General features: G+C 38.7%; 22 protein-coding genes, 1 non-coding gene and 4 pseudogenes across 30 annotated transcripts; 11 read left to right on the top strand and 16 right to left on the bottom strand.

Annotated features, from left to right (window-relative positions):
- The first annotated feature begins 3,731 nt into the window (after positions 1–3,731).
- LOC137729019 (SWI/SNF complex subunit SWI3B-like) lies at positions 3,732–5,518 on the top strand. The gene is made up of 2 exons (XM_068467837.1): positions 3,732–4,393; positions 4,632–5,518. Exons 1-2 carry the CDS (start codon positions 3,767–3,769, stop codon positions 5,514–5,516), a joined length of 1,512 nt encoding a protein of 503 aa, XP_068323938.1. The 5' UTR covers positions 3,732–3,766; the 3' UTR covers positions 5,517–5,518.
- A 52-nt stretch (positions 5,519–5,570) lies between these two features.
- LOC137729018 (iron-sulfur cluster assembly SufBD family protein ABCI8, chloroplastic-like) lies at positions 5,571–8,006 on the bottom strand. Its single transcript, XM_068467836.1, has 2 exons — positions 6,495–8,006; positions 5,571–6,062 (listed from the first exon to the last, which is right to left on the bottom strand). The coding sequence occupies exons 1-2, from the start codon at positions 7,923–7,925 to the stop codon at positions 5,844–5,846; spliced, it is 1,650 nt and encodes a 549-aa protein (XP_068323937.1). The 5' UTR covers positions 7,926–8,006; the 3' UTR covers positions 5,571–5,843.
- Positions 8,007–8,251: 245 nt separating this feature from the next.
- LOC137729721 (uncharacterized) lies at positions 8,252–13,066 on the top strand. 3 transcript variants are annotated; one of them, XM_068468731.1, is made up of 3 exons: positions 8,252–8,348; positions 11,397–12,469; positions 12,608–13,066. In XM_068468731.1, the coding sequence occupies exons 2-3, from the start codon at positions 11,428–11,430 to the stop codon at positions 12,874–12,876; spliced, it is 1,311 nt and encodes a 436-aa protein (XP_068324832.1). In that variant the 5' UTR covers positions 8,252–8,348; positions 11,397–11,427; the 3' UTR covers positions 12,877–13,066. The 3 variants fall into 3 exon arrangements, with proteins under 3 accessions (XP_068324832.1, XP_068324829.1, XP_068324830.1); XM_068468728.1 differs by having other exon boundaries at positions 11,397–13,066; XM_068468729.1 differs by lacking the exon at positions 8,252–8,348 and adding an exon at positions 9,985–10,254 and having other exon boundaries at positions 11,397–13,066.
- Positions 13,067–13,619: 553 nt separating this feature from the next.
- Positions 13,620–15,655, bottom strand: LOC137729201 (mediator of RNA polymerase II transcription subunit 21). The gene is made up of 5 exons (XM_068468060.1): positions 15,473–15,655; positions 14,617–14,837; positions 14,194–14,271; positions 14,026–14,077; positions 13,620–13,897 (listed from the first exon to the last, which is right to left on the bottom strand). The coding sequence occupies exons 2-5, from the start codon at positions 14,821–14,823 to the stop codon at positions 13,821–13,823; spliced, it is 414 nt and encodes a 137-aa protein (XP_068324161.1). The 5' UTR covers positions 14,824–14,837; positions 15,473–15,655; the 3' UTR covers positions 13,620–13,820.
- Positions 15,656–16,151: 496 nt separating this feature from the next.
- LOC137729200 (polyadenylate-binding protein RBP45B-like) lies at positions 16,152–20,002 on the bottom strand. Of its 3 annotated transcripts, XM_068468058.1 has the most exons (6): positions 19,622–20,002; positions 18,924–19,392; positions 16,995–17,050; positions 16,786–16,916; positions 16,600–16,696; positions 16,152–16,517 (listed from the first exon to the last, which is right to left on the bottom strand). In XM_068468058.1, exons 1-6 carry the CDS (start codon positions 19,907–19,909, stop codon positions 16,329–16,331), a joined length of 1,230 nt encoding a protein of 409 aa, XP_068324159.1. In that variant the 5' UTR covers positions 19,910–20,002; the 3' UTR covers positions 16,152–16,328. The 3 variants fall into 3 exon arrangements, 2 of the variants coding, with proteins under 2 accessions (XP_068324159.1, XP_068324160.1); XR_011067975.1 differs by lacking the exons at positions 16,152–16,517; positions 16,600–16,696 and adding an exon at positions 18,456–18,536 and having other exon boundaries at positions 16,843–16,916; XM_068468059.1 differs by lacking the exons at positions 16,152–16,517; positions 16,600–16,696 and having other exon boundaries at positions 16,782–16,916.
- A 1,107-nt stretch (positions 20,003–21,109) lies between these two features.
- On the top strand, positions 21,110–23,658 carry LOC137729368 (uncharacterized). The gene is made up of 2 exons (XM_068468307.1): positions 21,110–21,242; positions 21,381–23,658. The coding sequence occupies exon 2, from the start codon at positions 21,567–21,569 to the stop codon at positions 23,463–23,465; it is 1,899 nt and encodes a 632-aa protein (XP_068324408.1). The 5' UTR covers positions 21,110–21,242; positions 21,381–21,566; the 3' UTR covers positions 23,466–23,658.
- Positions 23,659–24,115: 457 nt separating this feature from the next.
- On the top strand, positions 24,116–25,236 carry LOC137730327 (15.4 kDa class V heat shock protein). The gene is made up of 2 exons (XM_068469395.1): positions 24,116–24,373; positions 24,717–25,236. The coding sequence occupies exons 1-2, from the start codon at positions 24,238–24,240 to the stop codon at positions 24,986–24,988; spliced, it is 408 nt and encodes a 135-aa protein (XP_068325496.1). The 5' UTR covers positions 24,116–24,237; the 3' UTR covers positions 24,989–25,236.
- A 1,449-nt stretch (positions 25,237–26,685) lies between these two features.
- Positions 26,686–34,105, bottom strand: LOC137729913 (uncharacterized). Its single transcript, XM_068468965.1, has 19 exons — positions 33,393–34,105; positions 32,809–33,277; positions 32,624–32,709; positions 32,301–32,414; positions 32,005–32,193; positions 31,843–31,900; positions 31,630–31,694; positions 31,346–31,468; positions 31,139–31,255; positions 30,946–31,053; positions 30,701–30,833; positions 30,445–30,582; positions 29,045–30,171; positions 28,680–28,857; positions 28,320–28,561; positions 27,772–27,964; positions 27,342–27,567; positions 27,094–27,252; positions 26,686–26,998 (listed from the first exon to the last, which is right to left on the bottom strand). The coding sequence occupies exons 1-19, from the start codon at positions 34,059–34,061 to the stop codon at positions 26,905–26,907; spliced, it is 4,488 nt and encodes a 1,495-aa protein (XP_068325066.1). The 5' UTR covers positions 34,062–34,105; the 3' UTR covers positions 26,686–26,904.
- A 5,925-nt stretch (positions 34,106–40,030) lies between these two features.
- On the top strand, positions 40,031–42,081 carry LOC137727963 (derlin-2.2-like). The gene is made up of 6 exons (XM_068466826.1): positions 40,031–40,279; positions 40,791–40,890; positions 41,009–41,223; positions 41,321–41,404; positions 41,512–41,565; positions 41,750–42,081. Exons 1-6 carry the CDS (start codon positions 40,181–40,183, stop codon positions 41,927–41,929), a joined length of 732 nt encoding a protein of 243 aa, XP_068322927.1. The 5' UTR covers positions 40,031–40,180; the 3' UTR covers positions 41,930–42,081.
- Positions 42,082–42,501: 420 nt separating this feature from the next.
- LOC137727962 (tobamovirus multiplication protein 1) lies at positions 42,502–46,452 on the bottom strand. The gene is made up of 11 exons (XM_068466825.1): positions 45,992–46,452; positions 45,534–45,624; positions 45,388–45,440; positions 45,042–45,134; positions 44,838–44,909; positions 44,250–44,322; positions 44,067–44,112; positions 43,895–43,958; positions 43,471–43,524; positions 43,111–43,188; positions 42,502–43,010 (listed from the first exon to the last, which is right to left on the bottom strand). Exons 1-11 carry the CDS (start codon positions 46,148–46,150, stop codon positions 42,918–42,920), a joined length of 876 nt encoding a protein of 291 aa, XP_068322926.1. The 5' UTR covers positions 46,151–46,452; the 3' UTR covers positions 42,502–42,917.
- Positions 46,453–51,985: 5,533 nt separating this feature from the next.
- Positions 51,986–52,057, top strand: TRNAW-CCA (transfer RNA tryptophan (anticodon CCA)). Its single transcript has one exon. It is a non-coding gene; the product is annotated as a tRNA-Trp (tRNA).
- A 101-nt stretch (positions 52,058–52,158) lies between these two features.
- LOC137729576 (small ribosomal subunit protein mS86 (rPPR1)-like) lies at positions 52,159–53,733 on the top strand. The gene has a single exon (XM_068468551.1). The coding sequence runs from the start codon at positions 52,251–52,253 to the stop codon at positions 53,427–53,429; it is 1,179 nt and encodes a 392-aa protein (XP_068324652.1). The 5' UTR covers positions 52,159–52,250; the 3' UTR covers positions 53,430–53,733.
- Positions 53,734–54,461: 728 nt separating this feature from the next.
- On the bottom strand, positions 54,462–58,535 carry LOC137729055 (chaperone protein ClpB1-like). The gene is made up of 9 exons (XM_068467877.1): positions 58,461–58,535; positions 57,742–57,894; positions 57,416–57,651; positions 57,019–57,306; positions 56,541–56,866; positions 56,102–56,438; positions 55,799–56,008; positions 54,966–55,367; positions 54,462–54,858 (listed from the first exon to the last, which is right to left on the bottom strand). The coding sequence occupies exons 2-9, from the start codon at positions 57,881–57,883 to the stop codon at positions 54,799–54,801; spliced, it is 2,001 nt and encodes a 666-aa protein (XP_068323978.1). The 5' UTR covers positions 57,884–57,894; positions 58,461–58,535; the 3' UTR covers positions 54,462–54,798.
- Positions 58,536–59,704: 1,169 nt separating this feature from the next.
- LOC137729706 (cardiolipin synthase (CMP-forming), mitochondrial) lies at positions 59,705–62,210 on the bottom strand. Of its 2 annotated transcripts, none has more exons than XR_011068027.1 (8): positions 61,595–62,210; positions 61,429–61,495; positions 61,252–61,326; positions 61,080–61,131; positions 60,668–60,869; positions 60,494–60,568; positions 60,255–60,349; positions 59,705–60,162 (listed from the first exon to the last, which is right to left on the bottom strand). XR_011068027.1 is itself a non-coding variant. In XM_068468713.1 (8 exons), the coding sequence occupies exons 1-8, from the start codon at positions 62,089–62,091 to the stop codon at positions 60,072–60,074; spliced, it is 1,038 nt and encodes a 345-aa protein (XP_068324814.1). In that variant the 5' UTR covers positions 62,092–62,210; the 3' UTR covers positions 59,705–60,071. The 2 variants fall into 2 exon arrangements, 1 of the variants encoding a protein (XP_068324814.1); XM_068468713.1 differs by having other exon boundaries at positions 60,668–60,753.
- Positions 62,211–63,317: 1,107 nt separating this feature from the next.
- Positions 63,318–65,298, top strand: LOC137728613 (probable serine/threonine-protein kinase PBL23). The gene is made up of 5 exons (XM_068467345.1): positions 63,318–63,501; positions 63,754–63,935; positions 64,049–64,238; positions 64,319–64,710; positions 65,020–65,298. Exons 1-5 carry the CDS (start codon positions 63,318–63,320, stop codon positions 65,296–65,298), a joined length of 1,227 nt encoding a protein of 408 aa, XP_068323446.1.
- A 546-nt stretch (positions 65,299–65,844) lies between these two features.
- On the bottom strand, positions 65,845–66,273 carry LOC137728612 (uncharacterized). The gene has a single exon (XM_068467344.1). It carries the CDS (start codon positions 66,271–66,273, stop codon positions 65,845–65,847), a length of 429 nt encoding a protein of 142 aa, XP_068323445.1.
- A 2,245-nt stretch (positions 66,274–68,518) lies between these two features.
- LOC137728702 (phospholipase A I-like) lies at positions 68,519–75,143 on the bottom strand. Of its 2 annotated transcripts, XM_068467441.1 has the most exons (18): positions 74,343–75,143; positions 73,853–74,000; positions 73,673–73,751; positions 73,410–73,563; positions 73,108–73,317; positions 72,777–73,022; positions 72,527–72,689; positions 72,177–72,437; positions 71,957–72,078; positions 71,490–71,651; positions 71,223–71,406; positions 70,963–71,099; positions 70,703–70,841; positions 70,294–70,500; positions 69,740–70,211; positions 69,436–69,652; positions 69,247–69,336; positions 68,519–69,151 (listed from the first exon to the last, which is right to left on the bottom strand). In XM_068467441.1, the coding sequence occupies exons 1-18, from the start codon at positions 74,871–74,873 to the stop codon at positions 68,702–68,704; spliced, it is 3,972 nt and encodes a 1,323-aa protein (XP_068323542.1). In that variant the 5' UTR covers positions 74,874–75,143; the 3' UTR covers positions 68,519–68,701. The 2 variants fall into 2 exon arrangements, with proteins under 2 accessions (XP_068323542.1, XP_068323543.1); XM_068467442.1 differs by lacking the exon at positions 74,343–75,143 and having other exon boundaries at positions 73,673–73,748; positions 73,853–73,904.
- Positions 75,144–75,658: 515 nt separating this feature from the next.
- On the bottom strand, positions 75,659–78,639 carry LOC137727920 (N6-mAMP deaminase). Its single transcript, XM_068466784.1, has 11 exons — positions 78,480–78,639; positions 78,316–78,386; positions 77,826–77,917; positions 77,685–77,744; positions 77,350–77,583; positions 77,190–77,266; positions 77,020–77,089; positions 76,828–76,941; positions 76,348–76,414; positions 76,129–76,233; positions 75,659–76,044 (listed from the first exon to the last, which is right to left on the bottom strand). Exons 1-11 carry the CDS (start codon positions 78,554–78,556, stop codon positions 75,920–75,922), a joined length of 1,092 nt encoding a protein of 363 aa, XP_068322885.1. The 5' UTR covers positions 78,557–78,639; the 3' UTR covers positions 75,659–75,919.
- Positions 78,640–79,568: 929 nt separating this feature from the next.
- On the top strand, positions 79,569–80,713 carry LOC137727922 (RNA pseudouridine synthase 6, chloroplastic-like). Its single transcript, XM_068466789.1, has 3 exons — positions 79,569–79,825; positions 80,345–80,473; positions 80,587–80,713. Exons 1-3 carry the CDS (start codon positions 79,593–79,595, stop codon positions 80,687–80,689), a joined length of 465 nt encoding a protein of 154 aa, XP_068322890.1. The 5' UTR covers positions 79,569–79,592; the 3' UTR covers positions 80,690–80,713.
- A 227-nt stretch (positions 80,714–80,940) lies between these two features.
- LOC137727918 (receptor-like protein 3) lies at positions 80,941–83,309 on the bottom strand. Its single transcript, XM_068466783.1, has one exon. The coding sequence runs from the start codon at positions 83,167–83,169 to the stop codon at positions 80,941–80,943; it is 2,229 nt and encodes a 742-aa protein (XP_068322884.1). The 5' UTR covers positions 83,170–83,309.
- Positions 83,310–89,987: 6,678 nt separating this feature from the next.
- LOC137727921 (RNA pseudouridine synthase 6, chloroplastic-like) lies at positions 89,988–93,626 on the top strand. 2 transcript variants are annotated; one of them, XM_068466786.1, is made up of 9 exons: positions 89,988–90,249; positions 90,772–90,900; positions 91,027–91,270; positions 91,335–91,416; positions 91,532–91,647; positions 91,731–91,785; positions 91,959–92,070; positions 92,557–92,726; positions 93,200–93,626. In XM_068466786.1, exons 3-9 carry the CDS (start codon positions 91,101–91,103, stop codon positions 93,476–93,478), a joined length of 984 nt encoding a protein of 327 aa, XP_068322887.1. In that variant the 5' UTR covers positions 89,988–90,249; positions 90,772–90,900; positions 91,027–91,100; the 3' UTR covers positions 93,479–93,626. The 2 variants fall into 2 exon arrangements, with proteins under 2 accessions (XP_068322887.1, XP_068322886.1); XM_068466785.1 differs by having other exon boundaries at positions 91,016–91,270.
- Positions 93,627–94,417: 791 nt separating this feature from the next.
- On the bottom strand, positions 94,418–101,554 carry LOC137728611 (receptor-like protein 3; annotated as a pseudogene).
- A 2,901-nt stretch (positions 101,555–104,455) lies between these two features.
- LOC137730066 (tyrosine-sulfated glycopeptide receptor 1-like) lies at positions 104,456–106,828 on the bottom strand (annotated as a pseudogene).
- A 2,966-nt stretch (positions 106,829–109,794) lies between these two features.
- LOC137728610 (RNA pseudouridine synthase 6, chloroplastic-like) lies at positions 109,795–111,619 on the top strand (annotated as a pseudogene).
- Positions 111,620–112,351: 732 nt separating this feature from the next.
- On the bottom strand, positions 112,352–113,608 carry LOC137728609 (receptor-like protein 3). The gene has a single exon (XM_068467342.1). It carries the CDS (start codon positions 113,606–113,608, stop codon positions 112,352–112,354), a length of 1,257 nt encoding a protein of 418 aa, XP_068323443.1.
- Positions 113,609–116,033: 2,425 nt separating this feature from the next.
- Positions 116,034–117,239, bottom strand: LOC137728608 (expansin-like B1; annotated as a pseudogene).
- Positions 117,240–120,931: 3,692 nt separating this feature from the next.
- Positions 120,932–122,144, bottom strand: LOC137728606 (uncharacterized). The gene is made up of 2 exons (XM_068467341.1): positions 121,038–122,144; positions 120,932–120,955 (listed from the first exon to the last, which is right to left on the bottom strand). The coding sequence occupies exons 1-2, from the start codon at positions 122,142–122,144 to the stop codon at positions 120,932–120,934; spliced, it is 1,131 nt and encodes a 376-aa protein (XP_068323442.1).
- Positions 122,145–123,334: the final 1,190 nt, after the last annotated feature.

Genomic DNA, 123,334 nt, shown 5'->3' with positions numbered 1-123,334 from the left:
AATTAGGTATATAATTTATTGAAAATTGTGTAGTTTACACTTTGAACCAAGATCAAGGAGCTTTTCAATAGGTACATGAATGGGGAGGATACATGAAATATTAGGTTAAAGTTGATTTTTTCAGATGGCTGAGAGTATTTTTTAGAAAATTCTCTTAACATTTATTTCATGAACAATAACGGAGTCATTAACTCTTATACAATGGGGCCCCGTTGCGATTTTTTAAAAAGCTCTCTCATAAGTCATAACTTTAGTTTTGTTTTGTGCTTTTGAAATGTCGAAGAGGCATTTTCATCAAATATCTATAAGATCAATATTAAATAGGGAAGTCAAAATTGGATATTAAGATGAAGACTAGAGAAAGAAAAAAAAATATATTTATTCAAGTTATTGGAACCCATTAATCATGTATTGTTGTCAACTCGTGATAACTGTTCTTAATTAATTAATGTACAAGTCTCTAGTATGGTTAAAAGTAATATCTAATTAATCAAAAGTTTACAATTATTATTTTATTTAGATGAAGATTAGGGGAACAAAAAACATATTGATTCAAGTCATTTGAACCCATTAACCCGACCTTGTCGTCATCGCTACTTATCAATAATGTTCTTGTCCAATTAAGTTACAAGTCTCTTGTTCAGTCTCTTAACGGTATCTAATTAAAAGTACTATTATTGTCTTAGTTCAGAATATAAAATTCAATCATCAGTATAATTATTCATGGCAGACCAGCTCGACAGACATGCAAGTACACCGCCAAAATTAAGAAATGGAAGGGTGATGCAGGCTGGCCGGCATGGGATCCTTAGGGAGGTGAGAGCTCTCAAGTCAAAGAAAGAAAGCGGGAAACATGCAGCTTGCCATGTTTAAAACAGACAAAAACCTCCACCGGCGTCAAGGATCTTTGAAAAATACAAAATAATTGCAATTATAATATGCAGAAAAATGTTTTGGAGAGTCAAAGCAGAGTGAGAAGGGCCAAGAGGGATAAACATGTTGGCTTTCAAGTTGGTTTCGCAGTGGCATTCCATTCAAGTCAACCCTCCACCGGCTTCTGCCTGACAAATGCAAGAGTGCTAGTTTTATGATTTTTAAAGTCGATGATTTGTAGTATTTCGATTTAGTGGTATATTTATAGGCCCAAGAAGTTTTGACTTGATTTATGAAATAATACGTTTGATATCTAATTATTACGACGGATTATTATGCAATTTAGATTAAATCTCCACACTCAATAAAGTAAAATAGCTATGCATAAAAAAAAGTATATCTAGGGGCATCTTACTTTTAAGTTCGAATCTCTCTTTGTAAATTGAAATAACTTAAAGTATCATCTTATTAAAAAAATCGAAGCTATAAATATATACATATGCCTATATGCGTCTTCTCGGACTTCAGAATAATAAACTGTGCCATGATAAAACCACTAACTGATCTATTTTTTTATATTTAAAATCGAAGCTATAAATATATTCATATGTGACAAGAAGTCAATGACGTTTTCGTCGATTAATTGAGAGTATATTATCAGACCATGCTTGCATTTGGTGATTGACATCACACAGACATTTAACGTAATATTCATGTTCAAATTATTTGGTTCAGTTTCATATGTCACTCCTCCCCAATTCATCTTCTCATTCTTTAAATGGATAACACCAAACAATAGGTCAAATATATCAATATCATCAGTTTCGTGTGACCTAAGAATTCAATTATTTCATATAAAAATTTATAATTATTTTCTTAAAAAAATTTGGCTGCAATTGTAAAACAATGCTATTGCAACAATTTTTTTTTTTTTTGTTTAAATAACATATTATAGTCATTGTTTAAATTTGTGTTGGAAAAGAATTAAGAAGAATTTGCAAGAATGGTCATTTTTTTAACATTTGGTTGTATAAACGATCAAATGTCTTTATGTCATCGTTATGTGGACGTTGCATGATTAATATTTCATTGTTACTAAAAAAATAATCAATTCTACAACCAAATGTAAAAAGTGATCATTCTTTGCTAATGGCCAAATAATTAATAAAATTGGGTACTTTCATGTATTTTTTACAATGTAATATTCTAGGCTACTCAATAACCAAGAAAGAGAATTCAAAATTAGGTGCAAAGAGACATATACAATATCATAACAACTTATCTAACCTACAATTCGTCGATACCTTCTTCTCCAATGGCCCATTTGATAACCATTCTGCTTTTAGTTTTTTTTTTTTTTTTTTAATGAAAACTAAAAACAAAAAACTGAAAAGCATCCTTGAGTTTTCAAAATTTGGCACTTTTTTGAAAACTGAAGATAGTTATCAAACAAGGTTTTATTTTTTAATTAAAAAATAAATAAAAAACTGAAAATGAAAAAGTTATCAAATGATTTTTAAATTAATCGTGTTTTAATAAGATTTTAAAGGTCTAACTTTGTTTCAAGTAAAAGCACAACTCCTCACAAGGGCAACGCCCTCCCATGCCTTGGTGAGTTGGTGGCCAGTTGCAGTCCCAGCTCCTCAAGGGAAGGGAAGGCACAGACTATCTGGATCCGAGAGATGCCGATTGACAAGGTTTACTAAAACGCTCCTCCTTATTTTTCACGTCGGAAGTGTGTAACCTTGTGGGCACAATTTTTGTTTCTTCTAGCTTTAGCTGGAGTTTCACTTCAATTGGCGTGATAGCCAACTACACAATTATACACAAGAAAATTATACCATTTTAGATAGTAATTACTATTTTTCATAATTGTAGAATTTAGTTATACATCTGTCAATTTTCAATAATTTGGAATTATTATGATGTTGGAGGAAATTAAAATATAATCTTGGACGATTCAAATATATGTGAAATAACTCACAAGCCATAGTCGGAACCACTGAAGACATGGACCTAGAAACTTCCGAAGTCACCATGATTATAAAGAAAACATTAGGTCGGCCTGCCGTCAAAGTACTAATGACGAGGCTAAGGTGGACTCAAAGCGAACTAGGGATGAGAAGGGAACTGAAGGTGAATGATGTGAACAATACGATAGTGGAGAATTCACCAAAAGAAATATTGTGCATTCTAATTTAGAAAGAATTGTGGATTCAAACGAGAGATATAGTTGAAAGAATAGATATCATTAAAGTATTTGGTAGAATTAAAGAAGGTGGATTAATGTTGTGGGTACAAATAACAAAATTTAACATTCATTGGAAAAACCTACTTACTAGCAATTGGTTTAATTTAATCTATCTTCTATTTTTTTTTTTTTTAATAAAAAAAAGTTAGAACTCTTCTATCTCCATCGAAAAGTAAGTATAAAAACCTTTTTTTTTTCTTTCAAAATTACTTACAATTTAGAGTTAAATTATATTTTGTACAATTTTAATTTTTGTGGCGATTCTCAAAATGAATTATGAAGTTTTAATTTTCTAACATTGCATTTTAATATTTTGAAGTTGTACTAATTTACATCTTTTATCTTTCTGAATTTCAAATTATTCATTAAATTAATGAGTTTATTTTGCCAATGTATTGCAAATGTAGTTCCCTTTCATAAAATATTCCACAATTAATCAGACCAAAATACACAAATTGATAGAAAATCAATAATCTAAAATATGATATGGAATTAAAACTTTGTCCTCCATTTTGAAAATAACCAACTTAAAATTTAAAAGTTTGATGAAAAAAAAAAAAAAACACACGTGAAATTTAAAAGAAAATAAAAAAGCAAAATAGAAACAGAAAAGGCCTCTAAACCTTAGATCCGCTAAATTCCATGGCTACCAAATCAGCGGCCGTCGACCTCTCCTCCTCCGACACCCCATCCAAACCCCCACCCACTCCTCTTCCGATCCCCGTCAATCCCGAGACTCCAATCACCGCCACCCCACGCCAAACTCAACCGCGTCCCACCTCTGACGCCGACGTCATCCGCGTCCCCAGCTATTCCAGCTGGTTCTCGCCGGACCACATCCACCACTGCGAGGTCCGATTCCTCCCCGAGTTCTTCGACTCTCGATCCCCTTCCAAAAGCCCTAGCCTCTACAAGTACTATCGCAACACCATCGTCAGCCAATCCAGGGCCGTCAACCCTTCTCGGAAGCTCACCTTCACGGAGGCCCGCAAGGCTCTCGTCGGCGACGTCGGCTCCGTTAGGAGGGTTTTTGATTTCCTGGAGGCGTGGGGTTTGATCAATTACACTCCTTCCGCGCCCAACAAGCCCCTCAGGTGGGAGGACAAGGACAGCAGCAAGGCCGCCGCCGCGTCCTCTAATGGCGGCGCTGAATCCCCCGCCGGCGGTCCCAAGGACGGGTCTTCGGGGACCAGCAAGGAGAGCCCAAAGAAGAGGACTTGCAATGGCTGCAAGTCTGTTTGCAGCATTGCCTGCTTTGTTTCCGAAAAGGTCTGTTCTTGTCATTCTTTTGCTACCATTGATTTATTTGGAATTGAATTTGATTAGCTTGATGTAATTGTCACTCTATTTGAAATTCATTCATAGGTTTCGTTTGATCGTGTTCGACTTGACTAATTTAAGGAATATTTGATCTTCTTCGAATTGATTAGCTTTGATTTTGCTTTGCAATCCCATGGAGTGTTATAGTTTGCTGCAACTGATGTTCTTAATTTGTTGTTGGGAACAGAATGACATGACCCTGTGTGCAAGGTGCTATGTTCGCAGCAACTATCAGATCGGCATAAGTTCTTCCGATTTCAGGCGGGTTGAAATCAATGAAGAGATGGGGAGTGGCTGGGCTGATAAAGATACTCTGCATCTTCTAGAAGCCCTTATGCATTATGGCGACGATTGGAGGAAGGTTGCACAACATGTCGGGAGAAGTGAGAAGGAATGTGTTGCTCATTTTCTCAAGATTCCTTTTGGCGAGGAGTTTACTGGGGATCTGGATTACAAGCAGACTAGTGGAATGAAGGAAGACGCAGCTGATGCTGAATCTGGATTGGAGGGTAATGGTGATGGTACAACGCCGTCCTTAAGTAAAAGAATGCGTCTCACGCCTCTTGCAGATGCAAGCAACCCAATTATGGCTCAGGCCGCCTTTCTGTCAGCGCTGGCGGGCGTACAGGTTGCAGAGGCTGCTGCTTCTGCTGCCGTAACAACCCTGTGTGAGGCGGATTATGAAACAAGTAAAATGAGTGTTCCATCTCTGGCTTCGAGTGCAAGACAGCATGAAACCGATGCTGAATTAAATGGAGACAATAAAAGTGACCTGGATGCACTGGGGGCAGCTTTTGTAGATGCAAATTCACAGCTTGAGAAGGAATGGCTGGATGTGGGAAGATCAATATCGGGGATTACAGAAGTACAGCTGAGAGAGATCCAAAAGAAGATTATTCGCTTCGAGGCGTTGGATTTGCAGATGGAGAAAGAATGGGAACAACTGGAGCAAATGAAAAGCATGCTCTTCGTCGATCAGATGACGCTTTTATTTAGCAAAAGGGCTGCTCCAAAAACTACAGAACGGGCGGAGGAGATACGGGCGGAGGAGAAGAATGTAAAAGCGAATTGATTTTCATCATTCGCGTATGTTTATCGTTGCCTCAATGCAAGTTCGACACATTTGATAACCTTAAATTCAATTTATAACAAGCATTACTAATGTTATGTGCACCATAGAAGTTCTGTCGCTTACGTTACGTTACATTGTGTATCTTGACAGCGGAGGATACACATTTACAACTAAAATCTATGTACATATGCTTTCCATTTTCTGGCCATTTCACAACAGAGCTATCAAGTTAAAACGTCTTTGCAATCTACTCGGATTTTAAACCCGTTTGACAAAAAGATCGAACTTTCATCGATTGAGCTTATGTGCCTAAACCAGTGGTGCTTTCTAACCCACTGAATTTTCAAGCTTCAAGCCAATCAGTTGGTTCACCTCAGACCCAAACTCGTCAGGGAGCTCGTTGAATACATCCCGGCAAAACCCAGATATCATAGCGGCCATGGCTTTCTCATACTCGATTCCCCTTTGTTGAAAGTAGAACAGCTGGTCTTCGCCAATTTTGGAGGTACTTGCTTCGTGTTCGATTCGAGCTGTGGGATTCTTTACCTGTTAAACACACGAGAGGAACTCATTAACGAATAAACGAGCACTCCATTATAGTCCCACATTATACGGACGCTAAATGGACGAAAACCAATCAACATATTGGAAATGGATTGAAGTGGAAATCAATGCAAAAACAGCCAAACCAAGATTCACACCAGATACAGAAGGTCTTGAAAGTACTGAAAATAAATCGATCGCCTAATGCATTAAAGACAGTTTATGATACTACGCAATTCATATTCGAAGGAAGCATCATATTAAGTATCAAGGGCAGAGTAACACAAAGTAATATGCAATCCAATGAAGGATCAATCTAAAAAATCATCACACTAAATAACCATCAGGCTAAGGCAAGCATGAGTATTAAAAAACAACGTACGTAATCTCATGCCAAAAAAGAAAAAAAGAAAAGACAATATCAAATGAAGTTACCTGGATGTATGGGTAGGTGTTGGCAGCCGCAGTATCTCCAATAAGCATTGAATCACACTGTGAGGAATTTTTAGCATTCTCTGCCTTGGATTGAACCTGCACGAGGCCCCGATAACAGTTCCTTGAATTCCCAGCTGATATGCCCTTTGAAATAATTCTACTTCTTGTATTTTTGCCCTTGTGTATCATCTTTGTACCTGTGTCTGCCTGCTGATAATTATTAGTCAAAGCGACTGAATAGAACTCGCCCACAGAATCATCGCCCTCCAAAACAACACTCGGATATTTCCAAGTAATTGCAGACCCAGTCTCCACCTGGGTCCAAGATATTTTCGAGCGAGCCCCTGCACAAAGCCCTCGCTTGGTAACAAAATTATAAATCCCGCCCTTCCCTTGCTCATCCCCGGCATACCAATTCTGCACTGTGGAGTACTTAATTTCCGCCCCCTCACCACAATACAACTCTACCACTGCAGCATGAAGTTGGTTTGTATCATATGACGGCGCAGTACACCCCTCCAAATACTCCACAAAACTCCTATCATCAGCCACTATCAAAGTCCTCTCAAACTGTCCCGTCTCCAATGCATTTATCCGAAAGTAAGTTGAAATCTGCATCGGGCATTTAGTGTCCTTTGGTATGTAACAAAATGATCCATCACTAAACACCGCAGAGTTCAAAGCAGCATAATAATTATCCCCAGTAGGCACCACTCTACCCAAATGCTTCCTAACTAAATCCGGGTACTCCCTAATAGCCTCCGATATCGAACAAAAGATCACACCTTTTTCCTCCAAAGCCTTCCTATGTGTGGTGGCTATCGACACACTATCAAGAACTGCGTCCACCGCAACATTGGCCAATCGATTCTGCTCATTCAACGGCACTCCCAACCTATCAAAGTACTTAAGAAGCTCCGGGTCCGCCTCATCGAGGTTCTTCAAAGTGGGTTTCTTCTTGGGTGCAGAGTAATAACACATATCTTGGAAATTAATGGCAGGGTATCGATTATCAGACCATTGGGGCTCCTTCATAGTCAAAAACTTCTCAAAAGCATTCAATCTAAATTCAAGCATCCAATCAGGCTCGCCCTTCAGCGTCCAAATCAACCTAATCGTCTCCCTTGAAAGCCCCTTTGGAATCGAAAACGAATCTATATCGATATTAAACCCAAATTTCTTATCGTACTCGCGATTGCGAAGAAATTCCTCAATCGAAAGCTTACCTGAAGTGCCCGAATCGGATTCAATCGGTTTTGGGTCGTACCCGACATCTGCTCGCACCCGGAAGACCCTTTTCGGAGCAGGGGTTTTCTGACCCGAAAGCTTCAAAGAATCGAGCTTTGGGTGAACCCCCTTGGGGAACTTGGGCGGTTCGGCGGCGGCTTGGGGAGAGAAGCTGGAGATTCCGTTGGCTAGCAGAGACGCCATGGTTGCTGTGGCTCAGAAACTTCAGAGAGAGTTGGGGAAGACGCGACGACGAGAAGCGCAATACGATTATGGCAAATTCGTGGCCAGAGATTTTATAGCTGTCTAGTGTACTGCACACGTACCTCTCTTTCCCTTTGGGCCTCGTGGAGTTTTCATCGGCCCATAGTACTTTGATGGGCCGGTCAAGGTTCTGGCCCACTTAACCAGTGCGCGGTGGGAAAGTATTTCCCGCGTCCAAACACCCGGGAACACAGTCCAGCGCCAACACCCAAACAAAACCTATTTCGGGCCCAAAAACCAAGAAAATAAAATAAAATAAACCAACAGAAAAATTGATTTTCCCACCATTGCCGCGGATTTGGATTTCCTTGATTTGATTCCACCTCTCGTTTCCTCGCCGTCGCCGGCCGCCGTCCGCCGCATGTAAGTTCTTCTTCCTCGTTTGTCGACATTCCGGTGATTACAATTCCGCCGGCGTTGCATTATTGTTTTTTATTTCATAAAATGCATCACTGGAGAAATTACTATGATTTGATCGAGGTAGCGTTAGGGTTTTGATCTGAGGAACCAGAGAGAGATTTTTGTATGTTTGTACGGGTTGATTAATGACTGAGCTGAAATTAAATGATTTTCCTTTTTCTTCTTTTGCTCGAGTGAGATGAGTGATGGAGTGACAATAATGACTGTTTGTTTCCATCAGAAATTGTTTTCTATTTGTTTTAATTTCTCAAAGATTGAATCTTTTTTAATAAACTCTAATCATTGAGGGGGATTCGAACTTAGGTGTAAGGGTCGGGCCGCGGGCACATTCTGCCCGGACCAACTCGCCTAACCCATATCAGCTAATGCTTTTTGGGTTCATATTTTGTCTAATTTTGGGTTTATTATTACTACATCAAGGTTTCTGTAACATGGGGCGCTCTGCACACAACATTAGAATTTAGATGTTTTATGAATGAGAATGCGCGATGCATAAACGGAGAAACAAGTACGTGGCGGTGAGACGAAGAAAACATTGAGAGAGAAGGAAATTCTGACATCTTATTAACTTACTTTATTGCAGTGCACAAAATCAAACCATGATAGTATCATTTACTATGTTTAGCTCAACTGTTGTTTTTGCAATAATGTATGAATCTAATTCCACTCATGGGAAAATATTTATCAATAGTTTCTTCATAAGAGAAAAGTGTTAGTAGGTGTTACATGTGGAAGGTTGGAAATCGGTTTATCATCTGTTATTACATTGTCATTTAGCCAGGGAATTATGGGGTTGTATGTTAATATATGGTAGTTTAATTAGATTATGTCAGTATGTGATCACAACTCTCTTTTATAATGGCGGCATAGCTTTGTGGGAAAATCTGATAAGGTTGTGCCATGTGTTATGGGTGCATGTGTTTCGGAGGAACACAAAAGCTTTTGCTGCTTTAGGATAGTCATTGCTGGAATTGGGGTCAATTGTTGAGATGGATTTTGATCAGTCAAATTCTTTGGTATATTTAGTTTGTTCCTGTATTTTTTTAATCTCTTGATTGCTGCTTTTGTACTTGGGTAGTGTTTATACTGAATCTAACTTACAAGATAAAATTATTGAACTATGAGCTCCTATAATAGTTTCTTAAACCTCTTTAATGCTTCAGCGTCTTTGGGGATACAATTAAGGAAACTCTTAAATCTTATCTTTATCATGTTAGCAGATTCTTGGGACCAAATAAAGAAATGAAGGACATGGTTATGATTGAAGTTGCTAAGTTGCTCTTTCTATCTCTCTCTTTTCTGTCTTTCTTTTGCTCTAAACATTTGTTCAGAACATTCTAAACTTTCAATACCTCCTTCAGAACTCAATAGCATCAATGATTTGTATAAAGCTAGCATGGTTATATAAATACTTGAAACCATATATTATCTTTTAGTCGTATACTGAAGTAGAGCTTCCAATGCTTTTGCATTGAGCCTGAAGTTTCGGGTGTCCAGGAAGGAAAGTAGATACTACTATGACTGTTGAAGTTTGGGGCGAGGGGAGGTTCAGACTGTGCGTTTAGGAGGACATTCCTGCTCCTGAGGTTTCAATGGATTGGGCTATGATAAGTTTGGAGTAACCGAAATTTGGACTACTTTACGTTTTTCCCTAGCTCTCGGCCCAAATTTATAATTGTTACAGTCCTGACATAACGTAAAACTGTTACGGTCCTGACATAATGTTTTTCTCTCTATCCAATGCTTCCCCCTCTCTCCTCTCTATCTATCCATTAAAGATTCCTTTCTTAGCGCAAGCGTGAAAGAATCGAGGTCTACAGCTCAATCCTTCATTCCGATCATAGACTTGGTGAGAATTTCAAAACCTTGGCTCTGATTATCCATTGAGCGTTTTTCTTTGTTTTACTTTGTACAGAAGCAATGGCGATCTGATGATTCAGAGAGTTCTATCTGAGTTTCATTTTCCTTTCAAATTAGACTTTCTTAGCATTGTTCTTTCATTGTGAATTTTATTAGACTAATTGTTGTTTTGTGTGGTTATTATATAAACTTTAAACTTGATAGACTTGTAATTTGATTGAGGAGTAAGAGTATAGGTGGAGATCTGAACATCCTGAAGGATCTATATGTGATCTTTTGCAAATTAGACCTTTTTAGCATTTTCTTGAGTGTGAATTCAGATTTAATAATGAATTGAATTTAAGCGATATTTGTTTGTTATTGATATTAAATATAAACGTCTGTTCTAAGTTGATTGAGCTAAAACAACTGCATGAACTTTAAACTTTTGATTATTTGTAAATTGATTGAGGTATAATAGTATAGGTTAAGATCCAGAGATCTATCTGTGGTCTTTTGCAATCACACTTTTGTAGCATTTTCTGAGTGTGATTGCAGATATAAATTAATTAAAATTTTGACCGTATTTGTTGTTATTGTCATTAAATTTAAACCTCCATTTCTAAGTTGATTGACCTAAAACAATTGCATGAACTTTAAGCTTTTGAGGTGTTTGTAAATTGATTTAGGTATAACAGTTTAGGTGTTGAAACAATTGCATGAACTTTAAGCTTTTGAGGTATTTGTAAATTGATTGAGGTATAACAGTTTAGGTATTGATCTTAAGATCGAGAGATCTATCTGTGGTCTTTTGCAATTAGACTTTTGTAGCATTTTCTGAGTGTGAGTTAAGAATTCAGATATAAATTTATTAAATTGAAGAGATATTTGTTTGTTACTGTTTTTCAAGTTAAACTTCTATTTCTAAGTTGATTGAGCGAAAACATTATCATGCTGATATAAGAACAGCTTTGTCTCTCTGGTTCAGGACTTTATGGTTATCATTGTTACTCATTTCACTTTCTTCTCCTTCCCTTTGTAGTCATATCATGTTATAATTGGTAAAACAATATTTGATAATCATGCTCATCTTATACGGTTTTCAGTTAGCGTGTGCTAGGAAAGATTGTGAAATTACTTTTTCCATTGCAGGGGAAAACTTTAAAACGTGAAATCTGTCATCATGAATCAACAGAGTCAAGGAACGGGCTCTCTATCTTCGCCAGACCCCCCTATGAAGCGAAAACGTGGACGTCCACGTAAGGATGAAAACTTGGCTCCTGCAGAGAACCCAACTGTGATCCCAGGACCTGACAGTTCGAAGAAAACCAAACAGAGTGCAAGTACAAGTGATGATGTTGAGAATGAAATGGTAGGCCAGGTAGTCACTGGCGTGATTGAGGGGTCATTTGATGCTGGATATCTTCTGAATGTTAGGGTCGGAGACAGTGACACTCAGCTGAGGGGTGTTGTGTTTCTACAGGAGAAAATCACTCCCATTACTCCAGCAAATGACATTGCTCCTCATATTATGATGTGCAAAAGAAGAGAAATTCCCATACCACCTCTCAACCCACAATCTCAGCGTTATGAGTCTGCCCGCCCATCAGAACAAAGTAATAGGCAACCTGTTGAGGTGAAACCCCAAATACCTACAGTTCCTAACCAAATTCAATCCTCTGTCCCTCAGTCTGGAATCCTGGAGTCACTTGAAAACAAACCTTTCTCTTTTGTGACTCCTCCGGTTGTGAACTTGCTGAAGAATGATGCAGTCCTGCCCTTGGGAGGAAAAGTCATGCCACAGCAATTTCCAGAACCTGGAACTGATAACCAATCGGCCCCTACTATGCCCAAGCCAGAGCATAATAACGTTGTTCAACAGGAGAAAGTGCTGGAGGAAGTTGAAGCTGCCACAATAATGGAAGGGCCAAATGGTGTAGAGGCCAATAAGGCATCAAAAACAGAAACAGCAGCTGAACCAATTGCTGACCTACCAGGTGTTGAACCCGTATGTAAGGCTCCTGAAATTCAAATTCAGGCTGCGGGTTCTGAAAAGAGTGCGTCAGCTCCTTATGAAGTAAAGAGCTTCAGACTTGAACTCAACCAAATGCCTGTATTCGGTGAACCCAGAGTGACCACTGTCATGCCAGTTGTCGAACTCAACCACACGCCTGTATTCGCTGAATCCGCAAGAATCGCTGCCATGCCAGTCATTGAAACTGAAGGTAAGGACAATCAAATTCAACCTCAGGCTGTGGATTCTGAAAAGAGCGCATTGGTTCATGATGGTGCAAAGAGCCCGAATCCCGAGCTCAACCAAACTCCTGTATTTGCTGAACCTGCCCCTGTTGCTCTCATACCAGGCATTGAAACCGTATGCAAGGATTCTCAAATTCAACCTCCAGATGTCAGTCCTGAAACGAGTTCATTGGTTCATGATGCGGTAAAGAGCGTGGACATAGAACTCAACCAAACTCCTTTTGCTGCTCCGGTTAGTATTCCATCCGAATCAAAGATTGCTGCAGAAGGATCTATTCCTCTGGGAACTGCCGAACCTCAAATCCCTACTTCTGATGGCATTAGCAACATGGAGTGTGACGTCGAAGATGTCATTCCAGCTGCACAATCGTAGATCCATGCGGCAACATCTAACATTTCGGTTGTCGGTATGAGAACGAGACAGTTAATAGTGTCTGAGGTTGTTTTTTTTTTAAGTATTCAACATTTGAGGATGTTTTTAGTATCAGTTTATGCATTTCTGCTCTGATTTTAATTTGTACCTTTCGGATAATGTTGGCAACTATTTACAAGTTTCTGCATGTTTTCGTTACTCTTTCCCAAATATTGTTTTTAATCGGTTTTTGATAATTCCAACGGTAACCTAACGGCAGCATGACGTCAGCTAACCATTGCTAGCTAGCGTTATGTAGTCGCCAGGTAGTTGTCGGCATTCAAATGGGCTAAGCTGGAGGGCTAGCAAAATGTCAAGCTTGACATTCTGGCGCCAAAAGGCTAGGCTATAGGGCTGGCTGCTCTTGACCAGCCCTTTGACCGGTTCTCCCATTTTTGGCCGGATGGGAACCACAAACCCTTTGGCCTAGCTCTTGATTGGAGATGGTTTTCATGTCAAAACGGGCTATTTTTAGCCCTATAACCCTTTGGCCGGAATGGTTGGAGATGACCTTTAGGCGAGTTGTTGTGACCTCCGTAACTCCGTTGGACGTTGGAAGAAAGATCTGGGCGTTGCGTGGTTGTTTTGCAAGATCTTGCTTTCAGTTCGTAGAGTGGATCAAACAAAGATGTATTCAGCGCCGGTATAGTCTTTTTAGCTAAAATTTAACATCCGCTCAAATTTAGTATTATAGTTACAACTCATATCTTTGATCTTCTATCAACTTTCAAATGAAACAACAAATCACAAAGAGTTTACCTCTTTGGGCTTTAGTCATCAGTCAGTTAATAAAAAATTGAATCTGTAGAGATTACAGCTTGCAGATTCTTTGAACGTTTACATAAGACAAGGGACCAAACGAATCGAAATAGCGGGAGAACCATACGTTAGTCACATCGTCGTCTTCAGTCGGGTTTCTTCAAGTTCAAGCAATTTTCTACCGATTGGCCGAACAATTCGCGGACCTCCCTTAATTCTTTCTCTGGCACCAGAATATCATTGAGATTGTTAGTTATCACAGCAGCCAATCAACTTTTATATCAAGTGCAGGGAGTAGTTCTCAAGAGCACAAGTATCGTAGAATTAGAAAGACGGAAGGGAAAGATACACCTGCAGCTTCGAGTTGTCTCTGGAGTTCTTGTCCGACAGCATCATTTTCGGCCTAAAAAGTTTCACCAAAAAATTGAGAAAGAGGTACCGTATGAACTTATGAAGCCCAGTCAAATGAAGTAACACAGAAATTAAGATCTTGGATGGAGAAACATATGAACCCCATACCTGCAGTTCTGCAATCCGTTTCAGCTGCCCTTCTTCACCTCCATCGGCTAATGGAAGTGCTGCAACTAATGCATCAAACTGTGCAAGAATTAGGCGGTAGTATCTTAGTTGAACAGCACAAGAGCGGAATGAATTGATAAACTAGATGCTATTGACAAATTCAACTCATATCAGCAAAACTTAAGCAATTACGATGCCAATAATTGGGCCACAAACAAGCTTAAACTATCACATTATGCCAAACCCGGTGGAAATGTAAAAGTATACTTTGTATTAAAACAGAAGAATTCATTCAGGAAAAGAGCCATGTGCACGAATGCGCTGTTTAGAATATGGTAACTTGGGTCGCCATAAGTTACAAAATTTTGAATACTTGACATGATTCAAGATAGTAGGGTTATCAAACATGGAAATATGCTGCACCTGCTTAGCAGCCTTAACAAGAGCTGCCCCCATGAGCTTGGGTTGTTGGGCAAAATCAGCAGCATCCTCGGTAGGATTAGCTGGCGGTTCTGGGTAATTTGGTGAAAGTCGGACTGGAGGAGAATCCCTTTGTAGTGTCCCAAAGGTATTGAAGGTAAGAGAAGCAATTGTGTTCACTTGCCCCTGTAATTGGGAGATTATATCCATCGAGCAAGCTCGCCCTGCCATGAAATTTACAGAGATAATAGGTTACCCAACTCTAATACCCCATACATAAACTCATGAAAACCGAATACAATATCCGTAATGTGGCTCAAGAAAACAAGGAATCATAGAGCTAGTCATTACTAAATCTCCAAACTGAATATTTTTTGTTTTTCTCCAACATTACATTTACACCTATCAAATAAGAAGTATCCCAAACACAGGATAAAAGATCGATCCTTCAGCAAGTTACCAACACAAAGGCATGAATCAAGCTTCATATAACACAGATTTCCTACCACATTTTCAAAACCCGCTAACGCCCCCACATGAAAAATAAAAATTAAAAAAAATTAAAAAAATTAAAAAATCTTGACAATGCAGTTATTTTCTACAATGTATATACTCTCTGTCTGACTAGGGTCAATAAAAGGGAGAATCCACAAATTTTAGAGAATCGAGAAATAAACAGCAATGAAAAGAGCCTAAATTTCTGTTTGGAAAGAAAGAAAATTGGAGCTCCGATGAACAAAGAGAGCACGGCGGAAGTGGAAGTGTATGGCGGCAGCATCGGTGAGTTTTTCGAAAATCTATGGGGTCATATGACACTAAATTATACCAATTGTATCAGAAAAGAGAAGAGAAATTGTACCTGGCTACTGAAACGTCGTCGTTGGAAGAGGTTAGCGGCGTAGCGACGGAGGTCTCTGCAACTCAGAGAGAGAGGGGCTACTAATTGAGAAGCCGGCGGCAAGTAGTAGATTGTAGAAGCTTCGAAGTCTTTGGGCCAGCCCACAAAAATTAGTGATCAACATTTTAGGGCCTTTGGGCCTGTCATGTAGCCCATAAAGTTAAAAAGAAAAAATGAAAAAAAAAAAAAAAGACGAGCCGTTTTAGGCTTTAGCCCTTGAGGGGGTTTTTGGGAATGCACCAACAATTTCCTAACATGCATGAATGTCCGTCTCCTGTACATTAACATCTCCCTGTGACCGTTGGATCCTCGATCGTTGGGCTTTTGCTGCACATTGGACGCTCCATTTGTCGGGTGCATGTTGTCACCCAAAATATAGTAGCATTTTTACATTTTTCCAACCCTAATCTGCAATGCTATCAGACTCAATTCATCAAAACAAAAGCTTAAAGAAAATTGTTCGATTCAATGAACACGTTTGCTCGCCACCCTTACGTTGTAGAGATCATCACCACTGCATCAACTAAATGAGATTAAATTTTAAAATTTATATAACAAGTAGATTAAATCGCATTCATCTATCGTGGTGATGTTCACCACACCTGTAAAGGCCGTGATTCATGAAAAACAACACACGCAATACTACAAAAACCAAAATATTCGAGAAGGCTTCCATGAATGCCGTAACCTCAGCAATACAAAACTACATCCAAAAGTACTTCTCCAAGAAAAAACCAAAAATACTCGGTCTCAATTCAAAAACAGTATCATAATATTATTATCGGTCTCTAGAGTCGAATACGGAAAAAAGCTCAACTCAGCTGTACCCGATTTGTTGCTGCTGCTGCTGCTGCGGCTGCTGGTAATTACCGTACCCGGCAGCAGGATAACTTCCATAGTACACGTTAGGGTCTTGGGAAACTTGTGCGTACCCATAGCTATCGGGGGTAGGTGCAAATCCATAGTAGCCGCCGCCACCATTCCATTGGCTTGGATCTGCCTGGGGCTGAAAAACCCATCGTAAACATCAGTCGAGTTCGAGGGCATTTACAAAGTTAAACAGCTTTATGTTCAAGTATAGTACGCACCTGCTTGTTTGAAGGACTGCGCCCCCATGAAAGACGGATATTTTGTGCACCCAGCTGAGATCCATTTAGTACACGCAATGCTTCTTCGGCACAGCTTCTGATGACGCATAAGCACAAAACAGAAGGTTTGATTCAGTGATATCCATGGAAACAATCCCCAAAGAGAAGACTAGCAGATCCGCTCACCTGTCTGCAAACTGAACAAACCCACATCGCTTGCCCATTGGTATCTTGACATGAACTAGCTCACCGTACTTGCTGAAAACTTGTCTCAAATGGTCATCAGTGACATTACCATCCAGATTACCTACAAATATCTGCAGCAAAAATATTCAAAGTCACAAGCATGTGCTGAAAAGTAATTTCAAAAATGGAATAAAACACAAAGTACCCACAGTTGTATTGTTCGGATCACTCTCATTCTTTGCACCCTGAGAATTTTGATATGAAGCTGCATATGAAAAAGTTCAACTAACAGCTGAGATATGCAGAATAACACTTCACAACCCCCTTATGCTATCAATAAAAGAAACAAAAGCAAGTGTAGACAATCAGACATATTTTCTGGCCATACTTTCTCCCAAAAAAAATTAAATAAAAACAATGTAAACTATTCACTGCCCATGTGCGTTCAGACCAGACAAACAAACTAACCACTGCGGTAATGCAATAATCTTAAGGCTTATCAACAGAATTAAGAACGTCTAACCACATTGTGCCACATGTAAGGGACCCAACAAGCATTATGCACATGTATAGCAGAAAACCATATGCATATGCACACATAGTGCCAGCCTTCTAATCCCTAAACAAATACAATCTGCAAGGTCTAACCAAAATATAGTATGGAAACGCAGATTAATCCTGGTGAGCAATGCCAGTATCAAACCTTACCCTGTAGTTTCCATCAGTGTGGATGATTCTTACGCTCACATTACCCTCACATAACAAACAAATATTACTGACAAAAAAAATTTGGTCACAAATACTTCCCTATGCTAAATCCAAAACAAAACAGACAAAAAAGAGACCATGCTTGGCCTACATGCGAACTGTTTGAGCTGACTGTGCTTTAATTGTAAGAAGTAAAACAAGGAATAAGATTGTTCGAAGGCTGACAAACCATGGATATTGTGATGGTCGTGCCACATTCATTTGTGCTCCTTGGTCAGAGGTTTGAAATTTAGAATGTACAACATTTGTTGTCAAAGTTGATTAACTGGTTGGACAGACTGGTCCTTTATCAGTTACCTAAGTGACATTGTTATCTACATGGAATTATCAAGTTCACAAATTTAGTCCAATGAATCAATCAACTCGAATTAAGTATATGTGCATGGTTATCCAGTTGAACCAACATCCAGCCCAGTCTGGTTTAAAATATAATGGTAAAACCTAGTCAAATATCATAGAAAGTCTAAGTTATGAGGTACTGACAATGATGGCCAGCCAACTAGACAAAGTTCCAGGAAATTCCAATGGGTTGCAACAGGAACTCCTTCCAGAACCCTTCCTCAGGAATTGAAGACAACAGGATTAACCAGCGTCAATCAATATGTGGACCACTAGGAGGAATGGTAAAAGTGAACGAAAATGTAAAGGGCAGATGGGGACGATACGTAAGGAATTAAAGATGTAAATATTTTGGAGGGCACTTTTTTAGCCAAACAACAAGATAACTTAACCACCAGTATACAGGTATCATACTCAAGTGAAACTAGAACAATCACAACATGTAATTTCACTGAAAGCTGAACCACCAGAATGGGGGCTGGAAAAGAAAATTTAAAATTCAAAAATGCAGCATAACAAATGCCACATAAGAGTAAAGGCCAGTACGTTAAATTGAAACTGACCTAGCAAGGCCACGCACTAAGGGGAGACCATTTCAGCTGAAATCAGTATCTGGCCCTTAGATGACAGAGCCTCCTGACACCCTGCTTTGAGACAACAGGAGTTCTATAAGTTGTCAAGATTTTAATATCATTTACCTTTGCCCAAATTTTCTATTGAAATTATATGAATCAAATGAATTGGAAAGCACTGCTCATCGTCGAGAGTAAAGCTCAAACAAAGCAAACTTAGCCAACTGAAAAGTAATGTTTCGCACATTGGATACCATATCAGAACCGGAATGCACTACCTTACTATGGCATACTAGTAATTCATATTGGGTAAAACACAAAAGGGAACACACCAGTCATACAGAAATAACAACCAATTAAAGTTCTTATACTCCTCTCCCAAAATGCAACACAAAAATAATTGCATGCAGCCACAACCAAAAAGCCATACGTACATGAATGAAACCATATAGAACATACCATTTGAATACTGCTGACTGCCCCCGGCGTTTTTGTTTGCTGCTGGTCCAATTCGCATAGGCCTTGTAGAGCATAGAACTCCATTCATCTCAGTCATGGCACGCATCTGTTCAGACTCATCTCCAAACTTAACAAATCCATACCCCTTGGTGCACCCAGTGAGCCTATCAATGACGACCTTGGCACTCTTACATGATGGATAACGGGCCCTGAATGTCTCTTGTAGCACATAATCCGTCACATCAGCAGCCAAATCTCCAACAAATATCGTATAATCCGGGGTATCATCCGAACGCTTCTCGCCGGTAGATGCCCAGTTCAATCTAAAATTCTGGGCACCATTTGGCATTGGGGTACCATTGAATGCCTGAAGCACTCTTTCCGCAGCAGCACGGCTATTGAATTCGATGAACCCGTAACCCTCTGATTGACAAGTTTGCTTGTTGCGGATGACTTTCACAGAAACAACCTACAACACATAATTAACAAGAAAATAAATAAACGCTAACCTTCAATTATATAATTATAATTGCAATAAAACACTTGTATATCTATATCCTTAAATACACAGATATAAATATCAGAGCTTCAAACGTATACGTATATGAATGTGTGTGTGTGTGTGTGTGTATGTATAATTGGGTGCGATTATAAAGCAAAACAAAAGATCTAACAGACTAATGAGAGAAGCAAAGAACCTCGCCGGTGTGAAGAAAAATATTGTAGAGATAGTTCTCCTCCATCCAGTACTGCAGGTCGCCGATCCAAAGCGTGCGTACCTCGTCGGCGGAGGCGGGCTGGGAGTGCTGGGGGAGCTGCGGAGCCGGAGGGGCCACATGCGACTGCGGGGCCCACATGGCAGGTGCCTGGGCAGTAGGTGGTGGCATCATCATGTAGGGCTGCGCGGGTTGCTGGCCATACTGCTGGGCGGGCTGCTGGCCCAATGCCGACGGAGCCACACCGCCTGCACCCGGTTGCATCATCATGTGAATGTAGAGAGAGAAGGGGAGGAGAGAGAGAGAGACAGAGAAACCCTAAGGGAGAGGACGACAAGGTCCTGAGAGAGAGAGAGAGAGAGAGAGAAGGCGACAAAAAGCCAGACGGACAGATTTTAAAAGCAGAGGGATTAGATTAGGGATTTGGATTTCCTAGGAGCAGACACGTAAGCCGCTCGCGTGGCAATTTTTTAATAATTTGGGCTTGTCGGTGGATGTGGCCCATTATTGTGGATCCTATTTTATACCACCTGGGCAAAAACTAGGCCCAATTAAATAAGGCCCCCAATAAATGGACCCATGTTACATGTGTCCACAGTGCATCGGCTCCAATTTTTATGGCTCAAATTAATAACTTTTTCTTTTTTCTGGTAACAAAAAAGTTTAAGAGGAAATTGATTACTCTCACCACCAGCGTCAGGTAAACCCACAATCTCAAGGTAGAGTGACTTACACTTGGCATAGAACAGCTACCACCGATATGGATTTACATATAGATCGCACACCAACGAGAACTGCTGGCAACGCAAATTATACCTTTTTATTTTAACAAGTACCCTTTTTTATTTCTTGTCCAAATGGTACAATTAAAACACTAATCTTCCAAGTGATGATGATTTATCTCGTCTATTGAGCAATGTTTTGCATCTTACTTTTTTCAAAAAAGTTATTATTATGAGGAGGAAAAGCGTTCGAACTATTACAATAATGTTTTGCGTCTTACTATTTTCTACCACGTAATAGTCCACATCAACGTCTTTTAAATTTGTATGAGACAAAATGAGAGACCATATATCAATCAACAAAAACATTTAAATAAATCTCTTGTATCCACTAAATCAGTGTTATCTCTATTGAACAGTGATCTAACCCGCCTGTTGTCTTATTTAACTACATTTGTTCATGTAATTCATAGTCTAACAGAACGCAGAACAACATAGCAAGTTAAATAATCAAAAATTATCACAACAGACACAAGAGCCGTTATATTCAATTATCATCTAATCTCGTATAAGTACAACTTGCAATGCACACGGCCAAACGCATTGGATGAGTGGCTTGACCCACCCTTGCGAATTTTAGATTTCGTCATAATTTGGGCCAATTTTCATATGAGCCCGACAACCGTGAATACAGCTTTGACGAATGAAGACCGTGAAACGACAACACAGGTTGCTCGCACGGTAAATTTTTTATCCTAGTTTTCAGCTTCACTCTCACTTGCGAGTGTTGCCCACAAAAAAAACTTCAAATGCTTCAATCTTCCGCGATGCTCTGGATCTGAGAACTCGAAAGAGAGAAGTAAAGTCCTCAACTTTTACTGGTACGATCACTAATGTTTTCATCCATCAAGTTCTGTAGGTTCATTTGATCCCCATTTGCTTAATTTAATTGGGATTTTCATGTAATTTAGTAGCTTTTGAAGTGAATTATCACACCTCCCGTACTTTGGATTTTGTAGAGTTTCTGGGTTTTTTTTGTCTTGCAAGCAATATGTATGAATGAACAGATATTTTGGGTTTGACTGGATTTGTTGGATTTTTACGTGAAGCAAAGAAAAGGGCAGTCATTTTATGAATTGGGTTTTTACTGGTGTGATCAAGGAGTTGGTTAGATCTTTGTACTTGGGTCGAAATCGAAAATCGAAATGGATTTGCATTTGAAGAACTTGTTCGATAGATTCCAGGAGCAATTTGGGTCCGGTCCGGGGCTTGGTCCCGGATCAGGGACATGTCTTATGAATGTGGAAGGCATTGCTCCAAATTTTATCAAGTCCATCTACAAAGCATCAGCAGCTCTGTATAGGACTGATCCCTGGAAAAGGTTGTGTCCCGGGCATATTTTTGGTGTCCGGGTTGGGAAAGATACCGATTGGTCTGGCAAGAAACAGCCATTTCCGTGTGTTCAATTCGTTGGAGGGGATGGTGGCGATATAGGGTTTCATATGTTTCGGTCTCAAAGTGATGCAAAGAAGATGACTGGCTCGAGAGAGACAGTTCAAGTGCCAAATGTTGAGCTTTTACGGGTCACATATGAACGGGAGGCATTGATGTTTCCCTCGAATAGGAAAATGATCAAATCTTTGTCACTCGAAGTGTCAGGGAGTGATCGCTTCCCTGTCATTGATGTTGCCAGATGCACGTCATCAGGGAGTCTTAGGTTTAGGCATCCGAGTTCTGAAGAGCTTAAGTTTGTGTATGCATTCATGAAAGCCATAGCTCTGGTGCACCCATTGCTGCAGGAGGACAAAGAAGGCGGTCCAAAGTGGTCAAGGTTAATGCACTTTGAACCGTTTATTGAAACAGTTGATGTTCAGTGGCCACAAGAAATGGCCAAAGGTTATGATCTTGTTGCAGTTACAATTTCGCACCCACCTGGCCAGGCATACGAAGAGAAGGCTAGTACAACGGCTAGCTCAACCCCAACCAAATATGCAGAACTGTCAAAAGAGGAGAGTTTTGTTGATATAAGAGTCTACTTAAATGGCAGCTTGAAGCAGTGTGCAGCATGTGAGAAAGAAATCCACAGTGAACAGGCTCTCTCTTGTGGACGATGTCGAGCTGTGGTCTACTGTAGTTCTGTCTGCCAGAAGCAGCATACGAAAGAAACACATAAGAGTATGTGCGGTCTTTACAAGGCTATGATGGAAAGGGAAGAAGAGCTTGAGATGAACATCTTCATGTTCGCTTGTGATGCTGATCAACCTTGTAAATGGCTTGAATCATTGGGCATCCATCAGAAGGGCATGTGGAGGAGAAAGTGCAGTTGCTATTCTCATTGCCCTTTTGGTCTTCTTCCTGTTAAAGGTGGACTCTGGGATGCTTGGGGAGGGCTCAATGATGAAGAGTTTCCACGCGACTCATCTTTTCAACATCATGTAAGAGATGGTATGTCAAGTCCAATCCTCCTCTCTTGTTGGTCGGAATACTACAACCTTCGGTCACTGCCATTGTCAAGCCCTGTTGCTGATATCCTCTCTCACCCATTGACGGTTTATTACATATTAACGACTCTCAACATCAGCTCAAAGAACTTATTGCAGAAGGGCAAGGAGGTGATTGTTCACTACCTAGGGCCAGAGGGAGAATTGGATTGGATGCCGGCATTTGCAGAGGTTGGTCATTTGCTCAATGGATTGGGGAACGTGCTAATTGTTATGGTAGGTTCTGAAGTTCCAACAAATTTGTCGGGGACAACTTCAGGTATCGGTAGCAGGGTGAGGGTGAATCTTGTCAGGGGTGTTTATCAGGAGGAAGCCTCCTACCTACCTCCACCCCATGTCATTGTTGCACTGAACTGTGGATTGGATAGCTATGCAAATTGGGGTGGATCTCTTAATTCAATCAAGTCCATGGCCGTCCCAGCATTCTTCACTGATCAATCTGAACTCTCGTGCGCAAACGCTAAACAGGCTCTACGAAGTGCTGGACTGCATATCACACATCCTGTGACTCCAAATCCTTTCCGCTCGCCGGTGAAACATCACGAGCCTTCCAGCAATCTTCCTTCGTACAGCAATGGTTTTGTGCTTGGAGTAAATACATGAGTTGGCAACCATGAAGTTTCAAAATTCAATCTGAACTCTTTCTTGTCATGATAATTGTATTTTTAACCTTACTTTTTTGTCCCATTGAATTGTAGTAGCAACCTTGTTGCATATTTGATACTCGGAAGATTTTGTAATTTTTCGGTGCGGTCGTTGCCTCATCGTGGTATTACAAATCCGCTTGTGTAACAAACATGTATCTTTTCGTTAATACTATATCCCAAGATTCATAATATATCAATCACATTGCCCATCTATATTATAACACGTAAATTAACACAATCGATCGATCCTATATGGCAGTCAACATGAATCTTGCTCAAAAACTTGAGGCTTGCCTTTCAGGTAGCTATTTGCCAACCCATTACAATAAGCACTTTACAAATAAGTACTGTCCACAAAAGCAGATTATAGTCTCTTTAAATTAGCGACTCACAAGATTAAAACTTTTCAGCAACTTACCCAAAAGATGGAAGAACAAGTTGCGTCAAAGTTTGAATACTAGCCAATAAAAAATGACGGCTCAAAGTTAACCTACCTCAGGTCCAAGTTGCCCATAGCCCCAACTTGGCCGCCAGGGTAGGGCCTACAAAAGCTATGGCCGCCAGGGTAGGGCCTACAAAAGCTAACCAACCACCGCCCTTTTCCTCCCTATCAAGGCACCTCCTACCTCATCCATCCCATTTTAGGATTGCAGATTTTAACTTTCTGCAAAAGCACTTCTTGTTGGCTCAAAAGCACTTCCTTCTGTTGGCCCTTGTAAACTAAAGCAATGGAGATCCCTGCCTTCCACCCTTACCAATCTGTCTTCCCTTCTCATCTCATTTATCCATACCATTTGGTCCCAGAAAACTATGTGCACTGGACTGAGACCCCTGAATCTCACATTTTCTCGGCTGACCTCCCTGGTAATTTCAACTATCCCTCTTGGTTTCCAAGAGAAACTTACGTACAACTGGATGCCGGATTGTGGCGGCAATATCTCAAGTAAATCACGCACTGTCACGATGTTGTATCCGTCTAACGTGACAGTTTGAGATTGGCTTGGGATAACACAACAGGAATCCACTTTTGTATGGACGGGAAGTTCCTTATATTTGACAACTTAACAATAATATTAATCGACCCAAATTTTCTTTTCTTTTGTTGGTTTTTCGTTTTTATTGTTTTTTTCGTGAAGTGATTTTCGCGTATTTTTTTTAATAGCGGTGGAACTTTGGTTTTGGTGGTTGTTATATATGATTTGAGCAGGTGTAAGGAAAGAGGACATAAAAGTAGAAGTGGAGGACTCGGTGTACCTCATAATTCGAACAGAGAGGATCGAGGAGTCCACAGAGCAGCCTAGCAGCAGGACCTTCATGAGGAAGTTCCGGCTTCCGGGTCGGGTCGATATCGAACGGATTTCAGCCGGATATGAAGACGGAGTGTTGACAGTCACGGTGCCGAGATATCTGAGGAGGGCTTTCTTCATTGAGCCAGCTGATGTGCCAGAAAGGCTTGAAGTTCTTGCAAGGGCTGCTTAGTTTTAGTTTAAACATGGCAAATTAAAATAAGATTAATTGGATAATAATTAGTTGTGCTATTTTTCTCTTCGATCGGGTTGAAAACCCTAACAAAGTTTTTATCGAGACCCTCTGTTTGTACCTATCCTCATTGATGTACATATTCCATTTATTATTAATGAATATCGTACTTTTTCAACAAACCAAAACAAAAAAAAAATAGTTGTGGGGATTCTATTTTTGTTAAGCTAAGGATTGTTGGATTGTACTTGATTTGAGTTCTCACATTATTGTACAAATGTTTTAAACTATTTTATGTATTCCTCTTTAATTTCTTGCCATTTAAAGTGATGTTTAACGAGTTTATTTATTTGGTTTTATCGTGATTTTTGTTACAAATGAATATTAATTAGGGTGTTTGAATACAAAATGCTGTAAATCAAAGAAGAATAGTCTGACTACTAGAAAAATTGTTACCTATCGATTATTGTAGCTTCAGTCGTCATGATTTGACGCATTTAACTACTACTTACAATTCAATGACGACAACTTAATTAAATGGATTAATAAAAATTGGTTTTCAAAGCGAGAGTAATCCAAATTTAAGGGAAAAATCATATTCAAGTATTAATTATGTTTGAAAATTTCTGAAAATCTATGTCATTCAATTGTAACAATTGAAACTATAAGAACCAAAGTCGAACTTCCCTCAGATACCAACCAAACTTCGTAGCCAGTTCAAGTTCATGAACCCTTTGATTATTAAATAGCAATACTCCCAAACTTCTAGATTTAAAAATTGGGAGTTTTAACGAAAAGTTTATGATACTGTTTATTTTAACGAAAAATCATATTTTTACACTAAAAAGTCAAACCTTGTACTATTCACTCTACCTTTTATTTTATCTTTATCGTTAAAACTCAAAGTTTTCAAGCTCTTTTCATTAGTTTTTCTTTAAAATATATATATATAATTTTTAAAATGTTAATAATAACACTATCAAAATATAATTGGTAATAATATATTCAATCTCAAACAAAATATCTGACGTTGGTTAGAAGAAAATTGAAATACTTCTATAAATTTTTTAAAAAAGATTGGACAGTATAAAACTTGTTGTGGCCGCGAAGAGGATAAAATGTGCAAGTCACGAGAATAAAAGACGGTTCATGTGGTTTTGTGTTGGGGATCGAATAATGCGATTAAGATATTTCCAAGGTAGATCCAAAATCTCTTGGGAATGCTATATAATATTTATCAAGATAACTGGAGGACCGCAGGCTGCAGGCATAAGGACCACAAAACTCAATAGTTTGTCTCATCCGATCTTACAATGTTAAGTAAATATATTGCACGTGACATTGCGTTATTTGGATATTGTATCGCAAAAAATATTCTAAAAATAATCGAAAAATTATAGTCTAAAAAAATTATATTGTTCTTAATTTTAATACATGAGGACAAGTTTTGACATAACGAATAAGTTGTTTTTTTTTAATTAAAAGGTCACGAGTTTGAGTCATGAAATCGTTTTTTGCAAAACAAAAATAAAGCTGCGTACGATAAACATTCCTTCTCAACCCTCACAAAACCAAGAAACTTGTTGACTTGGAGTGGGTCTTCAATTTAACACATAAAAAAGGAAAAAATTATGAAACGAAACTCATAGAATTAAGTGGGTCTTCAATTTACAAAACCCATCGTATGCACTCCAAGCTAATAATCCATCAGTGGATAAAAAATAAAAATAAAAATAAAAAAAACCCAGCATTCAATTTGAGGTGCATCAACCAAATCAAGTTGCCCTGTCCTTCTCCCTCCCCCCATTGAACGTGTAAATTCAATGGCAAAATACACACGTCAGCATTACATCATAACTAACCAGGGTAACTTTTTACACACTCTGGAACTCAACAAGTTACCCTGGTAAATAGTACTAGTACCTCTGTTTTACCATCTTCATAATTTCAACAGCCTCACTTAATCTCCTTTCTGTAGCTTCTCTAGCAACTGTAACTCGCCCGGCATTCCTGCATTAAGATTAAGATGCTACTAATTAGAGCTTAACGATCGTTTAATTTAAGTTTCCGAAGAAAAAACGAGAGATTCTTTGCTTAAATCTGACCTCTTGTCATTGTTGCCAGCCTTCCTACTAAGTTCCTCAACAAGATTGTGTAGCCTTTTCAAAAGAGCGGGCGATCTACGCACAGCTTCAATGCCTTTACTGCTAGAACAAACCTTCTTCAGAAGTTCGGAAGCGGTGAAATAACCCTCTTCCTTGTTCCTGAAGTTAGGGTAAGTTATTAGCCGTTGAACCAAGATAACGAACGTTCATTTTGGCAAATCATACTTGAAAGTATATGGCTTACGAACCTTACAAACTCGCATACAACAGTTTCTACTGATCCCGGACTGTCAATTAGCACTTCTACCAGGTGTGGATAGCGGGCAAGGTTCCTTAGAGTTGAGAGCACGTGTTTTTGAACCTCCTGATCGGGTATACTTCGGGTGGCTGAGCCAAAAATCTTCAGTAATGTTTTAATAGCTCCTTCCTCCACGAGTTTTTCACAACATTTCTGAGAATGTGCGGTGGCCTTGTCTGCAAATAGGATTATAACGTAAGTACACCATGCTAGGATTACATTTCATGTAGGAATAATGGAAAGACGTGAGTTTAGAATCATGAACAAACCATGGAAATGTTATCGAATCTATTCTGAAATGTAAAGTTAGCGTAATGCATGCGAACTTGGATCAAGAAATGTTGGAAATGGAGTGTATCATACAATCACTGACAACTTACCCAAAGTAACACAAGTGTGAAGAATGCCGCTGATACTTTTCATTGTTTGTAGCTCCGAAAGTGCCGCTACAAGTCTGTTTATAATCCGCATGCTATCATCTATATTCGTGGCAGACTTTTGCACTCTCAAGCGCAGCTCCAGTAGCTGATCTTCCGTCTCTTTCCTCCTTAGAAGGTAGCCTCTCCAGCATGACTGTCACTCAAAATCGGTTCTTTTAATTTACTGAATTTGGTAATAATTACAAAACAATAGCTAAAACGATATGTACAAAAATAGCCAAAAATAATTCTACAGACTACAGGTTTTTTACCCTGTTTGACCTTTTGATTCATAACAGAAACCAAAAACAACGGAAGGAACATTATGTGAAAGTAATACATCAATCGAAGGTCCAGCTGCTAGAAAATTCTTTCGACATTTATGTAACTCCAAGTTTTTCATAAATGCAGTGGACTAATACTTCAGCCACATTAACTGGTAACATTAGATTTCTACTGAATAAAAGAAACTAATGAGAACAAATGAAACATTAAGGGATATATCTTACTTGTATCACAACAATACATTGCCTTTCTCTAGCAGCTTTTTGCCTAGCAAACCACCCTCGAATATGAGACTGAATAATGACCGCAGAATTCGTTCTAAAGTTTAGTGACATAACACTCCTCCACCACCTTTGCAATTTCAACACAGAGCAAACAACTTTATTTAGTTCAGCACCCATATAAAGGGCTCCTGTGCTATTCAAAGGACAACCATTGCGGACGATTGGGCGTAGTGAAGCAGCACCTGCAACAAACCAAGGCCATAAACATTTGTAACTATAAGTTTCTATTCAAAGCTAGAACATGCAACACAAATAAATAAAATGGGTAAGAACCAGTCGGGAAAGGTTGTAGTAATATACCTAAGAGCCTATTTCGACTAATCTGCCCCCTGACTATTCGTTGAATTTCCACAGCAGCTTGTCTATGACGATGAAATGATTGACACCATATCAAGCCTCGAATAGCGCTTTGGATCTTTACTGCAGCCTGTCTTTGACACGAGAATTGACTTCTGATCAGCCAACCACGGAAGTATCTCTGAAATCATTTAAGCACACTACTGAGACATGATACTTGCACAATACAAAAGGGGAGAAAATTACAGTCAATCATCTAGATAGTATAAATACCACTACAATAGAATTAAGTTGCATACAAAAGATTGCTTTAATATGACAAGGTTTCTGCTGCCCTATATGCTCAGAATACATGGAGAAATACTTACTTGGATTGCAACAATGAGAAGCCTATGATTTTCAGCGCCTTTCCGGGCAAAACACCCACGTATATAAGATTGAATGACGGTGGCTGAAACAGCTGCAATTTTGTATCGCTGATAAGCCTTCCAGCATTTTGACATTCGATAAACACTTTGGATTTTTATTATTGCTTGCCTGTTAATATGAAACCTCCTCCTCAAAAGCCAACCACGAAAATGACTTTGAATTTTAGTTGCAGCGGAATGCTGATAGAGAAGAGAATGACGGACAGAAAAATTCTTCCATGCAAACTGGATTTTAATTGCTGCCCTTACTTGAAGATCACGCGCAACACTTTCTTGGCACAGATTGCAAGATTTATCTACAAGAGTAACCCCGTGAATGTATCTCAACCTTGCAAGCCACCCACGAATATATCTTTGGACAACAATGGCAGCTTTGAATAGATCAGGAGCAGATATATCATGAGTTACAATACTTCCTCCCTCATAATTGCTTTTTTCAGTATTTTCTGCCCTTACTTGAAGGTCACGTGCAACATTTTCTTGGCACAGATTGCAAGATTTATCTACAAGAGCAACCCCATGAATGTATCTCAACCTTACAAGCCACCCACGAATATATCTTTGGACAACAATGGCAGCTTTGACTAGATCAGGAGCAGATATATCATGAGTTACAATACTTCCTCCCTCATAATTTCTTTTTTCAGTATTCTCTGCCCTTACTTGAAGATCACGTGCAACATTTTCTTGGCACAGATTGCAAGATTTATCCACAAGAGCAACCCCATGAATGTATCTCAACCTTGCAAGCCACCCACGAATATATCTTTGGACAACAATGGCAGCTTTGACTAGATCAGGAGCAGATATATCATGAGTTACAATACTTCCCCCCTCATAATTTCTTTTTTCAGTATTTTCTGCCCTTACTTGAAGATCACGTGCAACATTTTCTTGGCACAGATTGCAAGATTTATCTACAAGAGCAACTCCATGAATGTATCTCAACCTGGCAAGCCACCCACGAATATATCTTTGGACAACAATGGCAGCTTTGACTAGATCAGGAGCAGATATATGATGAGTTACAATACTTCCTCCCTCATAATTGCCTTTGTCAGTATTTACTGCAAGTATCAGATACGGATTCCTCCATCAGAAAGAGAACAGTATATACCACGCTTAGATATAAGGACCAGAAATAAATTGACAGAATAAAATTACAGGTAAGCAATAAACTCTCCTCTGAGTGACAGAATAAAAATAAGTCAAATAAAAGAAATGAACTCTGGAGTCAGAGAACTGAGTGAAGAGAGAGGAACTAGCAGGGGGTAACAACAAGAAATGGCAACACGACGGACATTACTCTGGCATTGAGCTACAGAAGATAATACAATTACCTTTCTCAATATTAACGCTATCCTTATTCGTAGATAGGTTAAGCGAAGTCGGAGAAGTTGGTTTTGCAACAGATTTATGGTTCCTTTCAGCCATATCTTGCCACCAGGCCTGAATAGCCTTAAACTTTCTTACAGAATCTGTTTGTATATACAAACATGACAACAAATGAAAAATACAAATAACGCAATCAGTTTCAAGAAATGAACAAATAAAATTAACCTTGAAGACAGATACAAGATAACAAAGGAAAGAAACCTTCGGTGTGGTGGTCATATGTTTCCTCTTTGATCTGTGTTGCTTCGGGTCTTACATAGCATCCCATGCATGTATATTTTCTGTCTGTACTTTGGCAATCACAACCCAAGAGTTTATGGAAATTTAATTGGTCCTGCCAAAGAGATACTCAATGTTAAAGTATTATGACAACAGCTGAATCCATTCTTCCACCATAATAAAATATCAGCTCTTTTTAAAGGATAAACATCATCTATTACTATTACCATATTTTTCTTGACAATAAGTTGAGATGAAAGGAACACCAATAGTATCACCACACTCCGGTCATTTCGTGCACCGTTGTATTCAAGAATGTCACTAATTTGCAGAACCTGTTGAAATATTTCAAGATGATTGTAAGCTAGATGGGAAGTTCACGAAGAAGTGAAAATGAAGAAAAAGAAAACCAGCACAAACCTCTGGAAAATTTCCCAATAACGTCAACAATTTCTGGGACAATAAAAAGTTGTGCACTGCATCTGAATAATCAGTGGCCAACATGATTGATTCTTCGTGACTTGATTTATTACGATCCTGCAACATATAATTTAATGTGAATGAAGAGAGGAAACTAGATCTCTATGTTCACAAAAAATTATAGGAGGTAAATTAAACATTTAGTACCTTTGATGACCGACCACAACATAGTTGCTTACGAAAGTAATAGTCCAGCAAGCACCATATGGCTTTTCCATCAACCAATGAAGCAAAACTGTCAACCTTGCAATCATAATTTTCACAAATTGCCTGAAAACCCCAATAAAAATGATTATCAGGAACAGAGCAGTGATTTTTTGTGTAACTTGGACAAATTGCAGAATGTGTTTGTTAAATTGCAAAAGAATGCTATTCAAACCCCATAATAAGAATAAGCTGATAAACTTTCAGCTATATATTAGCAGCAATACCTGAATCCACTTTAAAATCATTTCCAACGAAGAGGAATCAAAACTGATCTGTGAAACAGAAGAGAAATGATTAAAGGTCAATTTTAATTGAAACTCTAGATCATGTAAAAATAATACCCCAACAATATTAAAAATAACAGAAAAGGGAATAAAAATAGGACCAACAGGTAAACTAATAAGAAACTCATCCTCTTTGAAACAGACATACCACACTGCCACGAATTTTGCAAATTTCCTCAGCTAAGTTTGTTTTCTTGACCAGAAGCGGTAGCTGCAAGTTCAATGACAAAGTTAATGAAGTATATTACCAACAAGCAGATAACGGTAAACTCGTAAACAATTCTTAACAATAGGAGGGAGAAAAAAGGAACAGGCCTGCAAATGGACAAACATGTTCCAGAGCAAGGAAAGAGTAAGTTCCTTGTCCCCACCAGCAATATCATCTGCCACAATCATCATTCCATCTTCATCATGTAAAACAACGCCAGCCTGTTTAAGGTACTGCAGGGCAATGCCACAATTTGCCAGGTTCTTCTTAAGCGTATCTGCTGGAACAACCATTTTCTGTTCACCCAATGCAACAGTGAAATCACTTACTAATATAAACATTCTGTTAAACAATAATTGTACCTGCCTATTTATTCAAAGTATAAAGAAAGAAAAATAACAACCGTGAGGATAGAGGCGTCATCTAGCAAAAGTTGAATGGCTCTGCACAGGCGCACCCCATCTTGAAGATCAGCAAATAAATCGGTAACTCGAAAGTCATATTCAACAAGTGGATGCTGCACAATAACAAATATCAATCGTCGATTAGACAATGTAAAAATAATTTTGTTGATACTAAAGAATGAAACATTATGCCTCATCATCAATGGAAATGGCCCAATCCTAAACAAATCTTAAAAGACACTTCTTTCGCTCACATCCTGAAAATACACACTTAAACAGAATTCGATGTAAATGAGTGTCACACATAAAATGAGCAACCTACCTGCTGATAGGACACTTTGTATCCTAAAACCACCAGATGTGCTGAAATATTACCTTCGCCAAGCATGACATCAGATGACAGAAAATCTAGTTGAGAACCACAATGAAGGAAAAGTCAACCCTATAGTTCAAACAGGACAGTGACAAAACAATCAACGAGCAACAGAGAAATGGAGCGATGTTTACCATGGATCACCTGATGACTTGATTTAATATGAGATTCAACTGTAAACAATAAAGGAGAACCCCCATCCACTCCATCAATACCATACTTAAGAGAAAGACTGCTCTGGCATTTCGCTCTATCAAGGATAAGAGCGAGCATCAGAAATCTCTTCAAAGTGACATTTCCCAGAGCTTCGTAATAACCCGGTCTGTAAAGACCCTCAACCTTCTTGTTGTAAGCATAATCTTTCGCTAGACCCGAATGTGCAAAAAATTGCTTCTCAATGATCATTTTCAGAAACCTGAGTTCTTCATCAGAATTAGCATCTGTGTCAGACAACAAAGAATCACCACCGAAAACAATGTACAATCCAATTCGAAGCCAAATTGGGTTATAACTCATGAGGATTCTAGTGGCCTTCTCCTTCAACCCAAAATCTGTAACTAAAGGGCAATGTGCCTTCATCTTTAATCTCCCTTCATCAATATTCTGCGTAATAAATAGAACAGTCAACATGTTGGCCAAATACTAAAGTTTTCTCTAACTTTCTTAGCAACCAAACAAATGAAAGGTAAATCATACGAAAGATTCTGAGAATCCAAACCTTTGCTACATGAGTCATCGCATCGAAAACCTCCTTGCAACTGCCCATGCTCAGATAGAGTCGCATCCTCTGCGTCAAATCATCAACACTGCACACATGCTCCAACGAAGAACGCAGGTTCAAATACTTGGAGCTCGAAAACGCTACAGCGCTCACGGCCCGCCACGAAGAGTCTCTCTGACGCTTGGGGTCCCGCCACGCCGAATCGACCCCAACCGCACTGCCGGGATCGCTATCCCTCTTTCCCTTAGGGAGCGTTCCCTTGCGGTCTCCATCGACGGACAAATTGCAGCCGCAGGATGTAGGGTTTTGGAAGAGGAAATTGAGCCAGACGGAGAGAGACTTGGCCAGCGACTTGAGCGATTGCTCTTTCTGAATTTGGGCCTTGCGGGACGATTGCGACTGCTCGAGCTCAAAGGCCTTGAGTTTCCGGGACGCCGCCTTTATCCGGCCAGAGTTTGATGGAGCGAGAGACGGCCGGCGGCGAAATGACGAAGAAGTACCAGGGGTTTGTTTGGAGGCAGTGAAGAATTTGGGGCCGGGGGACTGGAAATTGGAGAATCGCGAGGAGGCTTTAGGGGTTTTGAAATTGGTGATGTCTTTGAAGAGGGTGGAGGGGTTTCTGTAAGGCGACGGCGACGGAGAAGGCGGTGGCTCTCGGCCTTCCATTGGGGGCTTCGCGGCTCAGTCTGTGGCTGAGAAACGCGAGGAGGGGTTTGAATTTTGACTTGGTTTGAATTTGAAATGCCCAGAAGAGAGAGCGGGGAATGGCGACAGACGACGCTTAATGACCAAAACAACCCTAACGTCTTCTTTTATATTTCAAAACCCGAAAGTGAGCCTAGTGGGCCTAGTGGGCCTTGAGGCCAACAACATGCGAGCCCAATACTATAAAATTACTATGACACGTCAGCCCAACAACGTCGTTGGGTCAATGCAAAAAATGAGGATCCTCTTCGAATTCTCTCTGTGAAGATCCTCTATTTTCCATTACTTATATAAAAAATAGTGGTGTTCCATTCATATTCCGGTAAAATAAAAAAAAATTCCAATGTCAGGATCTTCACAAAGAAGATTCGAGGAAAATCCTCATTCCAATAGGAAAAGAGAGGATTGGTGCTTTTTTTTTTTTTTTTTAACTTGGTTTTTACAGAACAAACGCGCGCATATATACAAAATTTGACATGAAGAAAAGAAGAAGGGAAGGCAATGCAATACAGGTGCGTCCGTTAAATCCGATGATAAAATTTATATATATCGATGACATTATCGATTGCATTCCGTAGATTTGCAAATCATTTATTTACATTATGGATTTGATTGGTACATATCTTTGTATCTGATCATACATTTACCGTATGGATCTGATTGGACTAGGTTTCCACGGTTTGTTCATGATTCTTGATTGATTGGTTTTGCAGACAATATTCCTACCACACGTTCTCATGGGCAGAGTTGCGCAGCTGTCCGAGCCTCCCACAAAGGCGGCTTGGGTGGTGGAGCCCGAGCCGATGATGGAGGTCTCCTTGGGGCGGGAAAAGGCACGGGACGCCTTTGTACAAACAAAGGAGAAACAAATGAGGTGGTGGGGCTGGGGGTGGAGTCGGAGGTGCAGGCGCGTTCAAACGAAAAATCAAAGCCCACCGCCCCTACGTGAGGGTTCTGCTATGCAGGTGAGCTCATGATGAGGTTATGGCAGTACAGGAGCAGCGTTGACATTGACACATTGTAAATGAGGTTCGTGCAGGTTTGGGAGGATGCAGAGTGACGGACAAGGTCGTGTTCAAGGTCAATTGTGGTATAAACCTGTAAGTTGGGCTGAAGTAGACGTGAATGGAGGTATGGAATACCTGGACTCGCAATTAGTCAATAAACAACAACAAAAAACTCAACAAGTGTTGTGATAAGTTCAAAAGAAAATTCATGTATAAAAAGAAAGCAAAAACCACATATTATACTATACTAAAACTCAACACAAAAAACACTTTTTATTAACAGTGTTCCTCCTTTTGTGCACTTGCTTGGTTCTTTTATTTCATTTCTGCCCGATTTGCACGTTCATCGCTTTTAGGAAGGAGACTGAAAAAGTCAGGTCTTTCCATTTGCTTCCCGTACGTTCCATTTGCTTCCGTTACGTTCTTCTTCCTCCTCTCTTCACTTTTGTTCTTTGCTTTCTCTCTGCAACCTTAAAACTCTCAAACCACAAGCCAACCATAACCAATCCCTCCTCAACTCTTCTTTCCTCTCACTTTTATCTCCGTGACTCACTTAATAGAAAGTGTCATACGGCGACGATTTTGACGATTCCGGCAATGGCCGACCTCGAGGTTGGCCTCAAACAGTTGCTCTTCACATCAGGTAGCTTCTAGACCTATTGCAGGTAAACGTCTGCTTCAAATTTCTAGGTTTTTAGTAATTTTTCATGCTTTTGTAAAAAAAATTCGTTTAAATTACTGGGTTTTGGAAATATGTGATTTTTGTACTTTTAATGGATTTTGTTGTTTTTTTTTTGGGAGTGTCTGAGGAATTGGGTTTGGGCTTTTTTTTTGGTGATTTGTAGGTTTACGGAAGTGAATCCAAAGGAGAAGGTGCCTGTGGTGAAGTTTGATGACAAATGGGTGGCAAATTCTGACGTCATTGTTGGGATCATTGAGGAAAAGTACCCTGAGCCTTCTCTCAAAACTCCTCCTGAATTTGCTTCTGTGTACGATCTCTCTCTCTCTCTCTCATATTGTTATTTGGAGCCCGTTTGGAAAACTGTTTCTCTAGGAAACACTTTTGCTAGAAGTGCTTTTATTATGAACAAGTTTTTATTTTTGTTAAAAACAACCTAAGAAACATTTGGAAGTGCTTCCCGAAGTTCTCCATAACCCAGAAGCACGCTCAATGAAAAATTTTCAATTTTTTCATTTGAGCCTTTTCTGTAAGAATATTTTTTTAATACTATGAAAGTTGTGTTTTCGTGAAAGTTGGATCTGTGGGAATTTTTTAAATAAAAAAAATTATGGTGTCTTTATTGTGCTAGGTGATGAAATTTGTAAAATAGTTGTAGTTTTATGAGAAAGTTGCGATTTTTAATAATATTTTCTCAATTGAAAGACTGGAAAATGATTGAAATAATGTTCTTTTCTTTTTTTTTTTTCAAACTTCTCTCAACGTTTTTTTTCTTGGATTTAAAGGTATCTTTTCACAAACCAATTTACGTAACAGATTTTGTTTGTTCCTTCTTTTTCATCTTCCACAATAAGTGTTGTTTAATAATACTAAAATCTTTTAGTTGTAACAACCAAAGAAGCCATTTAGATTTTCCTTCATTTTGAAACATACGAATTCAAACCTTTTTCGGTTTTTAGTATCTTCACATATTTCAGTTTTTTTTTTAGTTTTATGTGTATACATATTCTGTTTTGCATTCTTTTATTGGTTTTGAAACTACAAATGAATATATCAGAAGACTACCAACTTTCTATAAAGTGGTTCCAATAATATAATTTTGTATATAATACTCTTACGCTATCTTTTACTAACTTTTGCACAATCACTGCAGGTCATGCTATTCAGAAAGTGGTTTGAAGGGTTCCAAGAGCTTGATCCACCCAATTTCTCCTCTTCATGTAAAAATTCTTTCAAAAAGCTTAAACATCTTCCGATTCAAATAACATTAACTTTCTGTAACAATCTTTTATCCCTTTGAATCATAATTTTTCATGCAGTTTCTAATCCCGTAGAAATGTGCAATGTGCGGATACTATTTCTAGTATTTGACTAAAATCTATTGAAGAAATAGTAGATCAATTGATGTGGATCCAAATAGTCAGTTAAAGTATTATTTACCCAAATCCCCAAAACTCCCCATTCCAAAAAAGATATCCAATTTGCTTACGATTTTCTCATCGCAAACAGCCGTCCTAACCATCATAGCTTAGTTGTCGTCAACGGAATATGAGCTATCATGCTATAGGATTGCAGTTCTGCTATTGGAAGGGTAGTTTGAAGGATGTTTTAAAAAAGAGAAAAGGATGGATGTGAATGATATTGAGACCTCACTTTTATAGTGAAAATATAAAAAAAATAACAATCCGGCGGATGAGATTAAGATAAGAAAATCAATCCAACAAATGTAAAAAGTTGCAATATGGTTTAGGGTTGGTGGAGCTCCTTAATGTGTTCTGAAGGTGGTGATATTGGAGATGTTGTTATAGTTTAGGGTTTTAGGTTCGAATATTGTGAATGTCGAACTCGATATCAATTTATTCTTGGACTAGTCATGGATTCAAGTTCCATTTGACTACTAATGTGGCGAGGTGGGTTTGGTGAGTTCATGTCAAGTAGATGATCCTTTTCATGGTGATTTGATCTTAGGAAGCCAACAAATAAAATTGATTTGAAGGTAACTTTGGAAACACAAAACGTATGAAATATTACATACAAACATAATTAGGAAATTAACCTAGTTGAATTCTATTAGCAAGTTGTAGCAAAGAAAAAAGACGCATAGTTATCACGTTGCAGTCAAGAAAAAAAAGACAATGGACTTAAGACAAAGAGAAACATGAGGTTATCTTTTCTTTTCTTTTTTTAATGAATGTTTTAACCTAAATAAATTAAAATTCCGACAGTTTAGAAAACCGAACAAATCACACCAACCAAACTTCATTACACACATCAACCAAACTTTAATAAACAAACCAACAACCAAACTTTAATACACGCACCAACCAAACTTTGATACACGCACAACCATTCAAACTTCAATACATACACCAGCCAAACTTCAACATCCACAAGTGAAAACTACCTAAACAATCACCAAACAACAATAAATTTTCCTTCCTCCCTATCCTCTGTATAAGGGGAATTTAACAAGATCATAAAACACATCATCCTCGTATCTAGAGTGATAAACTTTGTTATTTCAATGGTTTTGAGATGTAGTTTGTATTCGAGACATAGTTTGGCGATGAAAATAATATTACAATGGGCCTGTCTAAAAAAGTTTATTTAAAATAAGTTTGACCGTTGGATTTGAAAAGCAATACCCGGATCATTAGATCAAATTCAAAAGATTGCCGAAAAAAGATTGTAATCTGAATTCGTTGATGACCAACGATCAAAAAATTGAATGGTGCGTAGTTAATTCAGATTGCTGTTGGACACACGACATGCGAAGCCAACTGTCGGCCACCACATCCAAGGTCCCGTGCCCTTTTTTTTTAAAAAGGACGCCCCCACCACATTACAAAGCTAACACCAGTCATAGCAGGTGGGGGATGTATTCAAGCTTTCAAAGCAAAAGGCTGAAATCGAACTCGTCGAACCTCGACTCGTTGCGAAGGTCGTAAGTCGTATACAACTGAGGATAAAGATGACATTCCCGACATATGCATAATACCAGGGACATGGTATATCTTCATGCATATGCCAGGAATGTCATCTTTCTCCATGGTCACTGGTATATGTTATGGTCTCATCTCCCTCAATTCCCCAGCTTCCATGAAAGCTTCCTCTTTGAGTGTCGCGTCAAAAACCCGGTAAGCCTTTCAGCGTTTGAGGCCCAGCATTGTCTGCGTTCTTCCTCCTACTTCTGTCGATCGTTTCGAGAATGTTGTAGTCCAAGAATATAAGAAGAAAACAGAAGCAGGTGAGAAAGAAAACCTAGACCACATCTTCATGAAACAAACAACATGGTAACCAAGCAATTGATGAACTTCTCGACCACGGTTGGATTTCACTTCGCGAATGTTCTTTGTTCCTCATATCGCATTTGGTTATAGTGCAAATTTTGCTTCATGAAATAAAATAGCCATACAATCACATGTAGAACAAAGAATTATGTCATCAGTAAAAATCAAGCACTTCTATGACCCTCTTCATTCGGGTTTGAATCTCCTCGATTCCCTTTTTCCCCTCAGAAGTTAGAACCCGAACTAAATATTTACAAAATAAAAATCCAACCAAAACACAAATGATTCCATATATGGGGCCCATGGGCCTGAGAGCCCAAAAACTCAATAGTCACGAAACAGTAGCGATAAGCGTCTAAGGAATTAGATCTCATCCAGATTTAGTTTGTGGATATCCTAAGGATTTATAATTCTCATATCTTAGTTATTAATTGTGTATCATGCGGTAAATAATTATTTAAATTAAACACAAATAATATCTGATAAAAACTGACTGCAAAATGAACGATTATGATGTGAGAATTCCTAAAATTCCGCAAAGTAGATCCGGAGAGGATCCTCTTCCAACATCTACAAGTCCAACATGAGAGGATCAACATGGTTGGTCCGTGACAGTCACTCGCTCTCTGATTGGCCCTTGATTCTGTTTATGGGTATCCTAGGATCTAGGATTCCCACATCTTAATCATTTATTGTGTATCATACAGTAAAAAAATATTTAATTTATTTTATTTAAAATTAAACACAAATAGTATCTAACTAAAATTGATCGCAAGATGAACGATTAAGATGTAGAAATTCCTAAGATTCCGCAAAGTAGATCTGGATAGGATCCTCTTCCAATGTCAACGAGTCCAATACGAGAGGAACAAAATGGTTAGTCCGTGACAGTCACTCCCTCTCTGATTGGCCCTTGATTTGTCATCCCAGTACAGGCGAGATACAAAAGAGCAATACCCGTCTCTCGTGACTATCGTCTCTTCTCTTCCCTTGAATCCCTCGCATCTCAAAAATCTCATCTTTTTTTTTTTTTCCTGCAAAATTTCCAAACCCTCAAAAAAATTGGTCGGATTTTGCTTCGAGCTGTAAATTGATAGCATAATCATGGCTCAGGCAGTCGAAGAATGGTACAAGCAGATGCCCGTCATCACCCGCTCGTACCTCACCGCAGCTGTTCTCACCAACATCGGTTGCTCCCTCGACGTATGCCTCTCTCTCTCTCTCATCGAAAATTTTCAATCTTTCTCGCTCTAGAATCGTCCCTATTAGCTCTGTGCAAATGAGTTTCCCTGATTTTGTCTAATTTCAATTGGGTTTTGACTGAACTTTAGAAATTTGTTTGTTCTAGCTTTGATTTTTACTTGGGCAGCTGAATGTTATGGCTTTTGTATAAATTTGTTTGGGAATGATTATTTTCGAAATTTGTGCTTTTATGTAAATATGTTTAATTGTTTATTACTGTTATCTTGTACTTCAATGGAGCTTAAGATCTGGCAGCTGGGTTAAATTCTAGCAGCTGGGATTAAATTTTAGCATTAATTTTTTTTTTCTCTAATTTTGTTCTGGATTTGGTAGTTATTAGTTGATTCTGTGTTGAAATTGTCATGCTTCATAGGATTTGTTGGAAGTTTGGAAGGTTTTAGGTAGTACTTGTTGTTACTTCTTTCTCTTTGTTTACTGATTGTTTTCGTCGTTTAACGGTAAACTTTCGCAGATAATTTCTCCTCACAATCTGTACTTGAACCCTAATCTAGTGGTCAAGCAGTATCAATTCTGGCGGCTCGTTACTAATTTCCTTTACTTCCGGAAAATGGGTAATTGCTACTATCTACTTTTAAAATACTTTCAATTGTTGGGAGCGAAATTCATGTCGGATAGTTGTAACTGGTTTTTTTTTCTTTCTTGAAATGGTTTTATATTTGGCATTGCCAGACTTGGATTTCATGTTCCACATGTTCTTTCTTGCTCGGTACTGCAAGCTTCTTGAAGAGAACTCTTTTCGAGGACGGACTGCGGATTTCTTTTATATGCTCTTATTTGGTGCCACTATGTTGACTGGGATAGTTCTGGTTGGAGGGATGATACCTCATTTGTCTGAGTCGTTTGCAAAGATTATATTCCTCAGCAACTCACTAACGTTCATGATGGTTCGATACATTTTCTTTGTTGAGTTTCAATGGATTGTTCCAAAGTTTGGTATGTTCGTATTGTTTTTAGAGGACTCTTATGCATCCTGTTTTACAGGTCTATGTGTGGAGCAAGCAAAATCCTTTCATTCATATGAGCTTCTTGGGCCTCTTTACCTTCACAGCAGCTTACCTACCTTGGGTCAGTAATCTTGAATTGTTTTCTTGATTTCTGTTGTTGAACGTATATCTCTTTGGAATTAATCTTAGACGAGTTATCCTGAAACGGTTCTTTCGTTTTTCCTCCAGGTTCTTCTGACGTTCTCCGTCTTGGTCGGAGCTAGCCCTTGGGTGGATCTTTTGGTGCGTTATCTTTTCTAGGACTCTGCACTGTTATTGATATATCAATTTAGTTTACCGATAATTTCAAAAACAGTTGTGTTAATTCACACATAAATCACTTATGAATCTACCTCACTGGTTATACAACGATGCTTTAAGGTTTTGAGGTGTACATGTACTAATCCTTTACTTTCTGTTTAATCAGGGAATGATTGCCGGTCATGCCTATTACTTTCTAGAAGATGTTTACCCACGAATGACAGGTCGCCGGCCCTTGAGAACCCCTTCACTTATCAAAGCACTATTTGCCGATGACCCTGTTGTGGTGGCACGACCAAATGTGAGATTTGCACCACCACCCGTGGAGGAACTTCACCAAGATTAATCAGATGTCGAGGAAAGCCAGGTTGATGAGGGTTATAGCTTTTGGTATATTTATCTGGCATTTAGGATGGATTTTCGGCTTTGTAATATATAGAAAGATGTTCACTGATATGTATTGTTTTTGAGCGGTGCTACACACCTTTTTTTTCCTTCCACACACACCTCTTTTTCTGCGGTCAGATCGAATGAATTGAAAAAAATCAAATGACAGAAATTAACAAGGAGTGTGTGGATAGCACCACCCTTGGCTTTTTGTTTTACTCGTCAAGGTTGTTTAGGGTTGCACCAATCTCAAAATTCATCTGATTCTACTCTTACTGCTACGAGGTCGTTTAGGGTTGCTACCCTGGAGTACTCCAGTTTACAAACAGGTGTTACTTATGCAGGTTGAAATTCTTGTTAAAAATTCCAAGTGCTTAGAAAAAAAGCACTCGGACGTGCTCAGCATGAATGCTTTTCCACAAAGCACTTTTCCCATCCATAGACACTTCGGTTTTCTGTCAAAATGCTGCCCGTACGCATTTTTGGTTGACAGAAAACACTTTTTGCAAACATAGGCTTAAAACAAAAGCATGAAAAATGACCTGCTTACATTATTTCACATCAATTGTCTACCGAGGAAAAGAGAACAAATCGATTCAGCTTCAGCATAACCATGATGTGGAACTCAGAACAAATAGAAACAAAACCTACAACAATAAAATTACACGAACATTTCCTTTCGACACAACGTTGATCGAATAAACCGCAACTGTCAAAATAACCGTCGAATCGATTTAACCATCTTCCCTTGGCTAGCTCTAGAGAGCTGTGTAATATACATGCATCTAAAAAAACTGCCGGCAGCATGAGCCACGCCAGAATTCTACATCTGGACTTTTTTCAGGCTTTTCCTCTTGTCGATCAATTTCATTTGCACCAAACTCCCTATCCGTAAAGAATAATCCTAGGGGGGCAAAATTAACATAAAAGAATAAAAATGGATCATACTAACGGATCGGATGATACTGAGCCGATACTCTCTTGGGGGGCAATTTGCGCAAGATGTAAAGGACTAGTGCTGAAGGCAGGATCTCAACCAGCTGCAGAGGACAGATTTCAAATTTTAAGGGGGAAAAGTAAAAGAGTTGAAGAATAAGAACGGAAAATTATCCTTAGAAATAGACAAGCTTAGTAGATTACCATGTAGTAGATCACATTCAAAACCGGGTGATCCAAAACATCAAGTGACAAGTCTGTATCGAAAGCTGAAAGGACAACCTACATTTTTCAATCGAGTTAATGAAACTCCGAGCAAACCGAATATATGCGGATAAAAGCAAGACCTCATAAAGCAAATCAAGAAAGTAGTGCAACTAGTGAAGAAATATTATTGCTCTTTTGGGTTTTCGTTTAATTTATTTACATCTTATTTTGGAAGTAAGGTGTGTAAGACAGGCACAAAGATAACTTTCTTCAACTGGAATGTTAACTGTTCTTCTATAAGAATGCAAGATAAGGGTTCTTCAAATCACTACTGCATTAGAATGGTTTGAACCTTACCACAAAGCATCTTATGAGAAAGCAGGTGAAACATATGCCTGTAACGGATCCGACCTGCAATGTCAACAACTTGTTAGTCAATATAACTAGTTATTTGTTCGCCCATGTTTTCTCTTGCTTTCAGAACCCAGAAACTTGATCTACATGAAACTCACAACGCGCAAAAAGAGATTTTATGATGGAATTACTTCAAGATAGTACAAAATCCTCCCACGTAAATGCTTTATACGTGTGTTTTAACTGAATAAGGTTTATTATACTGCCTTAAGCATGCACATATATAATTGTATTCTGAAGAGTAAACTTTGATAAACAAAATTTCACAATAAAGAAACGAATAAATCTAGCCAAGAAGATCCTATGCCATCAGTCTAGCAATAAGGTCTTCTAATCCGATGACGAAATGTATACGCAAGACACAAACCTCATGAAGTTTCTTCCTTCTCCCTTTAGATTCAATGGGGAAGCGCCTTAGCATGAAAAATAACCTGAACAAATTGTTGATAATAATCCACCCATTAGACATGCACAGGCAGTAGCACAAACACAGAATAGACAAAGCTCCATATACTTTAAATACGATACAGAACACTAACCTTCCTCCGTATATCAAGAAGCCTAGTGCAGCCACAAATGACATGGCTGGAACAAAGTAGGCACCATATAATGAGTATTATTATTAAACAAGAGAAGCATGGACCAGTATGCATGCCCGAACAAGTCATTTTCAATAATTGGATCCTTGTGAAACCTATAGCATGACTCGAAACAGGCCTTACCTGCAACAAATATCTTTCCAATGAACTCCATAACACTGTTGTCATCTATCCAGAGGTATACCCAGATGCAAACCTGAAGACAAAACCACATTATTCATAAGGTAAACTAAAATCTGTGTCTAGTACAAGAAGTTAAATATGAACAAACATGTGCCAATCCACGTTAGAAAACACATCAAATTGTGTATTAAACAGGAAAACTATAACAGTCTTTTTTCTATGTAAGTTAGCTACAAAATGGGTGAAAAAGAAACAACCTAGGAGGGTCAACCATACTCTTTTAACAGTTGTAGAACTTTTCCCACCAACCTTCTTGAGAAAAAACATGCGGGATGAAGCTAATAATTTTACAGTTCAAAGAAACCTAAGATCAAGAAGATTAGCACAGAATGAATGACCGGAAGGTGAGCCAGCTGCTTACGTAAGTAATACTCTCAGTAATGGCAAGGTTTTATAAACAAAAAAATTACACTAAAGCTATCAATGCCCATGTAGACAAAGAAAAATTAGCTACACAATACAAGTTATGTTATCTAGAGTAACCATGTGATGAATGAAGCATGCTAAGAAAGGGAAAATGGAGTGCACCTGTATAAAGTACATGACAGCATTGACCGATATATAAACAATCCTCAGCTTATCTGTTGGTAAACTTCTCGCCTGTTCAATGATAGTAAGAAAGAAGTCAGAAGTCTTCATTCGTTGAAAGAAACGACCACATTCAAAATTTGTACATCTCAGTAGAATTGAAGTCTGGTTTGAACCACTACTTCAACAAAAACATGCACTTACCTGGTGATATATCTCCGCCCAAAAGAGGACAAGAAGCGTGTATGTAGAGAAAAATAGCAGTCCAGGAAGATCCAGCAAGACCAATATTAGTACCTGGTTCAAGACGCAGCTGCCCAATTTTAGCATACCACCCCAAGGATGTTCCTTTCATTTTGTATTATAGTCTTTTCAATCAACCAGCCTTAAAATCCCTTAAACCGCAACCACCCCACAAGTAAAAGGGGCAGTGAACAAGATGTAAGTTTGTACGTTTTACAATTATACATTTCAAAAGCTACTACAAGTGTGAAGTATCATACAAGGGTAGGTTTAAGATGTGAACTAATTGAAGCTACACAAGACTAACCTTCGGGTGCAAACTAAACACTTGACCATGAAATCCGAAAACAACTGCTCGTACTGTAATATCAACACCAAAACATTTCAAACTCACAATCAAAGGGAAAAATACTAAAAAGAGACTCTGAATGGCAGTAAGTCACCGGGAATCACCTCCGTTAACGATGAAGTTCATAAGATGAAAAACCTTCTGTGTCGTCCACCCATATTCCGGCACTCTCAATTCAATCCTTATTAGTTGAAACTGTGCACCACAAGCACAATCACTCAACTTAGCACCATTTCACAAATTTTTCTATAAAAAACAGGTAGAATTTTAGTAACTTGTGAAGTGAACGGATCCTGCTACTTTCGTACATCAACAGCGACAGTTTTCGCAATCGATTTATCCAAAATTTGAACCACCAATATAACATAAAATAAAAAATTGGTTGTAATCAACAACTGTTTGATGTAATTTTTAGGATAATTATATAAATTTCAGTTTACTGAGAGCTCCGATCTTGAAACATTACTCGAATTCATGGAAAATCAGCTACTAATTTACCAAATAAGAAGCATGAAATCCAATCATATGCACTAAATATATGAAGTTAGAGAGAGAGAGAGACCAGAGCGACGGAGGAGACGAGGGCGTAGGCGGCGCAGAGAGCGTAGAAGATGCCGTCCTGCCACCGGGAGGACTCGTTGATCTCGTCCCACCAGCTGAAGAACATGGAGACGACCTCCATGGGCGCAGAGCTCAATAATGGCAGTGGCATTCTCGTCATTTCGCGACGGAGCTTCCTCCGAGAGCGCGAGAAGCTCAGCGAGCGAGCCAAGGTCAAAACGCTTGAGAAGCGGAGAGCAGAAGAAACCCAACTCGTCAAACTTCACAGCTCAGCTCAGAGAGAGAGAGAGAGAGAGAGAGAGAGAGACAGAGTGGTGAGAGAGAGGAGGTGGAGGGAGGGGTACTCTACCAGTACTGCCCCTACCAGACGGTCCAAGAGAGACGGAGAGGGCGAGGGCTCTTTGGGGGTTTTGGTGCCTCTCACCTAAGCTTCTACGCTGACGACTTACACTGGGAGTGGTGCGGTTGTAAAGTATTGCCCTTTATTATTAGTATAACCGCCCTCTTATCCTCTCTCTTTCTATTATTAGTATATAACCGCCCTTTTGATGAGCTCTCTCCCACTTTCTGCTCCTTTTTTTGTATTTTTCATTTTTGTTGTGGGATATTGTTTACGTACTTATTAGTTTATTTTTAATTTTTGACATCAACGAATTGGATAAATTATATTAGCGAGAGTATGTAGAAGATAAAAATGAGAGTGTTGCACTTTCCTTTTTATTTTCTGACGGACGCTTACTTGTCTCTTGCTTGATTTTCTTTGCTGCAAATCAAGTGCATTAGACGGAGCTGTATATTAGATCAGTTAATTAAGTATTAGTGAGGAAACTTTGTTTTGTTGTAGCCTCTTGCCGCACGGCAATTGAATTTTTTTTTTATTGATTTGTTGTAATTTTTGTGTCAACAAATTGGATAAATTGTATTAGTGAGAGTATTTATAAAATAAAATGAGTGTGTTACACTTTTCCTTCTATTTTCTGGCGGATGCTTACTTGTCTCTTGCTTGATTTTCTTTGCTACAAATCAAGTGCATTATTTTTTTTTAATTTTAATGAGAAAAGGGCAATTTGGGTATTATGAAAGCTTCGCACTTTTTACATTCTCCCTTTATACATATACAAGTTCAAATGTCTCTCTCTATGGAGTACGATAGTTTAGTTATTTTACTTTGCTCACGAACGTATGAGTTAATGGCTCTTGTAAATTAGAATAATTTAAAACTTAATAACTCGTTTAGACTATTTGTTCTTTTGAAAAATACTTTTCAAATTTCCAATGCATGTCAACAGAAAAGACAACATATACAACCAGTTCCAAATAGTTTACCAATCTGGATTTTTATAATATAATTGACGAAATACGCAAACAAAATTATATATTAAAACCTCCATATGAAGTTGATAGAAATTAGAATAGAGTGTCGATAAAACAAAATATCGGCCTTTAATCTAATTTGATTTCTTTGAAGACCTAAACACTTAATCAAACTGGCCCTGTTGGTAATGACCTAGACGGTAACCAATCAAATAAGATCGGTTCGATTTGGTTTACTAAGATTATTTTCAAAGAAAATGTCAAATTATAACAGTCAAATTTCAATTGATTGCTGATGCGATAATCTGAAGTCTTATGTCAAATTTTTTACTTCTCCAAACGAATTGTTAAATGATATTTTATTATTAATATAGAGTTTTAAATGGTTGTATTTATTGGTTAAAATGTTACCGGAATAAAGGACTCACCATTAAAAATAAAAGGTTAAATTTGACTTGTAATCACAAACGCTTCAAATTCAGTCAATAAAAAACATTTCGGTTGAGTTTAATGTCAAGATGCTCTAAAACATTTTTCATTATAAAAAAAAAATCTATTTGGTTTTGTTAGTTTCAAAAACATCTTTCATATTTTCAGAAATTAACAATATGCCAAATTTCAATAAAATGGGCAAATTATTAGTTGGGAATTGGGCGCCAAAGAAAGTTGGCAGGGGGCGCCTAAACCTGGGAATTGGTTTAAAATTTTGAGAACGTGGATGGGGCTGATGACCACGTGATGCGAGTGCGGAGATGCGATAGCAGATTCGCTTATGCCGTGGGGTCCCCCACCTCCCATTCCAGACAGCCGTTGATTGGCCAGCTGAATAATATTAATTTTACATGAAGGTGACGCGAAGTTTCTTGCCTGGATTATGTGGTGTGGCCGGTTTGGCCGTGTGATTTGCGCCAAATTTCTTAATTTTGTAAATTAAAATGAAAATTATTGATTTAATTATTACTTAAGTATTGATTAATGTATTTTTTTTTTGTAACATATTATTTAGTATGCAAATTTAGTCTAAAAATTTAACTTAACTAGAATTACTCTTTTCGAATTTCATAAAACTCGCCACAAAACTAATCTAATTTACTTACCATACATAGCAAATATTGCCTTTGTTTAGGCATGATACTAAGTTAACCAGTGCGAGTTGAAACACATTTACATGAAAAAGAATATTATGGCCCATTAGTTGGTTAACTAGAGTTTTAATATATATATATGAGCATTTTTGTATTTGATGAGCCTCCTGTTTGATTTAAACCAGCCATCATAAATGATGTTGCTGGAGTCCCTCGAACCCGTTTTGTGTTTGCTCTTTAGGTTGTATTCCCCGTTCTTCACCACAAAAACAAAAGAAAAAAATACATTGTTATGTGTAACTAGCTTTATGGTTAAGAGAAAAACTGCTTGAGTTGTTTATACTAAGCATGACTAATTTTGAGATTCATTTTTTTTTTTAACAAACAGTATTATCTATACTATGGGGGTAGAGGATTGGATTAAGTCTCACATTGGACTAGTAAAAATATGGTTCAATTTGCATTTGACAATAATCGAACTTAAGATTTCTTACTTACAAGTGAATAAAAATACCACTAAACTGTAATACTAAGTGACCTAATTATTTTGTCTTCTTGTATGTATACTTTATTTATATAATTAAACGCGCGAAACATTATCAAACATTGGTCAAAAATGACATTGTGGATTTGAGTCCCACCTCTCAACAGTCAAAATGTCAAATGACTCGTGTTCATGCAGAATTTGAGACGTGTGGTACTTCAACAAGAAAAACCGATGCGCAGACGTCGACAAAACTTACAAGTTCCTCGCCAATATTTGGCTTGCTTTCATGACTTTGACATGCATAATATACATATAACTCGTATACTTGGATACCAATCATGCCACCACACCAACTTATATGTTACTCCTTCAACTGCGCCCTACCACCTAACGTTATTTCTTAGTAGGTGGGTCAATGACACTCAATATTTCTTAGTTTAAATTTCACTTACAATTATAGTAAGTTTTATTAGAGCTGCATACTTGTTTTGAACATGCTTAAAATCTTGAAATCGTAAGAGATTAGGGTTAATCAAAGTCATTAAGGGAATAGATTCCTATTTTCTTTTACGAATGGGGATTAATCGTGAGACCCATATCACATCGAACTTCAACGATCCGAACCATATATTTTTCAAGTTGTACCTTATGGATCATCCTTACAAAATATTAACTAAATCGACAATATTTGAGGCAATAATTAAAGTATATAATTTTAAGAGAATTGAATTACAGCGGAATAGGCACTTAACCTAACTTTTTTGAATGAAGCATTTAGGCATGTTGCTTACTCTCTTGAGGCATGAAAAAGATATTTGAATAAGACATAACTAGTTGTTTGGGTACGAGATAAAAAATCATTCTTGAATACAATACAGAATTAGGTCTGGCAACCTAATTTCGAAGTGTTCACAAACGCATGACATGATACCAACAAAAATGAAGAGATTTTTCGGTGTGTCAGAAAAACGATTTGGTAAACCAAGTGTAATAAAAATTCAACCAATTGTACTATGACATTTGATTTAGCAGACTGTATTTACAGTACACTGAAAAACTTCTCCAAAAAATGATACGCGCATATCCAAACATGCCTTAATCTATAACATTTCTCTAGTAACCATCACCACTTTAGCTAACTCGAGGGCCTAATGTGAGTTGGTTTAACTAAACACATGTGGATTGTGGATTGTGGATGCCAATTTTCTTGCAATACTTTATATATACAAAAAATGTAAAATTTTCATTTAAATGCTGTCACATTCCGATGACCTACTAAACAAAAGTTTAGATTTAAAGGCCCCATGTGTTCGGGTGATATTTATAGAAATATGGACTGTATAGCGGTGTCGGGGCTGTCGACCGTGATCTAATTTTTTTGTGATTTTATTTTGTTTGGTCTTACACCTTGTGTCTTGTGAGTCTCTACTTTTATTAATACTACAATCTAAATCACATATTAATAAAATTCTATTTGTCAACTAAAATTTTAATAAATGATCATTTTAACTCTCTTATCATAACTGAATAAAAAAAATAAAAAAAGGGACAATTTAGTAAATACACCTAACACAAATTTAATTGTTTTTATACTAATATCACAGCCATGCAAATATAGCATATCCTATTTAAAAATTTTAAAATAAATAAATAAACTCCACTTTTCTCATCTTCTTCCTCTCTAGTCTCTATACATTCCCCTCCTTTTCTCTTCTTTTTATTTTTATTTTTATGGGAATTGTTATTGGTACTAAAAAAATCTCATTCTATACTCCAAACTTTCTATATTTGAAAAGAAAAATACATTTGTGAGGAGTGTAGAATGAGATTTTTTAGAATGCCAATAACACTTCCCTTTTTTATTTTTCTTTTTGTCTTTTTTTTTTTTTTTTTTTTTTGAGTGGTCACTTGTGCTCATTAATGATAAGTCATAGTAAAATAAAAAACAAATTTAGTTGCACACGTGGAGCATGCATGCCGATTGCTAGTCAATAATTAATATAACACAATTAAGTTAATTATAAATAAGTCACTTAGTATTACGGTCCGGTAATATTCTTTTTCATTTTAATTAGAGAGGTCTTAAATTCGATTTTTTTTTCTTCTTTCAAAAATGAATTCGATCTAAATTATTATGGCTAATCCATTTAGATATAAGTTCGTTGGAACAAAGGAAATGCGTTCGTGCGTTGGGTTTGTGTCGACGATAATAAGATACAAACATAACTAGAGTTAACCTGAACGTGAAACAAATATTGTATTGCTAATCCTATAAGTAATAACATGATTAAACCGCTTAATATTCATAAGCAAAAAAATTGCCCATTTTAAACAAATGAACGAGTTAAATTTGTACTTTCACATTGAATTTAGACCATTTTGTACGGAATAAGAGTCGTATGCGAGTTAACAGCTTACATGATTCTTTAGACATGTTAAAACATGTCACATGTTTTACTGACCATGCGAACTGGGTCAACAAATCGAATTATAACACAAAAATTATGACCAAACAGATTCCTTTCTTTTTTGTGTTGCTTTCAACTGGACTTATCTATACGACTATATAAAACCAGAATCTTATTTGGGTAACGGGCTTTACAAAAAATAATGGGACAGCAATGCTCTTCAAACAAAAAAAATTAAAAGCAACTCAAAATAATGAATCAAATAATACATGAGTGCTTGTCATATAAATAGTGTTTTTTAATAATTAATTTTTTTTGTACAATTTTTTTTAATTAGTACTTCACAATAAGTTAACAATAATGTGATTCAATTATTTGTTTATTAAATATTAATTTTTATTTTTATTTTTAAATACGTTCAAAACATTTTAAGAGGCGCGTAGTGCCGGTTATAAAAAGGGTTTTTCGCACGCGTATAATAATTTGATTCAATTAGTTGTCAAATGAAATTTTTTTTTTTTTTGAACAAACGATATTATCTACACCAAAGAGGAGGAGGTGAGCTTAGACTCAAAATGAGTTAGCAATAATGTGATTCAAAAAATGTGTAGTCACCCGTAGCACGCCGTGATTCAAAAAAATGCCTTTTACGACGAAGGCTAGTTTATAAATAAGATGACACGTCAGAAACAATCAGCCGGGGATCCGTGGCGCAATGGTAGCGCGTCTGACTCCAGATCAGAAGGTTGCGTGTTCGATTCACGTCGGGTTCAAAACCCCTCACCCCCGATTTTCCTTTTTTTTTTTTTTTTACATGACGGAGACGGACTCACCAACGTCACCCACACCGGATCACAAAACCAAAACTTTTTTCTCGGTCACTGTCCCTCTCACCCCCTTTCCCTAATCCCTCTGCAAAACCCTAAACCCAGCCTCCATTTCTCTCTCTCTCTCTCTCTGAAAGCCATGTCTCTTCTATCTCGCCTTCGCCACGCCGCCCTCACCAGCCATGCCCGCCACCTCTCCACGGCGGCCCCACTCTCCTCAAAGGACAAAACTAGGACCGCCATCGCCCTCCTCAAATCCGAGAAAGACCCCTCCAAAATCCTTGAAATCTGCAAATCCGCCTCCCTAACTCCCGAATCCCACCTCGATCGCATTGCCTTCTCCGTCGCCATCAACCGCCTCCGTGACGACAACCACTACGACTTCATCCGCCAGTTCCTCGACGACCTCTTCGCCTCCCGCCCCGATCTCAAAACGCAGCGATTCGCATCCCACGCCATCATCCTCTACGGCCAGGCCGGCATGCCCGACCACGCCGTCCGCACCTTCGAGCGCTGCCATGAATTGGGGATTCCTCGGAACGTCAAGACGCTCAACGCGTTGCTGCTGGCCTGTATATTCTCCAGGAATTACAAGGAGGTGAACCGGGTTTTTCTCGAGTTCCCGAAGATTTACGGGATCCAGCCCGATTTGGAGACTTACAATTACGTGATCAAGGCGTTTTCGGAGGCGGGCACCACCAGCTCCGCCTACTCGGTGCTGGCGGAGATGGAGAGGAAGAATGTGAAGCCGGATGCCAACACATTCGGGCATTTGCTCACCGGATTTTACACCGAAATGAAGTTTGAAGACGTTGGGAAGGTGACGAATTTGATGGAGAAGCACGGGTTTCAGCCAGGGCTTTCTACTTACAACATTAGGATCAAGAGTTTGTGTAAATTGAGGAGGTCTTCCGAGGCGAAAGCGTTGCTGGACGGGATGCTTTCGAGGGGGATGAAGCCGAATGCAGTCACGTTTTGCCATTTGATTCATGGGTTTTGCAAGGAAGGGAAATTGGACGAGGCGAAGAACTTGTTTAAGAACATGGTGAACCGCGGATTTAAGCCGGATGCTAACTGCTACTTCACTCTTGTGTATTTCCTGTCCAAAGGTGGGGAGTTTGAGAGTGCGTTGCAGTTTGCTAAGGAGAGCATTGAGAAGAATTGGGTTCCGAATTTCGGAACAATGAAGTTGCTTGTGGACGGCCTGGTGAAGGCTTCCAAGGTGGCGGAGGCAAGGGAGGTCATCGGGCAGATGAAGGAGAAGTTTTCGGCGAATCAAGATCAGTGGAATGAAGTTGAAGCTGGATTGCCGCAGTGAGAACTCAGTGAGGAAGAAGATGGTTTACTTCTTGTTATGATTTTCTTGTTTCTTGCTCGAAATACAATCTTCTGTTTCAGTGTTTTTTGGTTGAAGAAATTTTGTTGCTGAGTTGCCTTACACAATCTCGTGTGTATAAGAATGTTTGAACAACCATACATTGTGCCTTGGCATTCACTTCTCCGCTCAACTTTTGTGTCGACAAATCCTGCGCACAAGATCAACTTTGTGCTAGCAAAATGTATCAACGATACATTGTCGACATTATTCCGACCAATGACGTTATCAATACAAAATCCGTCGTTTTAATGGATCAATGGCAAAATGTCGTACCAATGACATTATCAATGCAAACAAAATCCGTCCTTTTAACGAATCAAGGGCAAACTGTCAACGGGTAATCGAATCATTATTCAAATTGCTGGTACAAAATCCATCCGTCCATTTTGTAGAGTAAATTGTAACAATGGTCTCTCAACTCTAATCAAATTAGTCCCTCAACTCATTAAAATGTGTACCTATGATCATTTTCATCAACTTCGTTAGAATTTAGTCAAAATAAGTTATGTTGGAAGGACTATTGCTACAATTAGGGTCTCTCAACTTATCAAAACATGTAGATATAGTCATTTTCGTCAACTTCGTAAGAATTTTGTCAAAATGAGTTATGTTGGAAGGACCATTGCTATAATTGAGTTAAAGTTGAGATACTATTTCTCTAGATGGATTAAAGTTGAGGGACTAATGGTAATGAATTTTTAGTTGAGGGACCATAGTCGGACGTTTTGATGAGTTGATAGACAATTGCTTCAATTGAGTTAAAGTTGAAGGACCGTTGCTACAATTTACTTTATATTTACGTCTAGCACAGAGAATTTCTACGTTGTCATGGTTCAATGCACGACGAGTGCATTACATATGTAACAAATACATGCATTCGATCGGCTTGGAGTTGACCCTTACCTGGGGTAAAAGTAAATACGGATTTACAGTAATGTCGATCAAATTAAATATTTACACTGAAGCTAAAAATTGTGAAACTCCATAAAAAATTCTTCTGTAAAACTTGGCCCAAAAAAAACACTTTGGTTAGTCTGATAAGTTAGTATTTTACATCTGCATGAAACTTCGGCCAGCTTTGCGAAGTAAACAGCGCAGGACTCCGGGCAGCTGATCCTGTCTATGCCGAGTCCTTTTGACAAAGGGGGTGCAGCAAGATTCGCATCGTTAGAAGAGTTGAACCCGAAAAAGCAAGTTAGCAAATTGCAATCTGAAGAAGGGTAAAAGATCATATTTCCGGCTTCTCCATACAATGAGCTACTGGATCAAAACTTTCGTAATTCAATCTCCGAGCAACTCGATCCTTGCTTCATGTTTTAGCCCTCTTGTTCTGCCTAACCTCGTCCTCGTTCAAGGCTGCCTCCGCCACCTAAAAAGAGTCGTGAATAGTGGAAGTATTATGTATATGCACTCATATTCAACTTAGTTAACACTCATTCAGAAAGAGCGAGTGCCAGAGAGAACAGAATTACGTACCATTTTAGGATTGTCGAGCAAAGACTTGATACCGCTGGGAATTGTAACTAGATCATGAACTGTATTAACCAGCTCTTGAACAACAGCAGTAACATGACCCAATTCAGCATTGGCACTTGCGATTAATCTGTTGTGAAGTTTTCTTAGAACATAGACATTCTTTGCTCGTTCTTTCTCTTTACGGTACATCAATCTCAAATCCCTTAAGTATATTAATTGGTTCATATTTTGTTCATCCAATGAATGTCCACAATTTGCCCAGCTGTAGGACAAGTGGTTTGTCTCCACCGAGGCTTCAATATAAATGATAGACAACTCATTTAAACCGGTCTTCGCAAGCTTCTCAAACAGCAGCGGAACCAAGTTCTCTTCAAGCCACATCCTTATTCTCTCTCCACCTCTCTGTACAATAACAGCAGCAATCAATATTGTACACCACAGCACAATTACTATCAGAAAAAATGCTTATTGCCATGCGTTCAATCAACGTTGCATATAATTTGTAAAAGATCTGTTAAGGAAAAGTAAAGAGTACTGATTTCTGTTGACTTACTCGAAATGACTTTTCTCATATAATGTTCATTATAATTTTCTTGGAAAGCATTATTTGTTCGTATTTACAAAGAAGCAAGCTTTATTCAGTGTTAATATGGATATGAGAAATCTAGAAGATTGGGGGACAATAGCTCCTTTCCAGCTCTCCACAATACATCTGAACTAGTTTACTTGGTTAACCTAGCTGTTTGTTTCCTTTTTATTGATATAAATAGTTAATTTTTACTCCAGGTTTTCACAGTTCCAGTAGGAAAGATCGCCACTTATGAAAAACATACGATTCTATCTCCAAGCCAAGTTGACCTCTGGATGATAATATCTAATGCAGCTTCAGATGGGTATATAATGAGGCCCTTCTGCGTCATGCAGCTGGCAATGTCCCTTAGCTGCAGTCTAGCAACCGCCTTCAACTGCTGAACAGATAGAGACCTAATTCCAATCACATCATCCAAATATTCAAGCAACTGAGGTCTGAAATGCTGTTTTGCCTGCAAAAGAGAAGATCCAAAGGTGATTTGGGTAAACATGATAATGGTTTCCTTTCAACAAAATAATATAGATATGAATTTCCCAACATTTACCTCCCTCAGAAGAGAAAGGTAACATAAATTGTGTTTTGTTTCCCATTCATCATCATATAATCCTTCTTTGACGGGGAACTTCTGAACTTCATCTGCACATTTGCAATTCCATGGCCAGTATTTATCACATCCAACATTTGTTGTCATGATTATCAATGTTTTAGTGAAGTCAACAATGTTCCCCTGACCATCTATTAGATGACCAAAACCTATAATCTCGGTCAGAATGTCAATAACAGATTCATGAGCCTTGTCAACATTGTCAAACAAAATGACACCTATAGGCCTCTTCTTAACAGCCTCTGAGCGTTCCCTCTTCATGCCCGGCTCCACATGACTACAGGAGCAAAAGTCCAGAAATAATGTAAAAATAAACTTACGAAAAATTCAAACTGAAAAAAAAAAAATGTTGGAAAGCATCACTCAATTGACCAATTACCTAGAAAGAAGTCCAACGAGGCGTGAGAAAGAATTTGGACCTGAGTATTTTGCCAGGTCAAACTCTGCTATCATGTCTTTGTTATCAAAAAGTAGTCCGGCTAAAGATTTGGCCATTTCTGTCCTCCCATAACCGGAGCCGCACATGAAGAGGAAGGATCCAATAGGGCGTTGCTCAGGCCTCTGCTTTGATAGAGCAGCAGTTATTGCAAGTAGAACATGTTCTTGCCCAACTACCCTCTTAGCAATTCTTTGTTCAAGGTTCTTAGGCAGTGTAGGTTCAGAAAGCAACAATGGCGGTGGAGCATCAATCAAGGGGCTTGCCGCCTACATATGATGCAAAACTATTGAGACCGAGAAAGTGAATCACTTTTCAATTTCTAATAAGAATAAAAAAGGCCAGTCACCTAGAGTGTCATGTCATATGTCAGTAAAGGAAGCAAAAGTCTAGCACAGGAGTAAGTAAAAAATATATCCACCTTTGCAACAACGTGCGGGCTAACGGTTAGCTCATGCTTAAAATCTTTGCGAGTTGTATATAAAAGCTCGGTCACATGGTCATCAATCCATTGCAACATCCCAGAGAAACTGTTCACCATCTTTAGTCTTGCCTCATTTATACAAAAGACCAACCTTTCATGCATCCTTTCCAACAAAAGTGCCTCTCGAGCTCTGATGTCATATCTCTGCCGTGAAGTTTTTACTTGCATCCAGTTCATCTCCAACTGGTTCCACATAACCTTCAATTCTTCATGTTCCTTTGTCAACTGAGTGACATGAACCCAACATTGCATATTTCTTAGGAAAACAGTGAATACCGAAAAAGAAAAAGTGAAAAAATACCAATGTTGCTTGTAACTAATAAGTGTAGCTTACACGATCACTCCACTTTTGTGTGGATGGATCTCTTTCTTTCTTGATTTCGTTTAACTCAACTAGTGTGCGATGCAACTGGTACTCACCAACATCTAGATCATCCTCTTCTTGTCTAGAATACTCAAATTTATGCCTCAATTTTACACAAGCTTCCTCTAAAAGCTCAACAACCTTATTTTGCAAAATTTCCTTCCTGGTGTCATCGAATTCTCCTCCACTACTATTGAACTGAAAAACTGAACAACAAAAAAAATGACAAAACCTTAACTAACATGGCATTTTCACACTAAAGATTGAGAAAAGAATAGCGGTACCAATCAACTAACCATCGGGGTATTGCATGATGATGCGGGAAGCAACTACCACTGCCTCGGCTTCGATTTCAACACCATAAGCCAGCTCCAACTTCTCCTGATCTTCAACCTGGAGCTTCTTAACAAACTCCCCCATCCATTGCTCTGTACCCATCTCTGCCACACCTACAACTTCATCACAATTTCTCTGTCAGAAACACAAAACTTCGGATTTTCGGTCATTAACCAAAACCCATAATTGAAAACACACTAATTATGCAAAAAATCCAGAACCCTTCAAACCTAATTTACAATTTTGTCGGGCAGCCCCAAATTAATTTGATTTTTGTTTAATTAAATAAAGAACAAAGATTAAACACAGTATAGTTTCCTACTGCAATAAGAAGTATTCCTGAAACTAACTTGTCCAACCAAAAATTTCAATTCCAATTGAACTAGACTTACTGTGGAAGTGGGCTAAAATCGAATTTACTTAATTTTCAGGGACTGTCGTGAAAACCCCAAACCACCATTGTCCCCGACAATTAACGTGCGATTGCGTTACATTGGAAATTCAGAAGCTTCAAGTTCCTACCTTTTCTCGGCCACGAAACGAAATTTCACTCTAATCCGACAGAAATTACGCAGACGGATGTTTCAATTTTGGTGAATGAACAAGGAAGAGGGGAGGGACGAAAGGAAGAGAAAGCCCTAATTTTTACGAAACAACGTTAAAATCTCAAAACCCTAACCTGGTTTTTCGCAGTGTCGGAGAGGTGAAGTCTCGCCCGTGAGAGATCGCTTAAAGCCTTTTAATTGGCCCTTTTTTTTTTTTTTTTTTTTTTTTTTTTTTGGGGAAAAGAGCGCAAATGAGGAGGGAGGGAGTGAGGTTTTAACTGCCAATTGCTAACCGACCTCACCCGGTCGTTCGAACCGGCTGAAACGAAACGACCGAGACCGATGTGGTCATTTGGGTCCTACAAAGCGCATAGGCCCACCGTTTAGAGCACTTCCAGTGTTGGAAGGTCTCAGGGCAATTGCCTACTAAATCTCCTTCATTCAATGAATAGTAATTATTTTTAATGAACAATAATTATTTTTTGCATTTTCACCTTTAAACTGAATAGCAATGACAATAGGTAATAAAATATTAGTATTTTTTTATTTTATAAAATAATAAAAAATAATTTTATTTGTAATTTCGGATATGATTTTTAATCTTTCTCATTGCACCACGTGTCATTAAATAAGAATTTACAACCCAAAATATTGGAGAAAATATAAAATTATGGTGTAAGGTGGAGGATAATGATAAAATATTTATAGAAATTTTTTTATTAATTTTATTAAATTTTATTACATTTTTTTTTAATTTTATAACCTAGCTGACGTCGCCTTGCATCAACGCCCTCAGGTGCTTGGGCCTTGGATTCGTGCCTCCCCTCTCACACAGGCCCCCTTTAGCCCAATTGCCTGCATGGGCTGGAGCAAGAAAGAGAGGGGATTGCGTTGAAAAGGTCCCTTATCCACAGGGCCAAAGCTTCCGCTGGACTTGCTTGCTCTTAAAGAAGACCAACAATGCTTCGGTAGGACATCCGACCACGTCATTTTAAAATAAGTTCCACAAAAATATAACTTTTGTATACTTTAATTTCAACCATTAAATCTTTAATTAAAAACATAAAAATGCATGTTTTATGTACTTTAATCCCAACCGTTGGATCTTTGACTAAAACACAAAAGTAAGAAGTAAGGTTTACAAGTCTGCAGCATCGTACACTCTGTAAAAACACAAGTCTCATGTTCTATGGTACTTTCGACGTCACACTAATCCTGTTTAGCCTGGGAGAAGCCTGTTTAGAGCGACCTCTCGAGAGATCGTACTGCTTCTTGATTGATTTAGAATACCGTCAACACCACTTTGGTTTTTTGTTACTTTTCAAAATTTAGGAAGCTTCTATAAGCCTATAAGCCAACTGAAAAGTCATCACACCCCACTGGAAGGGTAATTTCTCATATATGCCGTTACGAGTTCCGGCATGGCAAGCAGTGTTCTGAACCCGAAAAGGTTTCGAAAAGCTACAAAGTTCGGACGTCAAGAACTTTAATCCGACATCAGTATATGTGTTACATTTCTCTTTTCCAAAATTTCTCTAGGGCTATACAGGTAAGGAATCTCTCATTGCTACTGTTCACATCTTCAACGAGTTGACATCCCGTTGCAATTTTCTTTTACGCAATCCGCGCCTGTAGCTCACAAAAACTGCGGGTGTGATCGGTTTCCCAAGTGTGAAAAACGAATTTACGCTGCGCATTGGAACTCCGTGATGTTGCAGGCTGAAAGAGTTACAGCGTTACTTAAATTAGGATTTCCGAGCGCTCAATGCAGATCTCCTCAAGTGTTGTGCCCCGTACGCTGCTGTGGAAGCCACTGTTGTTGATGCAACTAACCAACTGCACCAATTTTAATGAACAATGAGCTCTCTGAACATATATAATACCAAAGAAAACAAGTTACAAGACAGCTGATTTCTGCGTCAGATCACCTCAAGTATGCAATGTATGACTGAGTTTCTTGCGTTCCAAACTCTGGTTGAAGGAGAACTGCCGCTACTAAAATCAACTGGAAGACCGTGTTAAGCTGTAAACGTTCATAGTATTATTTGTTAGGAAACGTAGAAGGCGCCTTAATCACAACCAAACAACAACCGCAAGCACCACAGAAATTTTATCTCAATCTCTAGCCTTGAGCACTGTGTGATACTTGGTAGAGAATAAAGCTTACCTTACTAATAAAGAGCGGTTCGACCTTCTTGGGACGGGTTCCATCAAGGTTGAAAAAGTCGGACCAACTATTCCACTGAAAAAATTCAACATTGTCAAAGCAGATTTTGGCAACATGAGTAACCAAATTATTTGGGCCAAGACGTTGATAAGAAAAATGAACAAAAGATCTCACCTTCCACCCCAAGCTACTAGCTCTTTGATAAACTGCACCACCAACAAGGCCAACATCCCGGAACACAATGAGTCCAACCAGTCCGGCTTCAGAATCCCAAAATCAAACGCAATTAGTTCCAATGGCAAACTAGTTTCCCAACGCACATCTTTAGAGTAAACCAATAAAGGCTTCAGATACCAAAGATAAACTAAGAAACTAACTGAAAAAAGCAAACATAGGCCAAGTATTTACTCAGATAGGTACGCCGAGAATGTGGCTGTGAACAAAATTTCTTTGTGTATAGTTGCAATCTAAATACAGTCTCTGAATCAATGTGCATGTGTGGAGCCTGTGTTTGTATTAACGACAATAGCTCAATCATCAATGTGATATAAAAATCAAATATGTAAACGGACAATTTGGTACTTACGGTGAAGAAGACCCTTTTGCACCAAGGCCAAAGCAACGCATCCTATAAGAACCTGTATCACAAGGACATCACAAAGCAACACACAATGGCATATCAACAACCCAAACCACAAGCAACTAGGAATTCAAAGGCACCACTTTTGAAAGAACCGAAAACTGAAAAGCACTTATACCTTATCAGCAAGGGGATCCAGATAGGACCCAACAACAGAATTGATCTTCATCCTCCTAGCCATGTATCCATCCAACTATACAATCAACGCACAAGTAAAATCAAATCTCACGAAAACTAGCAACCGTGTGTCCAGCTTAAAATTCTTGTCTCCGAAAAAGGCTTCGAAATAACTTACCCAGTCACTTGCCCCAGACATTGCCAATCCCACCATTGCAGAAGAGTACCATTCATTTGTGATCATCCTGCATACCATACCAGTTCCAAATTACAAATTAATTAAACTAAAAACACACACCCACAAAATAAAATAGAGGAATTGTGAAAGAAAAAAAAGGTTTTACCATCCAAGCAAAGGACCCGAAATCAAACGACTCATGGAGATCATATTGGGCAAATTGACGAAATCGTCACTGACATCTTTCAACCCGACACCGCGATCCACCACCGTCGGAGCCGGCGAGAGTGACCCAACCTCCAATGGGAGCGAGAAGCTCGGTCTCCTCCTTAGCAGGTTCAAGTGCAATGAAGCTTCGATCTTTCTGAGGACGATGCCGTTTCCGCCGAGGTAGAGCGGAGTGGAGGACTGCGAGAGCTTCCATGGAGGGCGGGAGAGGAAGAGCGGTCCGTGAAAAGGAACGATCCAATTGGAGAGCGGAGAGAGGAAGGTCCTGGAAATCTGAGACGGCAATCGGAAGAGGGGGTAAGAGAGAGGGTAGGAGAGAGGAGAGTAGTGAAGAGGGGCGGAGATGGAGGAGGAGGAAGCGGTGGCGGTGAGGAAGGCTCTGGATGATTTCTTAGGGTTTTGGATTAGGGCTTTCAGGGACCGGAAGACCGCCATGGCTGAATTGAAGCATTCTGGGGAAGGAAAAAATATTGGCGGAAAACTCAACTGTAAAATTTGGGTTTTGCTGGGCTTATGCCATCTAATCAAAGATGTAGAAGGCTGAAAATAACTCGAAAATCATCTTTAACTGAAAGCCAGGGTAAAGGGCTTGTGAACCCTACTCAACAAAAGAAATAAGCCAGAGGACCAACCGGCTGATCCAAATCAGCCAGCCAGCCCTGGACGGAGCCGTATGAAGATGTCATATTTAATTTATTTATTTATTATTTTTTTTGGGACCAAAATTTTAAAAAAATATTTAATTATGGGTTTAGATTTTTTGGGCCAAGAAAGGTGATTTGGTCAAAGTTGGGGTGTTCATTTTATAAGTATGTTTCCTTGCTCATTCATCTCCCATTGCTAATGTGAGACAATTATAAAAGGTGTAGTTGTAGTTGTAGTTCCTTTTACAATTTATTTTAAATATTTAATTATATTACATTTAATTTGTTTGGCTCTATGGCCATTGGTTGAAGACGGTTTTTTGTGACAAGGCTAAAACGAGCCTTATGACCCTCGGTTGCAGATGGTAAGAAGTATGGTCCTGCACTGTTAATTAAAATATCAATTTATTGAAGGACCAGAGGGTTAAAACGAGCCATTTGGCCAGCCTTCGGTTGAAGATGGTCTTAGGTCGGCTTGGCGGTCCGATTGACACGTGGCGATTACTTCTTGTCTTTTACACGTGGAATTTCCTCTCTTTTGTATTTTTATTCACTTTTAAATGGTTTAGGCTTTTTGCCATTGTAGTCCATGAACAAAGGCCCATCCCAATTTTTATTGGGCTTAGTACTTCTAATTTTATATTAATTGTTAATTTATCAATACCATCAAAGTACTATAGTCAAATCTCGAAAGTTTCGTCAAATTAAGGGTGATATTTTCTTCATTCAAACTCTAATGTGGTATGATATACTCGTTTGAGTTTTCTCGAAAGTGTAGAAGTTTGTTGACATAATTAAACAACATTAGCAAAACTGTTCTAGAGAACGCGTCTGTTGAATTATACGGCTCTAACTCAATGGTTCCAATTTTGTCCGAAAACATAAAAACTCAATGGTCTTTACCAATGTTGGTTTCAAACTTCCAACTTCAAAGCTTTTTCTTCATATTTGTTGCTGCCAATTGCTGATGTAGTTTTTATGCTTGCCATTGGCATTCATTGAGAGTTTGCAGAACCAATGACGGCTCTGTCAGCGGCAGAGGCGCCGGGGAGGGAGGAGAGCAGGATGACTTGCTTCTCATGTTGCAAGGTGGACGTCGACGAGCCTGAAGAGTCTGTGAGGAGGGCCAGAATAATAAGGCCATACTGTAGTGGTGGGATGAGATTGAACTCGCTTTTAGCAACTTTTTCGGTTAAGTCAGGTCCAGAAAACGTTACTGATTTCTCATTTAGTTTTAGTTTTAATGCAATGCAATGAAGGTTTTGGTAGGTGAAGATGTTTGCTAACTGGAATTAATGTAAAACGATGCAGGGTTGGTTAAATTGCTGGAATTTATAGACTAGATTTCGATTTTTGACCATATTTTTGCGTTGAAATATACACATTATGCATGAAAAGAAAACTGTAGTTGTGGAAATATGATGTTTACATAGGCAATGTGATCAATGTGCAGGTAGCAGCCAATGCAGGAATTTACAGAAGGAGATACTAAAGACGGGACAGGCGAAGAAATCTGCGCAGCTTTTTACATACGAGGAACTGGCTGCTGCAACTGATAACTTCAATCCTGATTCTCTGCTGGGAGAAGGTGGATTTGGGAAGGTGTACAAAGGTTACTTGGACAGCATTAAACAGGTATGTTTCTCTCCCCATCTCTTATGCGTGTGTGCGCACTTCTGAGCTCACACGCTTTGATGATAGTCATAAGAAGATCTTGCTGTTCATGTTTTCAATTACATTCATTTCAGATTGTGGCGGTAAAGAAACTCGACAGGAAAGGGTTGCAAGGGAGCAGAGAGTTCTGCTCTGAAGTTATCATGTTGAGTTTGGTTCAACACGCGAACCTCGTCAATCTTATTGGCTATTGTGCAGAAGGAGATCAGAGAATTTTAGTGTATGAATTTATGGTCAATGGATCTTTGGAGAATCACCTTCTAGGTATGCAGAAACACAATGTGTAACCCGAAGATTTTCGCTCTTCTATGGCACAAAAGTAACCACATTTTCTTTGTCTTTAGATATATATCCAAATAGGGAGCCTCTTGATTGGTACACAAGGATGAAAATAGCCGAAGGAGCAGCAAAAGGGCTCGAGTACTTGCACGAAACTGCCAATCCGCCAGTGATTTACCGTGATTTGAAAGCTTCAAACATTTTGCTAGACGAAAAATTATGTCCAAAGCTCTCTGATTTTGGACTTGCTAAGTTAGGTCCAACCGGAGACAAGGACCATGTGACTACTAGAGTGATGGGGACTTATGGCTACTGTGCACCGGAGTATGCTTCAACAGGACAGCTGACAATAATGTCCGATGTCTACAGCTTCGGAGTTGTGTTTCTCGAGTTAATCACAGGAAGGAGAGCTATTGATGATCAAAGACCGGTTGGGGAGCAGATCCTAGTCAGTTGGGTATGCTAACAATCCTGGAGTAGCTAAACTACTTGTAATTGGAAACTTGAAAATCTTTTTACCTCTTACCATCTTTTTATTTTCATCCTATAACAGTCCGACTTTGTACAAGGCGTCCTGTCTTTCTTAAAGATATGATGTTTTGAGAAAACCTCACTTTTACTAGTAGAAGAAAATTGAAAGAAGTGAGGTTTTCTCAACGCATTCCTATCTCTAAGAAAGACTAGACGTGTTGCACAAAGAATTTCTCATCATATAAGACTACATGTTTCTTGCAACCCTAATACTGGTCCCTTTCCATTCATGCAGGCAAAGCCAAAGCTAAAGGACAGAAAGAAATACGCATCGATGATTGACCCGTTACTTCGAGGAAGATATCCGGCGAAGGGTCTGAACCAAGCTGTTGCAATTGCAGCAATGTGTCTGAACGAGGAAGCTGATTACCGGCCTGTGATGGGTGATGTTGTGACCGCTCTCGGGCACCTATCGTTGCCAGTATACGACAGAAAAAGTGCCAAGGGTGCATTGGGAAACAGAGGCGCGCACGTTGAGTCGGTAAGCAAAGGAAGTTTCGGAGGTGACAAATAGCTATAGCAATAGGATCAATGTGCAAGCTGAAGAATGTGCCATGCAGCTATTCAAGCTATATCTAACTGTAATGGAAGAAGGGGATCTTTTATTTATAATTTTCCTTACAAAGTATAAGAATTTGGCAATCACGCACTATCATGCATTTTAAATTTCCTAACACAACAATGATTGATTGGCTAAGGATATCGTCACATTCTGCATTGCCATCCATGAAAACCTGTTCCGCTTCGCCAATTAGCCCTCTCTCTCTTTAGGGGTATTTTAGTGATGGGTTCTATAGCAACTGACGATCCAGTTTGATCAGATACAGAGCAACAAACTTCTTCTCTATATCTGGGAATGGCAACGTGATCCAAATGTCCTGTCCAAACAAAGGAACTCACTCCGAATAGTCCTAAAAAAATCATGATTCAGACGAGATTTGGCAAAAGAAAAACTATTAACAAGGTCCTATAACAAAATTGTACAAAAAAGCTCAATAAATTAAAAAAAAAAAAAAAAAAAAAAAAAAATTCAAAAGCGCTTTTGAGAATTTGCCTTAAGTTAAATGCTCAAGTTGTTCATGTCATCCTTGAGGATCTTGTAACTAAACCCGGGAACCCCATTTCGCCGATTGGTTTCCGCAACTTCTGCAGCAAAACACATACTTGACAAGAACCCTCTGCCGCTGCCACTGCCACTGCCGCCTCTCCTCTTCCTCCTCCTCCATGCCATTAACAATAGCCGGAAACCAGACTTGCCACAATGACTACCACTACCGCCAGAAGTCAAGCCGAGTATCTGTCCCAGAGGCTTCATTGGGCTTGAGCTACCATGCCGGTCGAGCTCAATCTTGCTGAAGTACTCGATCTCCTTCCTGACAAGCGATCCAACCGTGCCTCGCGTGCCTATAGCGATCGGAGCTGTTGCTGCGGCCATGGGATTTGTTTGAGGGAAGCTGGTTTCTGTTGCGCTGCCGGCTTTATACTGCATGATTTATTTTATTTTCATAAAAAGGTGTGGAGGGTGATGTAAGAAGCAGCTTGTGGGTGAAGAAAAGTTGAGGGGAAGGAAGGAAGGATTGCTTTAAAATTAGGGCATCTTCTGCTTCCATGTTTATAAAACTCTTGATGCAGTGTGCTTTAGGTAAAGTGGACAGCCTGCGATTCTGCATAATTGGCGCATCGGTTAAGACATCATATGATCCGGGTGGTTGCAGTAAAAGCATGCATAATCCCCGGATTAATTTTTTGCCCTTTTGACTGTGGAACTCCAATTCACTTCCATGGTAGGGTTGGTTGATCAAAACAGTGGGTAATTTTTCAGTTTAACCGTCACACCGGCATGTATTATTTAGAAGAAAAAAAAAACTAGTTTAACGTGTAAATGTGCGTCAACCAAGTAATGGTAACATAATTGGTTAATTAAAAGAGAGTTTTGGTACTTTTTGCAACGAAGAGTAGAAAAATTCGCATTGAGATTCTCTTTGGATATCACATTTCGCAATGCGCAGATCAAGCAATCCAAACTGTTTGAGGGAGAGGCATATGAGTGTTGGACAAAGAGATTGTGTGTGAGGTGGGTCAGTGAAATGAACTAATGTGGACCGTATGATTTAAATTGAACAATCCAAATTGTTTGATCCGCAGACTTTGGAGGCAGAGTGTCAATCCGAAAAATTCCGCCATCTTTATACTTGCAATCTATGCAAGGATCTACGTTCTTTCGATCTAACCAATGAATAGGGGTAATAAGAAGCGAAATATTATAATCTTTACTTCTTATCATCTGTTTTTCGTGTTTGTTATTTATTTTGGATGAAAAGTAAAACAATGAATTTTTTTTTTTCTTATTTTATTTGGAAGACGTTATAAATTTATAACTTTAATCTAAATTATAGAGAAACAAGTTAAATTTAGATGTATATCAGAGAAATACTATTCAAACCAACTTGATTACGCTCGGGTTTGCAATAATGCAATTGTTAAATGCTGATGACTTTTCATAAAAAATGTTTGAGTTCAGGCATGCGATTGATTGATTTTGTCCCTGAACCTCAGCAGAATAGGCATGAACGGAGGGTGCCAAAAGGACATATGCAATTGATTAAACTCACAAAAGCTTTAGTGACAAACATCATTTCTTTCGGTTAATAATTAAATAGGAGGCCCTGTGATTTTTTTTATAATAATTGATTAGTTTTTTCTTTGTTTCCGAGATTGGTGGTCGGCCCAATTGCATTTTTATGGGGTTTTTTTTTAGTCAAAATAGTTTCTGATATTTTTATAACATATAACTTTGGTTCTTGATATTTAAAAGTAATAGAAATAGTTCTTGAGATTGTCCATCATCCATTATGTTGGTCATTCCATTAAAAAAACTCCATTAAGTGGTCCCGCTTTTTAATAGAATGACCAAAATAATGGATAATAGACAATCTTAGTGACCACTTCTATTGATTTTAAATCTTAGGGACCAAAATTGTGTATCTTGCAAATCTCAAGGACCAAATTTATGTGTTACACCCTCAACTTAACGGAGTTTTTTAACGGAATGACCAAAATAATGGATGGTGGACAATTTCAGGGAGCACTTCTATTAATTTTAAATCTCAGGGACCAAAGTTATGTGTTATACAAATTTAAGGGACCATTTTGACTAAAAAGCCTTTTTATGGAGAAGAGTTAAAAAGATAGATGAAGGCACTTATGGTTGTGCTCCAATTAGGTTTTTTTTATAACACTTTGCCTATCGAAGATTTGCGGATGCTCTTGTTAGAGATGTGATTATAAAACAAAGGCTCATACAAAAAGAGATGAAGATCTAAGAGGACTTCGAACGAGGCTCTAAGAAAATACATGAAGTACTTGGAGCTAACATAAGACTTGATACAAAACCGAGCATAATCGCGTTTTAGGGTTCATACAACAAACCCCCTTTAGTGAAATAAGACTTTGATGTTGTTGTTAGGTTTCTCTTTTTTCAGGCACGGTTTGTGAAAAGAGCGCCTAACCCCTAAAACTGGAATGCGATGGTGGCTGTATCTCAAGCAAGCACTGCGCTGTGTTTTAACTTCCACGCACAAGTGTGCGAATGAATTGAATTTAGATACCGATATTGTGGCATCCAAGTGCATGAAAGTTCTTCTCCGAAGATTTGAGTTGTGTAAACGATACAACGACATTAACCTTTTTATTAATGAAGCAGAGGAGATGGCTAACAAGTTAACAACATTGGAAAAAATGAGAACATCTAAGCTCATATATATAATACCATACACGTTACAACACTTCACTCTTCTTTTCTGTTTGTAAGCCTCAAAAATGGAAGTTTCCTCTTATTTCCTCATTTCTCTTTTCTATTTTCCTATCATTTTTGTTTCAATTTTCTTTATTTTCCTGTGTGAGATCTAGTTAACAATCTAGTGTATACCGGGAAGATGGCATGAATACCTCAACTTCCGATGCGAGGCAAGAGCTTGTCGTAGAGCAGCATCCACGCCCGCACCCTCTCGAAACAGTGACTCGTATAACTGACAAACAAATTGCGACACCTCTTCCTCATCATCATCCCAAAAACCTGTAGATGGGTCCCCGTTTTCACTATCTTCCCAGTCGCTCAGCGGACTGCTAGGCTCAGCCTTCTCATCTTCGATTTCATCTTCAGCGTCTTCCTCGCCAATCTCAAACTTCCCGTTTTCAAAAGCACTGAACTCTGCAGATCCGTGGAGCGCTGTCAGCTGTGTTTCCGGGGGCTGAGCTAAAGAACTTATAACAGCTTTAGCGCCAGAGTCTAAAAATGCTTTAATCAGTGGTGGCGTAGGTCCATATGTCCCTGTGCAAACAATGATTCTATCTCTCCAAGCTCCGACCTATAGTTATCAAAGACAAAAAGCATCAGTTTGATCACTAAAATCATGCGCCCATATGCATATTTAACTTAACAAACGTAAAGGTGATGGTGTACCATCCAGCGAACATCATCGGGTGTTAAATGGATAGAAGGGACAGTTCTACGAAACAAATATGCTCCAATTTCTTGGCCATCGTCCATAACCTTAAAAAATTCCATCATCCAACAAATCAGAGTTAGTAGTTTGGCAAACAATCCAATAAGTAGCAAAAAATAAATGGTTTCAATGCTAAAGTAACATACTTGAGTTTGGCGTCCCATATAACGGTGAACGATGCCTCCAAGTTGGAAGTATGGTCTACATGCAACCAAATCAGAAATAGTTGAAATATTGGCGAACGATGAATCAGCCTTCCTGCGGTGGTTTCGCATCACTGATATCAAACTCAGTTTCACACTCTGAAGAAAATTATCTGCAAGCTCTCCGGGTTCAGCAACCACAAATACATCATTCTGCCAACTACAGAAACAAACAGCTGGTAAATTAGGACTAAAGCTGAAATAACATTAACTTGCAATTATAAAAGATCAGTCCAGCAACACTGACCTTAATATCGAGCCAAGTGAGTCATTTTGAAGGGCTAAATGTACAATGCCCACTTGGGGCGAGTTCTGTAACTTCTCGTGCAATGACTGGACTGGTAAAGAAAGCTGTCTAGGTCCTAAAGGAGACTCAGGTGGTGACACAGCTCCTTTTCCAGACTGCGCATCTAAGCTTAAAGGTGGGACCATATCGATTCGGCCAACCCTCTGTGGGCCAAAATCAGGACTGTAGAAAAGTGGACTTGATGGGATGCTTGGAGGAAATAAAGGTGATGCAAATGGCGTTGGGAATGTTGTTGCTGGTACTGTTTTCAAAAATCCTGATATGCCTTGCATTTGCGATAATCGTATTCCATTACGAGCACAAAATGACTCAAGTGCATGAGCATGGTTCTGAGTGCGACCAGAATTGGGGCTATGTGAAGCTTCAACAAGTAGTACATTACGCCTCCAACCTAGAGACGGGCCTTTTTCCCCTGTTACAGAAAAGTATCAACAAAAAACGAATAAAATCTAAAATTCACAGAGGCAAATTAAGAAAGATGTCAGCATCAATACCGTCACTTGATGCCTTTGACTTAGGGACATGTTGAGATCTTAAATTCTCGGACCACTTCTCATCATGTTGGAATGGCATAAGCAGTCTCTCACAGGCATCCTTAAGTACAAGAGAATTTTTCTGAATATATTCCTCAACTGCATCTTCCAATTTCATCCAGACTGCAGGATCAGTCTCATCCAGTTCCATATCACAGCGTTCATCAACTGCAGGAGAAAAGATAGAAGTGTGCTGTTGAGAATAGTACTTGAAAATAAAACACCACATCAGAGAAAAAATCAATGCATGGAAGCAAAAATAGTTGGTTAGAAAAATGTTAAGACTTTATCCAAATTGGTTTTGCATGCAGTGGGTTGAAATTCTTGACATTTCATGCTCATGTACATATTACTCACACTTAACGCATACCTGGATTAAACCGAAAATATTGTATTCCAGGGAGCATGGGTAGCAGTGTGCTCAAAGCTTCCTCAACCCGTTCCACAGAGCATGCACTTTCTATCAATACCTGACCAGTATCCAGATAACGCCAACCACCTTTTCGCACCTACACTAGCAGATTTTGAGTGAACCAATAAAGTGGAGCAACCACTCTCTAATATTGCACATGTATTATAAAATATTACATAATTGACTCTTCAAAAACATAGGAGATGTTATGAATTTACCTTCGTTGGAACAGAACCACAGCCAATGGAAACTAAGCAGTCAATTTTTGTGTCTGGCCATAAAAGTTGTGCTTCTCTAATGGAAAAGATTGTTGGATTGTTTGCCACTATTGCACCATCTTGCCAACGATTCACATCTGTAGACATTGTAGGATAGAAACATTTACAAACAAATTAAAACCAATGAAGAGGTAATATGCAGCTCAATTTAATCCCTAAAAGCCTACTGATGAGATTTCCAAAAGAACATAAGAGAGTACCATCTGAGAAATCATCAAGATAATACGGAGCAGCAGATGATGCTCTTATAGCTTGCCATACTTGATGCTTACAGCTTCCTATAAAGGCACTGCGCTTATAGCCTTCAGCACATCCAGGAGGTGGTCCAGTTATTCCTGAACTCTCTGAAATTGCAGGAGGCACTTCTAGTGTTCCCGCAGGATACTAGAAATGAAGTACAAAATACCAAGTTAAAGTGTAAACAGTAAATTGATGACGTTTCAACAAAGTAACAAGTGGTCTCAAACCTGATAATTTCGGAATAGGAAAGGCTGAGCTGGCATCACACTCACCAAAGTTGATACAACAAAAACTTTGGGAATGTTTTTCACTGCAGACTCTATTAACAGATCCCCATCCTCATCGGCACACATTTCCTTCAACAATCTCTCAAACTGATCTGCACTATGCTGCAAGACAATATGTCACACCTATCCTTTAGAACTCAAAGCAACACGGCAGCAAAATATAAATAAATAAGAGAACAGACAAAAGTGATTGCAGTAAAAATCAGAAACCTCCTGAATTAGATACAGGAAGGACAAAGAGGAGGAGAGAGGAAGAGAGGGGGAAGAGATTCTCTTCCTCCCTCTCAAAATATTCTTGCGTGAAGAACATAAATTTACATATCAATCTTGAAATCCAAAATAAGTAAGGGAAAATGAAAGATATATAAAGTTACGAACAAAACAAATATAAAGCATAGAGAACATACTTTAGATCCATGTACAACAACTCTAAAACTCTGGGACGAACTTTTATAGAGCTGATCCAACTTCTCTCTCCAAGTTGCAGCTTCATTATCCTTTGGAGCAGGTTCAGCAAAGACAAGTTTTCCTACGAATCATGATATCAGACATGTAAAGAAGGAAAAAAAAAAAACATGATTGATGAGCAAGCTTTGTGCATGCTCATTCCTAATACAGCATACTCACCAAGATTTTTGTATATTTCTTCACATTTGTCTAATGACATTAGCTTAATGCCAAGTGCAACAGCAAGCATTCCACCCGTTGATGTGCCGCATATGAGGTCAAACAACTCATGTATCTGTTTTCCAGTTCCCTTCTCAATTGCTTTAAGAATTTGCACAGTTGCCAGACCTTTCATACCACCACCATCCATTGAAAGTATGCGCAGTCCTTGCTTTGGCACTGGTCTCCCCCTTATGGCACGTCGCAGCAGTCCATTCTCCCCTGCAAAAGGCATGGCATTGAACAAAGCTTATAAGGCTTGGAATCTAAAGACTAAACACCCGAAAACAAATTAAACTTAAGAGACAAACCGAGAATCGCCAAAGCACGGGCCGCAGCTTTATGCACACGGGGCTCAGGTGCAGCTGTCAAGCGCATTAGAAGTTCGCACAAGCTTTCAGAAGTAACCAAAATACGGCGATTCTCCAAACAGAAGGCCAAATTACCTACTGCCAACAAAGCTAATCTTTGTACCTAATGCAAGGTCAACTTTAATTACATGACAATACTAACAAGAAGAGTAAGATAATCAGTGCCTTACGGAAAAAGTAAAGAACTTGCCTCAGGGGTTTTGTGGGCACACAATAATTTCAAAGATTTCAATACATCCTTGGTCAGCATCTTTTGAGCTACAGCATCAGATGCAAAAGCCAGCTTCACCACAACTTGCAACACAGAAATTACTTCCCCCTGGGGCATAGACTTCAACACTGTCTCGATGGGTTGCATAATGTCGGATTTCATCAACTGCATGGCAATTGAAACATCTGCAGCAAGAGATGAAAGAGCAGAACATGCTTGTTCAACCTGCCAGAAGTTGGAACTCTTAAACCATATGCAGCAGAAGAGTGACAAGCAGTGAAATCTTTGTCAGGACAGCTAACCAACATACCACATGACGGTTGTCACTGCTTATCATACTTATAAGCTGCCTCACTGCATTCTCATCTTTGCCAACGACTGCGCGATTTCCTTGGTCTTGCATAATCTTTGCAAGTGCAGATGCTAGTAAAGGGTGATGACAAGAAGAAAACCGAAATATAAGAGAGAAAAAGGCGCTTAGCTTATGCCTAGACGCACCAAAATAGGAACTATTTTCCATCTGCAATTACCAACAAATATTTTTCAATGTAAAGTCTGAGATTATAAATTGAAACGAACAAAAACTTCTATAGAAATTGCATTGATCACTACCTCTATTTGCACATTCACTGATCTCAAGTTATCATCTGCCACAATCCTGATATTTGCAAGAGACAAGTGATGAAGTTTGTGGAGAGGCAGGATTTCAGGAAGAAATTCAAGAGGGTTTCCAAATAGCCTAAGAACTCGTAGCTCAGCCATAGCCCTGCCATAAATTTGGACGGAACCATTAGACCCTAGAGAAAATCAAGCTTTACAAAACTTAGAAAAAAATATACAGACAATTATCTATGTCCAAATGCTGATGAAATGACCTGAAATCAAGCAAAGGCCGTACAAGCTTGTTGTGTTCCAATGAAAGTTCCACTAATCCGACACACTGTCTTAACTCTACTGTTACAAGTCCAACAGAAATAATAGATGAATATGAAACATTTGACCTCCAAAATATGAACTTCATGCTGATTAGGTTTACAAGGGGAATCCAAACTTACAAGGTACTGAAACCAGCACGTTGTAGTCTACCCTGAGGACTTTTAAGCTTTTCAGTTCGCCAAGCTCAGAAGGCAAAAGTGACAACTTATTGTTATCAAGGTACAGCTTTTCGAGAAGAGGCAGTCGAGTTAGCTCTACTGGTAAAACCTGCGAGTAGTATGCAAGATATAGAGATATAAACTCAGAACTAATCTCAGCATTCCTTAATCTCACCCAATCACCAAAAAGAAAACCGCTTTCTTGAATTTTAACAAAGCACACACTAGGTGTATTAAAAGATACTTGTAAAACAAATCGATCTTGGTATTGTTAGTGAAACTAGTACCATAAACTTCTGGTTTTGCTAAAAGATTAAGAAAACTACACCAAGGACAGTCATTTCTTTCAAAGACTACACAGCAATCAATCAAAGTCTAATAGATCGATTACATATTTATACAGACAATCAGAAATACAATAAATGAACAAAAAGATTAAAGAAAGACTCACGGACAACCCACAACCACTCAGATTGACGATGGTGACGCACTGCCAATGCACACCGCAGGCCGCCTCGCCGTCAGCAACTGCAGGCATTGTCGAAGCGAAATTGGAGCGCAACAAACGAGTCAAGACTCCAGTGCCATCGCTTTGCTGGCTGGAGCCGGCTGTCTTGGTCATGGTCACGGCTCTCAAAGGCTCTCTGCGCCTCACCACTCTCATGTCCACACCCACATTAGCCTCCTCAGCTTCCTCGATCCTCAATTCAACCACCACCGTGTCCTGAGGCATTGGTAACGCCACCATTAGCTGCGACTTGAGCCTCAGAGCCACCTGCTCCTCATCATCTCCAGCCTGCCATTCCAAGTCGATCCGAAACCCTAATTCCTGATCCTGATTTACCACGGAAGACAAGGACGACGATGACGAAGACGACGCCGAAGACGTACGGTCGAAGGTCTCCGGCGGACCCTCGGTGCCGTAATTGAGCATGAGATGGAAGATCTCCGAGGGCCGCTTCCATCCCAGTCCCCAAGACATTGTGATCAGCCGCAACTAGGGTTCAAGTTCAGCGGCGATCTTGATCGGACGGGTGGGAGTTCAGCTGGAGTGGCATTTGGAAATTCACGGCGCGATTGCGATCACGCCGGCGAGAGAGGGAATTGTGGGCCCGACTGAAGTTGGAGGTTGGATTTGGGGGAGAAATGTGAGGTTTGAGGGTTAGGGTTTTATGAGGAAGTAGAATTGGGATTAATGGCGGGAGAGAAATGCAGGCGGTCTGTGTACGTCTTGAGCTTTGGAGTTTTCGGAGAGAGATAACAAACCTGAAGGCCGGAAACGAACTGAAGGAACATGTAATATTCTTCTTCATTGTCAAACGACGTCGTACCTTGCCTTGTTTCTTGTCTTTTTTTTTTTTTTTTTTTTTTTTATTTTAAATATCCGATGAGGTGAGAATTTGAACTTTTGAACTTGGTTGTAGACAGGAGAGAACACTGCTCGGCACTTGCTTTATGTTGTAAGTATAGAACAATCCTGTTCATAGTCGTTCACACATGTATGTATTAATCACGACGCAATTCATCTCGTCACTCCTCGTTGCTTTCTTATTTGACTAGTATGCCTTGAGTTTTTCATGCACCTAAAGTTGCTTTCTTAAGGGAGAAAAAGCATGTCCACATGGTAAAATGGAAAAAGCACCATAGAAATTCAATACTCACCTGCTCTTCAATTCATTTCCCATGGCTCTGCAATTTTTGTTCCTATGGCGACCCGAAACGCCATTTTCAAACATGAGAAACAAATTCACTTGTACGAAAGTTCCGTCACGAAATTCGTTATATTCAATCAAGATTGTAAATTCATTCAAAGCAAAGATGAACCATTGTAAATCTACCAGCTACTTCTGACTACACTAGGACATTCTAATAACTAGATAAGAAATCTGCAATGTTGAATTCCGGCGCATCAGTTGGCGTCCGGCTGCAGTTGAGAAACAAATTTTGCTGGCGGAAATGAGTAGTTCTAGGGACTGCCAGCAACTATACTACGTGCAGTTACACATGCCTTGTAACTGCAATGGTAATTCATAGATCTAGCTTCTTTTCAGCGGAATTGACGATTTCCTTCAATTCTCTCTTCACTCCATCATCAGCAAATACAAAGTCGATTGAATTTCTTGCTAGTTGAAATAGTTCCCTCTTTCCAAGTCCTAAGAAGTCAAGAAAACAAACAAGCAGCGTTTATCAGCCATCAGTTTAATTCACGTTACACGATCCAATGAAGTCAGACCTACCAAACGCAGCTGCAGCGAGGTTGTACTCGTTGGAAAGACTAGTAGAGAACACCCCGGAATCATCTGTGCAGATGACTAAAGGATGTTTTGCATTATACAGATCAGCTGCATCACCAAACAAAAGAGGTTTGTTTAGGAGAAGGAAAATTTAACAATATTTTTAAAGTATTTCTGATTTCAGATAATTAAGCCACGATAAATGGAAGCAGAAAGCCTAACCAAAATGATGTACGTCAAGTGACGGAATTGTATTAGTCCTAATGTTGGACGTCAAACAAATCTCAACCTGAAACACAAACAATGATGATGATACAAAGAAGTTAGCTATTCTAACCTACTAAAAGTCTCAAACTGTCAACAATTTTAAGGAAACAACGTAAAAGTTACAACAACGAACATAAAAAACGAGAAAACTAAAAGTTGTATCTACTTTTTCTGCTCATGTGTTTATAAGCAAAGATGGAACTGACCAAAAACTCAGTACCCTATTTGGAAATAAGAACTTAGCATTGATGTTTAAATCCCAATTATGAATCGTCATAAGGATATTCTGATCGAACTGCCAGAAACACCAGACCGAATCATATTTTGGACGTCTCCTTGGCATCCATCCTATGGCAGTCAGAAAGACAAATATCTAGAATTCCGTGGTAAGGAAAGTTATATACAACATAATGACTGATTGCACAATTATCTCACCGGAATACTTAAAGATTTCAAAGTCTTCCATTCCTCTTCCTCGAAGCAACAGGCATGGCCAATCCTCTGTGGTTGAAAATCTAGCATCGCTCGTATCTCCTTTGGATTAGGCACCTACAAGCACTTAAAGAAAAAAACAAGTAAGGGTGATCATAAAGGCAGACGCTGCAGGCATTAGAAGAACAAACGCACCTCTCCACAATGAAGGGTTACATAAAGACCCTGCTCTCTAGCAAATTTTAAGGCTGGAAAAAATGTAACCCTGCCACAGAAACAATATAATACACATATAAATACATGTACCACAGTCGGGTTAAATGAAACAGTCTTCTGCAACAAACTCAGGATACTGTTTTAAGTACCATTCTCCCACAATCGGGTTTCCAGAAAGGTCAATACCAACTACCCCTAAATCTCTCATTTCCAGAGCAAGCTTCACCTACAGTAAATGACAAAACTAGTCAAACTTAAAAAAAATGCATGTGCTCAAATATTTCTTCATAATACATTTCATCACATTACAGTTTCCATTGCAGCCTCTGTGGTTTCCCGGCGGTCAATGCTCAAAAGAATCCTAACATAAATCTTTTTTCTTGCACTTCCGCTACATGTATGGTTTATAAGTGAAGAATTCTTCTGACTGCCAACATCAGAACTGTGAGGCCTAAAAGCGACATCAACTGCAGTGACTGCCTTTATACCCTCCAGTACTGCTCCCAAGTAAGAGCGCTTGCTCATTCCTATCGACGCATTATTCTACACAGAATGAAACACATCAATATCGTATCAATGAAATGTATGACATAAGTCATTTTAGTATGAATACTTCACGCAGTCGGCTAATTTTAGAAAACCACCTTCGGAGTTGTTCTTAGCTCCAGATACACAACATTCTCAGAAGCAAAATCTTCAATAACCTGTGGGGGAAAATGTAGTAACAAGTATCGACATGGAATTGTTGGAAGTAAAGACAAACCAAATTCGAAAGTTTATCATACTTCTTTCGTAATTCTTGTGATAACTTTGTGGTCAGTTGTAAGAATGTGGATCAAGTCAAACAACCTGAACACTTCGGTTAAAGAACGGTCATCTGAGTGCAAGAACAGACATATTTCCAATGTTAGGATTCAAGAAAGAATTGAAATTACATTGTTCAAAAAACACATGTCCTAGTACAAATCAACTGAAAAAATTTCAAACTACTCTGATCGACAGGAATTATTCTAAACTACAGTAACAGAGATTCGAACTCAGGTGCAAGCGAGCGGGAATCCCTGCCCAACTGACCTAACCCTCATCTGCTAAAATCACTAAACATCATTAATTGACACGCAATGCGGACAATTCGGTTGAGGATTTAGAAATACAAGGCATGAAAAATGTAAAATTTAAGATGGGTAAGAATCGTAAGACTAAATTTTCCTTCTTGACCCTACATTTTCCCAGCAACCAAACAGAAAACAAGCAAGAAAGAGAAAAAGGGCATACTTTTCCGAATAACGTGCTCCACATCTGAGAAAACTATGACACCCTTCTCACCCAAAACACTAGCAAGTTCTCTGCACACAAAACAAAACAAAACACCAGAGATTAGATTGTGTTTCCTGAAAATAAAGCGAGAGAGAGAGAGAGAGAGAGGAAAGATAAGTAACAGTAAAGTGGAGTCTCTGACGGATCCGTTGAGGTGAGCGTGAAGTTCCACCTTTGGCATTGACAGCCAGTCCTCCATTGTTAACTCTGTTTCTTTTTGTTCTTATCTTGCTTTTAGCTGCCTGGACCTCTACAGCTTCAAGCAGTAGAAAATCCCCATCTGAGCTGTGTCAATGACATGATAAGCAAGCCAACGTCGATGCTGATTGCTGACGGTAGAAAGAAGACAAAGCCCATAATGTTTTTTGTTTCGGTAACTTTTTAATAGTCCGACTAATTCAGTTTTATAATTATTGTTTGGATAATGTTAAAGGAAATTAAAATTTTTCAACTAAATTTATTCATCAGATAATGTGGTTGTAGATTATTAAATTATTAATTAAGTATCGATTAACGTGTTTGATTATTATTGGTGACGCATCATTTGGTTTTAATAATCCGGGCTAATTCAGTTTTATATTTATTGTTTGGTTAATGTTAAGGAGATCAAATCTTTTCAACTAAATTTACTAATGTGGTTATAGATTATTAGATTATTAATTAAGTGTCGATTAACGTATTTGATTCTTATTTAGTTTGCAAAGTTGGTTTCAAAATTTAGACTCTCTAACATTATTCTTATTGTTTTAGTGCATACAGTTGTCCACACACAAGAACTTCTTAATCTAGATCTCGTTTAGAAGTACTTTTAAAATGGTTAAAAACGTTTTTGGTGAAATTATTTTTGGAACCAATCATTAGTTAAACTGCAAGTGAATCTTGGAAAATCACTTGAAGGATTTCATGGTGTTTTTTGCAGGAATTGCTTCAAATGCTTTTGGATCCCAAATATATCTTCACTAAAAGTACTTTCAGTTATTTTAAATACACTTCTAAACGAGCACCTATAGGTAGAAAAAAAGCCTAAGAACTTCATCGGGCCCAACTCAAGGGTAGTGGTAGCGCAGGCCCAATCATTAGTGGACTGGATCGAGCTTGGATAATGTTTCATGGACCCGGTCCATTACTCTGTAAAAACCCGACCCACAACCCGGCTTTTAGAAATCAAAATCTCAGTTAAACCTCACCTCAAATAGCAGCTTGTACCATCCAGCTTCGGCCTCCGGAGGAAGAAGATGGGGCCGATGAGCTTCTCCTCAATGTTGGCCAACGGCTGCCGGAGTTTCAGTGCGCCTGCGGCCCTTGTGCGCACGTTAGCACTCACCCACGTTGCTCTTAGTGAACACTCCAACAGCTACAGGCACGTTAAAGTGGCATGGTTTTCTCGGAGTTCGAATAAACGAAAATCTGCACGTCAGTCCCTGAAACAAGATGTTTCGCAGCCAACTACCGTTTCTTCTGTAAATGGGTACCTTAAATTTTGACTTTGATGCTTTTTTGTTTGTTTTTGTTTTTGGGTTTCTGAGATTTTGGCTTAATTGTTGGTATTTATTTGTTGAAAGTGAGAGTTCGAATAAAGGTCGAACTTGGAAGCAGTTTGTTTGGTAACCGAGAAAATGATCAGAGATTAAGAATGTGGAATGGAAAATTTGAATCTTTATTGTTTTAGAATACCAAATTCTTTCTTTGAAATGGAAATGGAAGCTCTGAGATTTTGGCTTAATTGTTAATATCTATTTGTTGAAAGTGAGGATTGGATTAAACTGGTCGAATTGGGAAGCAGTTTGTTTGGTTACTGAGAAAATGAGCAAAGCAAAAGAATCTGGAAATGAAAATTTGAATCTCTATCGTTTTAGAGTTTTACAATTTTGATCGTTGTAATGGATAATGTGTCGATATAATTGTCGCCAACAACAAAATGTTACATAGAGTTTCTGCCATTTGGTGTTCTATGGTTTGCCGACTTTGATATCATATCTTCTTTCAGCTACCCTGAATATACTCGGTTGCTTCCATGTCCCTCAGACAATGGATCACCAAGAATCGAGCACTTGGTTGTTTCAGAAGGGGGGCCTGTACTAGAATATATCTGCAAAGTTCTGGATCTTCCTCTTCAGTGAGTGCTGCTCCTTTTGTCTTCTAATTGTTTTTTTGTTGATGTATGGCATATGATTTCCGTCGTTATCAAGTTCGAGTTGATTAATAGAAAAAAAATTTCATTCTTTGAAGGTTTGTTGCAGATCTCATCCATTTTGGAGCTGTATATTATGCCCTTGTCTGTCCACGGCCTCCTCCAACTGCAACCCCAGAGCAGATGAGGGTATTTACATAAGTTACAGCACCATCAGTACTAAAAGATAGAGCTGCCATCAAAGGAAAAACTGTAAGAGAAGCACAGAAGACTTTCCGCATAACACATCCAGACCAATTTCAGTTTTCGAAAAAGTGAAAACAAGAACTGAAAGCTGAAAACAAAATAGTTATCAAACGCTGTTATATATCTTGGATTGTTGTGATGCAGCATAGCAGCAGTAATGTGTACTATAAATAAGTCTTTTATTTCTCAAAGAAAAGTACACTTGATTAACGCATAAAGTGATCTACAACATTGGAGAAAAACTCGAAATATGCATATCGCCATGACCTGCTCAAAGCTAAAGGGCCACAAACTCCCCAAAACCCTACAATGAAACCAAGAGATACTGAAATTTGAAGCCATGGAATTCCATTCCCAGAGTCGTGTACATCTTCCCGGTCCTTAGTCGTATCACTATCACCTGGACTCTTCTTCGGGCACTTATTTGGAAGCGGGGAACCGCAAAGTCCCGGGTTACCCTCAAAGGCAGTAGCATTGAAGCCTTGGAGCTGAGTGCCTAACGGTATTTGGCCTTGGAGGTTATTGTAGGCAACACTAAATGAAGACAAGAAATTAAGATTTGATAGTGATGCTGGGATTTCACCAAAAAGACGGTTTCCTGAGAGGTCTAACATCTCCAAGTTTCGGAGTTTCGAGATTTCGTGTGGAATGTTGCCAGAGAATTTGTTAAAACTCATATCCAGGTTTTGGAGAAGTAGCAATTTCCCAATATCGCGGGGTATATTGCCACTTAGACTGTTGTTCCTGAGGCTGATTCTTGCCTCCATGTTGGAGAAATTCTTGTACTGTAAAATAGTTGCCCCAGTAAAGCTGTAGTAGACAGGCAACTCTAAGTCGTTGTGACCTGTTTGAGTTGCAGCCTTTTCCGACCTGAGGGCTTGTAGTCTGCAAAGCTCCTTTGGAAATTCACCTGAAATGAAGTTATTATCCAAGTATATATGGGAAAGACTTGGAAGAGTCCCCAACCAACCAGGTATTGGTCCCGTGAATCCGTTAGAAGACAGGTCCAGAACTACCAATTTCTCGAGCTTCGACAGCCATACAGGTACTTTTCCTGTCAGTTGGCACCCTGACATACTGAGCATGCTGAGATTTTGGAACCCAGATGAATCAACCATGAGATCACCATCTGGCATTTCTTCACCTAGAAAATTATTTGTCAAAATGAGTACCCTTAAACTTTTGCAATCCTTCAATATCTTCATTGCCCCTGTGACATTGGTCAATCTGTTGTAAGCAAGCGCAAGGAATGACAAGGATTTCAAAGAAAGAATTTCATGTTGTAATTGTCCCTCTAGATCATTTGCACTCAGTCGGAGTGCTATCAAGGACTTGCATGAGTAAACGTCTATTGGCAAGGGACCCGTGAAGTGATTACGCATTAGGTCAAGTTTAATAAGATGAGTAAGTTTGGAGAAATTAAGCACAGAGAGATCTCCTTCCAACTGGTTGAATCCTAGATTCAGTTCTGTAAGGCTTGAGCAATTCATCAAAGACGGAGGCAGAAAACCCTCTAGATTGTTGAAATGGAGGATTAGGAGCTTCAATCTGGAGAGCTTCCCAATATGAAGAGGAAGTGTGCCACTCAGCTGATTAGAGTAGAGATCCAAGATTGCGAGGTTGGTAAGATTGGCAATGTTCTCACCAATGGCCCCGGAAAGCTTATTGGAAGGCAACGAAATTTCTTCAAGTGCTCTAGCATTGTGAATATCACTTGGAAGTGTCCCCGAAAGGTTATTGAAGCCTGCACGAAAGAGCTCCAATTTTGAACAGTTACCAAGTCCAAGGGGAATTATGCCACTGAAACCATTGTGGGAGAAATCCAAGCTTCTAACACAAGGAGAATAAGAACAGTTGAAAGATGGTATTTGGCCCTCAAGGAGATTGTTGCTGACATTTAAATGTCTCAAATTCCATGCACGCTGGAGGAACGATGTTGGAGTGGTTCCGTTGAATTGATTGCTGGACAAATCCACTATTCGGATACAACTTGGCGGTGGAGATAGCGGTAGTTCTCCAGAGAGAAGGTTGTAGCTCAAATCAAGGATCTGAAGGCGACCCAAGGACAGGAAGAATCCAGCTTCCAGGCGACCAGAAAGTATATTATGGGAGAGATTGAGGTGGGTGAGATGCGTGAGATTTCCAAGAGATGGAGAAATGACTCCTTTGAGGCGTTTGGAGGGCAACAACAGATGGGTGACTCTACCAGCCATATCACAAGTGATGCCCTCCCATCGACAACAATCGCTGGAAGACCAGTTTAAACTAGAAGAAGCGATATCAAATGAAGAAAAAAGAGACTGTTGGTCCATTTTGCTGCAAGCAGCATGGGTTGTAGAAATACCGCTTGTGGTAAACAAGATGAAAAGTGGGAGGACATATGATTTAGTTAGATGATTAGGCTGCACCGCCATGGTTCTTGTTGAAAGGGGCATACAAGTATATTAGATTGCTCAAAGGTGTATACTGCTTTTATAGACAAAAAGATGTAGAAACAACATCGGAACACAGAATTATGCGCTGCTGGAAGGTGCATATTTGTAGAAATTGCAAACATATCACATCGTCGTATATGAACGGCCGTTTAAAGGGATCCGGAGCAGGTGCATATTTGGAGAAATTGCAAACATATCACATCGTCGTATATGCACGGCCGTTTATGCAGGAGGATCCTCTCCGGATCCCTTATTCCATATCTACCAAATTAGGAGATCCGTGCTTTTAGAATTTAATCCAACGGCTACAAATAAGGCTCACTTTAAAAGTTAAAATAATTTCAGTCGTTGAATCAATTTTCAACGGCACGGATCGCTGATTTGGTGGATTAGGAGGAAGGGATCTCCCTTTCCGTTTCTGGAAGTTGTTATCTATCCCACATCGGTGGGGCAAAGAAAATAATGGGTTTAAATATAATTACCATACTCTAAATAATATTGATGTTTTTTTGTGATAAAACCACACTTGACGAATTTGGTAAGTGGTAATTACCAAGTTGGAGACTCTATTGGTCTCGTTAGAGTGGGGTCCTCGGGCTCGTCGATCTAAAAATTCCAACATAGTATCAGACCACACGGTTATGGGCATGTGTGAGCCAAAGGCTTGTCATCGGGAAGTGTCCTGAAAAGAGGCTTTCGTCACCCAGAAGTATGGGTTCAACATCTGAGTTATTAAGAAGCACTTCCTGAAAAAAATTGAAAAACAAATCCGGACTCCATTGGACAAATCCGGTCTATGGTAACGTTTTTTCAAGCGAATGGGATTGAGAGGGAGGTTTGATATTTTGGTTTGGAATGTTAGAATTTGGTGACACTAAGATCCAAATCTTGAAAAAGTTTCAGTTGGCCAATCTCAATATGTACGTATATTGCGGCTTAGACTGTTTTTTTTTTTAAGGGACAATGATTTTCTGCCCTTCCATTTTCCGTATCCTCATGTTTTGTATGATCACGGTTAAACCATGTCAACATTTTATATATATATATTTTTATAAAGATAATAAGACAAAGATAAATAATAATATAAAATGTTGACGTGACATATACTGTTAGATAATGTTTATAATTCATTGGAATGTGGACCATGCATCTTTAAGTAAAAATCGTATCATTAATAGGAGATATTTTTCAATATGTTCGGAACATGGAGTGGTACACCACGTATCACTAGCTATGCAAGTGGTGAGATACTTGTGTTAAAAAATTAACAACTTAAAAAATAAATTTTTCTTGCATTTATATAATAACACATGATATGCTAATTGTATTCTAGGCATAATAAAAAATTTCTCTATCAATAGCGTTTTTCATAATAATTTGGCAGCACAAATATATGTATATATATAGCAGCAACTTTTTGTATTGTACATAAGAGTGTGTGTGTGTGTGTGTACATTCCCATTTGCAAAGGAAAACATTAATCCACTTCAACTCCTGAGTCATATATTTGTCCAACTTTTCAGTGTCGTGGTATGTTATTATTGGAGTAAATATGTTTTTATTTAAATATTTTAAACATATTTATATTTTAGTTTATTATAAACATTAAATATAAAACGTAAATTGTTACTAACCTTATAAATTATTATTAACCTATGATTTGACAAGGAGCATTCTCCTCCACAAAAAGAAACGTGAGAAAACTTCTCAGCTTAAAGATGGGATTACTTCTCCGAACGGAGATCAAGATCACCTTAAACATGGGATTTCTTCTTTGAATAAAGATAAAGATCAAGTCAATAGACAGAAATTTGTTCCGTTGTGATTTGTACGTTTTGACTTTGTCCTTTTTGTTTTCTTCTGCTATAATTCCTTTTCAAGCCCCTAAATTATTTAGCCCCACAATTTTTATTTCATCTCTCTATATAAATTGATCTCATGCACGAAAGACCAAAATATAGAGAAAGAAACAACGGTTTATATAATTTTCAAAACAAAAATTGAGTTTTGAAAGCATTCAAAATGTCTACGACTGATGATAGAGGTAGAAGAGGAGGGTACGACTGATGATAGAGAGAAAGAAGGTAGGATTGAAAATTTGAAAAGTTCTTTTATTTTTTACTGTTTACTCGTGTTTTACCAAAATAAGTTGTTTTGTTGAAGCTGCTATTTCCAGCTTCTAATTTTTAACTGTTTTTTCACGCATAACTTTGAAAATAAAAATTGATTTAAAGTGTTTACCAAACACTTAAAATACTCTAATTTTTTTTTATACTCATTGTTTTTAAAAGTTAAGCCAGACTTATTGTGAGGAAGAACTCAATTCTCATCACCATCATCATTACTAATTAACATTCTTCTTACGACGTTGTTGTCCAAACTGCTCCACAACTCCTGTCTAATACTTTGCATACAAAGTTGTTTGTCTGCAAAGTTTTTATATTAATGCAATTAATATGTCATGATGAGGGTAACATAAGAATAAAGCAAATAAATTCAACAGATACAAGAACGAGAGTTTAGCTAAAAGATATCAACTTGACTGAATTCATACGCTGCTCCTTGGTATATATTTTATTTGGTGTATAACTATAGGTCTAACTTAACTTTTGTTTCCTTTTGAAGAAAAAACAATTGCTTGCAAAGAGCTGAGCAATGAAAGAGCCGGGCACACTACCCTGACCAACTAGCTATCGTAATCCACATTTGTGGGTTGGTTGGTTCATAAATATTGACGGAAGAAATTAAGCACAAGTTTGTAAGTAATAATAAAAGAGCATATAATGTACCTCACATAGCTGGATAGCTGTGGTATTTTTCTTCCGTTGCTGGTACAATATTGCAAAAGCTAAATATATGAAGATAATTACGATTCTCTTCAATCTTGATCGTAATATTTTTGTTTGGATAGCTGCATGCAACACTGTTTTGTGAAGAGAGACAGATAGAGCTACCTGAGTCAGTTTTTAGTCATGAAAAATTTATCACAAAATCTGAAGTAGAAATTAATCATGAAGTTTCTCAAAGTTGCTTTCAAGACTTATATGCTCTTACCGTCTGTATTCCGTGTCAACGATACCAAGAGGAAACAGAGAAGCAGCTGCCTTAGTAGTTACAGCCATCCGACCAAATGCTTGTTTGCGATCAGGATGAAATCTGTGCGGTTTTTTTGAGCAACGGGCACTGTTGGTGCACCTCACCTAATGAACCATTAAGCAAAACTAAATAGTATACATGACCAGAAACAAATAACCCGTGCGCGTGCACACATATACTCATATCTTCGTGCTTAGAATCGTGCATTCTCACCTGGTAACAAGTACCACATCAAACACCATTGCGATAAAGGTCAGAGGCACCTGAGACATCCCCACCATTGATCATTGCTCCAAATGAACCAAACCCACACTCACCAACTGCAGTTCGATACAAAAAAAAAGTATCAGTAAGCATGCCTGCCGCATAAAATATTTCTGTTAATTTTTTTTGGGTAAAGTACAAAAAACTACTTCAACTATTGGTTTCATGACACTTTAATATCTCATTTTTTAAAATTGACAATGTCATATCTCATATTTAGAATTTGTGCCAATGTTATATCTTCCGTTAGCTTGACCGTTTATTTTTCAGTTAAATGCTGACGTGACTTGATCAGGACCCATTTTCTATTAAAAAAATTAATAAAATATTATTAAAAACTAAAAAAAAATTAATTAATAATTTTTAAATATTAAAATAATAAAGAAAAGTAAAAAAATAAAAATAAAAACCCTCGCGTCCCCTTTCCCCCACCCACCCCCTCCGGTCTCTCTCTTCTCTCCCATCTTCCTCTTCCAGCGCCCTTCCTGCAACCCAGAAAAAAGAAGAAGAAGAAGAAAAAAAAAAAAAAAAAAACCAATTTATCTTCCGCCCCTCACTTGCGATTTTCCCCGACCCCCCCTTCCTTTCTTCCCCCCTCCCGTCTTCCCTAAACCTGCACTCACTACCTGCAACCCAAAAAAAAAAAAAAACCCAATCCCCCCACCCAACCTACAGAAGAAGAAAAAGAAGAAGAAGAGAGAGAAGGAAAAAAAAAAGAAAAAAAGAAACCCAGTTCGTTCGTCCCCCCCCTCCCCGGCACCCACCCTCTCCCCTCCACACCCATTCCCCCCATTTTCTCCGCGTCCAGGTTCTCAACCTTCAAAATCAGCCTGGCGAAGGTTTGAAGGGGGGAAGGGGACGAACTAAGTTTTGGTATTTTTAAAATTTTTTTTATAACTTTTTTTTATTATTTTAATATTTAAAAAATATTAAATGATTTTTTTTATTTTTTAATAGAAAATGGACCCTGTATCAAGCCACGTCAGCATTTAACTGAAAAATTCATGCCAAGTTAACGGAAGGTATAACAATGGCACAAATTCATAAGATAAGGTATGCCATTGTCAATTTTAAAAGATAAGGTATAAAAATGTCGTGACACCAATAATTGAGGTAGTTTTTTGTACTTTACCCTTTTTTTTTTCTTTAATTAAAAGTCCAAATGTTTGATATACAGAGGAGTCCATAATGTTGTGCAGCATACAATATTTCTGTTAAATTGTTTTTCTTTAAGGTTAATTTATAGGTTGATATACAGAGGAGTCCATAATGTTGTGCAGATCATTGTATGCTGCAGTAAATGATGAAGACAAGAAAGGAAAAACTTGACAGTGTAAATGGGATTCCGCCTGATTTCTTGGGAGGTCTAATCTTTCCAAGCTTGTGAGTTCCGAACCTGTTCTGAGAAAGTGAGAGGAAGGACAGAGATTTCAGTCGAAAAAAAAAGGTATTTGGACACAAAACCTCGATTGCAGGAATAAACATTGTTATCGTCCATTTGAGCTGCCCCTTGCAATTGAACAAGAAATTAAAAGCACAAAAATAAAAACTCAAACAAGGAAAACCGAAACCAAGCAGTAATCAATGAAGTAGATAATTTTGTTATTGTGATGTCGAAGCAAGAGGAGGTTTTGCCAAAAACAGAATGGAGTCTCTCACTGTCGAAAATTGAATGACATAACAAACTAGTTTCTTGTTCGGATGGGGGGCGTACTAGTTCAAGGGCTTCACCAGCTCTCATTTTTGTGGATGGTCTGAGCTTTCTATAATCTTCATAAGTAAAAGGGACATAGAGTCGAGGGTGCTCTGATCAAATTCTGGAAGAGCTTCAACTGCTTCTTCCTTGGGTCCCAAGAGAAATGTAGCGATCGAAACTCGGATGGTTGCCTCCCTGCATTGTTTTACAGGTCCTTGTTATAATTTATACTAGTGTTATTCTTGTTCACATCAAAATTTTGATCAGGTGCTACGAAATTGACTGGAAATCAAGAATTGTAGCTGTAACTGATGAATTCGTGGTTTTGGACAAACCTGCTGGTACAACAGTATGTATCATTACAGACACATTTCTTCATAGTACGTTTCATCACATACAGTTTCCATTGCAGCCTCCGGTTTCCCGGCGGTCAATGCTCAAAAGAAGCCTAACATAAATATTTTTTCTTGCACTTCCGCTACATGTATGGTTTATAAGTGAAGAATTCTTCTGACTGCCAACGTCAGAACTGTGAGGGAGAGAGAGAGGGAGAAAGGGAGAGAGAGAGAGAGAGAGAACAAAACACTAGCAACTATATAAACCCTTCTCACCCAAAACACTAGCAAGTTCTCTGCACACAAAACAAAACACCAGAGATTAGATTGTGTTTCCTGAAAACAAAGCGAGAGAGAGAGAGAGAGAGAGAGAGAAGTAACAGTAAAGTGGAGTCTCTGACGGATCCGTTGAGGTGAGCGTGAAGTTCCACCTTTGGCATTGACAGCCAGTCCTCCATTGATAACTCTGTTCTTTTTGTTCTTATATTGCATTTAGCTGCCTGGACCTCTATAGCTTCAAGCAGTAGAAATTCTACATCTGAGCTGTGTCAATGACATGAGAAGCAAGCCAAGTCAACGCTGATTGCTGACGGTACAAAGAAGACAAAGCCCATAATGTTTTTCGCTTCGGTAACTTTTCATTAGTCCAGACTAATTCAGTTCGATATTTATTCTTTGAATAATATTTGGACGATCAAATTTTTTCAACTAAATTTACTAATCAAATAATGTCATTGTAGATTATTGGATTATTAATTAAGTATCGATTAACGTATTTAGTTTTTATTATTTTAGTGTATATAGTTGTCCGCACACAATAACTTCTCAACCTAGAGCTCATTTGGAAATATTTTTAAAATAATTAAAAGCGTTTTTGATGAAAATATTTTTAGAACCAATCGGTAGTTAAACTGCAAGTGAATCTTGGAAAAGCTCTTGAAAGATTTCATGGTATTTTTTGCTGGAAACATTTCAAATACTTTTGGACCCCAAAGATATTTTCATTAACAACGCTTTCAGTTATTTTAAATACACTTCTAAACAACCTCTTAGAGGGTAGAAAAATAAAAAGAAAAACTAATGAAAATGGCTTGAAAACTTTGAGTTTTAACGATAAGGACAAAATAAAGAGTAAAGTGAATAGTACTAAGATTGACTTTTTAGTGTAAAAATATAGTTTTTCGTTAAAATGAACAGTACGGAAGCTTTTAATTAAAATTTCCAAAAAAAAAAAAGTCTAAGAACTGCATCGGGCCCAACTCAAGGGTAGTTGGGTAACAGAGGCCCAATCACTAGTGGACTCGATCGAGCTTGGATAACGCTTTTGGACGCGGTCCATTGCTCTGTAAAAACCCGACCCACAACCCGGCTAAATCAAAATCTGAGTTAAACCTCACCTCAAAAATCAACTCAAATAGCATCTTGTACTATCCAGCTTCAGCCTCCGGAGGAAGAAGATGGCGCCGGTGAGCTTCTCCTCAATGTTGGCCAACGGCTGCCGGAGTTTCAGTGCGCCGGCGGCCCTTGTGCGCACGTTAGCACTCACCCACGTTGCTCACAGTGAACACTCCAACAGCTACAGGCACGTTAAGGTGGCATGGTTTTCTCGGAGTTCGAATAACGAAAATCTGCACGTCAGTCCCTGAAACAAGATGTTTCGCAGCCAACTACCGTTTCTTCTGCAAATGGGTACCTTAAATTTTCCGACTTTGATGCTTTTTTGTTTGTTTTTGTTTTTGGGTTTCTGAGATTTTGGCTTAATTGTTGGTATTTATTTGTTGAAAGTGAGAGTTCGAATGAAGGTCGAACTTGGAAGCAGTTTATTTGGTAACCGAGAAAATGATCAGAGATTAAGATGTGGATTGGAAATTTTGAATCTTTATCGTTTTAGAATACCAAATTCTTTCTTTGTAATGGAAATGGAAGCTCTGAGATTTTGGCTTTTAATTGTTAGTATCTATTTGTTGAAAGTGAGGCTTGGATTAAACTGGTAGAATTCGGAAGCACTTTGTTTGGTTACTGAGAAAACGAGCAGAGCAAAAGAATCTGGAAATGAAAATTTGAATCTCTATCGTTTTAGAGTTTTATAATTTTGAACATTGTGATGGATAATGTGTCGATATAATTGTCGCCAACAACAAAATGTTACATAGAGTTTCTGCCATTTTGTGTTCTATGGTTTGCTGACTTTGATATCATATCTTCTTTCAGCTACCCTGAATATACTCGGTTGCTTCCATGTCCCTCAGACAACGGACCACCAAGAATTGAGCACTTGGTTGTTTCAGAAGGGGGGCCTGTTCTAGAATATATCTGCAAAGTTCTGGATCTTCCTCTTCAGTGAGTGCTGCTCCTTTTGTCTTCTCACTGTTTTTTTGTTGATGTATGGCATATGATTTCCGTCATTATCAAGTTTGAGTTGATAAATAGAAAAAAAAAATTTCATTCTTTGAAGGTTTGTTGCAGATCTCATCCATTTTGGAGCTGTATATTATGCCCTTGTCTGTCCACGGCCTCCTCCAACTGCAACCCAAGAGCAGATGAGGGCATTTAAAGAAGTTACAGCACCATCAGTACTAAAAGATAGAACTTCCATCAAAGGAAAAACTGTAAGAGAAGCACAGAAGACTTTCCCCATAACACATCCAGACCAATTTGTTGAAACTGGAACCTACTTACATGTTCATGTACACCCAAAGCGTTTTCCTAGGTAAAACACAATGTTTTACGCGTCCTTACTAGTGTTATTCTTGTTCACATCAAATTTTGATCAGGTGCTATGAAATTGACTGGAAATCAAGAATTGTAGCTGTAACTGATGAATTCGTGGTTTTGGACAAACCTGCTGGTACAACAGTACGTATCATTACAGACACATTTCGATATCTGTTATCTGGCACTATCAAATGTTTTTTTGAGTAGTTAATTAGTTGCTTACATCAACTATGATTGGATAACAATTTTTGTCCAGGTAGGAGGAACTACAGACAACATTGAAGAAAGTTGTGCAACCTTTGCCACTCGTGCCTTGGGTCTAACAACGTCCCTGATGACTACACATCAGATTGATAATTGTAAAGAAGGATGGTATGTTCTATTATACTAGTTTGTTGTTTTTCTTGTTGTTGAGACTCGAGACAGAGAGGGTAATGCTACTCACTCACATGCAGTGTTGTCTTAGCTAGAACCAAGGAGTATTGCTCAGTTTTTCACGGAAAAATCAGAGTAAGTTTTGCAATTTCATGCTTTGGCATACATAATTTTGATAGCCATAATTACTGGGAGGGGGAGGGCAGAGTGTGATAACTCAGAAGCTGCGGGGTTCCTTATTACTTCCCTCCAACACGGAGTTTGTTTTCTTTAGGTCATTAAGTTTATTTATCTTTTCTTTCACCCAGGAGAAAAAGGTGAAGAAGCATTATCTTGCTCTTGCCGCTGCCCCTGTGCCAATTGGAACAATTACTCACTACATGCGTCCAATTAACATGGCTCCAAGACTCACTTCAGAAGGTAATAGTCTATGTGAAGCACTGCATAGAAACTAGTTTGGTGTTTGAGGAGTTGCACTTTGAATGTGTCAAGTGCCTTGAGGGATTTACATCCTCACTACATTGTTTTGCCAATATCTTTTCTTTCTGTTTCCTATTTGGAGCTGAAATGACACCTTCAGTGTGTGCTGCTCGTATGCTGAACTAAAAACCATTATTTCTCACGACGGGCATTTGGTGGGATGATTCAAATAGACAGGACATGACTGTTGTTTGACGTAATTTCAGGATTATGTCTTGTCCTTTCGGTTTTTATAAATGTTTTTAAAAGCCAATTTAAGGTTTTAATTAATTGAAGCCCACCCATAGAAAACTTTCTTTAACTTGATGTAACATCTTCACAACCACAGTTGAAGAAACAAACTTTGTGAATAGAAATACACTTTGTGAAATTTTTACACTTAGTAGTAAACTCCTGTATGAAGCTAAACAATTATTGGCAACGCAGATTTCATGGAACGGTGGAGTTTGTGTCAACTTGAAGTCATGGAATGCAAGGAGGTTCCCTGGCCAAGTTCTGTTGTGGAACAGAAATATTGTATTGAAGACTCTGGGTGGCCTTCAAAAGAATATGCATATGAGTGTAAAATCAACCTTCTGACTGGGCGGACTCATCAGGTTACGAGCAAAAATCTACACTGATACATGAATTCAATTAGTTTCATTTTCTTTTCGGACTCTGATTTGGAGCGAGATGGTGATCATTTTCTCAATTTGTTGTTTTTCTGAGATCTTTGAGATATGGTCTTATTAATATTGGCTTTAAATTGGTTCAAATAAAAGGAGACGTCCTGCTGCTTCAAGCATATAATATTTCAAAAGGAATAAGATTTTCAGTAGTTTAGAATTCAAGATTTTGGGAAGATGACTTATAACTAGATATCTAAAAACTTTGACTTCTCGTTCTTTGGCACAAGGAATGTATCACTTGAATCTTACATGGTTACTGTATTCTGTTTCCATTAGTTATGTCATTGGATTCTAAGGAACTAGGAGTTAAAAAGAATATCGACGATTCTCTTAATAGTTTGTGTTGCAAGTAAGGTCAGATAATGATAATTTCTTTGGAAATAACTACATTGATGATGCAGGTTCGAGCACAACTGGCAGCGCTTGGTGCACCAATAGTAGGCAATTCCATGTACATGCCAGCTGCAGTTGCAGAAATGGCAAGTCCTGGGCGGAACCCCTTTGGCAAATATAAGAAGCATTATACTCATGTAACTGATAAAGAAGTAGCGATTGAAGAGTGGAGTGCACAGCATGGGAAGGAACCTGGTGTTGCTATTGGTCTTCAAGCATGTCAGATATCATGGGATGATGGGAAGTACACTTTTGAGGCTGGAGCTCCTTGGTGGAGGTGCAATTAAAATTAGAAGAGGTGGATGCGGATTGATTGCATGGTATGGTATTCTCCTTTTGGTGGAGTTAGGGTGTCTGCCTGGATCATATGCTTGATTTCTATAATTAAAAGGCACAATGTAGACATACTTTTGCTTATAAGTTCATAGTTGGATATGCCTGCGGCCTGCCCTTGTATTTTGGTAATCTCTCTCTCTCTCTCTCTCTCTCTCTCTCTCTCTCTCTCTCTAATGGTTTGCATTCAAAATGGGTGTGGCCTCAATTATTGATTGACACCTGTTTATAAACTCATTTTGGGTGCAAAAGATTTGATCTCGCAGCAGGACGAGGACAATACTCTCTGCAAACATATATAATATTGCATCGCTCCTTCCAAATCACCCAACAGCAAATGCCCATGAACCTAAGGAATTGAGCTTCATGAGTGGTGGAAAACTCCCACAAAACCCTAGCTAATCGTATGACTAAAACATGGTATTACGTCGGAATGAAAACGGACTATCGGGTTACCGAATCCGATTATTATCAGATCATATTTGCTACAAAAGACACCAGATTTGAATCATTAACGAATTGTCAGATTGAAGTCTCAAATCTATATGCTATTAATACATTGGATTCGGATCGAAATCCAATTAAAGTATAGGTGTAAAACCAAGAAGAAGAAGAACAAAAATAAATAAGAAACAAAAGACTCAAGGTCAAAATGTAAAAACTCAAGGTCAAATTGGAACTGAAAGCCAAAATGTGAAAACTCAGGGTCAAATTTTGAAAACTCAAGGAAGTAGTTTTCAGTTTTTCGTTTTAAGTTTTCAATGTTACCAAACAAAATTTCAGTTTTCGGAAAAGTGAAAACAAAAATTGAAAGTTGAAAACAAAATGGTTATCAAACGCTATTGTATATTAGATTGTTGCAATGTAGCATAGCAGCAGTAATGTGTACTAGTAAATAAGTCTTTTATTTCTCAAAGAAAAGTACACTTGATTAACGCACAAAGCGATCTACAACACTAGAGAAAAATTCGAAATATGCATATCGCCATGACCTACTCAAGGCTAAAGGGCCACAAACTCCCCAAAACCCTACAATGAAACCAAGAGACACTGAAATTTGAAGCCATGGAATTCCATTCCCAGAGTCATGTGCATCTTCCCGGTCCTTAGTCGTATCACTATCACCTGGACTCTTCTTCGGGCACCTATTTGGAAGTGGGGAACCGCAAAGTCCAGGGTTACCCTCAAAGGCAGTAGCATTGAAGCCTTGGAGCTGAGTGCCTAATGGTATTTGGCCTTGGAGGTTATTGTAGGCAACACTAAATGAAGACAAGAAACTAAGACTTGATAGTGATGCTGGGATTTCACCAGAAAGATGGTTTCTTGAGAGGTCCAATATCTCCAACTTTCGGAGGTTCGAGATTTGGTGTGGAATGTTGCCAGAGAATTTGTTAAAACCAATATTCAGTTCTTGGAGAAGTTGCAATTGCCCAATATCGCGGGGTATATTGCCACTTAGACTGTTGTTCCTGAGGCGATTAGTGTCGGCATGTTGGACAAATACTTGACCTGTAACCTAGTTACAGACCCATTAACGCTTTGGTAGTAGACGGGCAACTCTATAACGCCGTGACGTGTTTGAGTTGCAGCCTTTTCCGATCTGAGCGCTTGTAGTCTGCAAAGCTCCTTTGGAAATTCACCTGAAATGAAGTTACTTTGCAAGTTTATAAAGGAAAGACTTGGAAGAGTCCCCAACCAACCGGGTATTGGTCCCGTGAGTCTGTTAAAAGACAGATCCAACCCTTTCAATTTCTCGAGCTTCGACAGCCATACAGGTACTTTTCCTGTCAACTGGCAGCTTGACAAACCGATAATGTAGAGATTCTGGAACCCAGATGAACCAACCATGAGATCACCATCTGGCATTTCTTCACCTAGAAAATTATTTGTCAAAATGAGTACCCCTAAACTTTTGCAATCCTTCAATATCTTCATTGCCCCTGTGACATTGGACAATCTGTTATAAGAAAGCGAAAGGAATGACAAAGACTTCAAAGAAAGAATTTCATGTTGTATTTGTCCTTCTAGATCATTTGAGCTTAGTCGAAGTGCAATCAAGGACTTTCATGAGTAAACACTTATTGGCAAGGGACCGGTGAAGTGATTATTCTTAAGGTCAAGTTTAATAAGTTGAGTAAGCTTGGAGAAATTAAGCACGGAGAGATCTCCTTCCAATTGGTTGTATCCTAGATTCAGTTCTGTAAGGCTCGAGCAATTCATCAAAGACGGAGGCAGCAAACTCTCTAGATTGTTGAAATGGAGGTTATGAGCTTCAATCTGGAGAGCTTCCCAATATGAAGAGGAAGTGTGCCGCTCAGCTGATTAAAGTTGAGATCCAGGATTCTGAGGTTGGTAAGATTGACAATATTCTCATCAATGGTCCCAGAAGGCTTATTGGAGGGCAACGAAACTTCTTCTAGTGCTCGAGCCTTGTGAATATCACTTGGAAGTGTCCCCAAAAGGTTATTGAAGCCTGCACGAAAGAGCTCCAATTTTGAACAGTTACCAAGTCCAAGGGGAATTATGCCACTGAAATCATTGTGGGAGAAATCCAAGCTTCTAACGAAAGGAGAATAAGAACATTTGAAAGATGGTATTTGGCCCTTAAGGAGATTGTTGCTGACATTTAAGTTGCTCAAATTCCATGCACGCTGGAGGAACGATGATGGAGTTGTTCCGTTGAATTGATTGCTGGAAAAATCCACTACTCGGATACAACTTGGCGGTGGAGATAGCGGTAGTTCTCCAGAGAGAAGGTTGTAGCTCAAATCAAGGATCTGAAGACGACCCAAGGACAGAAAGAATCCAGCTTCCAGGTGACCAGAAAGTATATTATGGGAGAGATTGAGGTTGCTGAAATGATCAGTTATATAGCCTCTACTGAAAAACAATTTCCTAAGAGCAACTCCAACGTTGGAGTCCTCTCCCTAGACTATGCATTATTCAATCCACCTAATGAACAGTAACTGCCCTTAATGAATAGTAATAGCCCTGGCAATAGCATTTGCATCTCCACCGTTACACTTCAATAGCCCTGACAATAGGCAATAAAATATTAGGATTTTTTTTATTTATAAAATAATACAAAATAATTTTAATTGTAATATCGGATAAAATTTTTAATCGTTCTCGTTGCGCCACGTGTCATTATTCGAAGTATTATTAAATAATACAAAATAATTTTATTTGTAATTTCGGATAAGATTTTTAATCGTTGTCGTTGCGCGACTTGTCATAAAATCCGAAAAGACAATTATTGGGGATGGATTTCCGATAAATTTTTTAATCGTACTCGTTATGCCACGTGTCATTATCTGAAAATACAATTATTGGTGATGGATTTCTGATAAGATTATTAACCAATCACGTCGCGCCACGTGTCATAATCTGTTCACAATCTTTGAAGATAGATTTCCATTAGATTTTTAACGAATGACGGCATGCCACGTGTCATAATCTGTTCACAATCTTTGAGGATAGATTTCCATCAGATTTGTAACGAATGACGGCATGCCACGTGACATTATGTACAACCTAATCCTTTCTGAATCCTCCATATAATCCACCACCCATCCTCACAAGTCTCACACCAATTTTCTCAAGATCTCTATCATTATTCATAGTTTCTGCTTCCTTCTTCACAAAAATCTGTATCATTATCATAGTTTATATTTCTTTCTTAAAATGTCTTCTTCTTCCTCAAGGATGATGTGGGAACTCGATCAGGAAGAGGAAGAATTGTTTAACAAATCAAAAGCAATGTTCAATCACCAGGGGGCAAGAAATGAGAGGGAAGAGGATGAGGAGCGTAAAAGGAGAGATGACGAAGTAAGAATGGGCAGAGCCTCACATTCCCGTTGAGTTATCCAAGCTATGGCTCAGATCTGCAGGCCCAGCCGTTCCGGAAACCTTGATAGAAGCAGGCAACGAGAGGTATGGAACTCTTGGATGATTATTTTGTTCCTAATAGTGCATTCCCTGATACGTACTTTAGACGTCGTTTTAGAATGGAACAACATTTGTTCAACAAAATCATGATTGCTGTTTGCAACCATGATTCTTACTTTGTACAAAAGAAAGATGCTTTTGGTGTTATGGGTCTACTGCCTGAGCAAAAAATTACTGTTGCCTTGCGGATGCTTGCATATGGAGTATCTGCAGACCAAGTGGATGAGATAACGAGGATGTGGAAATAAACCATTCTTGAGTCCCTGATGAGGTTTTGTGGAGCAATCGAATCTATCTACACCGCTGAGTACCTCCGCAAACCTACAAACATGGACTTGGAACGGCTGTTGAAGAAGGCCGAGATGCATGGTTTTCCTGGGATGATTGGAAGCATTGATTGTATGCACTAGACGTGGAAAAACTGTCCAAGTGCATGGCAAGGCGCTTATGAGGACAGAAAATGAGCAAAAAATATCATTCTGGAAGCGGTGGCATCTTTTGATACATGGATTTGGCACGCCTTTTTCGGGGTCCTGGGAGCTCAAAATGACATCAACGTCCTTACCCAATCCCCTGTGTTCAACGATGTCCTGCAAGGAAAGACACCAAAAGTCACGTATGTGGTCAACAGACGTATGTACGACGGGCCATACTACCTAGCCGACGACATTTACCCGCGATGGTCAACATTTGTCATAACAGTGCCACGTCCGCGAAGTGCAAAGGAAAAACACTTTGCAAACTGTCAAGAGGGGTGCAGGAAGGATGTGGAGCGTTGTTTCGGTATCCTCCAAGCTCGTTGGGCGATCGTCAGGGGTGCTGCCAGATTGTTTGATGTAGAGTCGCTTCGATCCATCATGATGACGTGCATCATTCTTCACAACATGATTGTGGAAGATGAGCACGATTATGAAGCCGTTGATGAATATGAGCTAGACACGATGAACAATTCAAGAACACGTATATATTGTGCTCATGACGCCACCGATGAGCCCGTGTAACAGGAGCCATTACAAAGAGATGGACATTACAATGAAAGGCTCATTCAACGATATACTGCATTTTAAATGCCAGACATGCACAATGCCCGACAAATTGACTTGATAGAGCACCAGTGGGCATTGAAACAAGCTGAAGATAATTAAGTTCATTTTGTGTGTTTTTTTTAATTTGGTATATTTATGTTATTTTATTTGGTGTGTTTTATTATTTGGTATGTTTATGTAATTTTTTTAGTGAGTTTTTAATTATTCCGTATGCTTGTGTAATTTTATTTGGTGTGTTTTTGTCATTTCAATAAATATTCTCTTAGTATAAATAACTTACCAAATTAATTTGAATAAATATTCAATAAATTGGAAACAACATAAATAATACAAACAATAAATAATAAATTACAACCCAAAGTGATTGGAAAATTATGGGCTCCGATTACAAAAAGTACTCTATTCATCATCGCTTAACCAATTTGTGATTCTAGGATGATCTTCTCTTGTGGTGCTAGGACCACCTTGGCTTGCTATCGCTTCTCTTGCATGCCTCCTTCGCACCACGTCCGCTTTCTCTGACTTCCAAAAAAATTTGGAATTTGGAGACTTCCCTTCTAAAGGCGTGTTCATAATCTCACGATCTCGTTGAGCCCGTCTTTCTTCTCTAACATGTTCCCTTTCTTGCCTAAGTAGCTCTCTTTCTCTCTCATTAGCCTGAAATTCTCTCTCAATAGCTGCAGCTTTTGCGTCCTCTCTAGCCTTATCAGCCTCATATTTCGTCATTTCCCTTGCCAAAGTTAATTCACTTTGGCGAGTAAGTTCTTCTATGAACTTTGCATAATCATTCTTGGAAGCACTCCCTTTTCTCTTTGAAGCCTTCTTACCTTGAGGCCTAATTGGATAACGGATCAAACCCGACGCTTGTTCAGGGAGGGGCGTTTCGGGCACTTCTTCTGCATCATCTTCATGAACATGCAAGATATGATCGGGTGTAGAGTGTAGAAGGGTGTTGTTCATGTGCACTTCTGGACCGACTGACACAACTCTAAATTTAGGACAATCTTTGACAATATTCCAACATTCCCACCGGTTGAATGATTTATTTTTGCTTTTGGTTTTGGCAGTGTACCAAGCTTTTGCTTGAAGTTCCTACACAATGAAAATAAGTAACAAATAAATAATTATAATGAAAATAAGTAACAAATAAATAATACAAACAACATAATTATAATGTAAGTAGGTAACAAATAAATAATACAAACAATAAATAATAAATTATGTAGGTAACAAATAAATAATACAAACAAATAATTATAATGTAAATTTGGGTATCAAATAAATAATATATTGTTACCTGATCCGAGTAATTTTCCCCACTTCGAATATTACTACTAGCTTGTGCCAAGGCGTCTCTCCACGTACTAAACGATTGGCTAAGTAATTTCCAACGACTGGACATCGATTCTTTGGTTCTTTTCCCACCAATCTTCTCAAGATAATTGGTATGAATAAGACTCCACATTTCTCGCAACTGCATCTCATTACCCGTAAGCGAACTATGAGTAACTTCAACCCAGCTAATACACAACGCAACATCTTCAATAAGCGACCAATTCGTACCTGCACCAGTGGTCATTTTGTTGAAAAAAAATGGATTCAAACTTTGAGACAAAGAAAGGAATGTGATTGAAAGTAGTTGAGAAAATATGAAATTGTTGTGTAAGGTAGATGATAATGAGAAGGTATTTATAGAAAAGTAAAAACAATTTTTTTTCAGATTTTTCAAATTTTTTCAGATTTTTCAGATTTTTTTTTCAATTTTTATTCAATTAATTAATCTCTGCCGTTGGATATAAAAAAATTTGAATTACAACACTCCAGATTGTGCCACGTGTCACAACGGTAACTTTTCTTAATTTTAAAACTATTTTTTCTTTTATTTTATTTATTTATAAAGCATATTAATATCCACCGTTGATCTCAGATCGAACGGTGGATATTAAATAAGATTTTTTTGACCGTTGAGATCGAACGGTCCAAATTAAATAACCGTTGAGATCTAACGGACCGTGGGAAGCCATGTGGCTTCCCAATGGTAACTGACAAAGTTTTTTTTTTTTTTTGATTTTGTGTCGACGACGCGCCCCCACGCGCGAGTGAGGTGCACGCGCTTGACACAAAAAAATTAAATATTGCCTGACGCCAGGCTGACGTCAGCGCTGATGTCACATGGCCTCGGGCTCTCGGACTGGCAATTCCCCACGGGCCTGGAGCTCGGGCCTCCACCTTCACTAGGGCTTGCCCACGCTAGAGCTGATCCACCAGGCCTCGGGCCCTTGTTCTGTCCCCTGTCCCCCGAGCATGCGCCCACGCTGGGCTTGCTCTAAGAAATGTGTATTACTTTGTCTTCTGGGTGAGCGTTCTCTAATTTAGAATAGACATTGGGACTTGAAGCTTGGTTTGTTTTCTGTGTCTCCTTCAATGTATCTGTTATGTGGATGAACAGGTAGATGTCAACTCTAGCATTTAATGGTGTTGTGCACTTTGACAGGTATATGTGAATGGCTCACTGAGTTTTTCTGAATCTGTAGGTCCAGTGGGCCCTCATGACACTGTTGTATCCAAACCAAAGTTTGGCGAATTTGATATATGTTGGATACAATGGCAGTCCTGCTTCAGCTATCCATGTTACTAGAAGAACATCAGTAGATCATAAAAGGCAAAAAACAGAAAGAAATGTTAGCTGCTTCGTTTTTGGTCCTAAAAATGCAGGAAAATCCCCTCTTTTAAATTCATTCATAGGAAGGTATGGCTTTCCCCCTTCACTATACTCAACATAGTTTATTAGTTCCGTATATTATAAATGTGAAGAGAAAGGGTACCACCATACCTAATCCCATTTTCTGAATCTTTGGTATAACAAAATTTATTGGGTGATAACTTCCTAGCTCTCAGATGTTGTTATAGTTCTACACAAATGAACTATTTTGCTCCTGAAACTACCCAATTTTCTTTTCTTTTTTCTTTTCAAACTGAGACAAAGCTCACCGTGTCTGCTATCCCTTTCCTGTTTGACTCTGGTCTATCTTCCATTTTAGAAAATATTTGTGGTGACTGTAGATTTAATCTTTCATTTAGCTTTGTTAATTTGTTGTTGCCAATTTTGACCTCAGGCCTTTCTCAAAGAGCGAGACTATTCCTACTGGTGAGCGTTATGTAGTGAATGTCATTAACCAGATTGGGGTGAGTAAATCATATATAACACTTTTTGCTTTGAGAAAGGTAACGGGTAAGGGAGGTATGGGTATGGGTTTTTAGGGCCCGTTTCTAGGGAGGTGGTCTGGCGTCAGTGCCTTCACGGGGTGGGGGTGTGTGATATGGGGGAGAGAGGAGAGGGTGTTGGTTCTGAAAAAACAAAGTGACATGTGGATTTCTGTCTTTCTATATCATGCTTATGTTGAAATGTTATACCTGCCAAAACCATATGTTGAAATGTTGGATAGGTAAACGTTTTTTGTTGTTCTGTTTTTAGGACTTCATTAACCTTTTAGAAGCGCAGGATGTGAGAGCAGAAGGGGAGCAAGCAAGTGAGGTAATTTTTTATGTTGAATTAAGTGGTTCTGAATTCAGTCGAACATTTGTGTGCAAGTTTGGTTTCTATTTCTATCGCAATTCATGTTTGCAGTGATATTATTGTAACATCAAATCCTAAAATGTATTGTGTCAAGAACCAATAAAAGGAATGTAATGTGTAAGTGCGTTTGATTATTCAAATGCAAAATTTTTAATTTTTAGAACGAGAGTTGCAATTAAAATTAACGCAGTGCTGAGCAGAAGTTTAATTAATTCAGTTTTGATAAATGATTGAAGGTTGCTCTGTGATTCTTTTGCTGTTTTGGTAATTATAAGTTTAGATAACGAAAGGGATAGAACGAAAATGAAAGCTTAGAATCTGGTGAATAATATGTTGGCATGTGTGCGTGTTCTCTTCAGGAGGATCGATTGATGTTTTTAATTGTATAATTTATTTTCATTGGTCTAAATGCACATCCGATTGCTTGCCTTCCCATAGATGGGTTAAGTTGGACATCTAGAAGAATTTGTTTGCATAGGAGCCTTTTTTTTTTTTTTTTTTTTTCTTTTCGCTACAATCTGTTTTGTTATAGGTGATGATAATGATTTATCAACATTGTTTGTTCGGAGTTAGATGGAAATTGGGAGGGAGTAAATTGTGATTCTAAACAGGACCATCGTGAGATATTCTTTTAAACTATGATTTATATTCTTTGCTATAGTGCGGAAGACTTAGCTGCTTGAACAAGAACGACTGCTGCAGGGCATTCTACATGTTTTTGGCTTTCAACATTTTTGCTTCAAGACTTAGCTGCTTGAACAAGAATGAAACACCATCTTAACTGCAAGGAAAAATTTGTGTGGACTGCATGTTACCTCTGTTTCTTACTGAAACAGGCGTCCTGCATGTTTTTTGCTTTGCACGTTTGTGCTTGAAAACTTTGATGCTAGAATAAGAACGAAACAATTTTTATGTTGCCTAACCTACAAGATATATATATATATATATATATATATATATATATATATATATATATATATTTTGCCACATTGACCACAGGGGCAAGATTTGTGTGAACTTTATGTTACTTCTGTTTATTAGGGAACCAAAACGTTCAGTTTCGTCCTGTTCATTGTACAATGTCTTTTCATGTCAACTCAGTTAAATGTATATAAAAACGAAGCTGCATATCGTACTGACCTCATTCACTCATCTATTCCTTTCTTCATTTATGATTGTGTTGAATTTATTCAAGTAAAATGTATCTTATTCATGTAGTTCAAAGTGATGCATTCAAGTCCCGCAGCAACGCGCGGGCACATTTTGTGACATCCCACATCGTCCAGGGGAGTGATCCTTATATGTATATTCTCATCCCTACCTAGTGCGAGGCCTTTTGGGAGCTCACTGGCTTTGGGTTCTGTAGGAACTCCGAAGTTAAGCGAGAAGGGGGCTAGAGCAATCCCATGATGGGTGACCCACTGGGAAGTTGCTAGTGAGTTCCCAAAAATAAAACCGTGAGGGAATGGTAAGCCCAAAGCGGACAATATCGTGCTACAGTGGTGGAGCGGGCTTGGGAAGTGATCCGTCCCGGGCCGGGATGTGACAATTTGGTATCAAATCCTAACCTTGGTCGCGTGTGTGCTGACGAGGACGTCGGGCCCTTAAGGGGGGTGGATTGTGACATCCCACATCACCCAGGGGAGTGATCCTTATATGTACATTCTCATCCCTACCTAGCGCGAGACTTTTTGAGAGTTCACTGGCTTTGGGTTCTGTAGGAACTTTGAAGTTAAGCGAGAAAGGGGCTAGAGCAATCCCATGATGGGTGATCCACTGAGAAGTTGCTCGTGAGTTCCCAAAAATAAAATCGTGAGGGAATGGTAAGCCCAAAGCGGACAATATCGTGATACGGTGATGGAGCGGACCCGGGAAGTGATCCGTCCCGGGCCGGGATGTGACACATTTTCTAGTATTTGCTATAAGAGATACTAGATTTGAATCATTAATGAACTATCAGATTGAAGTCTCAAATCTATATCCTAATTACACTGGATTTGGATCAAAAATCCAATTAAAGTGAAGGTGTAAAACCAAGGAGAAGAAGAACAAAGATAAATCATATCATGTAATACAAGTCATGACAACTAATTCAAAGTCGTGTTTATTGCGTTGTTTAGTGTCTTGGTCTTCTGTGTATTCGAAATGGCATCGGGAGTAAAATAAGAAACAAAAGACCTATGACTTAAGAAATTAAATAACTTGCCTTTAAATGTGAAATCTTGTTTGGAACTGAAAGCCAAAAAGTAAAAACTCAAGGTCAAAATTTGAAAACTCAAGGAAGTAGTTTTTAGTTTTCAATGTTAACAAACAAAATTTTAGTCTTCGAAAAAGTGACAACAAATCCTGAAAGCTGAAAACAAAATGGTTATCAAACGCTCTTATATATCTTAGATTGTTGCGATGCAGCATAACAACAGTAATGTGTACTACTTAATAAGTCTTTTATTTCTCAAAGAAAAGTACACTTGATTATCGCACAAAGCGATCAACTACATTGGATAAAAATTCGAAATATGCATATCGCCATGACCTGCTCAAAGCTAAAGGCCCACAAACTCCCCAAAACCCTACAATGAAACCAAGAGTCGCTGAAATTTGAAGCCATGGAATTCCATTCCCAGAGTCGTGTACATCTTCCTGGTCCTTAGTCGTATCACTATCACCTGGACTCTTCTTCGGGCACTTATTTGGAAGCGGGGAACCGCAAAGTCCTGGGTTACCCTCAAAGGCAGTAGCATTGAAGCCTTGGAGCTGAGTGCCTAACGGTATTTGGCCTTGGAGGTTATTGTAGGCAACACTAAAGCTAGACAAGAAATTAAGACTTGATAGTGATGCTGGGATTTCACCCGAAAGATTGTTTCTTGAGAGGTCTAACAACTCCAAGTTTCGGAGGTTCGAGATTTGGTGTGGAATGTTGCCAGAGAATTTGTTAAAACCAACATCCAGTTGGTGGAGAAGTTGCAATTGCCCAATATCGCGGGGTACATTGCCACTTAGACTGTTGTTCCCGAGGCTGATTGTTGGCGGCATGTTGGACAAATTCTTGTACTGTAACACAAATGCAGAATGAACGATTTCTTTGTAGAAGGGCAACTCTAAATCACCGTGACCTGTTTGACTTGCAGCCTTTTCGGATTTGAGCGCTTGTAATCTGCAAAGCTCCTTTGGAAATTCACCTGAAATGAAGTTATTATCCAAGCGTATGTGGGAAAGACTTGGAAGAGTCCCCAACCAACCAGGTATTGGTCCCGTGATTCCGTTAAAAGACAGGTCCAGAACTACCATTTTCTCGAGCTTCGACAGCCATACAGGTATTTTTCCTGTCAGTTGGCACGTTGACATACTGAGCATGCTGAGATTTTGGAACCCAGATGAATCAACCATGAGATCACCATCTGGCATTTCTTCACCTAGAAAATTATTTGCCAAAATGAGTACCCTTAAACTTTTGCAATCCTTCAATATCTTCATTGCCCCTGTCACATTGGTCAATCTGTTATTAGAAAGCGAAAGGAATGCCAAGGATTTTAAAGAAAGAATTTCATGCTGTAATTGTCCCTCCAGATAATTGGCGCTCAGTCGGAGTGCAATCAAGGACTTGCATGAGTAAACACTTATTGGCAAGGGACCGGCGAAGTTATTATACATTAGGTCAAGTTTAATAAGTTGAGTAAGTTTGGAGAAATTAAGTGCGGACAGATCTCCTTCCAATTGGTTGAATCCTAGATTCAGTTCCGTAAGGCTTGAGCAATTCATCAAAGACGAAGGCAGAAAACTCTCTAGATTGTTAAAATGGAGGATTATGAGCTTCAATCTGGAGAGCTTCCCAATATGAAGAGGAAGTGTGCCACTTAGCTGATTAGAGTAGAGATCCAAGATTGCGAGGTTGGTAAGATTGGCAATGTTCTCACCAATGGCCCCGGAAAGCTTATTGGAAGGCAACGAAATTTCTTCAAGTGCTCGAGCATTGTGAATATCACTTGGAAGTGTCCCCAAAAGATTATTGAAGCCTGCACGAAAGAGCTCCAATTTTGAACAGTTACCAAGTCCAAGGGGAATTATGCCACTGAAATCATTGTGGGAAAAATCCAAGCTTCTAAGAAAAGGAGAATAAGAACAGTTGAAAGATGGTATTTGGCCCTTAAGGAGATTGTTGCTGACATTTAAGTTGCTCAAATTCCATGCACGCTGGAGGAACGATGATGAAGTTGTTCCGTTGAATTGATTGCTGGACAAATCCACTATTCGGATATAATTTGGCGGTGGTGATAGCGGTAGTTCTCCAGAGAGAAGGTTGTAGCTCAAATCAAAGATCTGAAGGCGACCCAAGGACAGAAAGAATCCAGCTTCCAGGTGACCAGAAAGTATATTATGGGAGAGATTGAGGTGGGTGAGATGCGTGAGATTTCCAAGAGATGGAGAAATGACTCATTTGAGGCGTTTGGAGGGCAACAACAGATGGGTGACCCTACCAGCCATATCACAAGTGATGCCCTCCCATCGACAACAATCGCTGGAAGACCAGTTTAAACTAGAAGAAGCGATATCAAATGAAGAAAAAAGAGACTGTTGGTCCATTTTGCTGCAAGCAGCATGGGTTGCAGAAATACCGCTTGTGATAAACAAGACGAAAAGTGGGAGGACATATGATTTAGTTAGATGATTAGGCTGCACCGCCATGGTTCTTGTTGAAAGTGGCATACAAGTATATTAGATTGCTCAAAAGGTGTATACTGCTTTTATAGACAAAAATATGTAGAAACGACATCGGAAGAAATTGCTATGCGTGCTGGAAGGTGCATATTTGTAGAAATTGCTGACATATCAAATCGTTGTACGTGCGCGGTTGTTTCTGCAGGTTGTTAGCTATACCACATCGGTGGGGGCAAAGAAAATGATGGGTTTAAATATGATTGCCCTATTAGTAAAGTTTTTTGTGATAAAATCCCACACATAACTGATTGGACATACGATAAGTACCAAGTTAGAAGCAGTTTCGGTCTCATTAGAGTGGGGCATTTGGGCCCGTTGATCTAACAAATTCCAACATGGTATTGAACCACACAATTATGGGCCTGTGCAAGCCCAAAGCTTGTCACCAGTAAGTGTGGGTTTGGAAACAAGCACTTCCTGAAAAGAGACTTTGGTCACCAATAAGTGTGGGTTCAGCCTTTGAGTTTTTAAGAAGCACTTCCTGAAAAGAAGTCTCACTCCATTGAACCTCTAAGTGGGGCCCAGGAGATCCATAGATCTAAAAATTCCACGATTTTAGTCTTGGTCTGTGGTAACGTTTTTCCAAGCATTCAGACACGTAGATCTAAAAATTCCACGATATTAGTCTTGGTCTATGATAACGTGGAAGAAGCTTTGGTCACCAAGAAGTGTGGATCTGGCCTTTGAGTTCTTAAGAAGCATTTCATAAAAAGCAGAAAGTGTCGGTCTCGTTAGAATGGGCCCTTGGGCGCGTTTGGTTGTAAAAAATTCAAATATGGTATCAAACCACATGGTTATGGGCCCATGCAAGCCTCACCATGAAGTGTGTGTTTGGAAACAAGCACTTCTTTAAAAGAGGCTTTGGTCATCAGGAAATTCTCCATCTGAGCTGTATCAATGACACGATAAGCAAGCCAAGTCAATATTGATTGCTGACGGTAAAAGGAAGACAAAGCCCATAATGTTTTTTTTGTTTCAATAACTTTTCAATAGTCTGGACTAATTCAGTTTTATATTTATTGTTTGGAAACAAGCAATTCCTGAAAAGAGACTTTGGTCACCAGGAAGTGTGGGTCCAGCCTTTGAGTTTTTAAGAAGCCCTTCCTGAAAAGAAGTCTCACTCCGTTGAACCTCTAAGTGGGGCCCAGGAGACCCATAGATCTAAAATTCCACGATTTTAGTCTTGGTTTGTGGTAATGTTTTTCCAAGCATTCAAACACGTAGATCTAAAAATTCCACGATATTAGTCTTGGTCTATAGTAACGTGGAAGAAGCTTTGGTCACCAAGAAGTGTGGGTCTGGCCTTTGAGTTCTTAAGAAGCATTTCATAAAAAGCAGAAAGTGTCGGTCTCGTTAGAGTGGGCCCTTGGGCGCGTCTGGTTATAAAAAATTCAAATATGGTATCAAACCACATGGTTATGGGCCCGTGCAAGCCTCACCATGAAGTGTGTGTTTGGAAACAAGCACTTCATTAAAAGAGGCTTTGGTCATCAGGAAATTCTCCATCTGAGCTGTATCAATGACACGATAAGCAAGCCAAGTCAATGCTGATTGCTGACGGTAGAAGGAAGACAAAGCCCATAATGTTTTTTTTGTTTCAATAACTTTTCAATAGTTTGGACTAATTCAGTTTTATATTTATTGTTTGGGTAATATTAGGGACATCAAATTTTTTCAACCAAATTTACTATTCAAATAATGTGGTTGTAAATTATTGGATTATTAATTAAGTATCGATTAATGTGTTTGGTTCTTATTGGTGACATATCATTTGACTTGCAAATTTGGTTTCAAAATTTGGGCTCCCTATCATTATTCTTATTGTTTTAGTGCATACAGTTGATTGTACACAAGAACTTCTCAATCTACCGCTTGTTTGGAAATACTTTTTAAATGGCTAAAAACGTTTTTGGTTAAAATATGTTTGGAACCAATCATTAGTTAAACTGCAAGTGAAATTTGGAAAAGCACTTGAAGGACTTCATGGTGCTTTTTGCTGAAAACGCTTCAAATACTTTTGGACCCCAAAGATATTTTCACTAAAAGCATTTTCAGTTATTTTAAATACACTTCTAAACAAGCTCCTAGATGGTAGAAAAAAAGCCTGAGAACTTCATCGGGCCCAACTCAAGGGTAGTTGGGTAACAGAGGGCCAATCCCTACTGGACACGATCAAGCTTGGATAATGCTTTTGGACGCGGTCCATTACTCTGTAAAAACCCGACCCACAACCCGGAGAAATCAAAATCTCAGTTAAACCTCACCCCAATAATCAACTCAAATAGCAGCTTGTATTGTCCAGCTTCAGCCTCCGGAGGAAGAAGATGGGGCCGGTGAGCTTCTCCTCAGTGTTGGCCAACGGCTGCCGGAGTTTCAGTGCGCCGGCGGCCCTTGTGCGCACGTTAGCACTCACCCACGTTGCTCTCAGTGAACACTCCAACAGCTACAGGCACGTTAAGGTGGCATGGTTTTCTCGGAGTTCGAATAAACGAAAATCTGCACGTCAGTCCCTGAAACAAGATGTTTCGCAGCCAACTGCTGCTTCTTCTGCAAATGGGTACCTTAAATTTTCCGACTTTGATGTTTTTTTGTTTGTTTTTGTTTTTGGGTTTCTGAGATTTTGGCTTAATTGTTGGTATTTATTTGTTGAAAGTGAGAGTTCGAATGAAGGTCGAACTTGGAAGCAGTTTGTTTGGTAACCGAGAAAATGATCAGAGATTAAGAATGTGGAATGGAAATTTTGAATCTTTATCGTTTTAGAATACCAAATTCTTTCTTTGTAATCGAAATGGAAGCTCTGAGATTTTGGCTTTTAATTGTTTGTATCTATTTGTTAAAAGTGAGGCTTGGATTAAACTGGTCGAATTCGGAAGCATTTTGTTTGGTTACTGAGAAAATGAGCAGAGCAAAAGAATCTGGAAATGAAAATTTGAATCTCTATCGTTTTAGAGTTTTATAATTTTGACCATTGTGATGGATAATGTGTCGATATAGTTGTCGCCAACAACAAAATGTTACATAGAGTTTCTGCCATTTCGTGTTCTACGGTTTGCTGACGTTGATATCATACCTTCTTTCAGCTACCCTGAATATACTCGGTTGCTTCCATGTCCCTCAGACAATGGACCACCAAGAATCGACCACCAAGAGTTTCTGCTCACTCACTTGCAGTGTTGTCTTAGCTAGAACCAAGGAGTATTGCTCAGTTTTTCACGGAAAAATGAGAGTAAGTTTTGCAATTTCATGCTTTGGCATACATAATTTTGATAGCCATAATTACTGGGAGGGGGAGGGCAGAGTGTGATAACTCAGAAGCTGAGGGGTTCCTTATTGCTTGCCTCCAGCATGGAGTTTGTTTTCTTTAGGTCATTAAGTTTATTTATCTTTTCTTTCACCCAGGAGGAAAAGGTGAAGAAGCATTATCTTGCTCTTGCCGCTGCCCCTGTGCCAATTGGAACAATTACTCACTACATGCGTCCAATTAACTTGGCATGGAAACTAGTTCGGTGTTTGAGGAGTTGCACTTTGAATGTGTCAAGTGCCTTGAGGGATTTACATCCTCACCACATTATTTTGCCAATATCTTTCCTTTCTGTTTTCCTATTTGGAGCTGAAATGACACCTTCAGTGTGTGCTGCTTGTGTGTAGAACTAAAAACCATTATTTCTCACGACAGGCATTTGGTGGGATGATTCAAATAGACAGGACATGACCGTTGTTTGAAGCAATTTCAGGATTATGTCTTGTTCTTTCGGTTTTTATAAATGTTTTAAAAGCCAATTTAAAGTTTTAATTAATTGAAGCCCACCCATTGAAAGCTTTCTTTAACTAGATGTAACATCTTCCAACCACTGTTGAAGAAACAAACTTCGTGAATAGAAATATACTTTGTGAAATTTTTACACTTAGTAGTAAACTCCTTCCGTATGAAGCTAGACAATTATTGGCAACGCAGATTTCATGGAACGGTGGAGTTTGTGTCAACTTGAAGTCATGGAATGCAAGGAGGTTCCCTGGCCAAGTTCTGTTGTTGAACAGAAATATTGTGTTGAAGACTGCGGGTGGCCTTCAAAAGAATATGCATATGATATTTCCTGAGATCTATACTGATACTGCGGGTGGCCTTTAAAATCAACCTTCTGACTGGGCGGACTCATCAGGTTAGGAGCAAAAATCTATACTGATACATGAATTCAATTAGTGATCATTTTCTCAAATTGTTTTTTTTTTTTTTTTTTTTTCCTGAGATCACTGAGATATGGTCTTATTATTAATATTGGCTTTAAATTGGCTCAAATAAAAGGAGACGTCCTGCTGCTTCAAGCATATAATATTTCAAAAGGAATAAGATTTTCTGTAGTTTAGAATTCAAGATTTTGGAAAGATGAGTTATAACTAAATATCTAAAAACTCTGACTTCTCGTTCTTTGGCACAAGGAATGTATCACTTGAATCTTACATGGTTACTGTATTCTGTTTCCATTAGTTATGTCATTGGATTCTAAGGAACTAGGAGTTAAAAGAATATCGACGATTCTTTTAATAGTTTGTGTTGCAAGTAAGGTCAGATAATGATAATTTCGTTGGAAATAACTACATTGATGATGCAGGTTCGAGCACAACTGGCTGCGCTTGGTGCACCAATAGTTGGCGATTCCATGTACATGCCAGCTGCAGTTGCAGAAATGGCAAGTCCTGGGTGGAAACCCTTTGGCAAATCTAAGAAGCATTATACTCACGTAACCGATAAAGAAGCAGCGATTGAACTGTGGAGTGCACAGCATGGGTGTGCCTCAATTATTGATTGACACTTGTTTATAAACTCATTTTGGGTGCAAAAGATTTGATCTCGCAGTAGGACGAGGACAATACTCTGTCCAAACATATATAACATTGCATCGCTCCTTCCAAATCACCCAACGGCAAATGCCCATGAACCTAAGGAATTGAGCTTCATGAGTGGTGGAAAACTCCCACAAAACCCTAGCTAATCGCAAAATGATTAAAACATGGTATTACGTCGGAATGAAAACGGACTATCGGGTTACCGAATCCGATTATTATCAGATCATATTTGCTATAAAAGACACCAGATTTGAATCATTAACGAACTGTCGGATTGAATTGTCAAATCTATATCCTATTAATACATTGGATTCGGATCGAAATCCAATTAAAGTATAGGTGTAAAACCAAGAAGAAGAAGAACAAGGATAAATAAGAAACAAAAGACCTATGACTTGAGAAATTAAACAACTTGCCTTTAAAAATGAAATCTTGTTTGGAACTGAAAGTCAAAAAGTAAAAACTCAAGGTCAAATTTTGAAAACTCAAGGAAGTTGTTTTCAGTTTTTCGTTTTAAGTTTTCAATGTTGTCAAACAAAATTTCAGTTTTCAAAAAAATAAAAACAAAAATTGAAAGCTGAAAACAAAATGGTTATCAAAAGCTCTTGTATATCTTAGATTGTTACGATGCAGCATAGTAGCAGTAATGTGATTAGTAAATAAGTCTTTTATTTCTCAAAGAAAAGTACACTTGATTAACACACAAAACGATCTACAACATTGGAGAAAAACTCGAAATATGCATATCGCCATGACCTGCTCAAAGCTAAAGGGCCACAAACTCCCCAAAACCCTACAATGAAACCAAGAGATACTGAAATTTGAAGCCATGGAATTCCATTCCCAGAGTCGTGTACATCTTCCCGGTCCTTAGTCGTATCACTATCACCTGGACTCTTCTTCGGGCACTTATTTGGAAGCGGGGAACCGCAAAGTCCCGGGTTACCCTCAAAGGCAGTAGCATTGAAGCCTTGGAGCTGAGTGCCTAACGGTATTTGGCCTTGGAGTTTATTGCAGGCAACACTAAATGAAGACAAGAAATTAAGATTTGATCGTGATGCTGGGATTTCACCAAAAAGATGGTTTCCTGATTTCGAGATTTCGCGTGGAATGTTGCCAGAGAATTTGTTAAAACTAATATCCAGTTTTTGGAGAAGTAGCAATTTTCCAATATCGCGGGGTATATTGCCACTTAGATTGTTGTTCCTGAGGCTGATTCTTGCCTCCATGTTGGAGAAATTCTTGTACTGTAAAATAGTTGCCCCAGTAAAGCTGTAGTAGACAGGCAACTCTAAATCGTTGTGACCTGTTTGAGTTGCAGCCTTTTCCGACCTGAGAGCTTGTAGTCTGCAAAGCTCCTTTGGAAATTCACCTGAAATGAAGTTATTATCCAAGTATATATGGGAAAGACTTGGAAGAGTCCCCAACCAACCAGGTATTGGTCCCGTGAGTCCGTTAAAAGACAGGTCCAGAACTACCATTTTCTCGAGCTTCGACAGCCATACAGGTATTTTTCCTGTCAGTTGGCACCTTGACATACTGAGCATGCTGAGATTTTGGAACCCAGATGAATCAACCGTGAGATCACCATCTGGCATTTCTTCACCTAGAAAATTATTTGTCAAAATGAGTACCCTTAAACTTTTGCAATCCTTCAATATCTTCATTGCCCCTGTGACATTGGTCAATCTGTTGTAAGCAAGCGCAAGGAATGACAAGGATTTCAAAGAAAGAATTTCATGTTGTAATTGTCCCTCTAGATCATTTGCACTCAGTCGGAGTGCTATCAAGGACTTGCATGAGTAAACGTTTATTGGCAAGGGACCCGTGAAGTGATTACGCATTAGGTCAAGTTTAATAAGATGAGTAAGTTTGGAGAAATTAAGCACAGAGAGATCTCCTTCCAACTGGTTGAATCCTAGATTCAGTTCTGCAAGGCTTGAGCAATTCATCAAAGACGGAGGCAGAAGAGTCGAAGACCCTCTAGATTGTTGAAATGGAGGATTAGGAGCTTCAATCTGGAGAGCTTCCCAATATGAAGAGGAAGTGTGCCACTCAGCTGATTAGAGTAGAGATCCAAGATTGCGAGGTTGGTAAGATTGGCAATGTTCTCACCAATTGCCCCGGAAAGCTTATTGGAAGGCAACGAAATTTCTTCAAGTGCTCGAGCATTGTGAATATCGCTTGGAAGTGTCCCCGAAAGGTTATTGAAGCCTGCACGAAAGAGCTCCAATTTTGAACAGTTACCAAGTCCAAGGGGAATTATGCCACTGAAATCATTGTGGGAGAAATCCAAGCTTCTAACACAAGGAGAATAAGAACAGTTGAAAGATGGTATTTGGCCCTCAAGGAGATTGTTGCTGACATTTAAGTTGCTCAAATTCCATGCACGCTGGAGGAACGATGATGGAGTTGTTCCGTTGAATTGATAGCTGGACAAATCCACTATTCGGATACAACTAGGCGGTGGAGATAGCGGTAGTTCTCCAGAGAGTTTGCCGTTTCATTTTCTGTACCCTCATGTTTTGTGTGATCACGGTTAAGCTATGTTAACATTTTATATTATTTTTTTTATAAAGATAATAAGACAAAGATGAATAGTAATATAAAATGTTGATGTGACTTAACCGTAATCACACAAATAGGAGGGCACAGGAGGACACGAAAAGTGGGAGGGCAGACAACCCTTGTCTTTTTTTTTTTTTCAGAGTTAAATTTCCTATGGCATGTTGGACATAAACTTTTACTGTAAAGTAAAGCAGTTAAATTGCCTATAAAATGTTTGAGTTGAAGCCTTTTGCGATACTAGCCCTCGTGGTATGGAGAATATGGAGAATAAATTGGTTACAAATTCATTATTTTTGAAATTCAAACTTAACACATCTTACTTATAAGTAAAAGAATACCAATAGATCGTTATACTAAATGACTCTAATTTTAGATATTTTGCTAGCCAGGCATACGTTGTTAGATAATGTTTATAATTCATTGGAATGTGGACCGCGCATCTTTAAGTAAAAATCGTATCATTAATAAGAGATATTTTTCAATGTGTTCGGAACACGGAGTGGTACACCACGTATCACTAGTTATGCAAGTGATGAAATACTTATGCTAAAAAATTAACAACTTAAAAAATAAAATTTTCTTTCATTTATATAATAACACATAATATACTACTTGTATTCTAAGCACAATAAAAAATTTCTCTATCAATAGCGTCTTTCATAATAATTTGGCAGCACAATTATATATATAGCAGCAACTTTTTGTATTGTACATAAGTGTGTGCGCGCGCGCATTCCCACTTGCAAAAGAAAACATCAATCCACTTCAACTCCTGAGTCATATATTTGTCCAACATTTCAGTGTCGTGGTATGTTATTATTGGAGTAAATATGTTTTTATTTAAATATTTTAAACATATTTATATTTTAGTTTATTATAAACATTAAATATAAAACGTAAATTATTATTAACCTATGATTTGACAAGGAGTATTCTCCTCCACAGAAAGGAGAAATTTTTCCAAGTGACGGGAACACCATGACACATGGTGTTCCCTCACACATGGTGATTTGACATCTTGAATATCCTTTAATTTTATATTTCAATAAATATAAAAAACTAAATCCCCATGTGTGAGGAACACCATGTGTCATGGTGTTCCCGTCACTTAGAAAAATTTCTCCACAGAAAGAAACGTGAGAAAGCTTCTCACCTTAAAGATGGGATTACTTCTCCGAACGGAGATAAAGATCACCTTAAAGATGGGATTTCTTCTCTTAATAAAGATAAAGATAATGTCAATAGACATAAATTTGTTCCGTTGTGATTTGTACGTTTTGACTTTGTCCTTTTTGTTTTCTTCTGCTATAATTCCTTTTCAAGTCCCTAAATTATTTAGCCCCACAATTTTTATTTCATCTCTCTATATAAATTGATCTCATGCACGAAAGACCAAAATATACAGAAAGAAACAACGGTTTATATAATTTTCAAAACAAAAATTGAGTTTTGAAAGCAACATATTGAAAATGTGTACGACTGATGATAGAGGTAGAAGAGGAGGGCACGACTGATGATAGAGAGAAAGAAGGTAGGATTGAAAAATTGAAAAGTTCTTTTATTTTTTACTGTTCATCAGTGTTTTACCAAAATAAGCTGTTTTGTTGAAGCTGCTATTTCCAGCTTCTAATTTTCAACTTTTTTTTCCCCTGTAACTTCAAAAAAAAAAAAAAAAAAAAAATTGATTTAAAGTGTTTACCAAATACTTAAAATGCTCCAATTTTTTTTATACTCACTGTTTTTTAAAATTAAGCTAAGCCAAACCAGGACTTATTGTGAGGAAGAACCCAAGTCTCATCACCATCAGCATTACGAGGTTGTTGTCCAAACTGCTCCATAACTCCTGTCTAATACTTTGCATACAAAGTTGTTTGTCTGCAAAGTTTTTATATTATTTCAATTAATATGTCATGATGAGGGTAACATAAGAATAAAGCAAATAAATTCAACAGATACAAGAACGAGAGTTTAGCTAAAAGATATCAACTTGATTGAATTCATACGCTGCTCCTTGTTATATATTTTATTTGGTGTATAACTATAAGTCTAACTTAACTTTTGTTTCCTTTTGAACAAAAAACAATTGCTTGCAAAGAGCTGAGCAATGAAAGAGCCAGACACACTACCCTGACCAACTAGCCAGCGTAATCAACATTCGTGGGTTGGTTGGTTCATAAATATTGACGAAATAAAATTAAGCACAAGTTTGTGAGTAATAATAAAAGAGCATATAATGTACCTCACATAGCTGGATAGCTGTGATATTTTTCTTCCGTTGCTGGTACAATACTGCAAAAGCCAAATATACGAAGATAATTACGGTTCTCGTCAATCTTGATCGTAATATTTTTGTTTGGATAGCTGCATGAAACACTGTTTTGTGAAGAGAGACAGATAGAGCTACCTGAGTCAGTTTTTAGTGATGAAAAATTTATCACAAAATCTGAAGTAGAAATTAATCATGAAGTTTCCTCAAAGTTGCTTTCAAGACTTATATGCTCTTACCGTCTGTATTCGGTGTCAACGAAACCAAGAGAAAACAAAGAAGCAGCTGCCTTAGTAGTTACAGCCATCCGACCAAATGCTTGTTTGCTCAGGATGAAATCTGTGCGGTTTTTTTGAGCAACGGGCACTGTTGGTGCACCTCACCTAATGAACCATTAAGCAAAACTAAATAGTATACGTGACCAGAAACAAATAACCCGTGCGCGTGCACACATATACTCATATCTTCGTGCTTAGAATCGTGCATTCTCACCTGGTAACAAGTACCACATCAAACAGCCTTGCGATAAAGGTCAGAGGCACCTGAGACATCCCCACCATTGATCGTTGCTCCAAATGAACCAAACCCACACGCACCAACTGCAGTTCGATACAAAAAAAAGTATCAGTAAGCATGCCTGCCGCATAAAATATTTCTGTTAATTTTTTTTAGGTAAAGTACAAAAAACTACCTTCACTATTGGTTTCACGACATTTTAATATCTCATCTTTTAAAATTGACAATGTCATACCTCATCTTTAAAATTTGTACTAATTTTATACCTTCTGTTAGCTTGACCGTTTATTTTTTAGTTAAATACTGAAGTAACTTGATTCGGACTCATTTTCTATTAAAAAATTAAAAAAATATTATTAAAAATTAAAAAAAATTATTTAATAAAATTTAAATATTAAAATAATAAAGAAAAGTAAAAAAAAAACCCTCATGTCCCATGTCCCGTTTCCACCCCCCTCCCCCTCCCCCCGCGGTCTCTCTCTTCTCCCCCATCTTCATCTTCTTCCCCTTTCAGCGCTGTTACTGCAAACCAGAAAAAAGAAGAAGAAAAAAAAAAAAAACCAATTTATCTCTATTGAAATTTGAATGTCTATATTTTGTATTGTGTAAAAACAATGTACAAGGGAAGCTCATATAAATGAGCTTTGGAAGAAAGGAAAAGAAAAACAGAAGCCGAAAGAAAAAGAGGACAAGCAGAAAACATGGAGCATAAAACATGGAAAAGTAAAGGTGAGGAAAACATGGAAAAGTAAAGGTCACCATACACCCATGTTTTCTTCCAATACTCCCCCTCAAGCTGGATCAAAGGGATTAATTGATCCAAGCTTGAACAAAAGACGTTGAAAATCAGCAGAGGGTAATCCTTTTGTGAAAATATCCGCAAGTTGATCATGATTGCGCGTGTAGTGAGTGTCGATCACCTTGGACTGAACTTGATTTCTGACGTAGTGACAATCAACTTCAATATGTTTAGTTCGCTCATGGAATACAGGATTCGATGCAATGTGCATCGCGGCCTGATTATCACAGTGTAGGGACATGGGTTGTTGATGAGGAAAACCTAAAGTCAACAGAAGGCTTTTGAGCCAAATAAGTTCACAAGCAGTGGACGCCATAGCACGATACTCTGCCTCTGCACTAGAGCGTGCAACAACACTTTGTTTCTTGCTTTTCCAGGTAACTAGGTTGCCTCCCACAAACGTAAAAAACCCAGTGGTAGACTTGCGATCGAGAGAATTGCCTGCCCAGTCAGCATCGGTATAGCCTGAGATCTGAGTGTGACTATTGTTGCGCATAAGAATTCCTCTACCAATGGAACCCTTAAGATAACGTAGCACACGATGAACAATCTTCAAATGATCCATGCTTGGAGAGTGCATAAACTGGCTAACAATGCTGACAGCATATGATATATCAGGACGTGTGATAGTCAGATAAATGAGTTTGCCAACCATTCTTTGATAGTAACTTAAATTGGGAACTGGATCACCGTGAGTTTTTAGCTTCAAGTTGCTATCCAAGGGGGTACGAGCAGGCTTGCAATCTGTCATTTTTGCTTCGTGAAGAAGATCCATGACATACTTGCGTTGGTTGAGGAAGAAACCCTTGTGAGAGTGTGCCATCTCGATGCCCAGAAAGTATTTGAGAGTGCCAAGATCCTTGATAGCAAACTTGTTGTTGAGATACTGTTTAAGAGCAATAATCTCTGACATATTATCACCTGTCACAATTAGATCATCAACATAAATGAGCACAACTAGTTTACCCACTAAGCTGGAACGAACAAATAGGGAAGAATCCGCAATACTTGGACAAAAACCAACCCTTTCCAGAACATGACTGAGCTTGGCATACCATGCACGTGGACTTTGCTTGAGACCATAAATGGATTTATGGAGTTTGCACACCATTTCTAGATTGTTTGATTGAGGATGACCTGGGGGTAGCTTCATGTAAACCTCTTCTTCAAGTTCACCATGCAGGAAAGCATTTTTAACATCCATTTGAAATAGAGGCCATGCATTGTTAATTGCAACCGACAACAATACTCTAACAGTGTTCATTTTTGCCACCGGAGCAAATGTCTCTTTATAATCGACGCCATAGGTTTGTGTAAAACCTCGAGCAACCAAGCGAGCCTTATTCCTTTCGATTGTGCCATCTGAATGAAACTTAGTTTTGTACACCCAACGACTCCCCACTGCCTTCTTTCCTTTTGGAAGTTTCACTATAGTCCATGTGTTATTTTCATGGAGGGCTTGAAGCTCCTCTGCCATAGCATTTCTCCACTCACTGTGAAGATTGGCTTCTTGAAAACTTTGAGGTTCTCGAGCTTCATTAATGGCACTTAGGAATGTAGCAAAAGAAGATGAGACTTTGCTATAATCAATAACATCAGTCACGGGATACCTGGCAGTGTAGGTCACATAATCATGCAACTTGGATGGAAGTTTCCTCTCTCGTGCAGGATTGCGACGAACTGTAGGAGATTGAACTACAGGTATTTGAACAACATCATGGTTGGAAGGATCACTGGAGGATGCAGTGTGAATCTCTGATGAGGAAGGGTTTTCATCTTCAAGATGTTCCACCGAGTGAAGGTTAACATCATCCGGCACATGATCACTAGGAGTGCATGTTGCATCTTCTCCGTTTGGATATGGAAAAGGAAATAAGTCCATCAAATGCTCCCCCTGTCTAGAGTAATCCAGTGATTGTGAGAAGTAAGGAACATGTTCTTCAAATTTAACATCCCTTGAAACAACCATTTTTCTAGTTGTTGAATTATAGCACTTGTAACCTTTTTGGGTAGATGAATAACCTAGAAAGACACATTTGGCAGCCCTTGGGTCTAGCTTGTCACGATTTTGAGTTTGAATGTGAACAAAGCATGTACACCCAAAGACTCTCAAATGGGAAAAGTTGATCTTTCTATTTTTCAAGACCTCATAAGGTGATTTAAAATTCAACACTTTACTAGGCAATCTATTGATGAGATATGCCGCAGTAAGAACTCCTTGAGACCAAAACTTTTTAGGCACATTCATGTGAAACATAAGAGCTCTAGTCTTCTCAAGTAGATCTCTATTCTTCCTCTCGGCCACCCCATTTTGTTGAGGTGTTCCAACACAGCTTGTTTGGTGTAATATACCATGCGTGCTCAAGTAGTGTGACATGTTATGAGACATATATTCTGTGCCGTTATCTGATCGTAAAATATGAATTTTTGAAGCAAATTGGGTGGCCACAAGTCTATGAAAATCTTGAAAAACTTCCATCACTTCACTTTTAAATTTCAAAAGATACAACCAAGTAATCCTTGTGAAATCATCCACAAAAGTTACAAAATATTTGTATCCATCAAAAGACTCTATAGTTGGTCCCCAAACATCGGAATGCACAATTTCAAAAGGGTTACTAGCCGTAGACAAAGAGGAAGTAAATGGTAATCTAGTAAACTTAGAAAAATGACAAACATCACAAGGACTTGTAACTTTGCACATATTTGGGAACAAGGTGGATAGAACTTTTTCAGAAGGATGTGCTAGGCGTTGGTGCCAAAGTTGTTGTTCTTGAGCTAAGCTTGAAGTGACTTGAAAAACCTTGGGAACTTGAATATGCTTGGAAAGATAGTAGAGACCATTTAAGAAAAATCCTTCACCAATCGTCTTCTTGGTGACTACATCCTGAAAGATCACATTTTTTGGAGAGAAAATGGCAAGACAATTTAATGAGTTTGTGATCTTGCTAACAGATAAAAGTTGAAAAGGGAATGAGGGAACATAAAGAGCCTCAGACTCGACATCACTTGAGATCAAATGTATTTTTCCTTTTCCCACAACCATAGCATTTTTTCCATTGGCAACTGACACTTGGGATGGAATAGAAAATTTTTCAAATTTATGCAAGTTTGTAGACTTGTTAGTCATATGATCAGTGGCTCCAGAATCTATAATCCAATAATCATGCACATTACCAATGTTAAGAGCAGTTGAGAAGGAGTGTAAGATACCTGGGATGTCCCTTTGTACCACGCCTTCATTTCCAGCCAGGAAGCCAGTAAACTGTCCTAGTAGTACAGTTTGATTGTTGTCACACTGATTTAGTGGTCCTTCACTATCTCCAAGACCTTGTTTCTTGTGAAGAAACATAGCAAACTCGTTGATCAGTGCAGCTGGATTAGTGGTGAACTTCAGTGCTCCATCAGAAGAAGTTGTGGCAACATGATTTGCCTTGTAAGAAGGGTTGTACGAGCCTTTCGAGACACCTTTGTTATCCCTAGGAAACTTTGGTTTTAACTCTGGATGAAGAATCCAGCATCGATCTCTTGAGTGCCCACCAGCATCACAATGGCTACATTTTAAGCCAGTTTTCTTTCCTTTGTAGCCTCTCTCCTCACCAAGTTTTTGGTTAGAGAAGTAAGCCCTAGCTTCTGGTATATTTGCCTTCATGTCCAAGGTCATGACTTTCCTTCGAACCTCTTCTCTTTGAATTGTGGCACACACACTTGAAAAAGAAGGCAGGTCGGGATTCATGAGGATATAACTTCGAAGATCTTCGAATTCAGGACTCAGACTTGCTAGGAGTTGGAATATTTTGTCTTCCTCGGCTCTTTTAGTTAGCACAGCAGCGTCGATGGTGTGTGGTCGATACACATTCAGCTCGTTCCACATAGTGGTCAGCTTTCCAAGATGTTGCACAAATGGCTTCCCTTCCTGTTGCAAACCAGCAATGTCCTTCTTTAACTGAAACACTCTAGCCGCATTGTTCTGATTTCCATACATTTCCTTGAGATTTTTCCAAAGAGTCATGGAGGATTCAGCATAGCTAAAAATTTCTGCAATCTTACGATCCATGGAATTGAGTAGCCACGACATGACCAACTGGTCTTTGCATAGCCAAGCATCATACTCCGGTGAGGTAGTCTCAGGCATTGGAATAGCACCATTAACATAACCAAGCTTTGATCGTCCTCCCAGAGCAAGAGAAACTGCTCTCTCCCATGGAAGATAGTTAAACTCATTTAGCAAGACAGAACTAAGACGTTGATTTGGGTTGATATCAATATCTGAGTGTGGTGATGGTGGAGTAGCATGAAAGCCGTCTCCTTCCAAATTTACTAAGCTTTCTTCAGCCATGATTGAAGGACAAGAAGCTCACAAATCTCTCAAGAGAACATCACAGAGACAGGCCGGTTAGGGTCACTGCTCTGATACCATATTGAAATTTGAATGTCTATATTTTGTATTGTGTAAAAACAATGTACAAGGGAAGCTCATATAAATGAGCTTTGGAAGAAAGGAAAAGAAAAACAGAAGCCGAAAGAAAAAGAGGACAAGCAGAAAACATGGAGCATAAAACATGGAAAAGTAAAGGTGAGGAAAACATGGAAAAGTAAAGGTCACCATACACCCATGTTTTCTTCCAATAATCTCCCTCCCCCAAACTCGCGATTTTCCCCAAACCCCTTCCTTGCTTCCCCCTTGCCGTCTTCCCTAAACCCGCACCCACACCCCCCCCCCAGGGGTGCACTCACCCTCGCACTCATTACTTGTAACCCAAAAAAAAAAGCACTCATTACCTGTAACCCAAAAAAAAAAAAATCCAGTTCCAACCCCCTTCCCCCCCCCCCCCCCAACAAAAAAAACCTGCAGAAGAAGAAAAAGAAGAAGAGAGAGAAGGAAAAAAAAAAAAAAACAAACCCAGTTCGCCCGTCCCCCCCCCCCCTCAGCACCCATCTTCTTCCCTCTACACCCATTCTTCCCATTTTCTCTGTGCCTAGGTTCTCAACCTTCAGATTTGGCGTGCCAAAGGTTTGAACCAGGGGGAGGGGACGAACTAAGTTTTGGTTTATTTTTATTTTTATTTATTTATAACTTTTTATTATTATTTTAATATTTAAAAAATATTAAATGATTTTTTTTTTAGTTTTTAATAATTTTGTTATTGTGATGTCGAAGCAAGAGGAGGTTTTGCCAAAAACAGAATGGAGTCTGGAATGACATAACTAGCTAGTTTCTTGTTCGGATGGGGTGCGTACTAGTTCAAGGGCTTCACCAGCTCTCATTTTTGTGCGTAGTCTGAGCTTTCTATAATCTTCATAAGTAAAAGGGACATAGAGTCGAGGGTGCTCTGAAACCACAAATTCTGGAAGAGCTTCAACGGATTCTTCCTTGGGTCCCAAGAGAAATGTAGCCATCGAAACTCGGATGGTTGCCTCCCTGCATTGTTTTACAGGTCCTTGTTATAATTTATACTAGTGTTATTCTTGTTCACATCAAAATTTTGATCAGGTGCTATGAAATTGACTGGAAATCAAGAATTGTAG

Source organism: Pyrus communis, chromosome 3, assembly GCF_963583255.1.
Source record: "Pyrus communis chromosome 3, drPyrComm1.1, whole genome shotgun sequence".
In the NCBI taxonomy this organism is placed as follows: Eukaryota; Viridiplantae; Streptophyta; class Magnoliopsida; order Rosales; family Rosaceae; genus Pyrus; species Pyrus communis.
This window is presented reverse-complemented; position numbering and strand designations above follow the sequence as displayed.

Coding starts and splice junctions, on each gene's coding strand:
- LOC137727963 (XM_068466826.1), top strand. CDS start 40,181: ATGGCTCAGGCAGTCGAAGAATGGTACAAGCAGATGCCCGTCATCACC. Junction 40,280..40,790: donor ACATCGGTTGCTCCCTCGAC/GTATGCCTCTCT, acceptor AAACTTTCGCAG/ATAATTTCTCCTCACAATCT. Junction 40,891..41,008: donor CCTTTACTTCCGGAAAATGG/GTAATTGCTACT, acceptor TGGCATTGCCAG/ACTTGGATTTCATGTTCCAC.
- LOC137727922 (XM_068466789.1), top strand. CDS start 79,593: ATGGGGCCGATGAGCTTCTCCTCAATGTTGGCCAACGGCTGCCGGAGT. Junction 79,826..80,344: donor ACCGTTTCTTCTGTAAATGG/GTACCTTAAATT, acceptor ATCTTCTTTCAG/CTACCCTGAATATACTCGGT. Junction 80,474..80,586: donor GTTCTGGATCTTCCTCTTCA/GTGAGTGCTGCT, acceptor CATTCTTTGAAG/GTTTGTTGCAGATCTCATCC.
- LOC137728702 (XM_068467441.1), bottom strand. CDS start 74,873: ATGTCTTGGGGACTGGGATGGAAGCGGCCCTCGGAGATCTTCCATCTC. Junction 73,752..73,852: donor CGTGCTGGTTTCAGTACCTT/GTAAGTTTGGAT, acceptor GACTTGTAACAG/TAGAGTTAAGACAGTGTGTC. Junction 69,653..69,739: donor TCACTTGGCTCGATATTAAG/GTCAGTGTTGCT, acceptor TTGTTTCTGTAG/TTGGCAGAATGATGTATTTG.
- LOC137729706 (XM_068468713.1), bottom strand. CDS start 62,091: ATGGCGGTCTTCCGGTCCCTGAAAGCCCTAATCCAAAACCCTAAGAAA. Junction 60,754..61,079: donor GCAAAAGGGTCTTCTTCACC/GTAAGTACCAAA, acceptor GGGATTCTGAAG/CCGGACTGGTTGGACTCATT. Junction 60,350..60,493: donor AACCGCTCTTTATTAGTAAG/GTAAGCTTTATT, acceptor GAACGTTTACAG/CTTAACACGGTCTTCCAGTT.
- LOC137728609 (XM_068467342.1), bottom strand. CDS start 113,608: ATGAATTGCTCAAGCCTTGCAGAACTGAATCTAGGATTCAACCAGTTG.
- LOC137728613 (XM_068467345.1), top strand. CDS start 63,318: ATGACGGCTCTGTCAGCGGCAGAGGCGCCGGGGAGGGAGGAGAGCAGG. Junction 63,502..63,753: donor AACTTTTTCGGTTAAGTCAG/GTCCAGAAAACG, acceptor ATCAATGTGCAG/GTAGCAGCCAATGCAGGAAT. Junction 64,711..65,019: donor AGCAGATCCTAGTCAGTTGG/GTATGCTAACAA, acceptor CCATTCATGCAG/GCAAAGCCAAAGCTAAAGGA.
- LOC137729368 (XM_068468307.1), top strand. CDS start 21,567: ATGGATTTGCATTTGAAGAACTTGTTCGATAGATTCCAGGAGCAATTT.
- LOC137727920 (XM_068466784.1), bottom strand. CDS start 78,556: ATGGAGGACTGGCTGTCAATGCCAAAGGTGGAACTTCACGCTCACCTC. Junction 78,387..78,479: donor GTCAGAGACTCCACTTTACT/GTTACTTATCTT, acceptor TTTTGTGTGCAG/AGAACTTGCTAGTGTTTTGG. Junction 76,942..77,019: donor TAACCCTTCATTGTGGAGAG/GTGCGTTTGTTC, acceptor AAGTGCTTGTAG/GTGCCTAATCCAAAGGAGAT.
- LOC137728612 (XM_068467344.1), bottom strand. CDS start 66,273: ATGCAGTATAAAGCCGGCAGCGCAACAGAAACCAGCTTCCCTCAAACA.
- LOC137727921 (XM_068466786.1), top strand. CDS start 91,101: ATGAGGGCATTTAAAGAAGTTACAGCACCATCAGTACTAAAAGATAGA. Junction 91,417..91,531: donor ACAAACCTGCTGGTACAACA/GTACGTATCATT, acceptor ATTTTTGTCCAG/GTAGGAGGAACTACAGACAA. Junction 91,786..91,958: donor TTTTTCACGGAAAAATCAGA/GTAAGTTTTGCA, acceptor TCTTTCACCCAG/GAGAAAAAGGTGAAGAAGCA.
- LOC137729913 (XM_068468965.1), bottom strand. CDS start 34,061: ATGGAAGGCCGAGAGCCACCGCCTTCTCCGTCGCCGTCGCCTTACAGA. Junction 31,054..31,138: donor TATTGGGAAATTTTCCAGAG/GTTTGTGCTGGT, acceptor ATATTTCAACAG/GTTCTGCAAATTAGTGACAT. Junction 27,568..27,771: donor TCACACTTGTGTTACTTTGG/GTAAGTTGTCAG, acceptor TCCTATTTGCAG/ACAAGGCCACCGCACATTCT.
- LOC137729576 (XM_068468551.1), top strand. CDS start 52,251: ATGTCTCTTCTATCTCGCCTTCGCCACGCCGCCCTCACCAGCCATGCC.
- LOC137730327 (XM_068469395.1), top strand. CDS start 24,238: ATGGAGATCCCTGCCTTCCACCCTTACCAATCTGTCTTCCCTTCTCAT. Junction 24,374..24,716: donor TTTCTCGGCTGACCTCCCTG/GTAATTTCAACT, acceptor TGATTTGAGCAG/GTGTAAGGAAAGAGGACATA.
- LOC137729018 (XM_068467836.1), bottom strand. CDS start 7,925: ATGGCGTCTCTGCTAGCCAACGGAATCTCCAGCTTCTCTCCCCAAGCC. Junction 6,063..6,494: donor ACACCTACCCATACATCCAG/GTAACTTCATTT, acceptor TGTGTTTAACAG/GTAAAGAATCCCACAGCTCG.
- LOC137729200 (XM_068468058.1), bottom strand. CDS start 19,909: ATGATGATGCAACCGGGTGCAGGCGGTGTGGCTCCGTCGGCATTGGGC. Junction 17,051..18,923: donor CAGTCAGCAGTATTCAAATG/GTATGTTCTATA, acceptor TTTCATATGCAG/CTTCATATCAAAATTCTCAG. Junction 16,518..16,599: donor GCAGTCCTTCAAACAAGCAG/GTGCGTACTATA, acceptor TGGGTTTTTCAG/CCCCAGGCAGATCCAAGCCA.
- LOC137727962 (XM_068466825.1), bottom strand. CDS start 46,150: ATGACGAGAATGCCACTGCCATTATTGAGCTCTGCGCCCATGGAGGTC. Junction 44,113..44,249: donor TGGAAAGATATTTGTTGCAG/GTAAGGCCTGTT, acceptor ACTTTGTTCCAG/CCATGTCATTTGTGGCTGCA. Junction 43,959..44,066: donor TTCTTGATATACGGAGGAAG/GTTAGTGTTCTG, acceptor CAATTTGTTCAG/GTTATTTTTCATGCTAAGGC.
- LOC137729201 (XM_068468060.1), bottom strand. CDS start 14,823: ATGGATATAATCTCCCAATTACAGGGGCAAGTGAACACAATTGCTTCT. Junction 14,272..14,616: donor TTGTTAAGGCTGCTAAGCAG/GTGCAGCATATT, acceptor ATTCTTGCACAG/TTTGATGCATTAGTTGCAGC. Junction 13,898..14,025: donor GAGACAACTCGAAGCTGCAG/GTGTATCTTTCC, acceptor TTCTGGTGCCAG/AGAAAGAATTAAGGGAGGTC.
- LOC137729055 (XM_068467877.1), bottom strand. CDS start 57,883: ATGGGTACAGAGCAATGGATGGGGGAGTTTGTTAAGAAGCTCCAGGTT. Junction 57,307..57,415: donor CACAAAAGTGGAGTGATCGT/GTAAGCTACACT, acceptor CATGTCACTCAG/TTGACAAAGGAACATGAAGA. Junction 56,439..56,540: donor CTCGTTGGACTTCTTTCTAG/GTAATTGGTCAA, acceptor TTGCTCCTGTAG/TCATGTGGAGCCGGGCATGA.
- LOC137729019 (XM_068467837.1), top strand. CDS start 3,767: ATGGCTACCAAATCAGCGGCCGTCGACCTCTCCTCCTCCGACACCCCA. Junction 4,394..4,631: donor CCTGCTTTGTTTCCGAAAAG/GTCTGTTCTTGT, acceptor TGTTGGGAACAG/AATGACATGACCCTGTGTGC.
- LOC137728606 (XM_068467341.1), bottom strand. CDS start 122,144: ATGGCTGAAGAAAGCTTAGTAAATTTGGAAGGAGACGGCTTTCATGCT. Junction 120,956..121,037: donor TGGCTGGAAATGAAGGCGTG/GTACAAAGGGAC, acceptor ATTGGATTATAG/ATTCTGGAGCCACTGATCAT.
- LOC137727918 (XM_068466783.1), bottom strand. CDS start 83,169: ATGCCCCTTTCAACAAGAACCATGGCGGTGCAGCCTAATCATCTAACT.
- LOC137729721 (XM_068468728.1), top strand. CDS start 11,428: ATGAATCAACAGAGTCAAGGAACGGGCTCTCTATCTTCGCCAGACCCC.